The 125,537-nt window shown below is 44.7% G+C and overlaps 3 protein-coding genes and 1 pseudogene across 3 annotated transcripts; 3 read left to right on the forward strand and 1 right to left on the reverse strand.

Annotated features, from left to right (window-relative positions):
• The first annotated feature begins 19,082 nt into the window (after nucleotides 1–19,082).
• LOC141102453 (serine/threonine-protein kinase PLK3-like) lies at nucleotides 19,083–21,380 on the forward strand. The gene has a single exon (XM_073591401.1). It carries the CDS (start codon nucleotides 19,106–19,108, stop codon nucleotides 21,023–21,025), a length of 1,920 nt encoding a protein of 639 aa, XP_073447502.1. The 5' UTR covers nucleotides 19,083–19,105; the 3' UTR covers nucleotides 21,026–21,380.
• Nucleotides 21,381–26,079: 4,699 nt separating this feature from the next.
• GCAT (glycine C-acetyltransferase) lies at nucleotides 26,080–119,194 on the forward strand. The gene is made up of 9 exons (XM_073592569.1): nucleotides 26,080–26,637; nucleotides 40,358–40,488; nucleotides 46,279–46,380; nucleotides 56,470–56,616; nucleotides 64,140–64,294; nucleotides 72,599–72,681; nucleotides 93,394–93,565; nucleotides 111,326–111,447; nucleotides 114,408–119,194. Exons 1-9 carry the CDS (start codon nucleotides 26,454–26,456, stop codon nucleotides 114,557–114,559), a joined length of 1,248 nt encoding a protein of 415 aa, XP_073448670.1. The 5' UTR covers nucleotides 26,080–26,453; the 3' UTR covers nucleotides 114,560–119,194.
• On the forward strand, nucleotides 81,853–81,969 carry LOC141103972 (5S ribosomal RNA; annotated as a pseudogene).
• Nucleotides 118,936–120,251, reverse strand: LOC141103221 (noggin-like). The gene has a single exon (XM_073592570.1). It carries the CDS (start codon nucleotides 120,140–120,142, stop codon nucleotides 119,390–119,392), a length of 753 nt encoding a protein of 250 aa, XP_073448671.1. The 5' UTR covers nucleotides 120,143–120,251; the 3' UTR covers nucleotides 118,936–119,389.
• Nucleotides 120,252–125,537: the final 5,286 nt, after the last annotated feature.

The following is a 125,537-nucleotide window of genomic DNA, read 5'->3' on the forward strand; positions in this document are numbered from 1 at the left end:
ACAGTTTAAAATGGCAAGTTTCAGGTTCGTGGGCGCAGTAATCGTTTGTAGTAAACATTGTTTGTTCGCCCACTAATACGATGTTTTTGGCAAATGCAAGTTAACTACATTTGTTCAGGCCTATTTGTATTAAAAGCAGTTTAGTACATTGTTGTCTAGATGGGTTTGTAACTAGAATGCAAACTTGATTCAGTGTAAGGAGAGGACACTCAGCAGCTGTTTATACATCTGGATGCAGGAGCACTAGTGTGGCACACCAGAACAAACTTTTTAGGATGTCCCGCACAGGTGCTCCAGTGGATACTAGGGGTGTCTCCATGTGTGAAACTGTACCCAAAAAGGTAAGTATTCCAGATTGAAGAAAAGGAAAAAAAATCATGTCTTCAGCTTGGAACTCTGCCAAAACAGACAATTGTACGACACTTCAAGCAATGTTTCATATATTCCTATTTCTTGCCTCAAATATCTGTGTTCTAAGTATACCTTTTTTGTATTCACATAGGGGAGAAAAGAATTGGGACGTCAGAGGACACCAGAGACCCACAACCTCCTAAAGAAGGGGAAATCACAAAACCACAACCTGAGGATGTGGAGGAAGGAGAGGTTTATGAAGTGGGCGAAATAGTGACCACAACAGGTGAGTGTCTGAGACCACAGCTTCAGGTAATAGATGTATGCCTGCATATTTATAATACATGGTGTGTTTTTTTATTTTAGGTAATGTGGATGTTGTGGAAGAAGAATCTAATTTCACAAGTGCAAGTGCACATGTCCTCATCGGGGAGATCATGGTATGCAATCGGGATTTACAGAAGATCAAGGAAGACATCAATGATGTTGAAAAAAACCTCAAAAACATCATTGATGTTTTAGGCAGAATAAAAAAAAACACACCAAAATTTTTGAAATTTTTAATTTTTATTAGAACTTTTCTAAAAAATGTTGAAAGCCAAATTTTGAAGATGCACACAGTGTGTCAACATGTGCTATGTGCCATCACGGGATATCAAGGTACGCGTTTTGTGGGTGCAACCCCTTCCTCGCAACTAAAGTAGCTGAGAGGAAGGGGGTTGTACCCCTGAAACACGTCCATTGATCCCCCATGATGGGAGCTAGCACATGTTGACCTTGGGCATAGGATCAGGAGTGAAATCCCCAGTTTGACTCCCAATTTGTGTGCATCTTCAAAATTTGGCTTTCACAGGGGTGACATCACACCATCTGATGAAGGCAATATCAACACAGTTTGGACATACTAATGTCTGATATTGCCTTCAATTAAACAAAGTTGAACTATGTAAGTTCCTGAGTTGTGTATTGTTTTATGTTTTGAAAAACATGCCTGTTTACCACAAAAAAGGATATTTCTACTGTCCCAAAAAATATATATATATTACAAAAAATATGTTGGTTTGTTCAAAAACCCTTTTCTAAACGCACATGTGAATGTGCACAGAGTAAAAATGTTTTTACTCAACAATATGTGGCTTCTTCTTTCAGTGCTCAATAGCAGTTTTTTGTTTAAGTTGGTGTTTGCAGTGACAATGGGGGTTATTTCCTAAAGGCAAATGCACTTTGCACTACAAGTGCAATTTCAGTGCAGTTTCAGTGCACTTTCAAGTGCACTTTTGCAGTGCACTTGTAGAGCAAAGTGGGGTTTCCTTTAGTAAATAACACCCACAGTGCTTTATAATTTGCATCAATCAGGCCATTATCGTCACTCCAAAAAATTAATTCAGGATGCTGAAAATGATGAATATTATGATCATTAATCCATTACATACATTAACAACAAAAAGAAGGTGTGTGTGTGTGTAGCAGACCCAGGACATAATAGTTAGCTGAAGAAGAGATTGTCACCTCATGTATCAAAGAAATTACGTTGGAACTATTGAAGAAAATGGCCAAAAAAAAAAAACACATTGAAGAACCTAGGAGACAGCTAAAAGAAACACAAGCAGTAAATCAAAGGAAATATTTTTCAGTTTAAAATACAATTTTTAAAAAAAATACATTTATTTAAATACATATAATGTGATGTTAAAGGATAAAACTTACCCTAATATAGTCCTTCTGCAGGACCTGAATGATGGCAGAACAGATCTCTGGAATAATGATCCCCAGAGCCTGGGGTGAGATGCCTGTTGAGAACTTGTCCTGCAGACTTCTCCCCATCGCCAAGTACCACAAGGTGGCGATTAGCCTCTGCTAGGGAGTGATGGCTTGCCGCATGCAGGTGTCCTGCTTCGTAATATAAGGGGACAGCAAAGCCAACAGATGGTAAAAAACAGGGTCCGTCATCCGGAGATAATTCCTGAAATCATCAGGATTATTCTCACGGATCTCCCGCAACAAAGGCATATGAGAGAATTGGTCATGCTGGAGCAAACAGTTCTTTGTCCATGAACTCCTCCTCGCCCTGTTCATGGACTGAACTTGGGTCAAAGTAAGAACCCCAACACCAAGCCCCTGCACAGCACGAACTCTACGATGAGTACGTACCCGCAACATGCTTAAAAACTGTCGGCTGGTCAGAACGAACTAACAGAATGCACTAAAAATCAGAAAGGCCTGAGAGGAGCGAACTGAAAATCAGAAATGAGCGGACAAGAATGCACTGAAAATCAAATACGTAATATAAAAATTATGCACTGAAAACCAGATGCGAACCCACAAGCACAAACTGAAGAGCAGTAATGAATTGAAAAGCACAAGGCTGAAAATCGCGAATCGTCTCTCACCAAACTTCCACTAACACGAGATAAACATGAGATTAGCAGAAGGAGCCCAAAGGGTAGCGCACTGGCTATTGAACTTCCTCTTTATAGTGCCGTCGTACGTGTTGTACGTCAGCGCGTTCTTGACGATCAGAATTTCCGACAACATTTGTGCGACCGTGTGTATGCAAGACAAGCTTAAGCCAACATCCGTCGGAAAAAAAAAATACCAGGATTTCTTTGTCAGAATGTCCGATCATGTGTACGCGGCATAAGAGCGGCAAGGATGTGGAATTCCCTTCCACAGGTGGTGGTTTCAGCGGTGGGGGGCATCGATAGTTTAAAAAAACTATTAGATAAGCAACTGTACGACCACAACACACAGAGATATACAATGTAATACTGACCTATAAATCACACACATAGGCTGGACTTGATGGACTTTTGTCTTTTTTCAACCTCACCTACTATGTAACTATGTAATCATTCGAGGTGCTATTATAAAGCATGAACCACTGCAGCTATATGGTCTCCCAATTCTGTTTCTTCTCCAATGGAAGGGTTTCCAACATGTTCAGCAAGGTACGGTTGAAATGCTCAGGTTGTGGATCCTCTTGAGGGTGGTAAGGAGTAGTCCTGGATTTTTTTATACTTAAAAGTTCACACAGTCTTCTAATCAACTTTCTCTCAAAATCCCGACCCTGATCCGAATGTAGGCGCTGAGACAGCCCGTAGTGAACAAAAAAGGTTTCCACTAGTTTTTGCTACAGTACTGGCTTGCTGGTCCCTAGTGGGGAAAGCTTGAGCATAACGGGTAAAATGATCTGTCACAACCAGGACATTACTACATCCACTCAGGTCAGTTCCAAGCACAAGAAATCAATGCACACAAACTCCATTAGTCCATGGCTTTGAAGATGGCCCATTGGGGCTGCCCTTCCTGGTAAAGTCTTTCTCTTAATGCATCTGCTGCAAGAGCGACAGTAGCTTTCCACCTCGGCCCTCATGGGTGGCCAATAAAATTGATCTCTGACTAACTTGAAGGTTCTATCTGGGCCTAAGTGACCATGATCACCACGAAGAGCGGTCAACACTACTAGTCGGTTTTTCTCAGGCAGGAACAATTGACGAACACCCTCTAATTCCTTAGATGGACCTCTTACGTTATATGACTCCATCTTCCAACCGTATTCATTCCCACTCTCTGTGGATGACTTTTGCTCCCTCAATGGGGCTGTTCAACAGTATCTGAGGGTTCTGGGTGGCTAATGATTTCTTCACAAGATTCCGCAATGGATCTTCACATTGGTCCCATGTCCTCTCTTGTCAACTGACGCAGTTCTTGGCTGTGCTTTTGAGTCAAATCACAGTAATATCTTGGTACTCCCACAGCTTCGGCCCCTATGGCCCCTATGTGTTTATGCTCTACTCCTTGACACACAACCTGTACTCCTTCCAAAAGGTAAATGAACCCAACTCTTCTGGCCAGTGTTGGTGAGGCCTTCAGGAAAGAGCATCAGCGTCTCGATTTGCCACTCCTGGTCGGTATTTCAAACTGAACTGGAATTCAGACAGTGCAGCCAACCACCGATGTCCAGTGGCATCCAACTTGGTAGTGGACAGTAGGTAGGTCAAGGGGTTGTTATCAGTCTTCACTACAAAGATAGCCCTGTACAGATAATCACGTAGTTTATCTACCACAGCCCAGTTCAGGACCAAGAACTGTACAGGATAGTTCTTCTCGGGGGGGGGGGGGGTGAGACTGTGACTCACATAGGCCACCGGGCGAAGTTTCCCTTCTGACTCTTGATACAGCACTCCTGAGACCATCTCTGCTGGCATCCATGTGCAATTTATAAGGTTTAGATGGTGTCAGAAACCATGAATCAGACTGAGACAGAAGTACAGTTAAAGTGGAGTTCCACCCACTTTTACAACTCTTCAGCATCCCTCACTAAACTGCACACTGTAAACGAATTGGATATTTAAAAAAAAAAATTCTCAGCACCTACTGTATATCTGCTGTATTCATTTTTCACTTCCTCCTCTCTGGCCGTGGCCCATCGCATCATTTCCTGTTTGCAATGCCTTCTGGGAAGGGGCGGCAACTTCCTCTGACACTGACGTTGCTATGGAAACCTGACCTGAAACCTATTACACTGCTTGTGCTGCACTGAGCATGTGCGAAATCTGCAAGGATGAGATCCAGGAAGAAATACAGTCTGGCTTCAGATGCCCACACTTAAGATGGCCACGGCCTGCTGTAAGTTTATAAATTAACAAACTACTGCTATAAACTAACAAAACAGACCTTAGTTTACAGACAACTTTACTAGAATACATTAAGCTTGTGTATTATAGAGGTATTTTTATTTAAAAAGTATCATTTCGGCCGGAACACCACTTTAAATCACACTTGTTTAACCGCTTCAATACCAGGCACTTAGACACCTTCCTGCCCAGGCCAATTTTCAGCTTTCAGCGCTGTCGCAATTTGAATGACAATTGCGCGGTCATGCTACACTGTACCCAAATAATTTTTTTGTCATTTTGTTCCCACAAATAGAGCTTTCTTTTGGTAGTATTTGATCACCTCTGCAACAAATAAGAAAAGACCGAAAATTTTGAAAAAAATACAAGTTTTTCTTGGCTTCTGTTACATTTTTTTGTAAATAAATACATTTTCTTCTTGGGCACTGATATGGCTGCACTGACGGGCACTGATGGGGCACCGATGAGGTGGCACCAATGAGGTGGCAATGATAGGTGGCACTGATGGGCACTGGTATGTGGCACTGCTGGGCACTCGTAGGCGGCACTGATGGGCACTTGTGGGCGGCACTGATGGGCACTCGTAGGTGGCACTGATGGGTAATAATGGGTGCCACTGATAGGTGGCATGGATGGGCACTGATAGATGGGCACTGATAGGTGGCACTGATGGGTGGCATTGCTGGGTGGCATTGCTGGGCATTCCTGTTTTGTAATGTGCCACAGAGGTGCCAGTCAGTGCCCATTTGTGGGCACTGATTGGCATATTTTTTCACATGTGGATGGCCATGGGGGATGTACCTGGTCATCCACATGCTGGGGGCTTCCCTGGTGGTCTAGTGTGGGCATCTGAGGGGGGGCTGCGCTGATAAACAATCAGCGCAGACCCCCATTGTCAGGAGAGCCACTGATCGGCTCTCTTCTACTTGCGTCTGTCAGACGCGAGTGAGGAAAAGCCGATCAACGGCTCTTCCTGTTTACATCGTGATCAGCCGTGATTGGACACAGCTGATCACGTGGTAAAGAGCCTCTGCCGCGATGCGCGGCGGCTGTTATCCTGCAGGGCGTCATATGACGCCCAGTCAGGATAACTGAACCACAGCCCGGCCGTCATTCTGCTATAGGCCGGGCGGGAAGTGGTTAATAATAAAAAAAAAAGGGTAAACAGAGTAAACGTAGTCAAAACATAGCCAGTGTTCAGGAACCTGAACGGATAGTCAGACAAGCCAAACGTTAGGGAGCCAGAGATGAGCGTAGTAAAACAGCAGGATCTGGAGCCAGAAGGGATGTCAGCCAAGCAAGTCTTTAACAGGAATGCAGGAGGAATGCATGTCTGTGATGTGACCAAGGCGAAGGCAGAGATCCTTTGGACTGGACGGCTTAAGTAGGCAGGACTGACGAGTAGGATATCATCAACAGCTGAGTAACTGTGGAGAAATAGGAGCTGGCAATTAGCCAACAGCTGAGCGGCCAGCTTTGAGAAGGAAGGGCTGAGCCCAGCCCTGACAGTACCCCCTCCTCAACGACCCCTCCCCCTCGGAGGACCACCAGGCTTGAGGGGAAAATGTCTATGGAAATCACGGAGGAGGACAGGGGTATGTATGTCCGAGGTAGAGACCCAAGAGTGTTCCTCCAGACCATACCCCTTCCAATGCACCAGGTACTGTATGTGCCCACGGAACCTACGGGAGTTAACAATGGACTGTACTTTTCATGGTTCTCAACCTGTACAGGGTGAGGACGTGGCACCGAGGTGGTAAAGCGGTTGCAGACCAAAGGTTTTAATAAGGAGACATGAACTATATTCAAAATACGCATATTAGAAAGAAGGTCTAATGCGTAAGCCACTGGGTTAATCCTGCGAAGAATACGGAAAGGCCCAATAAACCGAGGTGCGAACTTCAGTTAGGGAACATGAAGTCGGAGGTTGCGAGATGACAGCCAGACCTTGTCCCCAACTCGGAAGGGGCAGGCAGGAGTCTGCGGTCAGCATGGAGTCTGTACCTATCATTAGCATGTTGCAAAGCCTCCTGGACTTGTGCCCAAGTGGAACAAAGACCACGGAGATGCTCCTCTAACGCAGGAATACACTGTGGAGCAAATGAGTCAGGCAACATGGAAGGTTGGAAACCATAGTTCGCCATAAACTGGGACAATCGGGAAGCAGAATTCAAGGCACTATTGTGAGCAAACTCTGCCCACGGTAATAGGTCTGACCAGTTATTATGATGGTCAGAAATATAGCAACGTAGGAATTGCTCCAAAGACTGATTGGCTCGTTCTGCGGCCCCATTAGACTGCGGGTGATACACAGAGGAAAAAGCAAGCTGAATTCCCAACTGTGCACAAAAGGCTCGCCAGAACCGGGGCACAAACTGACTACCCCTGTCCAAGACAATCACCATGGGTAGTCCATGTAAGCGAAAGAGCTCCCGAGCAAAAATAGAAGCCAGTTCCTTAGAAGTGGGCAATTTCTTAAGAGGAATACAATGAGACATTTTTGAGAACTGGTCAACCACCATAAGGAAAACTGCGTTGCCCTGGGAGTTGGGTAACTCCACAATGAAATCCATAGACAGGTGGGTCCAGGGTCTCTTTCCATTGGGTATGGGTTGTAGGAGGCCCACTGAAAGATGTCGTGGAGTCTTACTCTGTGCACACACAGAACAGGCAGCTACGAAGGCGGTTACATTGGCATGTAGACTAGGCCACCAGAATGGTTGGGAAATGGCCAAAAAGAGTTGATTCTTCCCAGAGTGGCCAGCAGCCTTGGGAGAATGGTAAGTCTGGAACACGGCAGTACGGAGACTCTCTGGTTCAAAGCAGCGGTCACAAGGTTTCTCAGGAGGAGCATGGACCTGAGCAGCAAGAATTTTGTCACCCAAAGGAGAAGTGAGACTGGTACGAACCGTAGCTAGAATACGATCAGGAGGAATCACAGGAACCGGAACCGACTCTATCTTGGGAGTGGAGGAACATTGTCGTGACAAAGCGTCAGCCCTTACATTCTTAGTACCGGGTAAGAATGAGACAATGTAATTGAAACTTGACAAGAAAAGAGCCCATCGCGCCCTTCTGGGAGAGAGGCGTATAGCCACAGACAAGAATGTGAGATTCTTATGGTCATTAAGAATGAGAACTGGCACAGTGGTACCTTATAGGAGATGTGTCCATTCTTTCAGGGCTAAATTGATCGCCAACAGCTCTCTGTCACCAATATCGTAATTGCACTCCGCAGGTCAAAATTTCTTGGAAAAGTAGCCACAAGGATGCATAGCTCTCTCAGAGGTAGGACGTTGAGACAGAAGGGCGCAAACACCAGTCTCAGAAGTATCAACCTCAAGGATAAAAGGTAACGTAGGATCAGGATGTGCCAACACAGGAGCAGAAACAAAGACAGCCTTGAGACTCTCAAATGAAATATATTATGCTAGGAGATTTTCAGAGTGGTGAAATAGCCTTACTTTTTCTTTTTAAGAGAAGGGCCCACATCACAAACAACGTCAAAAAAGAAAGCACATAGACGAGGATGCAGAGGAGGACGCAATAAATCCAAAATCCAACACAAAACTACTGAAACGATAAAGCTATTTAACCTATCTTCACATACATTGTCCTCAGATGAAATCTCTTTACTCAGTTAAGGGCTCACTTTTTCACCCACCATACAACCCAATTCTTTCCTTCTGTTCAAAGACCTTAATACATTTATCAGGAATCTGACCTTCAAAAGATTTTTCAATATTCAATCCACCAAAAATAAACCTGTTGAGTCACTCGCAGTCACTCCCGGTGAGATTACTAGCGAGACATGCGATAGCTCTATCAGTGTCTATGAATTGGACCCAGAATTAGACCCTCTAGACATTGACATAGACCTGAAGTTACTTACCCAACACCCTGATTATTCACCTCCAGTTAAACATACTAATTTTAAACCGAAATTAGTATTCTATCCCACTAGATCCAAGGGACCCTATGTTGAGACATTTTACAGGGTAGTATATTCTGAACTCCAGAAATTGTGTGAACACACAGACAATACACATAAATATCGTCCCCACAATCTCACCCCTGGAGAAAAGGCCGCACTCTATTCTCTTTCCAACAACTCTGAGATCATCATCAAACCAGCGGACAAGGGGGGTGGAATTGTTATCATAGACCGAATATCCTACATTACAGAAGCATCTCGACTATTGTCGGATCGCCTAACATACAGGAAACTCTCCTCAGACCCTCTGCCCCAATTCAAATTGGAAGCAGAAACCTTGATTAATTCTGTTTTATTAGATGGTGTTATCACCAAAAATGAGGCCGCCTTTTTACAGAAAGAATTTTACAACACACCTTATTTTTATTATCTGCCCAAGATACATAAAAACTCTTCCCATCCCCCTGGTAGACCTATCGTAGCTTCTATGAACAGCATATCAAGTGGTTTCTCTCAATACGTAGACTCATTTTTACAGCCCCTTGCGCAGGATCTCCCATCCTATGTTCGAGATTCGATACACCTTATGGAACTTCTGGCGCCCTATAGATGGCAAGACAGCTATTCTTGGCTTTCTTTGGACATAAATTCCCTGTATACGTCCATCTCCCATCAGACGGGCCTAATGGCAGTCCAACACTTTCTGTCTCTTGACCCCTCTATTAATGTCAAACAGGCCGTATTTATTTCTGAAGCTACCTCATTTTGTCTAAATCACAATTATTTTCACTTCAATGATGACTTCTACCTACAGACCCATGGCACAGCTATGGGCACCAACTTTGCCCCTTCCTATGCCAATCTGACCATGGGTCTGTGGGAAGATAAGTACATATGGAACAATAACCCCTTTGCTCGACATATCATTTTCTTCGGCAGATATGTAGATGACATTATTGTCATCTGGGACGGCCCACCATCCTCAGTTGATAGTTTCTTCTCCCATTGTAATGCCAATGATCTTGGCCTATCATTCACATCTGAACATAATGAGGAGAGTCTTCCCTTTTTAGATTTAGAATTATTTCATGATCAGAATTCCATTCTGTCACGCAACTATACCAAACCTACGGCAGGAAACTCTTATCTACATTACAATAGCTGTCACCACCCACTATGGGTAAATAAAATTCCCAAGGGGCAATATTGTAGATTAAGACAAAACTGCACTAGGGACTCCGATTATATCACCCAGAGTATTCATCTCAAAAACAAATTCCTAGAAAAAGGGTTTCCTGAAAAGTTGGTTGATCAAGCACATGCTACTTACCTCTCTGGCAAAAAGCCCAAAACATCCAAACAGACTGACCATGGTACTGTTCGCTTTATCACCAGATATCATAATAAGCACAAAAGAATGGAATCCATATTCCAAAAACATTGGAATATTCTTAAACAGGATCCCTTTCTTAATAATGATCTTGGCGACAAACCAAAGGTCACTTATAGAAGGGCCCCAACATTAAAAAATAAATTAGCACCTAGCAGATTTAAAAGCACCAAACCAGAGAACACTCTTTGTCTTATCCCACTTACTGGCATGTATAGGTGTAATAAAGCTTTATGTAAGACCTGCGCCTTCGTTAGACATGGCCAACGCAGCTTCCAACATAAGGATAAAACATACCAGTTGGAAGGCTTCTATAACTGTTCGACTGACTACGTTGTGTACTGTCTCACATGTCCTTGTAAACTATTGTACATTGGACGCACCATCTGTCCCCTGCCACAACGGTTCGGCAAACATCGCCGGTTTATAGAAAAAGGCTGTGACGAACACAGCGCTCCTTGACATTTTCTTGAACACCATCACCAATCCACTGCTGGCCTACAGGTATGGGTAATCAAATCCATACCACGCAAATTATCCGAGGCCGAGCGTTTTTCTAAATCATGTGAGCGTGAAACTTTTTGGATTTTTATTTTGGACACTTTGGCACCCAATGGGTTAAATGAGGAATTAGAGGTTAATGCTATCATATAAAATAGGTCTATATAATTTATTATATTACTATAACAATCCAATGTGTAACTGTCTGTATCTCATTTCCCTATATTGATATACTGTAATGACATAACAACACATGTTGCACATATGTGCTGTGAGTCCACATATATGTTTTATGCCCCCCTTCCTAACTTTTATTATTTTTAATGGTTTTTACAATATCTGGTATCAGTCCATTTATGATAGCCTTTTTTTCACTACATTATAATTGAGGGCCCTCCATCATATGACATTTAAGAAGATTTTCTCATTAATATTTTTCTATTTATATATATATATATATATATATATATATATATATATATATATATATTTTATAATTTTCTAGTTTTTATTTAATTATTCCAGACAATTTATTGTCATACATGGCATACTAGTATTTATTTGTAAATAGAACACAAAACTTCTTACATGTATCATTTATTATTTATCATTATGTATTTTTTAATTAGCATTTTTTTTTTTTTTGCATTTTTTGATTTTTATTAATGTTTGATATAATAATTTTTCATCCATTTATCATTATTTTTATTACTCTTATTTTTATATTGTATATCTCGTGATAAGTTCCATTATTTTTATAAGTATACTATTTTGTTATCCATAGAGAATTCATCCTTCTTATCGTTATTCTTTTCTCACATACACGCCCTCTCCCTTTAATTGGCTCAAGTTATCACCTGTCCCTTACACAGAGCTATTTAACCGGTTCAATACAGGGCAATTTCACCCCCTTCCTTCCCAGGCCAATTTTTAGTTTTCAGCGCTGTCGCACTTTAAACGTCAATTGCGCGGTTGTGCGACGTTGTACCCAAAAAAAATTGACGTCCTTTTTTCCCCACAAATAGAGCTTTCTTTTGGTGGTATTTGATCACCTCTGCGGTTTTTATTTTTTGCGCTATAAACAATAGAAGAGCGACAATTTTGAAAAAACACAATATTTTTTACTTTTTGCTATAATAAATATCCCAATTTTTTTTTTTAAAAAACAAATTTTTTCCTCAGTTTCGGCCGATACGTATTCTTCTACATATTTTTGGTAAAAAAAAAATCGCAATAAGCGTATATTGATTGGTTTGCGCAAAAGTTATAGCGTCTACAAAATACTTTTTGATTTATGGCATTTTTAAAAAAAAAAATATTTATTTATTTTTTTAGCGGCGATCGCAATTTTTTTTCGTGACTGCGACATAATGGCGGACACATCGGACACTTTTGACACATTTTTGGGACCATTCACATTTATACAGCGATCAATGCTATAAAATTGCATTGATTACTGTGTAAATGTGACAGGCAGTGAAGGGGTTAACCACTAGGGGGCGGGGAGGGGTTAATATGTTTCCTAGGGAATGATTCTAACTGAAGGGGGAGGGGACGCTCAAGGGGAGGAGACCGATCAGTGTTCCTCCGTTTTGGGAACACAGATCGCTCTCCTCAGAGCTGACAGGCTGTGGATCTGTGTGTTTACACACACAGATCCACGGTCCGGCCCGGTTAACGGGCATTCGCGGGTGCCCGGCGGCCATCGCGGCCGCCGGGCACACGCACCGGGTCCTGAGCAGCGCGGCGGGCGCGCGCGCGCGCCCCCTAGACGGCCGGGAATCCCAGGACGTCATATGACGTCCACCCAGGATGGGAGATCCCATCCCAGGACGTCATATGACTATAGGCGGGTAGTGAAGTGGTTAAGCTTCCTTGCTTTCCGTCCTATGTACACTTGATAAAGGAGCGCGCATGCCCGCTGCGAGCTTCGCGCATGCTCAGAAACGCGTAGTGGATCCCTGTCATCCAGAACTACCCGAGTGACGTCATTACCCACGTGACCCTGTTGGAACGCGGAAGTGCCTATCCAGCCTTACCGCACAAACAGCCGGCGTCTCCGAGCGGAGGTCCGCGGCCATCCGCCCAGCTTCCATCTAGCCACACACACACATGGATGTCTGACGATACTGGGATCAGTTCTCCTTGGAAGCTGTTACTCACCAGCCCATATGTAAGTGCTTATGTGTGCTTTTTATACTCAAATAAACACTGATACTTAAGAGGCGCTTTCTCTTTGATTTTTTTTGAGACTCTCAAAGGCCTTAAGAGACTCCGGAGACCAACTCTGTGGGTTACCGTCCTTTCTGGTCATATCAGTCAGGGGCTTGACCAGAGACGAGAAGTTACGAATAAACTTCTAATAATAGTTGGCAAAGCTCAGGAAACGCTGCAGAGAATGTAAACCCACAGGTCTAGGCCACTGTAGGACAGCCGAAAGTTTCTTTGGGTCCGTCGAAAAACCAGCAGTGGAAATTACATAACCCAGGAATTTAACCTGTTCACAATAGAACTCTCACTTCAGTTTACCATAGAGATTGTTCTCTGTTAGTTTCTGAAGCACATGACATCTGTGTGGCGGCTCTCCAAGGACTTGGAAAATATGAGGATATCATCGAGATAAACCACCACACATAACTGCAACAAATCTCGGAGGACATAGTTAATAAATTCCTGGAAAACTGACGGGGCGTTACAAAGACCAAAAGGCATTACGAGGTACTCATAATGGCCTGTTCTTGTATTAAATTCAGTTTTCCACTCGTCGCCCTCCTTAACCACTTCCATACAGGGCATTTTGACCCCCTTCCTGCCCAAGCCAATTTTCAGCTTTCAGCGCTGTCGCATTTTGAATAACAATTGCGCGGTCATACAACGCTGTACCCAAATGACATTTTTATCAATTTTTACCCACTAATAGAGCTTTCTTTTGGTGGTATTTGATCACCCCTGCGGTTTTTATATCTTGTGCTATAAACAAAACTAGAGTGACAAGTTTGAAAAAAACACAATATTTTTTACTTTTTGCTATAAGTATCCAAATTTTTTTTTTTTTTAAACAAATTTTTTCCTCAGTTTAGGCCGATACATATTCTTCTACATATTTTTGGTAAAAAATATCGCAATAAGCATATATTTATTGGTTTGCGCAAAAGTTATAGCGTCTACAAAATAAGGGGATCGATTTATAGCATTTTTATTATTATTTTTTTTTTTTACTAGTAATGGCGGTGATCTGCGATTTTTATCGTGACTGCGATATTGCGGCGGACACATCGGACAATTTTGACACATTTTTGGGACCATTCACATTTATACATCGATCCGTGCTATAAAAATGCATTGATTACTGTATAAATGTGACTGGCAATGAAGGGGTTAACCAGGAGGGGGTGCTGTAGGGGTTAATGTGTTGCTAGGGAGTGATTCTAACTGTGGGGGGAGGGGATTCACAAGGGGAGGAGACCGATCGGTGTTCCTCTGTACAAGGAACACACCATCGGTCTCCTCCCATCTGACAGGACGTAGATCTGTGTGTTTACACACACAGATCCACGGTCCTGCTCGGTTACCGGGCAATTGCGGGTGCCCGGCGGACATCGCGGACGCTGGGCACGCGCACCGGGACCCGAGCGATGCGCCCCCTGGGCTGCCTGGAAGGCTGCGCCGTCATATGACGGCGGCCCAGAGCAACAGCTGCACCGTCCCGCCGTCATATGACGGCGGGCGGGCAGCAAGTGGTTAATCCTCACGAGATTGTATGCCCCTCTCAAATCAAGCTTCATGAAAAACGTTGCTTCCTTGAGGCGGTCAAATAACTCCATAAACAACAGAATCGTATAGGCATTCTTAATTGTGAAACAATTGAGACCCCTATAATCAATACAAGGTCTCAGTTCACCGCTTTTCTTCTTCACAAAGAAGAAACCAGCACCACCATGGCTCTGGTCAGCACCACCATGGCTCAAGGCCACTCCATGGCCTTATTCTCCAAGACCAACAAAGGGTAAACTGGGCCACGAGGGGGTATGGCACCAGGTTGAAGGTCAATTGTGCAATCATACGACCGGTTTGGAGGCAAACTACTGGCTTGACCATTGTCAAAGACATTGCTAAAATCGCGGTACTCCCCTGGCAGGGAGGAGAGTGAAGAGGTGCACAGGACCTTGGCTACCTTCTGGAAGCATGTCTTACTGCATTGTGGCAACCAGGAGAGAACCTCAGCACTGAGCCAATCAAAAGAGGGGTTGTGCCTCTGTAACCAAGGATAACCAATGGAAACTTAGGTGAGGAAAAAACTTGGAATTGGATTATCTCATGGTGAAGAGCCCCTACGGCCATGGACAACGGAACCGTCTCAGGAGTCCCATGGGCAGGCTGTAGGGGTCTCCCGTCACGAGCCTCAATGGCAAGTAGAGTGTCATGCAGCTGCAGCGGAATCTAGTGCTTCTATACAAAGGCAGCAGCAATGAACAGGCCTGCAGCCCCAGTCGATTAGAGCCTGTATCTCGACAGACGACTCAGCACAAGAAAGGATGACCGAAACCAGGAGGTTACCCTTCTGGATAACTGGGGATGAAACAACGCCACCTAAGGCCTGTCCATGACAGAACCTCAAGGTTCGGGCATTCCCTGGCCGGGTAGGACAAGACTTCAAAAAGTGACCTGCCTGGCCACAATAAAGGCACAATCTCTCCCTCCTCCTAAAGGCTCTTTCATCCGCAGAGACGCATGAAGCCCAAGTGCATGGGTTCATCTTCACTGACCGACTCAGTACCAGGAGGCATGGCAGGTGAGGGAGGCACGGGTGGGACTGCAAAGCTCGGAGGCAAACGTACAGGAGGCTTCCGCAAGCGCTCCTTAAAAAAGAGTCTTTCTCTGAGTCTGGAGTCAATTAGGATGGCAAACGTGATCAACTTCTCCAGCTCAGTGGGTATATCTTAGGCTGCTATCTTATCCTTGATGGAACCTGAGAGACCATGAGAAAAAAAGCAAGGGCCTCATTGTTCCAAGCAACCTCTGCTGCCAGAGTACGGAATTCAATGGCTTAGTCGGCAACAGTTTACGTACTCTGTTTGATGGACATGAGGCAATTGGCAGCAGAAGCATAGCGTGCAGGAGCGTCAAATACCCTTTTAAAGGAGGCCACAAACTCAGGGTAACTCAAGACAACAGGTTTTTACATCTCCCATAGAGGGTTTGCCCAGGCCAAGTCTCAGAAAGCAAAGATATCACGAAACCTACTTTGCTTCTGTCCATGGGAAACGCCTGGGGCAGCATCTCAATCTGGTTGAGAAACCCTCTGCATTGAACTGGATCGCCCCCAAATTGCTGGGGAAGCGAAGCGGAACCAGGCATACCTCTTATAGAGGTAATACTCAAGGCGGGTGCCTGGACAGAGACTGGCGCTGCATCAGAGATGGCTTGCAACTCAGGTTGTACTGGAACAGCCACAGTGGGAGATTCCAGGTGAGCCGTGCGACTCAGGAGGGTTTGTAACGCCATAGCAAACTGATCCATGCTGTGATCTTGCTCATCCAATCTGGAAAAAATATTACCAACAAGTGGATTGACTGTATCTTCTGAATTTTTGACCTTCGACTACTGTCAGAAACCATTAAATCAGTCCAAAACAGAAGTACAGTTAAATCACACTTGTTTAATAAAAAAAGTATATAGGTCAAAACATAGTCAGACTTCAGGAACCGGAGCGGATAGTCAGAAAAGCCAAACGTCAGGAAGCTGGAGATGAGCATAGTAAAACAGCAAGCAGGATCTGGAGCCAGAAGGGATGTCAGCCAAGCAAGTCTTTTAACAGGAATGCAGGAGAGCGTCTCTGTGATGTTGACTAAGGCGAAGGCAGAGATCCTCTGGGCTGGAAGGCTTAAGTAGGCATGACTGACGAGCAGGATATCATCAACAGCTGAGTACCTGTGGAGAGATAGGAGCTGGCAATTTGCTGACAGCTGAGCGGCCAGCTCAGAGAAGGAAGGGCTGAGCCAAGCCCTGACAGAATCTTAGGGAAGTCCTCTATTCTTTTAAAGAGTAAATTTTCTATTGCTTCTGGGAAACTGTAACACTCCTCAATTCTCTCCCATATCATGCTCAGTCCTCTGCTTGGATAGTTAACATTGATGTCCCTGATTCTTCTTGCATGCTCTGCTGACTCAGTCCCCAGTCATTTGACTAAGAGATCGGCCTCCTCACTTGCAGATAGATCTAGATCTTTTATTGCATTTCTGAAGGACAATCACCATGCTCTATAGCTCTCAGGTCGGTCGTTAAACCTTGTGAGTCCTTTTGTCAACAGCTCACGCCGTGCAAAGAACTTGAGAAAATCCACCATACCTTGGTTTGTGTGAGTAGTCTGGAGGTGCTCTGCTGTTTGGGGGACTTGGTGGGTATTTGTGGTCCTCCTTTCTGAAGTGGGTGACTGTATCATAGGGGTTTGATAGCTTGGATGCAGATTGTACAGTCATCTGGCTTAGCATGTTGCAGCACATAGTCTGAAATACGCTGTGAATTGTCATGATGATCAGGTTTAATTTCAAGTATGTTGCTGAGTCTCTCAATGGTGGGTTTGGCAAGTTCCTCTTATGCTGCATACACTGCATTGGCAAAACTCCGTCAGCAAAAACAGGCTCTATATCTAAGTCCGTCGGAAAGGCCGACAGAAAAAGTCAGATGGGGCATGCACACGGTTGGAATATCCGATGAAAAGCTCCCATCTGACTTTTCCTGCCAGAAAGTCCAACCGTGTGTACACGGCATAAGATGTCTGTCTCAGCGACTGCTGCCGCTGCTTCCTTCTCTGCAGCCAATTTCTCTAACACAGCTTATATGCGTAGCTTCTTTAATTTCATTTGCATCCCTTTTTCAGCAAAGGCAGCCTTTACTTTTGCAGCTTCTGCTTTTGTGTGACCAATAGCGACCATGTTGCTGCTCAGCAGGGGCGGGCAATAGGAGATTATGGGGCCCCCGGGCAATAGGAGAAGATTATGGGGCCCCCAGGCAATAGGAGATTATGGGGCCCCCGGGCAATAGGAGAAGATTATGGGGCCCCCAGGCAATAGGAGATTATGGGGCCCCCAGGCAATAGATTATGGGGCCGGCCATACAGTATACACACACACACATACAGTATACAGACACACAATATACACACACACAGAATACACATACACACACTGAAAAGGTACTGGAGAGGCGGGGCAGCTATAATCTTAGGACTTTTTCTCTGAAATGATGTCTTGCAATGTGAAAGCTTGTCAAAGGCTGTTGTTTCACTGGGCTTCTGTGTGCAATCCTGTTTGTAGCCACCATTTTACTGGCTTTCTATGTGAAAGCCTGTTTGGAGCCGCCATTTTACTGGCTTTCTATGTGCAGACCTGTTTGGAGCCACCGTTTTACTGGCTTTCTATGTGCAAGCCTGTTTGGAGCCACCATTTTACTGGCTTTCTATGTGAAAGCCTGTTTGGAGCCGCCATTTTACTGGCTTTCTATGTGCAGACCTGTTTGGAGCCACCGTTTTACTGGCTTTCTATGTGCAAGCCTGTTTGGAGCCACCATTTTACTGGCTTTCTATGTGCAAGCTGGTTTGGAGCCGCCGTTTTACTGGCTTTCTATGTGCAGGCCTGTTTGGAGCCGCCGTTTTACTGGCTTTCTATGTGCAAGCCCTTTTGGAAATGCCATTTTACTTTTCTGCCCTCACTATACGTGGATGAGGTATAATTGGATAGACAGCTAACTCTCCTCCCTTAACAACTCATTGAGGCAGGCACAAGTTCCTTTTTTCAACATTTATTGCAGGGAAGTTAGAGTAAAACTAAAATAAAAGAAATAACAAACAATGAGTATACACAATATACAAAATATACAGTCCTAACACACTAGTCTAACTAGGCAAAGGGGTTATAAACATTGTAACGGAACGTCCCACACTCCGCTTGAGTCCTTCCGTCAGTATACCACTTCCTCCCAGTCTGTACACAGATATCAGATATTCCAACCGCTCATAAGCACAAAACAAGGCGACGCTTGTTTCATTGCTAACAGGGACTAACTCTTTATTTGAGATCTCCCATAAATATATACAGCAGGATGACTTAAACCTAACCTAATTAACATGAGCTAATTATCCAGCATGACCTTTTGCCCAGACTTGTGGTCACCGAGCTTCACACAGTACATTATACATTATCATAAGTACAACCACAGGACATTTTCACAATAGCAGGAGCTAATTACAATTAACAATACAAACAGTGGGTGAGATCGGCTTCGGGCGGCGGGATGGAGACGGCGTGTTATATCCAATCACAGCCCTTCCCGGCCTGTCCGGTGCCCGAGACCCCCCGGAGTGCCAGTCCCAGCAAGAGCATCCGGGACCCCCAGAGTGGGCGGAGCTACACCCGAGGGAGGCTGCTGAGCAAGGGCGGTTTTGCGCGATGTTACGAAATGACGGATGTGATCACCAACAAGTGCTACGCGGTGAAAGTCATTCCACACAGCCGGGTCTCCAAACCTCACCAACGTGAAAAGATTGTGAATGAAATCGATCTTCACCGCGATCTCCACCACAAGAACGTTGTGAAATTCTCGCACCACTTCGAGCATGGGGAGAACATCTACATCTTCCTGGAGATCTGCAGCCACAGGTTTATGGCTCATATCTGGAAGGCTCGGCACACTCTCCTGGAACCCGAGGTCCGGTATTACCTGCGGCAGATCATCTCCGGCCTGAAATACCTGCATGTCAGAGGAATCCTTCACCACAACCTTAAGCTGGGGAATTTCTTCATCAATGAGAACATGGAGCTGAAAGTCGGGGAATTCGGATTGGCGGCGCGATTGGAGCCCCCCGATCAGAGGAACAAGACGATCTGCGGCACCCCCAATTATTTGGCCCCCAAAGTCCTCTACAGACACGGCCACGGCCCGGAGTCGGACATCTGGTTGCTGGGATGTGTCATGTACACATTGCTGTGCGGCACCCCACCTTTTGAGACCTCCGACCTAAAGGAGGCCTACCACTGTATCAAGCAGGGGAAGTACACGCTGCCCGCCTGCCTCTCCTCTGCTGCTAAGCAACTCCTCATGGGGATCCTGAAGCGAAGCCCCAGCGAGCGGCTGACCTTGGACCAGATCCTGGATCACGAATTCTTCACCAAGGGTTACACTCCAGACAGGCTGCCTCCTAGTAGCTGTGTAATGGTCCCGGACCTTCACCCTCCAAACCCTGCCAAGATCCTCTTTGCCAAAGTTGCCAAGAGCCTTTTCGGCAAAGGCAAAACAAAAGCAAAGAAATCCCCCGCAGAGGACAAGGATGACATCTCCAAACTGGTGACGGGTCTTGTGAAGACCTCCATCTGCCGGCAGCTCAGCTACAAGACTGTGGATGGGAATGAGGTTACCCTAGTTGCTCGTCAGGCTCTCACGGGTAGCTGTAGCCCTGTAGAAACACTAACCGAAGAGGCTTCTGGGAAATCTGTGTCCAGGTCTATTCGTGGCAGTCTGGTCAGCAGCGATGTTTTAGAAGACTGTATCACGGCATCTGGGGTCATGGAAACTGCCCTTGAGGTGCTCAAAGATTGCCTGTCATCCATGCCAACAGGTGAAGGGCAGCCGGCTCTGCTCTCCCGACACGACAACTTTGTATGGGTCAGCAAATGGGTGGATTACTCCAACAAGTACGGCTTTGGATACCAGATATCCAACCGCTGCATTGGCGTCCTCTTCAACAATGGCACCCACATGGTGCTGCCAGCCAGCCACAGGAACGTTCACTACAATCTGACAAAAAGCCGCCATTTTGTTTTCCCGATCACGGCGGTCCCGGAGCAGCTGCAGGGCCAGATGAGCATCTTGCAGTATTTCGCCACATACATGGAGAAGAACTTGATGAAGGGTGGAGACCTTCCATGTTATGAAGAAGGAAGTCAGCCTCTTCTATTGCTGCTGCAGTGGGTGAAGACTGAGCATGCGCTGCTCATGCTGTTCAACAACGGAACACTTCAGGTGAATTTCTACAACGATCACACTAAGCTGATCCTCAGCAAGCCGCATGATGCATATCTCCTCACCTACATCAACCGGGACAGGAATTCCCAGACGTTTGCGCTCGGCTCGCTGGTGGAGAGTGGTTGCAGCCTTGACATGTATCACCTCCTGAAATACACCCTCAAGCTACTGCAGCAGAAAGTGGAATCCTAAATCCGCACCATTCTCACTTGCCATGGTTGACCTGTTTGTGCCCCGGACTGAGGTCTGGACTTTCCTGCCTTGATGGCTGCTAGCCTTTGGACTTATGTGAACCGGTCAGTCCGGGAACGAACTGAACTCTGAATCTACAATCCAATGGCTCCTCTGAGCTTTTTGGTGCTTCACTGAACTTCTACAAACTGTAGCGAGATGCTTAAGTTGCCTTCACTTCTGTTATATATATTTTACTGGCGTGAACCAACGCCTATACTCCCTGCACGATCTACGCTTGCCAAATCATCACCACTCGTGGTGCTTTTCTCATCTGGGTTGTGGGTTAAACACTTTCCTTCTCCTGGCTCTCCAACCGGCACACCAAACAAAGGGATCCCAGTCTGTGGATGGCTGATAACTTTTAATGTACAAAAGGCTCCTTCAGCCCATCCAATAGGGATTAATCCAGTGACACCGAGCAAGTTAAGCTGTTGACTTGCTGCCTCTAAATTTCTGTTGAATTTTTTTTATTTTAGCTGCTTAAAGGAAGTCCAACCACCCTCCCCATCCCCCTCTCCCCCTCTCTCCATTCATGACACAATAGAAACAGCTGCCCCTTTTCAAGGAGTCCAAAGTTTATGGCTGAGCAGCTGCTGAGTGAAGTGTCCAGGCTTTGAATGGGACATCCCTGGCACCTCCCCATCCCCCTGGTGCAATATATAACCTACTACAGTTCTATTCACCAAAGAGGCCCTCTAATGGGATGTCTCCAAAGCTTGCTTCACGCTCAACTTTAGTGGGTCTCATCTCCCACCATTTGGCCATTTTTTCATATTCCTAGGACTTCAAGTGGCACAGCAGATGGTGTGACCTTGGCTTATTGCTGTGTCCATGTGCTATTGACCAGGCATTAAATATGTGGTGGAAATTCAATGTGAACTTCCTACAAACAGAACCTCAAAGTTGGAGAATTTGGCCAACATTACCCTATCAACCTGTGTCTGAGTTGGCAAACTTGGGCAACACTTTCTCCAAATTCAACTGGGAGCTCTGATTGTGTTAGCCTGGGAGCGGCCTTTCTCAATATACACCAGGGGAATCCTTGAAATTCTCAGGAAATCGCACTAACATTTGTTGGTCGGTATAGGAATGTGTCTTACTGGAGGCCAGAATGTTACTCTGGCCTCCAGTTTGTTGGTGTCATGATGCTGGTTCCGCCAAGTGGCGTTGGTCTATCAACCATAACATCAATCAGCCATAGCTCAAGGAACCCCCATTGCAACCTCCTGAAGGAGCTCTAGGGTTCCATTAAACCCTGGTTGAGAAGTCTGCCCTAGGGTTCTTGTATTTTACCGCCTATATATCCCATGTTAACAATCTTTCCCCTTGGCTTGGCTGTGCTTGTGGTGGCATAGACTAATGGTGTCACTGGCTGCTTTGGTCTTTAAACCAGAATCCCCTTTCCCATTGGCTTTGCTTGCTGTGCCAGTCTACATCAGAACCCTTCACCCTGTGAGAACGGGCGCTCACCCCCTCACCCCTCCTCCTATCCTAAGTTACCAAGGGCAAATTTTTACTTTGGCACTTGCTGTTCTAAGCAAAACTGCATAATTTATTTTCTCATGAAAATGGAACACAATCTATAGAAGTCTTATTACTTTATTATTACCAAAGACCCTTTCAGAGACGAAGGGTTGACTCTGTGAATCGGATGCCGTTTGTGCGGGTCGGCGGCGTCCTCATTTATCACGGCACTTTAACTTGCACCCTCCCCACTGACCCGTCCTTTTCTTTTGGAACGCTACATGTTGGTGTTCCTCTATTGAAGGCAGCTGGACATCCTGACCACCGTTGTCCTCACGAGAAGCCTGCCCAGTCCAGGCCATTACTTGACGTCTTTTGTGTTGGTTTCATGGTACGATATCCGCGAAGGTTCAGCGTGTCTCTCATGAAGCTTTTTTGATCTTCCATTCCTTAATTATGAGGTTTAATTATGTTTTATTTATAAAGAATTGTATTTATTTTTAAATGTATTTGTTTTCTTAGATCACATAAAACGAACAGGGAAAGTCAAATAAAACCATTTTTATACAAAAAATGAATGAATATGTTTATCTGAAAAAAAAACAAACAATACAAACAGTGTTCTCCCCCTCCTCCTCAGCCTAGTCATCAACTACTATAGTAGGAGTAGACTGTTCGTCTCCTAGCCAGTCCTGGAGGCTAATGTGATCAGCTCACTCAATTAACATGTTGAGTTCAGAATCAAACAAACCAATAATAGTCTTTACATATATATCCTGGGAGATATTGGGGATAAATATTACTGTCCCATTTTAAGCAATCCAAGACATACCCTCCAAGTCACCATTTCCCATATGGCATACACAGGGTCCCCAGAGTTTGTATGTCCTGGGGGACCAGGACCCGAATCCACAGTAATACCACCTCAAGAGTCCCCAGGCATACAGCTATCAAAGAGCACTGTTCCCCCAAATGCCAGGGCCCATAATCGGTCGGCAAGAGCCTTGCATTCAGTCCCCTCCATAAGCCTCTATCTCGGGTGAGTCTGTCACATTTTTCCCCCAAAGGTTGACTAACAAGGTCCCAGACCTCCACCTGGTCTGGACATGTGTTAGTCAGGCAGAGTGAACTCACATAGTCTGTCCACATGATCTCCTTTCTTGGCTGCAAGGAATAGTTGACCTCAGTAGGTGTGGGGCAGAGGTCATTTACTCTCTGTCCGGCTGCCAGCGTTTCAGTTGGGTGGTTTTAAACATTTCGGGGCTCGGTCTGCTGCTGGGCAGAGGGGCCGATCGCCCCAGCTTTCTGAAACTGTAGAGACACTGTAGGTGCTAGGCAGAGGCCAGCGGCGCTCTGCCCTGTTGCCAGTGATTCAGCTGGGAGTAGCAGCTTTACTACAACAGCTTGTCGCTGGAGAGAGGGGCCAACTGCCCCGGCTCCCTGGAATTCCACAGTTGTTGCCGGTGATGGGCAGAGGTTGGTAGCACTCTGCCCTGTTGCCAGCACTTCTGCTGGGGACTCCGCATCCTCCGCTCCAGCTAACCGTTGGGGCAGGAGACTGGCTTCCTCCACTCCCAAACTGTGTAGCTGCCATTGGGGAGGTGAGCCGGCTGCTTCCTTTTCCATTCCCTCATCTGGCTGCTTGGACGACATGTCTATGGTACTGTCTCCCAGGTGCACGGATCTTTGCTGGGGTGGAAAGGCCGCTTCCTCCACCCTGGCCAACTGTTTGTGAGGGACAACACACACCTCCTCTCCCTTCTTCCCCTGTATCTGCTGCTGGGAAGTGATTGCTACCTTCTCACCCTGAGCCTCCGAAACTGCCACAGGTGTGGGGCAGAGGTCTTGGACCCTCTGTCTGGTTGCCAGCACTTCTGCTGGGGGTTTGCTAGGTGGTTCCTCCTCTACAGAAACGTCTATTAAATCCCCAGTCTCTGGAATTACTAAAAGTGTGGGGCAGAGGTCTTGGACCCTCTGTTCAGTTACCAGATCTTCAGCTGGAGAAGTTTGTTGTAACTCCATAGATGCTGCAGAAAATCACATGTCCCTGTCAGTGTTGTGGGAGAAAGGCCAACTACCTCTTCTCTCATTTAGGCCGAAGCCACTGTTGGTGCTGGGCAGAGCACAGTGAACTTTGGCCCTGATAGCAACTCTTCTGTTGGAGGCTCATCAGGTTGTTCTTCCTCAGCAGAAAAGTCTATCAAATCCCCTTTCCATGCAACTGGTGTCTGGGGATAGAGGTTCACCATCTCCTGCCCATGGAACCCAGAAGATGCTATCAGTGCTGGGCAGAGGTTAGCAGAGCTCTGCCCTGTTGTCAGCACTTCAGGTTTGGGGACGGCAATCTTCAGATTTTCCACTGCCGATTCTCTGGCATGCTGCTGGATAGGCACATTCCTCCATCCAAGATCATCCCATGCAGAAACAGGATCATCAAGGTCAGTCAGCACTTGCTGCATCTGCCACAAGACCTCCGCGTCCATAGCTGCAGGGGCAGGTTGGCAAAGCACACTGTTACTCTGCCACATTGTCAACTCTTCAACCAGGATTTCGGAGTTGTCAACTGGTATTTCCTGATAGTCCAAGGCAAAGGGAGCCCCACAGCAGAGTCTAGCAGCTGTCTGTAGGCAATTGAAATTGAAATCAATGGAGCAGTGCTGCGATACCGTCGGCAAAATGCCATTCCAGCGGCATTTTGCGGGTGGATTTAACCCCTTTTCGGCCGCTAGCGGGGGTTAAAACCGCCCCACTAGTGGCCGAATAGCACCGCTAAAATGACGGTAAAGTGGCACTAAAAATAGCGCCAGTTTACCGCTGACGCCGGTGGCGGCACAGTGTGAAAGGGGTCTTAAACAAAAGAACATAAACACTTGCTGAAGGCATGACATTGTTAAAGCTCTCTGAACACTAGTCAAAGATCCTGTCCCTAAATAAAATGGTTAGCTTACAGTCCTGTTTACACCTTGCTTTTGCTTTGCTTCAAAAATTATACCCCATGTCGCTTTAGTAGTGCTTCAAAGTGTCTCTAAAGCCTCCATAGAAGGCTATGGCAAAGCTAGCTTGAAGCCCCACCGAAGCCTCATCAAAGCACCAAGCAAAAGCAAAAACTGGAATTCAAAGAGCTTTGACAAAGCCTGTCCGAAGCCATGTTTTGAAGCAAGTGTAAACTAGCCCTTAGGGACTAAGGATGAGCTCCGGCGTGTTCGCACAGCCCACGTGCAGAACCCACCAGGAAGCTCTCTGAATGCCAGAACGCCTGAGCTCATCCTTATTAAGAACTTTAAATTGTAAGCCACTTGAGGACAGGCACTGATATGAATGTATAATGTATATGTAAATTGACGGCACTATATAATAATAACTGGATGAACTGGTGTCTACATTCAGCCTTACCAACTGTGTAGCTATGTATAACCTATGATGACTTCTGATGCAGCATTTCTTTCCTTACTTCCTTTTAGGACCAGCAGATGGCCCTATAACACGTCTTTGTTGATGATGATGGGACACATGAGATGACAGACCAGCTGTCACCCCACACACAGGTCACAACTGATCACCTCCTCCTTCTCCTTGTTGTGGGAGGGCATACATGACGTATAGTCAGGTTATTACCGTTTTTTTAAACAAAGCTATACATTGTGTGCAGCAGCGCCATAGTAACAATGGAGCAGAGGCATAACATTAGAGGACACCGGAAATGCTGGCTGATGTCAGAGTGATCAGCCTCAGAATACAGCGGAGAGAGCGGCTCACTGATACCTGACTACTGTGACCAGGGACGCCTCTACTCTCAGGAAAGGGTTAAATGGCCCTGCTGTCTGGGCGGCGCCGTGTCCTGGATTATCATTGGCTGCCAAGGTCCACACCTCCATTCACGTGATCACCGCTTCTCCGCTTTCTCTGTTTGGAGTGTGCAGCAATGTGGAGCGGGGGTCTTGTCAGGGGGTCTGCCAGTTTGGGCCGGGCACAGTCCAGCGTTGCCCATCTCAGGAGCATACTGAAAGGAGAGCTGGAAAGTATCAAGGAGGCGGGGACGTGGAAGAAAGAGAGGATCATCACCTCCAAACAAGGAGCTCACATTACAGTGGAGGGAAGCAGCACAGGTATTTGGTTCTTCTATAAAGTGCATATTTCACATCTGCACCAATTCATTGTCTGCTGGGATCTTTATAGTCACTATGAATACAACTGTTGTGTTTTTTATGAAAATAATGTTATAGTGGCAGAAAATGCATCCAGGTGATTTCTGCTGTAGCTGACTTATTTCTACAGTATGCACACATTAAATGTCAAGATCCAGGACTGCATCCACCCCTGTGTATCGGAGTCTGTACAGTCCCTGTGTGTCCGTTCAATCACATGAGTTATTCCAAAAGAACAGGCGCGCATCCACTAATTCACAATAACCAAACAGTGAACATATGTGAAACAATGTAACCATAGATTATCTAAATAACCAAATATTACCATATAGGTTCTGTGTAAAAACAAATAACTATAATTAAATGAAAGTGAAAAAAATGTCCATGTGAACAGTGATCACACCATGATGCAGTGATCTGTTATACTATAAAGCAAATATCCTATTGTGCATTAGAATCAAAAAATCTGTGTAAAAACAAAGGTAAATAATATATCCAAGTGAGCAAAAAAAAAAAAAAAAAAAAAAAAAAAGTGAAAATTGCTAAAACAAAAACATGAATAAAAAAACGCAACCTAAAGCGTCCTTGTGAACAGTGAGCGATGATCACACTGTGAGACTTGTGATCAATACTGATATAAAACAAAAGTCTGTATATGTGATGAAATAAATATAAGCAGACTTCTTAACACTTGGGCAAAAACTCGAATACTCCTCCAGCCAAAAGATCTATCAAAAAGCCGCTTACCAGATCAATTGGACCTCAAATTATAGAGATCATAGGAGCCTGATGCATTAGCCTGCCAGCACCGATCGTTATCGCCTGTTCTTTGATCCAGGAAATACTTTCCCATCCGATCCAAAGTAGGTGCTTTTTTCCCATAAACTTGGAATTCAGAATCAAGGAGTAAAGTACCCTGAACGGGGTTTCCTCACAAAACGATGGTACTGGAAGTTGGCCACTCAGTTGAGGATAAAAAAGGAAGGCTTCATAGTGAAGATAAACTTCAAAAAGGTTTATTTCACTACAGAGTCACTAAAACGATCACAGCAAAACATAAAAATCGTGAGCAAAAGAACAGATAAAAAATAGCTGAAACAGCTAAAACAGCCAAGGATCAAACCAACTAGCTGAATGAGAACGAGCGTAATGACGTCAGAATCGGTTGCTCCACCCGACGCTTTTTCTCCATAGAAGGCATCAACTGGGTGTGATCACTGTTCACATGGACATTTTTTTTCACTGTGTTTTTTTTCATTTTTTAATTATAGTTTTTTGTTTTTATACAAAACCTATATGGTAATATTTGGTTATTTAGATAATCTAATGGTTACATTGTTTCACATATGTTCACTGTTTTTGGTTATTGTGAATTAGTGGATGTGCGCCTGTTCTTTTGGAATATAATATGTTTTGAGCTTTTTTGTATTTACAGGTAGCTGCACCCTTAAATAACTTTTGGTTAGCACAAGAAATCCCTTTTTTAGTTATCACATGGGTTGCCTGTACACAGCTCAGTGCTAGGACAAAATAAACAAACCGCTCTGCAATGCTAAATCAATAAATGGGGCTGATCACTCGCGTGAATTAGACCTTAGTGTATTCAGGTGCATTATACCCTCCCCCCCCCCCCCCCCCCCCACCTTTTTTTTTTTTTTTTTTTTTCCCTCCAGGATAAATTGGGCCTTCATTTGGTAGTAAATGTTAATAGATTAATAATATCATTATTATACAAAAAAAGTTTTAATATTTTTTTTTATTTTTTTGTTTAATAAATTTAAAACTGGGCAAAAAATAGTAAAACACTTTTTTTTTCTTAAACTTTAGCTGTATATTTCTTACCATTAGCATGACCACACAAAAAACCCCATAAAAACCCCTCTTATTCCTAATGCTTACAGCAATACCATATACTATGTGTATTCTATAGTACCCTCTGTCCCCTGCTTCCCACAAACACACACTGTGTATGTAGAACTCTTACCTTACACAGGTGTACAGCAATAAGAGCAGCAGAGATTGACATCACAGGGCTGGATGGGGGCCGGAACTACTGAAGTTAACTTTTCACATTAACAGGCTGGTGATTGGATGCCTAGCAATCCTAGCAAACAATCACCTGCTGTTTAATGTAAAAAGTTAAATCCAGCAGTTCCCGTCCCCATCCAGCCCTGTGATACTTGCTGCTGTCCAATGAAGAGGGCAGCGGCGAAAATGGCTGGGTGCCCGCATTCAGCGGTGGCGGGCTGGGTGCGGCCCCAAGGCTGCAAGTTGCTGACCCCTGTCCTAGAGACTTGGGGTTATGGGCCCCAGATTCGGGGCTATATCCCCAGTAGCCACCTCCTAGCAATGCCACTGCCAAGGGCAAAGCTGGCAAATTGTGCCCCCCCTTATGTACGAACTTGCTAGGAGGGAGGGAGAGAGCACAGCATACACCACCTCCCGGATCTCTCATCCTCTCCTTGCTGATTCCAGCTCTGGGCTGATAGAAGTAGTGATGCCGCTGTCACTATTCCTGTCAGCTCTATAATAGAAGGAGCTTGCGGCTCCCCCATCCATACAATATATGCTGTGCCCAGGGCAGCCATCCCTTCTGCCCACACCTTGTCCCAGCCCGGCCTAGTAGGGTAACGAAAAAAACAAGGCACTTTTTATCTTATTTTTTTTCTTCTACCTTAAGCCTCATACTAGTTATATATTTTTATGTGGCAACACTGAAGAGATTACACTTTGCTACAATGTAAAGTAGTCTACAGCTTGTATAAAAGTGTATATTTGCTGTCCCCTCAAAATAACTCAACACACAGCCATTTATGTCTAAACAGATGGCAGCAAAAGCGAGTACACCCCTAAGGGCCCTTTCACATGGACGTGTCCGTGTACGGGCTCCGCTTTGCTCAGCAGAGATCGCTCCGTCGATCCCTGCTGAGCAGGCAGATGACAGGTCTGTCTCTGCACACTGTGCAGGGACTGACCTGTCAGAGCGCCGCTCTCCTCTATGGAGGATCGGATGAAGATGAACCATAGAGTCCGTTTTCATCCGATCTGCCAGATGGATGGAAAAATAGGGTTTCCATCTGTCACGCTTGAGCGGGTCGGATGTCGGCGGAACATGTCACCGCTGACATCCGTCGCTCCATAGACTTGTATGGAACGTCCGTTCAAGTCCGCCTAAAAAAAACTGACAGGCGGACCTGTATGGAGCGTCCGTTCAGGTCCGCCTAAAAAAAACTGACAGGCGGACCTGAACGGTCCACCCATGTGAAAGAGGCCTAAGTGAAATTTGTCCAAATTGGGCCCAATTAACCATTTTCCCTCCCCGATGTCATGTGACTCGTTAGTGTTACAAGGTCTCAGGTGTGAATGGGGAGCAGGTGTGTTAAATTTGGTGTTATCACTCTCTTACTTACTGGTCACTGGAAGTTTCAACACGGCACCTCATGGCAAAGAACTCTTTGAGGATCTGAAAAAAATAATTGTTGCTTTACATAAAGATGGCCTAGGCTATAAGAAGTTTGCCAAGACCCTGAAACTGAGCTGCAGCACAGTGGCCAAGACCATAGAGCGGTTTAACAGAACAGGTTCCATTCAGAACAGGCCTCGCAATGGTCAACCAAAGAAGTTGAGTGCACGTGCTCAGCGTCATATCCAGAGGTTGTCTTTGGGAAATAGACGTATGAGTGCTGCCAGCATTGCTGCAGAGGTTGAAGGGGTGGGGGGTCAGCCTGTCAGTGCTCAGACCATACGCCGCACACTGCATCAAATTGGTCTGCATGGCTGTTGTCCCAAAAGGAAGCCTCTTCTAAAGAAGATGCACAAGAAAGCCTGCAAACAGTTTGCTGAAGACAAGCAGACTAAGGACATGGATTACTGGAACCATGCCCTGTGGTCTGATGAGACCAAGATACATATATTATTTTTTTTTTTTTTTTTTTCCAGATGGTGTCAAGCGTGTGTGGCGGCAACCAGGTTAGGAGTACAAAGACAAGTGTGTCTTGCCTACAGTCGAGCATGGTGGTGGCAGTGTCATTGTTTGGGCCTGCATGAGTGCTGCCGGCACTGGGGAGGAACCATGAATGCCAACATGTACTGTGACATACTGAAGCTGAGCATGATCCCTCTCTTCTGAGACTGGGCCGCAGGGCAGTATTTCAACATGATAAACACACTTTCAAGACAACCACTGCTTTGCTTAAGAAGCTGAGGGTAAAGGTGATGGACTGGCCAAGCATGTCTCCGGACCTAAACCCTATTGAGCATCTGTGGGGCATCCTCAAACGGAAGGTGGAGGAGCATCCACCAGCTCCGTGATGTTGTCATGGAGGAGTGGAAGAGGACTCCAGTGGCAATCTGAAGTTCTGGTCAACTCCGTGCCCAGTAGGGTTAAGGCAGTGCTGGATAATGGTGGCCACACAAAATATTGACACTTTGGGCCCAATTTGGACATTTTTTCTTAGGGGTGTACTCACTTTTGTTGCAATTTAGATATTAATGGCTGTTGTTATTTTGAGGGGACATCAAATTTACACTGTTATACAAGCTGTACACTCACTACTTTACATTTGTAGCAAAGTGTAATTTCTTCAGTGTTGAAAAGATATAATAAAATATTTACAAAAAATGTGAGGGGTGTACTCACTTTTGTAAGATTGTATGTATATCTCCTTTTTCCCCTTTAATTTTATTTTACATCGCTAAGCAAAATGTACGTAATGGCCCCCAGTACCTGTCTGAATGGCCCAATTACTTTGTTATACTGCATACAGATATGTGCAGAACTAGACACTACAAGCATCTGTACAAAACATTTTTTATGCTCCATGTGAATGAGATCTAAGGTCAATTTCATCCGTGCCCTGTGCAGAGCTGTTTACCTGCACAGGGATGCACAAGTCACGTGCATCCCCCTTGCGGGCAGTCCTATAGATGTCTATTGGAACAGAGTGGATGCATGGACTCAGCTGCTGTGTCCCAATATGATGTGGATGTGTGTCCCCTGAACTCGGCCTGGGTGCATTCGGGGTCGTGCACCCGCACAGATGTCAAATGGGAAGCAGTAGTTGTATCCATGCAGCCACTTTATCCCAAAAGACGGCTATGGGACTGCCCTTAGGGGGATGCATGTGACACTTGTGCATCCCCGTGCAGGTAAACACAGCTCTGCACAGGGCACGGATGTAATTGGGGGCATAAAAAAAATGCTTCATGCAAATGCATGTGGTGTCTAGTTCTGCACACATCTGTATGCGGTATAACTAAAATGATTTGGGCCATTAAAACATAGCCTTGCATGGGGCACGTATGTAGTTATCCCATGTGGATGAGGTCTAAAATACATTAAAGTGGAACTTCCGCTCATCGGATTCCTCCCCCCCCTCCGGTGCCTCAATTAGCACCTTTCAGGGGGGTGCAGATACCCGTATAATACAGGTATCTTCACCCACTTCCGGGAATAGCTAGCCGCAAATTCTGCCCCCCCCCCCCCCCGTTGTGTTGTGGGAAACACACAGTTCCCACAACACAACGGCGACCAGTGTAGACGCGCAGCGCGACTCGCGCATGCGCAGTAGGGAACCAGGCAGTGAAGCAGCAACGCTTCACTTCCTGATTCCCTGACCGAGGATAGCGGTGGGGGCAGCCGAGAGACAAGCGATGCTTCGGCTGCTGACATCGCTGGACCCTGGGACAGGTAAGTGTCCATGTATTAAAAGTCAGCAGCTGCAGTATTTGTAGCTGCTGGCTTTTAATATTTTTTGTTTAAGGTGGAGTTCCTCTTTAATATTCACCCAATCAGAATAATACCCTGATCTAGCTTGTTGTATATTATTATTATTATTATTATTATTATTTATTTTATTTAACACCTTTTTTCTCTGACTAGGAGAAAAACATTCAATCATTTCTCCATTCAGGAGGAATGAGTACAAGGGCAGGTTTTGCAGAGTGATCACTGTGATGGCAATCATGTGATCAGGACCTGGTTCCCAATCCTTTGTATGAGATCTGGAGCTGTCGGTGACGTGTATTTGTTTGATTATGTAGATCAGTGGTCTCCAAACTGCGGCCTGAGGGCCAGATGCGGCCCTTTACTTGGCTTATTCTGGCCCTTGAGACACTATACTCCCACTGATACAAGACACTATTCTACAAACTTACATTAACAATGGGGAACCATTTCTCCCACTGGCACCAACAATGGGGAACTATTCCTCCCAATGATACCAACAATGGGGCACTACTCCTCCACCTTATACCAAACATTGTGATGTTTGCTATTTTCATCCGGTAATCCAGCTAGATTTCATCTGGATCACCAGATGTAAATAAAAAGCCTAAAAAAGAAACAGAGACAGCCATCACATCTAAGAATTGCACTGAAGGGGGAGGCAATTCCCCTGAAACTTGTCACATAATTACATAGTAGGTGAGGTTGAAAAAAGACAAGTCCATCAAGTCCAACCTATGTGTGTGATTATAAGTCAGTATTACCTTGTATATCCCTGTATGTTTTGGTTGTTCAGGTGCTTTTATCTGTTAGTTTTTTTTTAAACTATCGATGCCCCCCCCCCCTGCTGAGACCACCACCTGTGAAAGGGAACCCTCTACGTAGTTTATGGTTAAACCTTTTTTTTATTTTAATTTAATGAGTGGCCACCTGTCTTGTTACTCCCTTCCACAAAAAAGTTTTATCCCTATTGTGGGGTCACCAGTATGGTATTTGTAAATTGAAATCATATCCTCTCTCAAGCGTCTCTTCTCCAGAGAGAATAAGTTCAGTGCTCGCAACCTTTCTTCATAACTAATATCCTCTAGACCCTTTATTAGCTTTGTTGCCCTTCTTTGTACTCACTCCATTTCCAGTACATCTTGCTGAGGACTGATACCCAGAACTGGACAGCATACTCTAGGTGCGGCCGGACCAGAGTCTTGGAGTTGATCCCTTTTTTAATGCATGCCAATATTCTGTTTGCTTTGTTAGCAGACTCAGCAATGGCATGCAATGCCAAGCTGCTATCATCTACTAGGACCCCCAGTTCCTTTTCCATCCTAGATTCCCCCTAGTGTATAGATTGCCTTCATATTTTTGCCACCCAAATGCATTTATTTTACATTTTACTACATTAAACCTCATTTGCCATGTAGTTACCCACCCTATTAATTTGTTAAGATCTTCTTGCAAGGTTTCCACATTCTGCGGAGAAGTTATTGCCCTGCTTAGCTTAGTATCCGCAAATACAGAGATTGATCTGTTTACCCCATCCTTCAGGTCTTTATGAACAAAATAAATAGGATTGGTCCCAGCACAGAACCCTGGGGGACTCCACTACCCACCCCTGACCATTCAGAGTACTCCCCATTTATCACCACCCTCTGAACTCGCCCTTGTAGCCCGTTTTCAATCCATGTACTCACCCTATGGTCCATGCCAACAGACCTTATTTTGTACAGTAAATGTTTATGGGAAACTGTGTCAAATGCTTTTGCAAAATCCAGATACACCATGTCTATGGGCCTTCCTTTATCTAGATGGCAACTCACCTCCTCATACAAGGTTAATTGGTTTGGCAAGAACTATTGTTCATGTTGGCTCTACTTGTTTACTTTTATCTTCAATAAACAACTTTAAATTTCATCAAGTGAGACATTATTTTTTTTTTTTTCTTACATCCGCGCTCCAATCACCCAAGTGTTCACTGTGGTAATGCCTCCATTGTCATTATCAGAAAGGTAGCAGCCTTAGACCTAGACCCCAATGCAGTCTATCACCTACCACCTATGTTTGGGATACAATCCATTGGAAGCAATTCCTTCTATACCCTCCACACAGTAACTGCAAGTTACTGTGTGGAGTCCTGTTTGTTCTTTTTACCGTTTTCACAGAAAGGGAGAAAATCTCAAATTTTGGGTTGTTCCCAGGAACAGGGATAAAGGGGAACTCTTCCAATGGGGGGGGGGGGGGGGTCCAGGCCGAGTCCTGCATTCGGCCTCTATGCTGGACTCAGGAACGCGCCCGCAAGGTAACCCCCTTGGGGAAGCGCTTCTCCGAGGGGTTTATCAGATGTGGGGAGGAGCTGCCAGGGGACCCCAGAAGGGCAGGTTCAGGACCACTCTGCAAAACGAGCTGCACAGTGGAGGCAAGTATGATATGTTTACTTATTTTTATTTGTTTTAAATGTACCTTTTACAATCACTTTAAAGTGTTTGTTAACCTAAAAAAAAGAGATCCTGTTCCCTTAAAGCGTGTTATACAGCACAGTGCTTGTGCTGTGTAATCTGCCCCTCTCTAAATTGTAAAAAACCTGCCTGATCCTGCCACTTCCTGTGTCCCTCTCTCTGTGCCGACCACGATAATCACGGCTGCTAAGCCCTGACCACCGTGGTCAGCGTATGCCCCTCTGTCATCCGCAGCTCTCCTCTCTCCCCCTCACCCCCTCCTCCCTGCCTGTCAGCTCCGTGTCTATGTCACCGCCAACACCCCCCCCCCCCCCTCCCCGGCGCGATTAGCAGAAACAAAAGTTTACACATAATCACTGCCCTCTATTATAGCAAAGCATACCATGCTATATACGTCTTTTTATTAAAACAAAGCGTGTAAATACCATTTTTAGAGTGATCTTTAGGCCAGTCACGTGACTCTCAGCCGGTCTCCAGGGCTACTGCAGGAGGGTTTGAAAAATTGTTGCGCAAGTACCGTGCGACAAAAAAAAGTTGCAATGACCGCCATTTTATTCTCTAGGGTCTCTGATAAAATAAATAAATATATATATATATATATATATATATATATATATATATATATATATATATATATATATATATATATATATATATATATATATATATATATATATAATGTTTGGAGGTTCTGAGTAATTTAAAAATAAAGATTTTTACATGTAGGAGAGGAGTGCTGGAGCGCTGCCTATTAAATTCAATGGGCAAGGCTCTTTGGGAGCGCTGTACACAGCGCTCCCGAACCGCCCCAAAGATGCTGCTTGCAGGACTTTTCCTAACGTCCTGCAAGCGCACCGCCCCAGTGTGAAAAGTCACACTGAAATGAATGGGAGGCAGTTTTCAGGCGCTATATCTAGCGCTAAAACTCCTGAGTGTGAAAGGGGTCTAAAGTGACACTAAACTCTGGTTTAAAAGAAATATGTATTCCTAACTCAAAGTACCTTTTTGATTTGCTGCTGTGATCCAACCTCCTGTAAGGCTAAATTTGCACAGGCAAGTAGCACTGGTGCAAATTCAGTGTGGTGATCACTGTTAGATGCATTTTGTGTGCTTCCAGCAGGGATCACCACAAGTAATAGCTGTAGCCGCTAGGGGGTGCACTGAATGGAAATTTTGGTGCCGAAAATGAAGGATGTACTAGGCCAAAAACCGATACCGAAAATGACAGTTTTAAAAAAAAAATATATATATTTTTATATATAATTGAATTCAACTTTTTAATTAATATCAATTAATTTATTTAATTTCAAATTAATATGAATTTATTGTTGGCCATTATTGGCACCTTTTTAGTGCAAGAAAGGGTCAAGAAAAATACAGTCTCTGACCCTGTCTTGTATCGTGTCCGCAGTCTCTGACCCTGTCTTGTATCGTGTCCGCAGTCTCTGACCCTGTCTTGTATCGTGTCCGCAGTCTCTGACCCTGTCTTGTATCGTGTCCGCAGTCTCTGGCCCTGTCTTGTATCGTGTCCGCAGTCTCTGGCCCTGTCTTGTATCGTGTCCGCAGTCTCTGGCCCTGTCTTGTATCGTGTCCGCAGTCTCTGGCCCTGTCTTGTATCGTGTCCGCAGTCTCTGGCCCTGTCTTGTATCGTGTCCGCAGTCTCTGGCCCTGTCTTGTATCGTGTCCGCAGTCTCTGGCCCTGTCTTGTATCGTGTCCGCAGTCTCTGGCCCTGTCTTGTATCGTGTCCGCAGTCTCTGGCCCTGTCTTGTATCGTGTCCGCAGTCTCTGGCCCTGTCTTGTATCGTGTCCGCAGTCTCTGGCCCTGTCTTGTATCGTGTCCGCAGTCTCTGGCCCTGTCTTGTATCGTGTCCGCAGTCTCTGGCCCTGTCTTGTATCGTGTCCGCAGTCTCTGGCCCTGTCTTGTATCGTGTCCGCAGTCTCTGGCCCTGTCTTGTATCGTGTCCGCAGTCTCTGACCCTGTCTTGTATCGTGCCCGCAGTCTCTCTCTGCACACATGGTACAGGAGATGGTCAGAGACTGCAGACATGGTACAGGAGATCAATGCAGCCTCACCAGCGCCCATCATATGCAGCCTACCAGTGCTCAAAAGCCTAACCAGTGCCCGTCATGCAGCCTGCCTGTGCCCGGATCAGAGTGGCGATCTCCATGTGTCAGAGCTGAATTTGAATTGCCCAGGCTGCAGTAACATCACACTGATTTAATGTCCCCCCATTGGATCAGTGTGCCGTCTATCACAGGAGGCGGGACATTGTTACTACAGCCCGGACAATTGAGCTCCGTGATACACGGAGATTGCAGAGAGGCTTGGAGGACTGGGCGCACCAGGGTGACACTCACGCAATGGGCGGCACTCGAAATTTCGGTGCACCTCCTAGTAGCCGCCCTTGACTTGTCATTGAAGTGGGCCCGGCAGCCACAGCTAGTCACTCACAAGTTGCTGGAACAGCTGCAAGAATCGGCAAATTACTGCTGCCATTTGCGCTGGTGCCTATCGCCCCTGCAAATGTAGCTATGTTTATCCGCCATGGTTTTTCTGTACATAGAAACATAGTTACCTTCTCATGCTCAGATGGACCATTACTGTGGAATGTGCATACCTCACAACTTTTTGAGATGGGGATGAGGGACACCTACTAGCCAAAGTATGTAGGTATAGAACACCCCCCTGCCACACCCCCTAAAGGAAAATGAATTAATTTTTTTTTTTTTCGTAAAAAATTAACACGTTACGTATCTATCTCATTTACTGGAATTTTATTTTTACTAGTAATAGCGGCGATCAGCGACTTATAGCAGGACTGCAATATTGCGGTAGACAATTGGACTTTGACACTTTATGGGAACCAGTGACATAACAGTGATCGCTGCTAAAAAAGACAAAAAAACTGTCACTGGCTGGGAAGGGGTTAAGCAGCTAGGGCGATCAAAGGGTTAACTTTGTGCCTAGCCAGTGTGTTGGTGTACTATGTGTGCTACTTTTACTAAGGGAAGTGATGGATATTATTCCCTGCTTTGTGGGGAAAGAAAATCCATAACCTTACACGCTTACAGGAACAAGCTCTGCCTTGTTTACATAGGCAGAGCTCTGTCCTGTGTGTCTTCCGGACGACTGGCAGGTGCTGGCGGTCATCCATTGGCCAGCATCTGCTGTGTAAAAATCACATCGCCAATGTCACACGCCCCCAACCTGGAAGTGCTAGATCGCATACCTAGTACGTGATCTGGCGCAGCAGAGCCACCTTTCCACCGTACAAGTAAGTAAGGAGGTCGGCAAACGGTTAAACATTTGTAACAGTCTGATTATGCCTTTTGAGATATGATAATTGATTTTTAGAGGTGATGACTACTGTTCCCTCAAGATAAAGTTACTTTTTATGCATTTGAGTTGCTCCATGGAACTTAAAGTGGAAGGTAAAAAAAACCTTCTGTGTATAGTGCCCCTCCCCCCCCCAAGTCCACCCTAATACTCAGCCGAGCTCCCTCTTTATTCAGCGATGTGCATGAGAGCTGAGCTTTTCCCGGGTCTCTCATTCCTTATTGGCTGAGACAGCAGTGCGAGTCATTGGCTCCTGCTATTAATCACAGCCAGTGTGTCTTATGGACACAGAGTGGGGCTCAGGAGCAAGCATGCACCAGTGCCCCCAGAGCAAGCGGCTCGCTATTGGAGGCACTTGCTGAAGAGGGGGATACGTAAAGAGGAGGATCAGGGCTGCTCTGTGCAAAACCACTGCTCAGAGCAGGTAAGTATAACCTGTTTATTTTATTTTTTTAAATTAACCTTTTAATGTCACTTTAAGCTTAGCCATACACTAGCAGAATTTTCATTCAAAAAATGTATTTAAAAACGTTCCTTTAATTTCCTATTCTATTTTTATTAAATATTCAAGTTTACACCAAAGGGCAGTGCACTACTGCCAAACAAAAAATACAATAAGCAATAAAAATACACTCAATAACAAAGATATAGCTCCGCAATTAGACTAAGCTGGGTGCTTTAAATACTATTGTGGGGGGGTGTAAATTGTTTTTTTTTTGTTTTTTTTTTTTTTTTTTTGAATCAACACATTTCCAACAGTGTATGTGGTTTTCGTTCGTTTGTTAAAAGTACTTTCCGACATTTGTCATGTCGTAGAATTTTTGTATGAATGTTTGTACAAAAATTTACTAGAATGTGGTCAGCTTTTAAAGCGATACTAAAGTCTCCCGTGTGTGTGTTATATGACTTTGACAGCTATGGTGTCGCTGCTGTGTCTTAGCCAATCGAGGGAAGGTCCCAGAAGGCAATCGTGCACATCGCTGGATAGAGATGGGGCTTGAGTAAGAATGAGGGGGGGCTGCTGCACACAGGTTTTTATTTATTTTTTTTTTTTTATCTTAATGCATTCTATGCATTAAGATAAAAAACCTCCTGCCTTTACAATCACTTTAAGTTAATGAAGGCCTTCGTCTCCTGCAAGCGCTCTCCATCTTTCCAACTTTGGATTCACAGGCATTTCAGTACCTTTTTAGATATCAACTACTATACTTTTCTTGGCCTGTTCCTCTTAGGCTGCATTCACACTTCAGCGTTTTGAATCGCGGGCAGATTTGCCATGAATCTGCCCGCGATTTGAAAGCACTGATGTGTGAATGGCAAATCAAAGGACTCACATTTGAGATACCTTTCATTTGGCAAATCGCAGCAACATGCATCGCGCAAAGCATTTCACCCAAAAAAGTTCAGGAGCTATTTTTGGGCGACATGCTTCCCGCGATGCGTATTGCCGCTATTGCAGAGCGATTTATCGTGGCAGACCCGCGTTGCAATTTGAGGTGTCATTCAAATGAGTGGAATCTCAAATGCGAGTCCTGTGATTTGCCATTCACACAACAGCGCTTTCAAATCACGGGCAGATTCGCAGCAAATCTGCCCGCGATTCAAAACGCTAAAGTGTGAGTGCAGCCTTATACTTTCTGGCTGGCTTTCATAAGAGCCGGTTCACACGGGGGCGACTTGTCAGGCGACCTAGCCGCCTGACAAGTCTCCTCCCGTTCTGTACAATGGAACCGTTCTAATCAGAGCGACGCAAGTCGCTCCGACTTAGAAGAAAGGTTCCTGTACTACTTTGGGGGCGACTTGCATAGACTTCTATACAGAAGTCGTCTTGCAAGTCGCCCCGGCAGTCGTGTGCAGGTCGCCTCGGTGAGGCGACCTGCAAGTCGTGCCGCGTCTAGTGTGAACCGGCACTAAATGTTTTTAAAGAAACCCCATCAATTAAAAAAAACAAACAAACAAACAAGCAGCTTCTTGTGACAAAATATTACTAATACGTGTCCATTGGATGGCAACTCCAATCTTCTTTCAGAGCAATGGCCTGCCGCTGGTATTTAATTCATACTTTATACTAAGAAATGTGTTTGTATGAAATTTTCACCTTCATTAGATGGTGTTATTTCGTTTTAAAAGTGTTTGGATTAAATAAAACTGTATTTTTACTCTTTTAGGCATTTTAAATTTTTGTGCCAATAACTACCTTGGCCTTTCCAGCCACCCTGAAGTTATTCGTGCAGGACATGAAGCCCTGGAAAAATTTGGAGCTGGGTTGAGCTCTGTGAGGTTCATTTGTGGAACACAGGTGACTATGCTGAGCAATAGGAAATATTGGTAATGTTTTTTTCCTTTTCAATATAGTTGCTTCAGAGATCTGGCTTCAGTTTTCTCAACAAGGCCTTATACAGTATCTCACTAAAGTGAGTACACCCCTCACGTTTCTGTAAAAAAAATTCATTGTGTCTTTTCATGTGACAACACTGACACTTTGCTACAATGTAAAGTAGTAAATGTACAGCTTGTATAGCAGTGTAAATTTTCTGTCCCCTCAAAATAACTCAACACACTGCCAAAAATGTCTAAACCGCTGGCAACAAAAATGAGTACACCCCTGAAAATGTCCAAATTGGGCCCAAAGTGTCAATATTTTGTGTGACCACCATTATTTTCCAGCACTGCCTTAACCCTCTGGGGCATGGAGTTCACCAGAGCTTCACAGGTTGCCACTGGAGTCCTCTTCCACTCCTCCATTATGACATCAAGGAGCTGGTGGATGTTAGAGACCTTGCACTCCTGCACCTTCTGTTTGATGCTCAATAGGGTTTAGGTCTGGAGACATGCTTGGCCAGTCCATCATCTTTACCCTCAGCTTCTTTAGCAAGGCAGTGGTCGTCTTGGAGGTGTGTTTGGGGTCGTTATGTTGGGATACCGCCATGCGGCCCAGTCTCCGAAGGGAGGGGATCATGCTCTGCTTCAGTATGTCACAGAACATGCTGGCATTCATGGTTCCCTCAATGAACTGTAGCTCCCCAGTGCTTGCAGCACTCATGCAGCCCCAGACCATGACACTCCCACCACCATGCAGGTAAGACACACTTGTCTTTGTACTCCTCACCTGGTTGCCGCCACACATGCTTGACACCATCTGAACCAAATAAGTATATCTTGGTCTCGTCAGACCACAGGACATGGTTCCAGTAATCCATGTTCTTAGTCTGCTTGTCTTCAGCAAACGGTTTGCGGACTTCCTTGTGCATCATCTTTAGAAGAGGCTTCCTTCTGGGACGACAACCATACAGACCAATTTTATGCAGTGTGCAGCATATGGTCTGAGCACTGACAGGCTGACCCCTTACCCCTTCAACCTCTGCAGCAATGCTGGCAACACTGATATGTCTATTTCCCAAAGACAACCTCTGCATATACCGCTAAGCACATGCACTCATCTTCTTTGGTCGGCCATGGCGAGGCCTGTCCTGAGTGGAACCTGTTCTGTTAAACCGCTTCCCATTCACAGTGAATCCATAACAAGTACGAGCCGGCAACTCGACAGCTTCTCCATAGAAAACTTTATTGTAGCTTCATAGCAGTAACCTCATCCAAAATTCTAACACGTTTCGGCCTAAGAGTATAGAGCTTGGGTGAGTTTTCTCTTGCTCCCCATTCACACCTGAGACCTTGTAACACTATTCACATGACACCGGGGAGGGAAAATGGCTACTGGGCCCAATTGGGACATCTTCACTTAGGGGTGTACTCACTTTTATTGCCAGCAGTTTAGACATTAATGGCTGTGTGAGTAATTTTGAGGGGGCAGCAAGTTTGCACTGTTTAAAGCTGTACACTCTCACTACTTTACATTGTAGCAGGGATGTGCGGTGAGGTCAGTGGCTGGTGTCAGAGCCGAATACACACAGGTTACATACGCCGTGAACGTTGGCGCGAGAGCAATAATTTTAGCACTAGACTTCCTCAGTATATCTAAACATGTAACCTGTAGAAAAAATATAAAGCATCGCCTATCGAGATTTTTTTAAGTACTGAAGTTTGATGCCATTCCATAAGTGTTCGCAATTTTGAAGCGTGACATGTTGGGTATCTATTTAGTTGGCGTAACATCTTCTTTCACAACACTTTATACAAAAAAAATCAGACTAACTTTATTTATTTTTTTAATTCATGAAACCAGTTTTTTTTTTTCCCCAAACAAAAAAAATAATGCGCTTGAAAAATTGCTGCGTAAATACCGTGTAACATAAAAAGTTGCAACAACCACCATTTTATTTCCTAGGGTGTCTGCTAAAAAAAAAAAAAAAAAATATGTTTGGGGGTTCTGAGTAATTTTCTAGCCAAAAAAAAATGATTTTTACACATGAGAGAAGTGTCAGAATTGGCCTGGGTGGCAAGGGGTGAATTACCATAAGTAATATAGAACAGACAAATTACTGAAGTTTGAAGTTATAACTTCAAACCAGTAATTTCACAGTACATAGATAATTTATGTTATAGCATAATAATAATATGATTTAACTTGATTAAAACAGTACCTTTTCAGCAGCAGAAGATTTTTCCCTCTTAACTGTGAGGAAAAACATGGGATTTTGGGTATAAAATGTACCCGTAATCTTTTATCCATAAACAGATGTTTTTTCCTTGTAGTTGAGAGGGCTGGACTCTAAGAGAGCATGTGTCTTTTAGACACATGCCCCCTTCTATGACATTGCTTTGAGAGGACAGCCTTCACTGCAGCATTTTTATTGGACAGCTTGGGCCAATGGTACTTTACCATTGGTCCAAGGCTCCAAACTGTCCATTAAGCTCAGTGCTTCTGACAAGTGAGAGGCACTGTGAGCTCATCCTCTCAGTCTGGTGCAAACGGAGTGTGCCAGCTTGTATTTAAACTGACCGCGCTGTATGTAACTTCTGACAGGCAGCGCAAGGAGCCCATATCTCCAGAACCATAGGTGGCAGGAGCCCCAAATTTCGACCAGTGATGGGGTCAGGGTGGATTTGATTTAACCACCTCAATACCGGGCCTATTCTGGCACTTCTCTCCTACATGTAAAAATCATCATTTTTTTTTTTGCTAGAAAATTACTCAGAACCCCCAAACATTATATATGTTTTTTTAGCAGACACCCTAGGGAATAAAATGGCGCTCATTGCAACTTTTTATCTTGCACAGTATTTGTGCAATAATTTTTCAAACGCCTTTTTTTTTTGGAAAAAAAACGGTTTCATGAATTAAAAAATAACAAAACAGTAAAGTTAGCCCAATTTTTTTGTATAATGTGAAAGATGATGTTACGCCGAGTAAATACCTAACATGTCACGCTTTAAAATTGCGCACAATCATGGACTGGCGCCAAACTTTATAACTTAAAAATTTCCATAGGCGACGCTTTAAAAATTTTTACAGGTTACCAGTTTAGAGTTAGAGGAGGTCTAGTGCTAGGATTGTTGTACACGCTCTAACGCACGCGGCGATGCCTCACATGTGTGGTTTGAGCGGTGTTTACATATGTGGGCGGGACTTACGTGTGCATTCTTTTTTTATTTTACTTTAAATTTTTTTTATTTTTACACTTTTTTTTGATTACTTTTATTCCTATTACAAGGAATGTAAACATCCCTTGTAATAGGAATCTATGTGACGGATCCTTTTTATGGAGAGATACGGGGTCAATAAGACCCCACATCTCTCCTCCAGGCTGGAAAGCATGAGATCGTAAATTTTTTTTTTTTTTTTTTTTACCGATCTCATGCTGACAGCCGCTATCGAGGCTTCGGTTATTTCCGGGTACACGGGCGTGACGTCATAACATCGGGCCTGGGCCTCCGACGGTCATAGAGATGACTGGCGACCATCTGGTCACCAGAAATCTCTATCGTCCTCATCCGGCGCCAGCCGATTCATTCTCCGGGCTCCCGATGGCACGGGAGAGCCCGGAGAAGCACCGGATGGCGGCGGGAGGGGGGGGGGCGTCCCCTCCCGTCGCCTATAAGAACGATCAAGCGGTGGAACTGCCGCTATGATCATTCTTATCGTGCACAGAATCGCCGGCTGAAAATAATAATATTTGAATGATGTCTGTAGCTACAGGCATCATTCAGATATCCCCCCCCCAAAGTACAGGACGTTTATATACAGTGGCCGGTTTTGAAGTGGTTAAATCACTAGTAAAAAGGCTTGATTTTAAATCAATTCTATTTAAATCATCATTTTTCAAGAGCAACTGTCATTTCTGTCCCACAGCAGATCCTCCTTTTGACTCACTGACAGTCCTATTCAGTTTAATAGGATGGCTGGTAATGCAGCAGTGACCCAACAAGGTGAGGGACATGGCGGCAGCAGGTGAGTGGATGCCCGTTAACAAGCGCTGCCATGATGGTTCTGAAAGGACAGGTGCTCTTTAAATGTAAGGACTTATTCTTGCTGGTAGTTAGAATCTTTAATATTTGCAAACAAAATTAAGGTTTACTATTTAGAATAATAAGCTGTCAGGTTAGTAAAATAGCAATATCAGAATCGATTCAATTGTACAGTTTGCAGTGTACATAGATTTGCAAAACAATGGGGGGGGAAAAAGGAATATTCCTGAACTTTGGTTTATCTCATGGTTACTGTGAAATTGTGTGAATGCATCAATGCAGTGCATGTTATCTCAGCTTGCATTAATTGAATAAGTTTACCAAAAATGTATATATTGCAGAATATACAGCCTTATGCTACATAATTAAGCTCCATTTCATGCTGAATAAACTAAATTAATAATATATCTTAACCACTTGCCGACCGGGCCATAGCCGAAAGACAGCTACAGCGTGGTCGGCTTATTCTGGGTGGACGTCCGTGGGGCGTCCTTCCAGAATGTTGCTCCCACGCGCCCCCTGGGGCGCGCACCCGGGAACATCCGTGACCGCCGGGAGATGCTGATAGTGGCCGTTTACCACGTGATCGTTCCGTCAAATGACGGAGCGATCACCTGTAAACAAACCGGCGTCACGTCACGTCATCGACGAGGGTCCCTCCGCCCCTCTCTGTACCGATCGGTACAGTGCGAGGGGAGAGGGGGAGAGATTGCAGCAGCGCTGTGGGCTGGATGTTTGGTGCCCACAGCGCTGCTCTGTGCTAATACTCTGCCAACACTGTGCAATACTCTGCCAATACTCTGCCAATAGTCTGCAATAAATTTTAACAGAAACAAAGATTTTTTTTTTTTAATCGAATTTTCAGTCTTTTTTGATTTATAGCGCAAAAAATAAAAAACCCAACGGTGATTAAATGCCACCAAAAGAAATCTCTATTTGTGTGAAAAAAAGGACAAAAGTTTCATATGGGTACAGTGTTGCATGACTGAGTAATTGTCATTCAAAGTGTGAGAGCACCGAAACCTGAAAATTGGTCTCGTTAGGAAGGGGGTTTAAGTGCCCAGTGGTCAAGTGGTTAAACAGAAAACGATCTTTAGATAGATTTTTACTCCAAAAGCATTTTATTAAAATAAATGTGAAAAAAAATCAAATAAAAATTGGATATTTTTATCATTGATTTATATATCCACCCTGGATGGGATAGGACTTCGGCTACCAATCCCCTAAATTTGGGGTCTCTGTTTCCGCAGGTCCCTTAGCTGAGGCTCCTTTGACTGCACGTCCCTGCATTGTAGCAAAGTGTAATTTATTCAGTGTTGTCACATGAAAAGATATAATAAAATATTTACAAAAATGTGAGGGGTGTACTCACTTTTGTGAGACACTGTATTACAGTTAGCAGAATGTATGTGGTTACAAGTTAGATTACAGATAAAATTTATGTGCATTTGCTGAAAAATTTGTCATATCCGGTTACTTTGAAGTCCATTAGTGTATCACTTTTGTTCATAGATGTGTGCTTTTAAGGGCCTTAGTTTTTGGTGTTGTCTGTTGGGTAATTTTCATCTGGGTAATTTTCTTAGGTTAGGTAGCTAATGCATTCAGTTTTTATGAACAGGCTAGGTTGTGTTAGTTCAGAGGTGATGGTATTTCAAAAATGGATAACAACCCTCTCTAAACTGATTGATCCTGAAAAGCATCATACGGGCTTCTCTTTCTTTAGAATATACACAAGAGACTTGAGGAGAAGATTGCACAGTTCCATAAAAAAGAAGATGCCATCCTGTATATTAGCTGTTTTGATGCCAATGCCGGCATATTTGAGGTGAGTCTTTTTCAGACAAAAAAAACAAAACTTTTTTTGTAGTTGTTTACTAAGAAATACAGTACATGCATGGGAGATTTATGGATTCTAGACTTCCTTACAAAAAGATATTATTATATGTCTTTTTTTGGATGCCCTAAAAATGTGTAGGTGTCATGGATAAAAACTTGAGCCCATAAATATCATGTATTGTTGCACGCTGTAGCACCAACTATGGAAGACAGACATTTCACTTTTACAGGACACGTGCTCACTTTGATTCATATTCCTTGCTAAACTAGTTCAGTCAGGTGTGATGGTGATATGAGATGAGTCTTATACCAGGTCATCTAACAGATATCCATTCTGAAACCTGCCTTTTAAGTGTTGTATTTCACATATATGGCTGCTGCCAACCTACACTTCTAGAAACCAATGAAATGCCAAACCTAAGTGCTGGCACTAAAGGAGTAAGGTTGTGTGCATTATATTAACTAGTTACCTTGTGGATTTTTTTTTTTTTAATAATTCTTTATGCAGCAGGAGGTAGGTAACTCAAGGAGAGTACAATATTGAGGAAAAAAAAGGAAAACTACAATACGCTGAGTGGTACAGCTATGTATATCCTAAAAGTGCAGCACTAAATAAAATGACCATGTGCAAAACCCCATATATGACATTGTGAAAAACCTTTTGAAGTGAACAAAAAATCCAATCAGATTTTTATGCAGTGCAAAATATATTGCGTTCATAAATTGATCACTAAAGTGCTCCTGTGCAAACAGTTCATGCATGCCAGTGTCCCACACTGGATAGATCAATCCTGGCTGTGGTCAGACATTCACCGTTGTGACACCTTCACCATAAATCAGATGGGGGGCTTACCAGACCACCAGCAATCTTCCTTACTCAGGAAGATAATGCTGTGCTTATTGGGATCTCTGATCCTCAGATGGAAATCCGGAAGTGTTCCCCCGCCAACCTCGCTATGTTCCCCTCATGGCGACAAGATGATCCAGCTCACCGTCTCAGATGGAACGGATGGATTAATCCTCAGAGTTAAAATGGGTGAAAAACAGGGGGACTACTCATGGTGTAGTATGGTCTCAACCATTTTATTTTAAAATTGGCGCACTTGCATATAAAACAAGATACAGGATGCATCAGTGATGTCAAAGATGCTGCTGGCTGTAAATCTCTCCACTATAGCCAGTGCTATCCTTCAAACAGTAATTCTGAAAAAAATCAAGAGTGTCCATTTTGAAGGCTTATATGCAAGTAATTGGGCATACAATGGTTATGGGGGTCCGGGCACTGCTATGGGGAACATGTATCAATGGGAAAAAAAATTTGTAAAAAACAATTTCTAAATGAGCAGTGATTTACTGATTCTTAAAGTGAAACCGTCAAAATTAGAAATTAACAATAAAAATGGAAAAATCCTTTTATAGTGCCTGGGGGTCCCATTAGTCTGCCTGTGGCACATCTGTACCATGTATAGAACATGCTGCAGCAGTAATGACATTTATAAAGTCAAAAAAATTACATTTTCCATTCAAGCTTTCTTTATTTTTTAAACAACGGCTTGGGGAGCCAGTCTGTATGATGAGGCCACACTTTTGTGCACTCGGAACAAGATTATAGATTTTTGGGATAAATTCTGGTGTCTTTCTCAGACTTTGGATAGAAGAAACAGGTGCGGAAAAAATTGGTGCCTTCACACCGTAACCCTATAGAGGTACTCTTGATGAAAGCAAGAATTGGCCTTGCTGTCAAACATTGCAATGATATGCACCTGTCAAACAGGTGTGAAAAAATTGGTCTTTGGGTGTTAATTGTGCCCATGAAACACACCAAAAATGTCTTCCAGATGAAATCGACACCCACAAAGCTAGGTAGCCTAGACAGTCTTTCAGAGATTCGAGATCCAGAAAACACTTAATCAGTGACATCCGCATCAGGGGCTTGATGGCTGCTGCTAATCCAGGTCTGATCCATTTTGATAAATGTCAGCCGGTCCATGGAGTCTGTGGATGGACACTCTTTCTTATTTGTCACAAAACCTTAGTTCAGCAAGCACGCTGGATACAGGGCAGCCCAGCAGCTCTATTGCATACTGGGCAAGTTCTGGGCAGTGTTCTATTCTCATGACCCAGTGGATCATCAATTGGAAAGCTCTCCATATCTGTTTTTGCCCCTAGATAATCTCCCACCATATGATGAAAACCCTGCCGATGGGATGTGAAAGCTGACAGCCCTGGACGCCAAAGACTAAAAAAAGCATCACTGAGGTGGCCCCCTTCTCCACCGCTCCTCTCTTGACCACCAGAAGCCTCAAAACGTTTTTCACCAGACTGTAAAATACTGGAGTTGGGAAAGGTGTTTACATACCTCCCAACCGTCCATGATTGGCCGGGACTGTCCCGGAAATCAGCCCCTCTCCCGGAATCCCGCGAATCAGGGCTGAGTCCTGGAATGCCCGCGGTGTGTGCGGGTTGTCATGGTTCCCGCATGCCGCAAGCAACACATTTTATAGCAGCCAGTATCTCTCCCGGGCAAACAGCACAGAGCGGAGTGCACTGAACCCGCCCTTCCTCCTCCTATGTTTTCCTGTACACAGAGGAGGCGGCGGGGAGCAGCACACTGCTCTAGGATTTTAGCCGCATAGACTCACTCCCGACAGTCCTGCCAGTGTGCCCCCCGCCAGCACCAACAGCAGACTACTCTGAATATTCTCTCTCTCCGCTCAGCCTGAGTCCTCTCCCGAGTCCCGCCAGCAGCACCTCCCCCGCCCCTGCAGCTGAATGTGCTCTCTCTCTCTTCTGCCAGGTCTGTGACAATTTCTGTGAGACTTGCAGAGGAGGGAGGCATGGGGGAGAAGGATGGAGCTGGGATGGGATGAGGGGGGGACAAGAAGGATGGAGATGGGATGAGGGGGGACAAGACAGATGGAGCGGGGATGGGGATGAGAGGGGGACAAGAAGGATGGAGCTGGGATGGGATGAGGGGGGACAAGAAGGATGGAGCTGGGATGGGATGAGAGGGGGACAAGAAGGATGGAGCTGGGATGGGGGGGACAAGAAGGATGGAGCTGGGATGGGGGGGACAAGAAGGATGGAGCTGGAATGGGGGGGACAAGAAGGATGGAGCTGGGATGGGGGGGACAAGAAGGATGGAGCTGGGATGGGGGGGACAAGAAGGATGGAGCTGGGATGGGGGGGACAAGACAGATGGAGCGGGGATGGGATGAGAGGGGGACAAGAAGGATGGAGCTGGGATGGGATGAGAGGGGGACAAGAAAGATGGAGCTGGGATGGGGGGGACAAGAAGGATGGAGCTGGGATGGGGGGGACAAGAAGGATGGAGCTGGGATGGGGGGGACAAGAAGGATGGAGCTGGGATGGGGGGGACAAGAAGGATGGAGCTGGGATGGGGGGGACAAGAAGGATGGAGCTGGGATGGGGGGGACAAGACAGATGGGATGGGGATGAGAGGGGGACAAGAAGGATGGAGATGGGATGGGGGGGACAAGACGGATGGAGTTGGGATGGGATAGGACGGGGGGGACAAGAAGGATGGAGCTGGGATGGGATGAGGGGGGAGACAAGACGGATGGAGCTGGCATGGGATATGAGGGGGGGACAAGAAGGATGGGGATGGGATGAGGGGGAGGACAAGAAGGATGAAGCTGGGATGGGATGCAGGGGACAAGGATGGAGCTGGGATGAGGGGGGGGGACAAGACAGATGGAGCTGGGATTGGGATATGACGGGGGGGACAAGGATGGAGCTGGGATGGGATGAGGGAGGGACAAGAAGGATGGAGCTGGGATGGGATGAGGGGGGGACAAGAAGGATGGGGATGGGATGAGGGAGGGACAAGAAGGATGGAGCTGGGATGGGATGAGGGAGGGACAAGAAGGATGGAGCTGGGATGGGATGAGGGAGGGACAAGAAGGATGGAGCTGGGATGGGATGAGGGAGGGACAAGAAGGATGGAGCTGGGATGGGATGAGGGAGGGACAAGAAGGATGGAGCTGGGATGGGATGAGGGAGGGACAAGAAGGATGGAGCTGGGATGGGATGAGGGAGGGACAAGAAGGATGGAGCTGGGATGGGATGAGGGAGGGACAAGAAGGATGGAGCTGGGATGGGATGAGGGGGGGACAAGAAGGATGGAGATGGGATGGGATAAGGGGGGGACAAGAAAGATGGGATGGGATAAGGGGGGGACAAGAAAGATGGTGCTGGGATGAGGGGGGCAAGAAAGATGGAGCTGGGATGAGGGGGGAGGACAAGAAGGATGGAGCTGGGATGGGATGAGGGGGGGGGCAAGAAGGATGGAGCTGGGATGGGATGATGGGGGGACAAGAAGGATGGAGCTGGGATGGGATGAGGGGGGAGGCAAGAAGGATGGAGCTGGGATGGGGGGGACAAGAAAGAAGAAGCTGGGATGAGGGGGCAAGAAGGATGGAGCTGGGATGGGATGAGGGGGAGGACAAGAAGGATGGAGATGGGATGAGGGAGGGGACAAGAAGGATGAGGATGGGATGAGGGGGGGACAAGAAGGATGGAGCTGGGATGGGGGGGGGGAGGACAAGAAGGATGGAGCTGGGATGGGGGGGGGGGGAGGACAAAAAGGATGGAGCTGGGATGGGATGAGGGGGAGGACAAGAAGGATGGAGCTGAGCTGGGATGGGATGAGGGGGGGCAAGAAGGATGGAGCTGGGATGGGATGAGGGGGGGCAAGAAGGATGGAGCTGGAATGGGATGAGGGGGAGCCAAGATGGATGGAGCTGGGATGGGATGAGGGGGGGACAAGAAGGATGGAGTTGGGATGGGTTGAGGGGGAGGACAAGAAGGATGAAGCTGGGATGGGATGAGGGGGAGGACAAGAAGGATGAAGCTGGGATGGGATGAGGGGGAGGACAAGAAGGATGGAGCTGGGATGGGATGAGGGGGAGGACAAGAAGGATGAAGCTGGGATGGGATGAGGGGGAGGACAAGAAGGATGGAGCTGGGATGGGATGAGGGGGAGGACAAGAAGGATGGAGCTGGGATGGGATGAGGGGGAGGACAAGAAGGATGAAGCTGGGATGGGATGAGGGGGAGGACAAGAAGGATGAAGCTGGGATGGGATGAGGGGGAGGACAAGAAGGATGGAGCTGGGCTGGGATGAGGGGGGGGGGGCAAGAAGAATGGAGCTGGGATGGGATGAGGGGGACAAAAAGGGTGGAGCTGGGATGGGATGAGAGGGGCAAGAAGGATGGAGCTGGAATGGGATGAGGAAGGGGGACAAGAAGGATGCAGCTGGGATGAGATCAAGGGAAGGATGGAGCCGGAATGGGATCGGTGATGGATAGAGCCGGGATGGGATCGGGGGGATGGTTGGAGTCAGGATGGGATCAGGATGGTATGTGGGATGGATTGAGCCAGGATGGGTTCGGGGGATGGATGGAGCCAGGATGAGATAAGGGGAATGGATAGAGTTGGGATGGGATCAGGGATGAATGGAGCCAGGATTGGATCGGGGTGGTGGATGGAGTCGGGATGGGATTAAGGGAATATGTGGAGCCACCCCCTGCATTCTATATATTACACACTCCTGTCCCCTGCATTCTGGACATTACACACTCCTGTCCCCTGCATTCTGTACATTACACACTCCTGTCCCCTGCATTCTGTACATTACACACGCCTGTCCCCTGCATTCTGTACATTACACACTCTTGTACTATATATACACAATATTGTACATTATATACTTCTCATTGTCTCAACAGTTGCTGGTTGCTATGCAGTCCCTGACTATTTTAAGGACAAAGACAAAGCAATCAAAGCATATTTTATAGGTACAAGGAAACCTGTGTTCTTTTTAACCACATCCCTTGAGCCCCTCCCACTGCTAAGCACTTGGTCATGCCCGTATTTTACCACGGCACACTGTGCGCGCCGTAGATCTTTTCCCTCCTCCAGTGTCCCTCATTCTGAAGTTCAAATGTTGGGAGGTATGGTGTTTATATAAACTCCTCTTTAAGGTGTCCTCAAGAGATTTCATCTTCTGCTTCCTCTGTGGGGATGGGATGAGTTCCCAGACTTTCCCCTTGAAACCGTGGTCAAGGAGGGTGACCAACCAATAGTGATCCTTCTCCTTGATGCCACGTATTCTCGGGTCCTTTTTGCAGGCTTTGAAGAAAGAGGAAGCCCATGCACCGCAAGTTTGCCGAGGCATTAGAAGCAGGCACTCCTTGTGGTCACTGAGGATTACAGTATCTGGAGCTGCTTCCTCCCAGCCACGTACTACTTCTAAGGGTTCTGGGGATGGAAAACCATCTAACGGTTGGTGTGACGGATCCTATCCCACACTCCGCTGAGGGCTTCTGTCAGTAATACTGCTTCCTCCAGTCCAACCATCAGAGAGATATATTATTATAGCTGCATTGAATACAAGTCTAGCCGAAAAATAGCTTGTAGAATCTTGAATGATTTATTGGGCAGAATACAGCCTTTTTATATACGTTTAACACAAGGGGTTAGATAATGAGGTAGGGCTGGCTCATGGATACTTCCCCCTCCCCTCTAGCAACAACTTGGCAGACAACTTGCAGTCCATCTCCGCAGGTCAATGTGATCAGCTCTTTTAAGGATCATGTATTGTTCAGAATTAACAACCAAGAATAGTCTTTGGGCAAGTCCAAGAAAACAGTCTATCAAAAATGTAACAAAAAAAGATAAATATAGCAATACCAAATAACAGGGTGAATGTGGACCACTTGAAATGGCTACAGACTCTTCCGGCCTGCTTTAGCAGATCCTTCCAACCCTGGGTACCCATTTAAAAAATGCTGCATCACCAAATTGAGGACACGTGCCAGGCATGGCACATGTCAACTTTCCCTAAGGGCGAACAGGAGGTTTGGGCCATTGTTGCACACCACCATTCCTGGCTCCAGTTGGCATGGCATAAACCACCTCTTGGCCTGCCCTTGCAGAGCTGCAAGAATCTCTGCTCTGGTGTGGCTCCTGTCCCCTAGACAGACCAGCTGAAGCACTGCATGGCACATTTAGCCTGAATCATTGAAAAGACCCTTGAACACTTAGAGGGGACTTGTGTGTCATAAGACAATTCAGCAGAGGAGGGCATGGAGGAGGAGGGGTTAGAGCTGACAAATCTCGCATCATCACCACTAGCTGTATGAAGACGTGGCGGCTCAACAAGCTGCAGCACTGAGCCCTGTCCTGCATCCTTCTGAGTTGCAAGCAGAGTCACCCAGTGTGCTTTGAGCGAAATATATCGTCCCTGACCATGCTTGCTGGACCATGTGTTAGCAGTAACATGGACCTTGTGTCTGACTGCCTTGCCCAACGATGCCATAACATCACCTTCCACGTGATGGTACAGAGCTGGAATGGCCTTGCGTGAAAAGAAATAGCGACTGGGAACCTGCCATTGTGGTACAGCACATTCTGCAAAATCACAGAAGTGAGGCAGAATCCACCAAACTGAAAGGCAGGAGTTGTAAAGCCAGCAGCTTTGACAAGCTTGAATTTAGACGCTGGGCATGTGGGTGGCAGTGACTTTCCTTTTTTTTTTCTGCAGCAGATGGGGCAGATAAATTTGTCAGCTGTAGTTTACAGCCAGTGGTGTGCTACTGGCAGACATGCTGCAAGGACCTGGGACACCTTGCGCTATACCATCATTCCTGTCAGTGGAGGCTGCTGAGAGGTCATGAGGTGTAGCAGAGGTAGACCGGGAAGGTGAGGAGGAGCAGAATTGCGTCCCTTTTTGTGTGGCTTTCAGGTGCTCTTGCCAATGAACTGAGTGGTGGGAATGTTAAATGCCTTGTCAAGCATGTGGTACCCTAATAGCTAGTGTTTTTGCCATGCTTGATGTGCTTGAGGCAAAGATTGCAACAGTGCGATTGGCTGCACATGTGCTTAAAAAAAAAAAAAGGCCCCGCTGAGCTGAGCTGTGGGAGGTGGCCGGGAGATGACCGTTCCACAATCTGGTGGAATAGGGTGGCTGCTCTCTACTCTTCCATGATGGCTGCCTCTTTGGGGTTGTACCTTACCCTCACTTTCCTCCTCTGCTCTATCCGGCACCTAAGTCGTCGTCATACCCTCTGTAGGCTCATGTTCCTACCTTCCTCAACTTTAGAACCAAGATCTGAATCAAGTAATGTCTGTGTATCTTTAAGGTGCAAGTGGTTGACGCTGTGTGCAAATAACTCAGCTGACTCCTCCATGCCTGATGCTGGGACTATGGCAGGAGTAGCTGTGAAGAAGGAGGCAGAATAAGCCACACTGGCAGCTGCAGTGGACTGCGCACTAGTCTCTGCTTGGGTGATAGAGGAGGAGGATGATGGTTTAGTAAGCCAATCCACCACCTCCTCTGCTTGCTGTGGCTGGATGGCACGGGCAACAATACTAAACAGAGAAAATTATGCCCTGCCTGAGGACGGACCATGTGGCCACAAACGCTGCTCGCCCCCTCACAGTGCCATGGGAATGCCTGCCTCTCCTTGTTGGCCTCCCAGACATGATGGGGGGGCTTCTTAACTCAATGTTATAAAGATGTGGAAATGTGTACATGGATGCACTTTACTCAAGTTAAAATGCACCAAACACCACTTTCCATTGATTACTCACTACACAGACACACTCCACTATACGGCCGTAAAACTGCACTGACACACTGATATATACTGCATTAAACGTGCAGTAACACACTGATCCATACTGCAGGAAACCTGCCCTGAGAAATTAAACGGACACTAAAGTAAAAATGCATGGTCACACTGAACTATCACTAGATTCACACTAAACTGATATTCTACACTGACTGACAATAGAATCACAGTAGTACACTATAGCACACTAACTCGCTAGTAGCACTGAACAAAGCTCTGTTCTATCTCTCTCCACGCCAATATCACACTACAAATGGCTGCTATGGGGAGAATAATTTTTATAGTGTGGGGCGGAGACTAAGAGCAATGAGCCATGGTTGGATAGAGACATCAATACGTTCTCCAATCATGGCTTTGGCAGTGCTGTGTGCCCTGATTGGCTCAAGCAATGAAAGCTTTGCCCATTCAGGGCTTCCAATGCACAGTGCATTGTGGTCATTCGGCAGGCTGAACAAACAGTCAAACACCCTGATAATTTGGGTCGAACAGCCAATGTTCGACCCAAACTCATGCTTGGGCCGAACCATTCGCCCAACTCGATTGGATTGGTTGTCATTTTTGGTTTTCTGTGTGTGTGGTGGGTTTCTTTCTCTTCTTTTTTTTTTTTTTGGCACCTGTAGCAGAGCAGCCCAATTCTCTGACATGACACCCCAACCCCCCCACCCCCCCTGAACTTTGCTCTCATCAGCAGCCCTGCTCAGAGGAGAGAGAGAGTGAGAACAATTGTGATTAGAGTTTTTTTGTTCAGTGGGGTATGTCTGACTGCATATTAGTTTTTGTGTGTGCATGAGAGCTAGAGTCTTATTCCTATGTGCTGGCAGAGCAGGGTATTTTTATTAACTCTTTGTTGGTTTATTTCAATGTAACTTGTATTTAATTATAATATTGTGCCAATGTGTTATGCTCAAGCCTTCCTATCCTTCTAATTTTTTTTTTTTTTTTTTTTTTATACTTTTGTCTCTACCGATTAAATGTAATAACATACTGTGTTTTTGCAGCTGTTATGTTAAGTCAGTCATACATGGATTAAAATTTGGCTGCCTCAGCAGGGACTGGCTGAATTTCGATCCATGTATAGACAGGTTGTTTGACCAACTGGCGTACAACCTGCACGCCGTTTTTTTTTTTTTTTTTTTCTACATACGGTTACTGACATCGACTATAGCTACTAGCAGTAATTCTGTATTCTGCCAGCTGGGAATGCTCAACCCTTTCCCACCCCACCCCCCCGGGAAAATGCAATAGCACAGTGGGAGGCATTCACCCATCAACACTGAGTGTGTTGATGGGAAATCGATAACATTTTTTTTCCTTCCACCAGTGGTGGAAGGAAAGAAATGTGCTTATCTATAGCCAGCACAAGACTACTTTACTCAGATTTCCAACTTACTGGACCACTTCTAACTCTCAAATTCCTTTAGGCACTGCTGACTCCAGAAGATGCAGTTCTGTCAGATGAACTAAATCATGCCTCCATCATTGATGGTATCCGCCTCTGCAAGGCCAACAAGTACCGATACAAACACATGGACCTTGACGATCTGGAGGCCAAGCTGAAAGAAGCACAGGTGCAGTATCATTAAGAAACATTTTGCTTGTAAGTTACATAATTGGTAAGGTTGCATTAAAGACACCAGTCTTTCCAGTTCAACTGTTGGGGTGTGTGTTTGTCACTACCATTTTTCCATATCCCTGTACATTGCATTCGGTAAGAAACTCCTCTAAAAGTTTATTACCTGTTGACACCACCGACTGTAGAGGGGAGTTCCACATCTTTACCTCTCTAACCGTAAAGAAACTCTTACGCAGTTTAAGAGTGAACTGTTTCTCGTCTAATTGTGTGGTTGCATGTTGTCTTTCAGCTTGTGGGTTTCTAGAGTCAAACAAGTATGGAAAGCTATTTAATACTTAATATTAATTTGGAAAAAAAGGGTAGAGGGAGTTAGTGGGACTTTATATGAGGTATAGGGGTGCCGTTCAGGTCCCCCCCTCCATCCCGGTTGAATGAAGAATAATAAGAAAATAAAAAAAGGTAGCGGGACTTTGTATATAGACACTCGGGAGCGGGAATAAAATTAATAATTTTTAATGGAATCAAATGATTATAGAGTTTCTGTATTCGAATAATTCAATGCATGATGCTATATATAAAATAATTCGTACAACTATTACAATTCATTGAAACCAGAAAAGATATACATACATACATGTTCCAACAAGGAATCAATACATAATACATAATGTAAAAACATTTAGAGCATGGTTACATGATTAATTGAAGAAGTTGGAGACCAAAAAGAAAAGGGAGGGTTGCAAATCATAGGGGGCAAAAAACAAATTATTATGGAACGGCCTGGTAGGATGCATCAATATGTACACTAGGTTGTCATTGGCTCTACGCGTTTCAAGGTATTTGACCTATCATCAGGAGCAAGGAACCATAGTGATAATCTAAAAATTAAAGGAAAAAATGTTTAATTAAAAGTATAAAGGAAAAAAAAAAAAAAAAAGAAGAGGGAAAAAAATGGAGAAAAAATAGAAAAGGAAAAGCTCAGAACAGGCAGGAAGGGTCCTCTCTGATGGACCCGAACCGCCTGTGCACTTACATGTATGGTCCACACAGTGGCGGTGCGGCCACGAAACGCACAGGCCAAGCCAATCATGCCATGCACGGGAGCTGAGGGGACATGTAGCAACGGGCAAGACACAGGAATGGACGACGTCCCGCAGGAGTGTCGTTGTAGATGATGGTGAAACAAAGGGACCAAATCTGTAGGGGAAAGAAAATGAAGTGGCTGTGAAGTGGATGTGGGGCAAGAATGAAGGAAATGGGTGGAGAGGGAGGAGATGTGGAACAAGGGAAGGAATGAAGGGGGTTAAAAAAGGAGTTAGTGTGATTAGAAAAAAGGTTGAGAACATGAGAGAGGTAGATGGAATAGGAATAGGAAGGTGAAAAGGGGAAAAAAAGAGAGGGTAGAATAGACGGGGTGATGCAAGAGGGGCAAGATAAAGAACAGAATAGAGAAGGAAGGGCACTCCTGCCCTTTCTTTTTCTCTTGCCCTTCCTTCTCTATTCTGTTCTTTATCTTGCCCCTCTTGCATCACCCCGTCTATTCTACCCTCTCTTTTTTTCCCCTTTTCACCTTCCTATTCCTATTCCATCTACCTCTCTCATGTTCTCAACCTTTTTTCTAATCACACTAACTCCTTTTTTAACCCCCTTCATTCCTTCCCTTGTTCCACATCTCCTCCCTCTCCACCCATTTCCTTCATTCTTGCCCCACATCCACTTCACAGCCACTTCATTTTCTTTCCCCTACAGATTTGGTCCCTTTGTTTCACCATCATCTACAACGACACTCCTGCGGGACGTCGTCCATTCCTGTGTCTTGCCCGTTGCTACATGTCCCCTCAGCTCCCGTGCATGGCATGATTGGCTTGGCCTGTGCGTTTCGTGGCCGCACCGCCACTGTGTGGACCATACATGTAAGTGCACAGGCGGTTCGGGTCCATCAGAGAGGACCCTTCCTGCCTGTTCTGAGCTTTTCCTTTTCTATTTTTTCTCCATTTTTTTCCCTCTTCTTTTTTTTTTTTTTTTTCCTTTATACTTTTAATTAAACATTTTTTCCTTTAATTTTTAGATTATCACTATGGTTCCTTGCTCCTGATGATAGGTCAAATACCTTGAAACGCGTAGAGCCAATAACAACCTAGTGTACATATTGATGCATCCTACCAGGCCGTTCCATAATAATTTGTTTTTTGCCCCCTATGATTTGCAACCCTCCCTTTTCTTTTTGGTCTCCAACTTCTTCAATTAATCATGTAACCATGCTCTAAATGTTTTTACATTATGTATTATGTATTGATTCCTTGTTGGAACATGTATGTATGTATATCTTTTCTGGTTTCAATGAATTGTAATAGTTGTACGAATTATTTTATATATAGCATCATGCATTGAATTATTCGAATACAGAAACTCTATAATCATTTGATTCCATTAAAAATTATTAATTTTATTCCCGCTCCCGAGTGTCTATATACAAAGTCCCGCTACCTTTTTTTATTTTCTTATTATTCTCTATTTAATACTTGGTTTGATTATACCCTGTGAACTGAAGTCCTAAGTGCTCGATTACACTTGTGGTTGGTGGCACTAAAAACAGTTGCGTTTTTAACTCCCCGCTCCTCCCCTAAACTGCAAAATCAGCAGATGGGGTTGTATACGTGATGATTTGCTTCATAGCTGTGGCTAAAATAATCCCCTCTGTTGTGTTCAGCAGGTAGTACTGCCCGCTATACGTGACACAATCAAGTTGCACGATACTACGCCACAACCACTTGCAATGGGTGTTGTAGCGTGGTTGTGCACCATTTATGGTATTAAAACAGACAGCGAGGAGGCGCAGCAACTGTTGCGGCATGTGTAAATAAAGCCTTCAAAAAGTTATACCTACCCTTTTAACCGCTTGCCGCCCACCGGCCATCATATGACAGCCAGGCGGCGTGGCTCTAGTTCTGGGTGGGCGTCATATGACGTCCGTCCATTTAAACAGGGAATGCGCGCATCACCGTTCCTTCGGTGGCGGCGTGTCATGGAGACACTGCTCGCCACAGAGGGGGGTGAACAGCCATTGGGCATGGCTGTTTACCACGTGATCGGCCGTGGTGAAGTCACGGCTGATCACAGATGGTACCGCCCCACTTTGCACGGCGCATGCGTGCGATCGTGCTGCGCGTCGGTGGCGAATGTTCCTGGGAACACTGCTCATCAACGATGCTGGTAAACAGCCATTGGGCGGCGGCTGCTTACCATGTGATCGGCTGTGATCCTTTCACAGCCGATCACTAAATGTAAACATAGAGCAGTAACGAGATGTTACCGGGTTCTCCTCTTCACACACCGATTACCGCTTACAGTGTACACCAATCACACTGATTCCCCCCCCCCCCCCCCCCCAAATAAAGAGGACCTGTCAGTCCATTTGAGTACAGTACCTGTCACCAGGCCATCAGAGTACCTATTTGCAGCCCATGCCTCATAGAATATACGTTGGGGTGTTTGCTTTCCAAATTGGTGTCATTTTGTTGGTAATTCCATTGTCCTGTGCTCAAGGACCTTCAAAAATATGATGGGTAGGAATGAAATGAGATGTGTAATTTTATGCTCCTAGAACGCCTGAAGATACTACTTCAATGTTGGGCCTCTGTATGTGGTCAGGCTGTGTAAAAGTCTCACACGTGGTATCGCCATACTCGGTATGAGTAGCAAAATGCATTTTGGGGTGTTATTTTTGCTATATACATGCTATGTGTTAGAAATATCTTATAAAGTGACAGCTTTGTGTTAATGAAAAAACGCAGTTTTTTTTTTTTTTTTTTTTTTTCACATTTTCCAAAAACTTCTGGGAAAAAAATGAACCTTTCAAAAGACTCATTATGCCTCATAGATTATACGTTAGGGTGTTTTGTTTTCCAAAATGGGGTCATTTTGTGGGCAATTCCATTGTCCTGGTGCTCCAGGGCCTTCAAAAGTGTAATAGGTGGTTGAGAAATAAGATGTCATTTATGCTCCTAGAATGCCTGAAGGTGCTACTTTTTGGTCCTCTGTATGTGGCCAGGCTGTGTAAAAGTCTCAAACTTGTGGTATCGCCATACTTGGGAAGAGTAGCAGAATGTATTTTGGGGTGTAATTTGTTGTGTACACATGCTGTGTGAGTAATGACCTGATATGACAAATTTGTAAAAAAAAAAATTAAAAAAAAAATCTTCATTTTGCAAAGAGTTGTGGGGAAATATTACAACTTAAAAAAACTCGCCATGCTAGTTACTTAATACCTTGGAATGTATACTTTCTAAAAAGGGGTTGTTTGGGGGGTATTTGTACTTTCCTGACTTGTTAGAAAATGTCAGGAAATGAGATATACCTGATGTACTGAAGGCCTGATCAGATGTGATCAGTTTTCTGTGATGGCACCATAGTTTGTAGACTCTATAACTTTCACAAAGACCAAATAATATACACTAATTTAGGGTTATTTTTACCAAAGATATGTAGCAGTATAAATTTTGGCCAAAATTTATGAAGAAAAATTACTAATTAGCAAAATTTTATGACACACAAAGAAAAAGGCATTTTTTTCACAAAATTTACGTTTTTTTTGTTTGTTTTTTTATTTATAGCACAAAAATTAAAAAACCCACTAGTGATTAAATACCACCAAAAGAAAGCTCTATTTGTGTGAAAAAAAGGGTGCAAATTTCATACGGGTACAGTGTTGCATGACTGAGTAATTGTCATTCAAAATGTGAGAGTACTGAAAGCTGAAAATTGGTCTGGGCAGGAAGGGGGTGTAAGTGCACTGTATTGAGGTGGTTAACAGTGCATTTCACCTTCTAGGTGTTCTTTTTGAAAGCTGCTTGGCCAGTTTATCTCCTATATGCAGGGCTGAAGCAGGTTTTAAATCAATACAGTAGTTCTGGAGGCACTAAATCAAAATACTTAACAGCAGCTAATTGACAATTGTTTTTCAGCTTGTCTCATAAGTCAATTAAATGAGAAATTCACCTCATTCACTAACCTTTAGGACAAATTCCCTTTGCAAAGTGAACAGCCTATTTGTCAACTCCACAACTGTTTCCAAAGTCCTAGATAGGTTGGCTGTCTCCCTGCTGAGAATGGTAGAATTTTTACCACACAAAATGTTGCACAATTGCCATGCACCCCAAAGAGACCGAGGAAATACGGTACATACTCTGCACATCAGAAGAGGGTGCAACAGAGTTGGCTCTGATTCACTGTAGAAGCTTGCTTGTTCTTCTTCCAGTGCTGAGAAGGTGTTCTGAAATCCTGTAGTTCATCGAAGAGAGACTCATCCAACTGTTCTTGTCACAGCCTGGCCACATACAGAGGTCCAACTGAAACTTCATTGAGGGAGATTTCCACACTTTTCCAGCTTTTCGTGTTTTTTCTTACTCCATTACTCTCTTCCTACCACGCGTCTTGATACTATTTATCCTTTCCCCAAACAGTACAACCCTCTATTTCTGAAGTAGACTCTTATTTTGTTATCAAAGCAAAACCTTAACCATCCCAGTGTGTAGAGTCCCAACCTTTAAAGACTCCATAGACGCATGAGAATGAACAATGTAAAGCTGGCGATACATTATACAATTTTGTATTCAATTTCCTTTAGATTTACCTTCAATTACAAATTGAAAATGTTTAGGTTTGGCTTTATAATATAAGGTTTTGGTGAATCTATGGGAATGTTTGACCATTCTTCCAGAAGCGCATTTGTAAGGTCGGGCACTGATTTTGGACGAGAAGGCCTGGCTTGCAGTCTGCACTCCAATTCATCCCAAAGGTTTTCTTTCGGGTTGAGGTCAGGACTCTGTGCAGGCCAGTCAAGTTCCTCCACCCCAAACTCACTAATAAATGTCTTTATGAACCTTGCTTTATGCACCCGTCCAAATCAGTTGGTGGAGAGGGGATTGCAATGTGGGGTTGTTTTACAGGGGTCAGGCTTGGCCCCTTAGACCCAATGAAGGGAACTCAAGGCATCAGCACACCAAGACATTTTGGACAATTACATGCTCCTAACTTTGTGGGAACAGTTTGGGGATGATGGCCCTTTCTGTTTCAACATGACTATGCACCAGTACACAAAGCAAGGTCATTCCCCCCCCCCCCAAGGCTCCCAGCTAAAAAGGTAGATCCCATTGTCATACCCCTGTACAGGTTTGCATAGCCACTGACGCGTTCCAGGGCCATGCACCTTCATCAGAATGCTAATGTGACATGGTTCTCAAATACTCTTTGTTTGGGATGCTAACTGTGGGTGTCAACACTGGGGGCTTTTCTTTTCTGGCAACAGGAAAGAATTTTGGTCAGTTACAATGGTTTTGATTTTAAATTAAAGCCTGTGTGCTCCGGAGTACTAAGTGCATTACTTGGTAATTTTTATCTGTTTTTCAATAAACAGAATGGTCTGTTCTATGCGGTGCACTTATGTTTTTGTTACATTTTTTTCTATATCTGCAGGTGACTTGCAGTGATGCCAGTGTAGGCAGCAAATTCACATGTAGTTGGCAACTCTCCTATAATTCCTCTGCAAAGCATCACTCAGAGTGGGAAATTGTAGTGACAGCTTATATTTTCATAGTTCCACCTTAAGTTTCTTTTTTAAGCAGTTACACAGTATCCTAAATACTAAATTGCATTCCAATAGGATAGAAGTCTATTTACAGCCCCCTGCCCAAATAGACCTGCATGGAGCTTCCGATCAGGTCAGCTTGAAAAACCGACAAGTGGATCTGGTTGGAAAGTCCATGTGAAAAGGGCCTAAGGATTTTATTTTTGTATATTTAGCTGTTTGCCCTAGAGTCCATCCTTCTTCTTTTTTTTTTTTTTTTTTAATATTGATTTTTAAAAATCTAATTTAACTACTGAAATCCCATTATTTTTGTGCTATTGTAGGTTTAAAAATATATTATTTATTTCTGTCTTATTGTTGATCTTGGGATCAAAACTGATGACGCAATGCAATATTCCTCTATGCTCCCAATCGCCATGTTTCTAGACAACAGAACATATTGAATCAAGCTTTGATTAAAAAGAATTGCGTTTATTTACAGATATATGTGAAAACTAAAGAGTGCGTCTAGGCACCTCAATATGATCGACTACTTTTATCTAACAATAGACCAACAGTAGGACATAAGCTTACTCTTAATTTATTTGAAACTATAAAACCATAACTAGCGTATTGTTTTCCATAAAATGGTATATACCCTTTACAAGCCTAGAATTGCAAAAAAACACTACTCGTAAACACATGTCAAATACAACAAACAGAAAGAAATGACAGCCGCTTGATAATGGCATGTATGGTGCACAGTGGGAGGGGTAATTCACTAGATCTGAGGTAAGGTTATTCCTGTGTGTCGTGCCATTTAGTAGGTTATGCTGATTTTAATAGATCAGTCTTATCAAATGACTAGTTATCTGTTGTTGTGGTTGGAGCATTGTAATGTTTTTTGTTTACAATCAATTAATGATTTGAAATTGAAAATTTTCTCTGTTCAGAAACACCGCCTGCGCCTTATAGCTACGGATGGTGTCTTCTCTATGGATGGAGATATTGCTCCTCTGCGTGGAATTTGTGACCTGGCAAAGCGCTATAATGCCCTGGTGTTTATAGATGAATGCCATGCCACCGGCTTTATGGGACCAAATGGACGGTAAGAAATTTTGAGACCTATTCACTTTAACTGTTCAGCTGTGTTTGTTTCTTACATCTACCTGGAGTTAAGCTTTTAAATTTAAAATCAAGAAATAAATTAAAGTGGTTCTAAAGTAAAAAGGTTGTTTTTACCTTTTTTGTATAACCTTTATCTGCATTACGGTAAAAGACCTTCACCTTACTGTTTGCTCCCACCCCAAATACTCACTCGAGCCCTTGGGAGCAAGCATGCACAAGTGCCCCGTTAGCAGGCGGCTTGCTGTGGGGGCACTCAGTGGAGATAAGGGGCAGGAGCGCCGGTGAAGGACCCCGAGAAAAGGAGGATCAGGGCTCCTCTGAGCAAAACCATTGCACAGAAGTAGAACGTGTTTGTTAGATAAAATTAAGCCCATCTTATCACTTTAAGCCTTTTGCTTGGGCAAAGCTCCAACACATTGTAGTGGAAAAACATGTTCTCCCCTCTTCCTTCACAAAGGACCCCTATAGGCCAGTGAGGCAGTCCATATTGCCCTCTGATTTCTATTGTATTGTAACTGTGAAATAAAAATTCCGGATGCACTCCCACACAAGGATGTATAATCAAATTGTTTAATGAGAAAACAAAGTACAGGATGGGTACAAGCGGGGGTGAGCAGGAACAAGGCTGACGTGTTTCACATAATTTCCGTGTTTTGTCAAAATCACAAAATTGCAAGCACAATACACTCTATTTTATATAAGGTGGATCACATAATGGTCCAGGTGTATTCAATGGAGTGATTGCAGGAATCGTTCTAGAAATACTTTTTTTTCCGTTTAAACAAACAACAATGTGAAGTCATATGATTAAAACAGAATACAGACAACAATAAAAACAAGAAAAGTTCAGTACAACATGGCTTCCATTCCTACGAAGGAAATAACTTTAGTTCCAATAGGGGAAAAAAGACAAATGCACACCATAAAGACTTTGTATGACCACAGATGGTACAACAATGACTGAACAAGGACAAACTAATAACTGTCATTGATTAGCGAAATATTCTCTTAAGGATGTCCAAAAAAGTCCACCAAACCAGCAATGGTAACACTTAGTCATAGAAATGGGTTAAGTTCCACTCAAAATTTAAGCCCATAGGTATTCTAGTATTGAAGGAAAATTACTTTTCAGGTGCTTTAGCGCTGGAAATGGCCTCTGCTAAGCACCTGAAAACCGCCTCCAATTCAATTCATTTCTGTAGGTCTTTCTTTTTCATACATCTTGGGACAAGAGTCAGGCTAATATTCATTACCTTCTGGGTTATACTTCATCATCGGGTGAATGGATGCTGGTAGACCAAAGGTCTTCAGACAGGAAGTGTTTCCCTATATAACTCCTACCTTACAGGAAGAACGTTAGTTTTTTACCAGTATCTGCAAGGTGGCTGGCATGGTTTGTTTGAGCTCTCTGAGCTCCAGGTCTCTAGTCCCACAAACTGTTCCAAAAATGAATGAAGGGATTGACCGAGCTGATCCATTTGACACAGGCTTTTATGCTTAGATAAATGTTACCCGAGCCTCGCAAAGACTACTCAAGATCCTGCGAGGTTTGGCCTGTAGTGTGGCCTCCGGGCGCTGGACCCTGCAGAGTACAAATCCTGGACACTACAGTGCTAAGGCATTTCCTGCAGGGTGCTGTACAGGTCACAGGTATTGGATCCTAAACATGAAAGGGTACCCAGTCCTTGAAGGTCCAAGTGACAAGAACCTGCTGTGAAGGGTGAAGGTTGGGCCCTTAGATCCTAAGTGGCCCTGCGCCTGGACGGGTAAGTGAAACCCCTTTATTCTATTATTGTGGGGTGTACCAGTGATTGTAACAATCAGTCAAGCTAGCTAAAGGCTGGATACCTGTGTTTGGTGACCATACAGGGGAGTTCTGGGCTAGCTGTGGGTATTTGCAAAGTGTACCCTTTTTGCTTGTGTCTGGCTGTTTTTTACCTGTACGATGGCGCACTACGGTGCGCCATTTTGCCTTTGCGCATGTGCGTTCGCAAGAGCACCGCTGGGCTCAGCAGTTTGGCTGCCATGGCACACGCGCCGCACATGTGCCGTAGCCTTTATCTGGGCGCACGAAGATAGTCGTACACTAATACAGTCACGCCCACTCGCCGGGACTGCACACATATGCACGCATAGAGCATTCCGACGCACACCAGCTTATTTAAGCTGTGTATGCCAAACATGTGGTTCCAGAGGGCAGCTGAGGGAGACAGAGCAGGCTCTGAACAGACACTTGCAGTGGTTAGTTTCTCCTTACCCGGGTCACGTGAGTCAACAGGTGCTGCTTGGCAGGCTAAAGGTGCTTAGCAGGATTGTTGCATAGGGGCTTGGTGAGCCCTATTAAAGGGTCTCCCTTCTGAGGTGTTTTAATTATACCCAAGTACTCTTTGTTTGCGGCATTGAATGTCTTCCAAAAAGAGGAGTGCGTCTAACACCACAGGGAAGGGCACACTTACGTCATCAGTAGTTCCTGATGATGAACTTAGTCATATCCCCTGAAAGACCAGAGGCTCCCGGGCAATCTGAGCCGCTGCACCTATCTGGTATTGTGCCTACAGTCAGCGCTGCTGCTTCACCCTCTATCGCTAAGGATGAACTGTCCTCATGCCGGCATGATTGCCTCCATCCTGCAGGGTGGAAGGAAGCGTGACAGATCCCCCTCCCCGCAGTCTCCTCGTCTGGAGCAGGAATGGGTTGAGGATGGGGAAGAGCTTAAAGCTCAGGATTCGGTGGAGTGACTGGCAGATGTGTCTGCTTCCGAGCAATCTGGGCAAGAAGATTTCCACTCAATGTCTCTCAGTTGCAGAGGTTTTTGATCCTGACTCTGACCGAAATGGTTCGTTCTGCCTTTAAGTTGCCTCTTGCAGAGGTGACTGAGCCCCCCTCTTTGGGATCTCTGAGACCTTTTCAGGTCGCACAGACTTTCCTGCTAAACTCCCTGTTGGAACAGGCGATGTATGCTGATTGGGAACATCCTGACAGGACTTTTTTGCCTCCTAAAAGGTTTCCCCTTTTATGTCCCATGGATGAAACGTTTGTTAAAAAATGGAGCATGCCAGCCGTAGATGCAGCAGTCTCTTCTTTAAACAAGATCTTAACTTGTCCGGTAGATAACGCACAGGGCTTGAAAGACCCTGGTAACAAGAAATTGGAGTTATTATTAAAGGCTTCCTTTTCTTTGGCCAGTTCAGCTATTTAGCCAGCTGTTGCAGCAATCGGTATTTGCCAGTCCATAAAGGATCAAGTCAAACGGCCAGATAGGCCTAACCAGGAGGATGATCTGCCTGAAAGAAAGACAGATATTCCTTGAGCACTGTGTTTTTGCTGTTGATGCTTTTTAAAGGATTCAATACAGCAGGTTTCTCGTCTGGCTCTTTTGTCTGTACATATGCGCAGACTTTTGTGGCTTAAGAACTGGTAAGCCGAGCTTCCTTGTAAAAAGTTATTGGCAGGTTTCCCGTTTCATGGGGAACATTTTATTTATTCGTTGATCACTTGGACAAATATATCCAAAAGATTTCCTGTGAAAAAAAGCACCAAACGTCCCTCATTTAAAAACCCAGGGACTGCTTTCTCATATGTCTCAGTTTCAGGGCAGTTACGCTGCCAATAGGGCACTAGGGCCAGGGGCAAGCCACAAGGCCAGGGCCAGAAAAAGCCCTGGATCCAAAATTCTTCTAAACCCAGCACCAAGCCCTCCTTTTGAGGGGACGCCCCCACTCCATCGGGTGGGGGGAAGGCTGCTGCACTTTGCGGACATTTGGAAAACAACAATTCAGGACGAGTGGGTCACCTCAATTATATCTCGTGGTTACAAGCTAGAATTACGGGGGTTGCCCCCTCAGAGGTTTCTAAGATCCAGTGTTCCCGCAGATCCTCCAAAAAGACACTTATTGCTTCAGGCACTACATAATCTAGTGCAGGGATCCTCAAACTACGGCCCTCCAGCTGTTACATAGTTAGTCAGGTTGAAAAAAGACACAAGTCCATCCAGTTCAACCATAAAAAAAAAAAAAAAACAAAACAAAAAAAATATTGTACAATCCAATAGACCCAATTCTATACCCACAGTTGATCCAGAGGAAGGCAAAAAAACCCAGCAGAGCATACTCCAATTTGCTACAGCAGGGGAAAAAATTCCTTCCTGATCCCCCAAGAGGCAATCGGATTTTCCCTGGATCAACTTTACCTATAAAAATGCTAGTACCCAGTTATATTATGTACACAGCTGTTGCAGAACTACAAATCCCATGAGGCATTGTAAAACTCTGACATTCACAGACATGGCTAGGCTTGATTGGAATTGTAGTTCTTGAACAACTGGAGGGCCGTAGTTTGAAGACCCTTGATCTAGTGCATCAAGGAGTGATTGTAGAGGTTCTGGTATCCGAAAGGGGCACAGGGTTTTACTCAAACCTGTTTATGGTTCAGAAACCAAACGGGGACACAAGGCCCATTTTGGACCTAAAGTCCCCGAACAAGTATCTATTGATACAATCCTTTTGGATGGAGTCTGTCCGCTCAGTAGTAACCTTACTCCTGAGGGGAGACTTTTTAGCCTCCATCGATATAAGGACGCATACGTGCATGTACCTATCTTTCAGCCTCATCAGAGGTTCCTACGTTTTGCAGTAGAGGAACGCCATTTTCAGTTTGTGGCTCCACCCTTCGGGCTTGCTACAGCTCCCCAGGTGTTCACACAGGTCCTAGCACCAGTACTGGGTCTTTTAAGGGCCCAAGGGATTCTGGTGCTCGTGTATCTGGATGACCTCCTGCTCAGAGATCACTCAGTACAGGCTCTAGAACAGAGCATAATATACACAGTGAAGTATTTGAAAAGCTTAGACTGGATCATAAATGCTGAAAAGTCAGCCTTGAGACCAGCTCAAACTCTAAAATATTTAGGTCCGATTCTAAACATAGTCCAAGCAAGAGTATTCTTGCCACCTGTAAAGGATCTGTGCCCTGAAGGATCAGGTGTGTCAGATAAGGGGCACCAGACAACCCTCCATTCGGCTCTGTATGAGTCTTCTAGGGAGGATGGTATCCTCCTTTGAGGCAGTGCCCTATGCCCAGTTCCATTCCAGGCCTTTACAACAAGACATCCTGTTGGCTTGGAACAGAGTAAGAAAAGCCCTGGGTTATCCAATGTGCTTATCTCCTCAAGCATGCTTAAGCCTAAACGGGTGGTTGCAGGATCAGAACCTGCGAAAGGGAAAATCCTTTCTCCCGGTAACTTGGAGAGTACTGACTACAGATGCCAGTTTCTCTCAGGCTGGGGAGCGACCCTAGACGGGTTCACAGCTCAGGGGAAATGGTCAGGGACAGAGCAGACCCTGTCCATTAAAGTCCTGGAGTTACGGGGGCAGTACGTCTGGCCCTACGGTCCTGGATGGTGAAGCTTCAGGATTGCACCATCAGGGTTCAGACTGACAATGCCACGGAAGTGGCCTATATAAACCACCAAGGCGGTACCAGGAGTCGTTCAGCTCTGAAGGAGGTGAACTACATACTAGCCTGGGCAGAGGGACATGTGCCAATGATATCGGCAGTCCACATTCCAGGAGAAGAGAACTGGAAGGCAGATTATCTTAGCCGCCAGCAGATCTGCCCAGGGGAATGGTCCCTACACCCAGGGGTGTTCCAGGAAATTTGCCAACATTGGGGATGGCCGGAGATCGACCTACTGGAATCCAGGTTCAACAACAAGCTACAGCAGTTTGTGTCTCGAACAAGAGATCCTCTGGCAATTGGAGCAGATGCTCTGATAGTTCCATGGAGCCAGTACTCCCTGGTTTATGCTTTCCCTCCAATCCCTCTCCTTCCACATTTGTTCAGGATTCAGAGAGAGTGGATTCCAGTCATTCTGGGGGCACCAGCCTTGCCCAGAAATCCCTGGTTCCAGGAGATTGTGAAACTGACAGGCCATGGACACATCCACGTTGCCCCGATCTACTGTCTCAAGGTCCTATATTCCACCCCAATTTACAGTCTCTAAATTTGACGGCATGGCTATTGAAGCCAGAGTGTTAAAGGACCGTGGCATCTCTGGACCAGTGGTGTCTACTCTAGTGAATGCTAGAAAAGCTATCACTAGGAAGATTTATCATAAGGTCTGGAAGACTTGTATTGCTTGGTGTGAAGCCAGAAAATGGCATCCTTGGAAATATGTGATTGGGAGAAGTCTCTTTTCTACAGTCAGCTGTGGAAATCAAAGTGGCTTTGCGTACAATCAGAGGTCAAGTTTCAGCCCTATCAGTATTCTTCCAAAGGCCTTTAGCCTCCCATTCACTGATCCGAACCTTTATGCAGGGGGCAACTCGCTTGCTCCCCCCCCCCCCCCCCCATTAGGTCACCTATGTGTCCTTGGGACTTGAACTTGGTGATGTCTGTTACAGAAACAACCATTTGAACCTATTAAGGAAATTCCATTAGACTTGCTGTCACGCAAGCTAGCCTTACTGATGGCTATCGCCTCGGCTAGAATGGTGTCGGAGTTGGTGGCCCTTTCATGCAGGGAACCATACTTGATCCTTCACCATGACAGTCATGTTATGACCCGTTCCATCCTTTTTGCTAAAAGTGGTGTCAGCCTTTCATTTAAATCGGGACATTATTTTGCCTTTTTTCTCTCAGCCTCGTTCGGCGGAAGAGAAATGACTGCATTCTTTGGATGTTGTCCGGGCAGTCTAACCTTATTTGTCTAGAGCTGCGAAAATATGAGGATCAGACGTCTTCATCTTCATCATCTTCCAAAAGGACCCAAGAAGGGGCAGGCAGCTTCCATTGCCAATTGGGTCCGTCAATTCAGGCCTACGGTCTGAAACATAAAGTTCCCTGCTTTAGGGTGAGAGCTCATTCTACTAGGGGTGTAGGAACCTCCTGGGCTTTTCACCATCAGGTATCTGTGGCTCAGAATTGTAAGGCTGCTACCTGGTCTTCACTACATACGTTCACAAAATTTTATCAAGTGGATGTTCAAACAGCCGAGCATTCGGCTTTCGGCCATAATGTACTGCAGGCTGCCGTATAAGTTCTGATGGCTATTGTTTGGCAGGGTGTCTCCCTCCCCTCAAGGCCATTGCTCTGGGACGCCCCAGCAGGTAATGAATATAAGCCAGACTTTGTGTCCCATGATGTACTCAAAGAAAAGTATTTTACAGATCAGCATGACGTGAAAATCCTACTTTTCACACTGGGGCGGTGCACTTGCGGGACGTGCCGAAAAGACCTGCAAGCAGCATCTTTTGGGGAGGGTTGTATTTAGCGTTCCCAAAATGCCCTGCCCATTGGAATGAATGGGCAGCGTTTTTAAAACGATTTGAAAGCGCGGCAAAACGGGGGCGTAAAAGCGCACCATCAGCGGCCAACAAGCGGCGCAAAAGGGCCACTTAAACAGCGCTATAACGAGCGGCGCTTTAGCGCTAACGGCCGGCACTTTCAGTGTGAAAGCAGTCTTAAGGAAGTCCAAAAAAAGTTCCAAAAAACAAACGGTGGTAACAGTCACAGACATGGGTTAAGCCCCACTCAAAATTTAAGTCCATAGGTATTCTAGTATTTGTTGACACTACTCCTGTATTTGCACAAGAGTAGTGTCACCATCATGAAAGTTATTGTGCAGTGCTTTACAATATGAGGCAGACACTACAGTTACAAACTGTTGGCACTATATAAATCCTGTATAATAATCATAGTGATGGAATAATAGAAAAGAGAATGATAGCGTTGGCATTTTGCCCTTTCAACCTGGCATTTGGGTGTAAATGGGCATTGATAACTGCTGCAGCTTTATGGGGTTTTTCTTTTAAAGGTTCAAAGATTGTTTAAATACTTGTGGCCCTTTTTAGATAAGAACACTTACTATCAAATAGAGTAAACATATTAGATTTAATCATATAATACCAGTAAAATCAACTTCTATTTAGATGGAGGTATCTGGCTTGAGGTGTGTGTGTGTGTGTGTGTGTGTGTGTGTATTTGGCTAGGTAAATTTAATGCAAAGTTAGTTGCAATCTTAATTTGGATTTTCATGTTTCTACGGCATTCCTTTTCAGAAGTATCCATAAATATGGTCTGAATGCTAATTACAAAATACACTGTATGTACAGTATGCATTGCACCTCATTATGTGCTACTTGTACAAATGTGTAATTGTTGCATAAAACACAGTCTAAATCCCCTGCAATATTTAATATACTCATACTCATAGATTTCTTTTCATGTGAAGCTATACCACCGCTTCCTGAAGATAACATATGTATTTGAGTGTCATCTCTTTTGACAGGGGCACAGATGAGCTTCTTGGAGTCATGGACCAAGTGACCATTGTGAATTCTACACTCGGCAAGGCGTTGGGGGGAGCTGCAGGTCAGTTCTATGATCAATCAGTATAGCATGATGCCACTTTTATTTAACTTTTTTATAAACTTGTTTAGTACCCCTTTTTATATATCCCTGTTTTTTAAATTTATCAAAAATTGTGGTTGTGTGCATTTCTTTATTTACCCACTTCTCGCAAATCACCGTACCCGTACGTCGGTACTTTGACGCTGAATAGCTAGCTGCCATAACCCTGGTATTTTTGGGAATGGTGTGCATTTCTCTTTAAGATAAAAGTGGTCCCTGCAGCAGCGCTTTGCGGGCACTTTTTTAACCCTTTTTCGTCCGCTAACAGGAGTTAAAAGCGCCCTGTTAGCGGTCAAAAAGCGCTGCTAAAACGACAGTAAAGTGGTGCTTTACCGCCGACGCCCCAGTGTGAAGGTGCCCAAATGAAAAATTTTGGCCAATGATATCAACGCCCAAACGCCAAATGCTGCTAAACTCGCTTAAACTAGTTTGAAAAAATGCAGTTTAGGTGAGTTTTTAAAGCTGATTTTTTTTTCCTGTCATGATAAACGGTGTTTACAATAAACCAATGTTAATTACTTCACTCACTGTCTTCACTGTACACAATAGTCTTCTTTTTAAATTCTGATTTGTGTAACCAAATAGCTACAGTGGATATAAAAAGTCTATGCACCCCTGTTAAAATGTCAGGTTTCTGTGATGTAAAAAACAAACATAATTTCAGAACTTTTTCCACCTTTTAATGTGACCTATAAACTGTACAACTCAACTGAAAAACTAAAATAATGCGGTTGCATAAGTGTGCACACCCACTTATAACTGGGGACATAGTTCAGAGTTAAACAATCACATTCAAACTCCTGTTAAACAAGAGTCCGTACACACCCGCCATCATGTAACCCCTAAGCCTTTTTCTGAAGCTTGTTGCTTACAAGGTAAAATCTCTATTTCTTGCTAGAAAATTACTTGGAACCCCAAACATAAAATGTGATGACGGACCTTTTTGAGCCAGAGTGCCCGAACCGCAACACAAAACCAACTTATTTCTTTCAAAGTGCCAGCACAGAATTAAATCTACCAGTGGCTCTGTACAGAGGATGGGACTGATCATCCCTCTGAATGAGCCCTAAGGGACCAAAAACTTACAATTCTGCCAGATTCGCTCAGAATGCAGGGTTCAGGAATGTGTTGTGCTCAGAATACACTGTGCAACATATACTAACCTACCTGACCATTGCACTCGCCTACCTGGCACATACTTCCTGCCCTACTCACATCCCCCCCCCTAACACAGTATAATGTAGATTGGAGGATCCATCCTCCTTCTTACCTCTCCATGGTCTCATTGTCCAGCTCCCCCCGGACAGTATTGTAGGAGTCCCCGCTATCCAGCTGCTCCTCGATATCTCAGACGCCGGGAGGTCAGCTAGCAGCCACTGCACCTCTCCCAAGGCCATGGATGATCTGCTCCAAGCACCGCCCCTCCACTGTACCACAGGATGCCCCAGAAAGACAGACTGAACCAAAGTTGTCCTGGAGCAGGGGGAGCTGGAATAGGGTGCCTGCAAAGAGGAATGCCCGAATGCGTTACCAGAGGTGTAGGGGTCCAGGGGAGGCAATAAGCTGCAGCACAGACCCTCGGGACAGTGGAGGAAAAACTTTACACCCCCCTAAACATCACACATGGGACGAGATGACTGGCTGCCCATCCCCCCGATGACGTCACTGGCACTGATGCAAGGAAGGGAGCCGGCTCCTCCGTGGAAGTGACTGCCTGGCTGGGGGATTCCTCTGGCGTGCCAACTGTGGCACGCGTAGCATAGGTTTGCCATCACTGCCCTAGGGAATAAAATGGCGATCATTGCAATCGTTTATGTCCCACTGTATTTGCTCAGCAGTCTTTCAAATGCAATTCTTTTTTTGAAAAAAGACTTTCATGAATTAAAAAAAAAAAAAAACGTAAAGTTAGCCCAGTTTTTCTTGTATAATGTGAAAGATTGTTACGCCGAGGAAATAGATGCCTAACGTCATACTTTAAAATTGCGCACACTCATGGAATGGCGACAAACTATAGTACTTAAAAATGTCCACAGGTTACCAGTTAAGAGTTACAAAGGAGGTCTTGTGCTAGAATTATTGCTCTCGCAGTGATACCTCACATGTGTGGTTTGAAGACTGTTTACATTTGCACGCGAGCACAGAGGGATGGAGTGATTTTTAATTTTATTTATTTAATTTTTTTCACTGTCCCTTTAAAAAAAAAAAATTGATCACTTTTTTTTATTGCTGTCACAAGGAATGTAAACCTCCCTTGTGACTGTAATCGTCCGTGCTAGGTACATTTTATGGAGGGACCCCAAATCCCTCCTTTACAATTAAAAGCATTCAAAATGCAAATTTTGGCGGTTTTGAATGCTGTAATTTTTTTAAATTTGGCGCCTTCAAGTGTTCAGTAATGCAGAAGTGATGTCATAACATCGCTTACAGGTTACTAGATCCGAGACCTGATCAAAGCTGATTGCGGCATTGTTTGGGTCTCCAGCCAGCCGGCGGATACGGCGGCTGGTTGCTCGGGCCTCTCGGTGAGATGGGAGAACCTGGGCAAATAGCGGAAGGTGGTGGGAGAGGGGGGGATGTCTTGGCCTCATCGCTTGTTATCACAAGAAAGCCGACTGTCAGCTCTAAAAAATGGTACCGGGTTGATGCTTGCAGCTGCAGGCATCACCCCTTTACAACCCCTTTAATTAGAAAAAGCTGCATATTTGCGTTACATCGGCGTGAAGGGGTTAAAGTGCCTCTGGTCATTCCTGACATTTTCTGAGTCGCATCCTACAGCAAAAGCCATGCTCCGCAGAGAGCCTCCAAAGCCTCAGAGGGATCTCATTGTTAAAAGGTATCAGTCAGGAGAAGGGTGCAAAACCATTTCCAAGGCATTAGATATACCATGGAACACAGGGAAGACAGTCATCATCAAGTGGAGAAAATATGGCACAACAGTGACCAAGAACTCGACGTCCCTCCAAAATTTATGAAAAGACGAGAAGAAAACCGGTCAGGGAGGCTGCCAAGAGGATTACAGCAACATTAAAGGAGTTGCAGGAATATCTGGCAAGTACTGGCTGTGTGCTACATGTGACAACAATCTCCCCTATTTTTCATAAATCTGGGCTATGGGGTAGAGTGGCAGAACGGAGCCCTTTTCTTATGAAGAAAAACATCCAAGCTTGGCTAAATTTTGCAAAAACACATCTGAGGTCTCCCAAAATCATGTGGGGAAATGTGTTATGGTCTGATGAAACCAAGATGAACTTTTTGGCCATAAGTTCAAAAGATATGTTTGGCACAAAAACGGCACTGAGCACCATACCCACAGTGAAGCATGGTGGTGGCAGCATCATGCTTTTGGAACTCTTTTTCTTCAACTGGAACAGGGGCCTCACTCAAGGTAGAGGGAGTTATGAACCATTCCAAATACCAGTCAAAATTGGCACAAAACCTCCAGGCTTCTGCTAGAAAGCTGAACATGAAGAGGAACTTCATCCTTCAGCATGACAAAGACCCAAAGTATACATCTAAATCAACAAAGGAATGGCTTCACCAGAAGAAGATTAAAGTTTTGGAATGGCCCAGCCAGAGCCCAGACCTGAATCTGATTGAAAATCTGTGGGGTGATCTGAAAAGGGCTGTGCAGTCTGACAGATTTGGAGTGTTTTTGCAAAGAAGTGTGGGCAAATTTTGCCAAGTCAAGATGTGCCAAAAAGACTGAGTGCTGTAATAAAAATCAAAAGGTGCTTCAACAAAGTATTAGTTTAAGGGTTTGCACACTTATGCAACCATATTATTTTATTTTTACTTCCTCCACCTAAAAGATTTCAGTTTGTTGTTCAACTGAGTACAGTTTATAGGTCACATTAAAGGTGGAAAAAGTTCTACAATTATTTCTTGGTCTCTTTAATCACAGAAACCTGACATTTTAACAGGGGTGTGTAGACTTATTATATCCACTATAAATAAACAGATTGAGATGTACAAGAGCAGAACATTTTGTACTTTATGAAGTGGGTCTTTCTGGAGACTATCTCACAGCTCCTGGGAGTGCATACTGTTATCAAACAGAACCCCAAATTTATGAGGAATGTAAACCGTTAGTCTTCTGTAAATTTATACAGCTGAGCATACTTAGAGGTTATGTTGGGATTACATCTGAACAACAGATTTAATTGTGGATTGCGACTTCATTTAACAGAAGTCTATGCAAAGTGCAATGAAATTGGTAAAAAGTAGTGCAAGAACCTTTTTCAGAGTCGCGCCAATATGAATAGTTCCACTGCTGGCAATGGGGTGCGACTTGTCATGCAATTTGGAGCTGTGAAATCGCACGACACGTTGTACCGGTGTGAACGGGGGCTTAACGTGAGAATGCTTGGTTTGCTTGATAATATTAACCATTCCACTGTTGATCTCATTAGTTTTATGGTTTTCTAGATGACTGAAAGCTGAAGTCTGTAAACCTGGCACTTCTGGATGCATTGTCAGTATACATGCAGTGTAGGGGGAAGAAGATGGACACTGCTGTGTCCCTTAAAGTGGAACTAAATTCCACTGACAGCGTTAGGGTTTTTGCCATAATGTGCAAGTAGGCACAGCATATTTGCACATTATAGCCAAATCCCTTGTCACGCTGTTGCTGAGATTTTGCAAAAAAGTGGAGGAAGGACTGTTAAATGAAAGGTCTGCCTCCTCAAGTCATAGATTGAGTTATATTGATGGGAGCTACTGTATAATACAGCTTCTATGAATGGAGGAGGGGTTGCAAAGGTTGGACATAGTTGCCACTCTTGACTAATGCCTGTGACATGTATCTCAACTATATTATATTATTAACCTCCCTGGCGGTATGATTCTTTCGGATTTTAGGTGCTGAAAGCGGTACAATTATTTTGCATGGAAATTTGGCGTTTTATATTGTAGGTCTGTAAATCTTAACAATAACACACTTAAATCTGTCCAAACCAGAGTCTAGTAGATATCCCGGGTATGATAAAGTTTGAAACACAAAAACATAAATTATAATATAATAAATAAAAATAAATAATTTAAAAAAATTTAAAAAAATAGTAATAAAATAAATTTCCCCACAATTCACTATCACTCAATTCTGCAAGTGTTCTAATTTACTATCGCTGTTTTCTAGCTGGTCTAAAGCCACTTTTGACGTAAAGGGACACTTTTTGGTTGCTATGGACAATCTCCAGTTTCCAGGCAGAAAGAACAGTGTATATCATGTAAAACTGCATGCAGGGCATGGGCCAAAGCACTGGGGACAAAAGGGATGTGAAATCATTTCATACAGTACTGTAATCTGTAAGATTACAGTACTGTATGTGTTATGATTTTGACATTTTTTTGAATTTGCCGCCAGGCTCCGCCCCCGTGCGTCGCGCCGCTCGCAGGGAACGGAGCCTGGCACGGAGAGGCTTCGGAGGAGGACGGAGCCCGCAGACACAGCGGGGGACATCGCAGGATCCCGGGGACAAGGTAAGTAAAGCCGCCCCAGGATCCTGCAATGCGATCCCGAGTGTGGCTCGGGGTTACCGCTAATGGTACTGAATTTTAACCCCCGAGCCACACTCGGGAAAACCGCCAGGGAGGTTAAGCAGCACTGGTAGATCACAACTGTGGGGGTGCAAGAGGACTTTAGATTTTGACTACAACAGCCAGCATGTATGTGCTGTCCATTGTGCTGTTTGTTTTTATTTTTTTAATAAACTTAGGCTTTAATTTTTTAGTTTTATCTTTTATAGTTAGAAATTTGTAATTAAAATGTGTGTTTTCTAACCATAGATTTAATTCCTTTAACCGTACATCACAGGACAGAGCCATAGTAATTACCATGTGGTTTATAGTCCACCTTCAGGTGCTGGACACTGGCACACCCTAAACAGGAAGTTGCCTCCCTATATAACCCCTCCCACTACTGGTATTATCTTATTTTTTCGCCAGTGTCTAAGGTGTTGGTCACAAGTGAAGATGTGCTGTGCTGAGCTCCTCTGGAGCAATCCTTGCTGGAGCTAGCTATGCAGCCAGATCCATTCATAGTGTCTTTTAGGCCGAATTGAATGGTACCCGGGCCTCGTATGCAAAGAAACGAGATTTTATCTGTAACGCTTCTCTTTTTTAGAGAGCTGGACCCCAGCATCCAGTACTTTTGGTATTAAGGCCATAAAGTTTTACTGGTGGGGTGCTTTTTACAGGTCCAGGATTGTGGGTTTCCCGAGGGTCCCCAGTTCCTGAAGGTTTGTTAACGGAACCCACCATGAAGGGTGAAGATTGGGTCTGTTGGTTTTACCATAGAAAACCCTGCGGCTGGAAAGGTAAGTGGAGTTTTTCTAAAGAATTTTTAAATTTTCTTATGAAATGTCTCCTTCTAAAGTAAATGTTGTCATGCCTAAGTGTCACCACTGGGGGCTGTATGGAGCACGTACCTTCTCATGCTTTGCTCAGTCGCGCTGTGTCACAGAAGCAGCAGACTTTTTTTTTCCTCCGGTTAGCAGGCAGACCTCCGGTAAGTTTGGTGGGTTTTGCTTCCTCCGGACACCCCCACCTGAGCTGAACTCTTCCCCTCTTCAAGAGGCTGAGTATAAGGGAGAACTGAAAACGATCAGCAATCCCGTTTCCTTTACCGCCCCTACACGACGGCAGCTTCCAGGTCTCCTCCACGCCATCCCTCCCTTACTCAGCCGATCCCGTCGGATTGGAGGCCCGTGCTTGCGCGGGAAAACTTTTTTTTTTAAAAAGAAAGGGGGGGTGATGCGACGGTGGGGGCAGGGCTTAGCGCAGCGTTGGCGTCCTCCAACGCGAAAGTGTGTTTTTAAAAAAGAAAAACTCCATTTGTGCTGGCTGCAAAATTGTCGGAGACACATAAGAGCAAAGAAGAGCATGAAAGAGTTTTTGGTGATGCAGGCATTTCCTATTTTACATATTTACTATTTACATCAGGCTGAGCATTAATAGCAGCGGCAGTAGTTGGACTATTGCTCAAGCAGTGGATGCGATGTCTTCTGGTAGTACCTCTGCTTTGTGCATCGGGCTATGGTCAGAAGGAGGGGTTGAAACACCCCCAAAACAGAGCTAAAAGGGTCTCCCTCAAGCTCTGGAAAGCCTACTCATCTCTACAAATGGCATCCTCCCCTGAGAGGGGGTGGCTGGTCAGAGTGAGCATCAGGGCCATGAAATGTTTGAAACTGTTTTTAACACTGCAGCCCCTGTTTATTTTATGATATTTAAAAAAAAAAAAAAAGTTTAGCGACTTTAATCGCATCCCAGTGTGGGTCAAAATGCGACAGGTTCTCTTCCATTACCCAGGACCCTCAAACTGAGGAACTAGGGGCAGGAGAAGACTAATTCCCTCAGGGGAGCGTGGTGAGGCTGATGACTCCTCTTCTGAGGTGTCAAACGCGGGAGAATCGGCTGTTCCAATCTTGAGATTGACGGTGCAATTTCTTGCTGAATGATCGCTCCACATTTATGTACCCTTAACTTAGTGTTTGGGTTCACTAAATCATCAAGCTGTGCATGCCTTTTCCTGTCCATTCATTTCTGGAAAAGCTTTTTTTGTATCTGAGAGGATCACCCAGATAAGCATTTTTTTTTTTTCCCTCCTAAAAAGTTTTCACACTTTATCCTATGGTGGAGGAAAGTAGGGTATACCAGCAATTAACGCTGCTATGTCCTCTATGAATAAGTTTGACTTGTCCGGCAGACAATGCTCAAATGCTTAAGGATCCAACGGATAAAAAGGTGGAATTCCTATTGAAAAAAATAAAAAAAACTTTTTTTTTTTTTTTTTCTCTGGCAGATTGAGTGTCTCAGCCTGCGCTGACAGTAATTGCTTAATTATTGAGAGACCAGTTTAAACAGGTGTTCAAGGTTATCCTGCTCAGCAGGCCCAGGAGGCAGCTTTATGTTTGCAATAGTTGCTATGAGAGATTCTATCCTTCAGGCCTTGCGCCCTTTCGCTAAGCGCCTTGTAAGAAGCTCCTGGCTCCTTTTTGGGGATGTTTTGGATAATACATTCAAAGAAATTCTAGTGGAAAGCACCCCTTTTTGCCATTTAAGAAAAGAAGTAGATGTATTTTGGTTTTAAAGCTCCTTCTCCTGTGCCAGAGGCATCAGCCTCCAGGCAGCCACGGCGGCTTCCACCGTCAGATTCAATCGAACAGGGGGAATTCTTCTGCAGTTCTCAAGGATCTGGCAGGAAGAGTGTCAAGACGAATGGGGGACTTCCTCAATAGCTCCAGGGTACAAACTGGAGTTCCAAGAGTTCCCGTCTCCTCGTTTTCTCAGATCAAACGTTTCTAAGGATCCAGAGAAAAAGAAAAAAGTGATCATGGGGTCCCCATGTAAGAACAGAGGTTGGGGTTTGATTTAAACCTCCTTTTTTTTTTTTTTTTTTTTTTCCCACGGTGCCAAATCCGAATGGATATTTTGGATCTCAAAAATCTAAATTCAATTCCTGAATATAACCACTCTTTTTCCGTATGGAGTCAATCCAAATCAGTTATCTCCATTCTACAAGGAGAACTTCTGGCGTCAATCGATATCAAAGATGCATACCTCCATATGCCTATTTCCTCGATCACTAGTAATATCTACTTTTCAAGGTGGAAAATCTTCATTTTCAGTGTGTAGCTCTGCTTTCCGGTCCAGCTACTGCACCATGAGTGTTTATAAAGGTTCTGGCCCCTCTTATAGCCAGATTAAGGGCCCAAGGTATAAAGATTATGGCTTGCCTAGTCGATCTGTTCTTGTTAGACCAGTCGGTAGCACGCTTAGACCAAAGTATGGTCACCACATTCAACTACCTGGAATATCTAGGTTGGGTTCTCAACCTAGGAGAAATCCTCTTTAAAACCATGAAGAAGGCTAAAATACTTGGGTCCGATCAAAGATACACCCAGAAAAGGGTATTCTTACCCCAGGCAAAGATCAGCGCCATAAAGGAACTGATTCAGGTGGTCGAAGCAAGATGAATCCTCCTATTCAGCTTTGCATGAGGTTGTTGGGAAAGATGGTGGCTTCATTTGAGGCCATTCCTTATGCTCAGTTTCATTCGAGACTGCTGCAAAACAGTATCCTATCGGCTTGGAACCAAGGTTGAAGCGCTACATTCCCAATGTGTCTGACTCCAAAGCCTACGGCCACATCACCCTGATAGCGCCCAATCTCGTCTGATCTTGGAGGCTAAGTAGGGTTGGGCCTGGTTAGTACCCGGATGAGACCGCCTGGAAATACCAGGTGCTGTAGGCTGGGTGTGCTGGAGCCTCAGTTTATGGTTAATATCCAAAAATCTACTAAGGAGGAAATCCTTTCTTCAGTTACCTGGGAAGTGGTAACAACATATGCCAACCTTTTTTTATTTAGGTTGGGAAACAGTCCTGGAAGAGGCAACTGTCCAAGAGAAGTGGCCCAGATCAGAAATGGCCTTGCCCATTAACATTTTAGAAATTCAGGCAGAGCTCTTGGTCCTGAGGGCCTGAACGTTCAGTTTACGGTATTGTCCTGCCAGGATTCAATTCGACAATGGCACAGCAATGGCCTATATTAATCGCCAAGGTGGCACAAGAAGTTGTGCGGCCCAGAGAAAGGTGAATCGTATCCTGTCTTGGGCAGAAAACAATGTACTTTGCCTATCGGCAGTCATCATTCTAGGAATAGAAAAATGGCAGGCGGACTACTTGAGTCGCCAGCAGTTGTTCCTGGGAGAATGGTTCCTTCACCCCGATATCTTCCTGTCAATATGTCAGAAATGGGGGATCCCAGACAGATCTGTTTGCGTCCAGGTTCAACAAAGAAATGGACAACTTTGTCAAGAACAAAGGATCCGCTAGCATGTGGAACAGATGCCTTGCTATTCCCATGGAATCGGGTCTCGCTGATTTATGCATTCCCTCCTATTCTGCCTGCGTCCACGACTTCGCAGGATCAAGCAGGAAGGGAAGTCGTTGATTCTTGTGCCCCCAGCAGGGCCCAGGAAATCTTGGTATACAGAGATCGTAAAGATGGCAGTAGGGGACCCATGAACCCTACCATCAAGGCCAGACCTTCTCTTGCAAGGTCCGGTGTTTCATCCTACTTTACAAACACTAAATTTAACGGTCTGGCTATTGAGTCCTACACTCTGAAGAAGCGTGGGCTTTCAGGTTCAGTAGTTTCTACCTTGGTTAATGCAAGGGAGCTGGCCTCCATAACTATATATTATGGAGTCTGGGAAACCTGTGTCTCCTGGTGTGAAACCAGGAGTTGCACCCCAGGAAATAGGTCAAGGGTAGAATCCCTGACTTTCTGCAGATGGGGTGAGAAATAAGGCTGGCCTTGAGTGCTTTCTTAAGGCAGGTTTTGGCCTTATCGGTATTATTTCAACGACCACTTGCTTCGCCTTCTTTGGTTCATAACTTTATTTAGGGGGTAATGCGGCTTAATCTCCGGTTAAGTAACCCCTGAACCCTTGGGACTTGATTTTAGTTTTGACGGCATTACAAAACAGCCTTTTTTTGGAGGGCCAATACGACCTATTCCCTTGGTCCCTATTATATATATATATTTTTTTTTTTTTTTTTTTTTTTGACAAGGAAACTATTTTTTCTGGTAACCATATCTGCTGCAAGAAGGGTATCAGAATTGGCTGCTCTTTCTTGTAAAGAGCCATATTTTTATTGTTCACAAGGATAGGGTAGTATTGCGTCCTCATCCTAACTTTTTACCGAAGGTAATATCAGGTTTTTATCTAAACCAGGATATTGTTCTACCTTCATTTTTCCAGGAACCCTGTTCTATGGAAGAAAAATCACTACATTCTCTTGATGTGGTGAGAGCAGTCAAAGGCGACTGCTCAGATTCGGAAAACGGATGTTTTGTTCGTGTTACCTGAAGGTCCTAAAAGAGGACCGGCAGCATCGAAACCTACCATTTCTAAATGGATTTGACAAGTAATCGTTCAAGCCTATGGTTTAAAGAGGTAGTTCTACCCTCTCAAATCAAAGTGCACTCCTCTAGGGCTGTTAGTGCTTCGTGGGCAGTGCATCACCAAGCCTCCATGGCTCAATTCTGCAAGGCCGTAACTTGGTCTTCAATCAATACATTTACCAGATTCTATCTGGTGGATGTAAAAAGACATGAGGATGTCGCCTTTGGGCACAGTGTACTGCAGGCAGCAGTATAAATCCACTGATCTCATGGTGCCCTACTTTGGTTGTGTCTCCCTCCCCTCAGTTGGAATTGCTCTGGGACATCCCACATAGTAATTACTATGGCTCTGTGTCCCGTGATGTACGATGAAAGAATATAGGATTTTTATAACAGCTTACCTGTAAAATCATTTTTCTTTTGAAGTACATCATGGGACACAGGTCCCGCCCCTCTTTCTAGTATACACGTGTATTGCTTTGCTACAAAACTGAGATACTCCCAGTAGTGGTAGGGGTTATATAGGGAGGCAACTTCCTGTTTAGGGTGTACCAGTGTCCAGCACCTGAAGGTGGACTATAACCCACATAGTAATTACTATGGCTCTGTGTCCCGTGATGTACTTCAAAAGAAATGGATTTTACAGGTAAGCTGTTATAAAAATCCTATTTTTCCTATTAACATTGTAGGTTTCATAAAAAAAAAAATGCTGGCCTCTATAGACCATCTTTAAATCCTATAGGTTTTCAAAACTGTTTGAAAAGTGAAAACCCAACTTGCACCCACATGGATGTCACATTGGGGTTTATTTACTAAAGCTGGAGAGTGCAAAATCAGGCTCACTTCTGCAGAGAAACCAATCGGATTCTAAACTTAGCTTGTTCAATTAAGTTTTGGCAAAACCTGGAAGCTGATTGGTTTCTGTGCAGAAGTGAAAACTGATTTTGCGCACTCCAACTTTAGTAAATAAACCCCACTGGGAGCAGTGGCTGTGTCCGTGCAGCTGCTGCATCCCAATTGGCAGGAATGGAATTGCCTTCACATGGATGCTTGGAACACATCATTTTCAGCCAAAGAAGCTGCCATCTTTGCCTCTGTTTAATCTACAACTGCGATGATGCTGCCCATGTGATCAGTTATTACACCAGCCATTAGATGGTTTGACAGTTTGGTTGAGAGCAAAACCAATGGGAGTGTTAGATTTCCGGCACGTGCCATAAATGAAACTGTTTTATGGATGAGAATGAGAAGGGGAAGCACTCCTGATGCCACATCTGCAAATTCAGGGAGATAATGGGACTTTTAAGGGATGGAAACAATGGAGAGGCAACAGAAAAAATATAGTAATCATAATATTTATTGAAAGAAGTTCATAATATATCACAATGTTCAAAAAGGTTAAAAACATGAAAAAATGATTTTGTACAGTGAGCCCTTGTTCGTCTACGCGTTTCGCCGTGAGGCTTCTTCAGGACACCATCAAGGTTCACAGGCGTAACATATACAAGAAAATCTCACTATCTGAAATTAGATATATTCCAGTTAAAATCAAAATGAGAAAGGATTACATACACATAATGGATCATATTAAATTAAAAAGCATATGCTAGACTATCCACGAGAAACCAGAAGAAACAGGGACACCAAAAAAGAAGATACCTTGAAAGGACTAGGCCTCCTGTACAAACCGGAAGGTTTTCAAAAAACATAGGATGTTTATGGCAAACTGTAAGAAGGTGAATAATATGCAGTTGATTCTAATAAACAATGTATCAGATACTGAATAATTTAAATAATATGGGTCCCACTTCCTCCCAGGTGCAGGGTGTCGCTATGGACACGTGTTGTGTGCCTTCCTGCGTGAACCTGTACCTGAGGGGGTGGGAACGTGATTTGTTTGCCAACGATGAGCATTCCAACCTTTTTTTCTTTTGTGTTACTGTGGTTCTGCTACATAAATGACATTTTGTTACTATGGGCGGGACCACCAACAGCACTGGATAAATTCATGACCATTTTGATTCATAATGACTACAATTTGAAATTTACTATGCAATCTAGCGTAACCACCATTGCTTTTCTTGATATCACTATCGACATCACGGCTGATGGCATGATCAGCACATCATTGTATCGTAAACCCACTACGGGTAATACAATTTTACACGCATCGAGTGCACATCCCCAGCCTCTAATTCAAAGCATTCCCTTTGGCCAATATTTGTGCCTCAAAATGTAACTGTTCTAGTGATACCAACTTCAAACAGGAGGCAGACCGACTATATGAACGGTTATTGGCCAGAGGGTATAGTAAAACGAGCCTTAAAAAGGCCTTTAAAAAAGCTGTGGCCAAACCCAGGAACACCATTCTCTTCCTGGGCCCCAAAAAATCAGACTCTACCGCAGTGAGGTTTATAACCACATACTCCGATCATCATCAGAAAATACGCTCGGTAATCCAAAAACATTGGCATATTTTGTTGGCTGACCCTATCTTAACCAATTGCTTACTGGGCACTTAAACCCCCCTCCTGTCCAGACCAATTTTCAGCTTTCAGCGCTGTCGCACTTTGAATGACAATTGTGCGGTCATACAACACTGTACCCAAATTATCATTTTTTTCCCACAAATAGAGCTTTCTTTTGGTGGTATTTGATCACCTCTGCGTTTTTTTTTTTTTGTTAAAAAAATTGAAAAAACCCCGAATTTAAAAAAAAAAAAAAAAAAAAAAAAAAAAAATTTTTTTTTATATTTTGTTATAAAATTTTGCAAACAGGTAATTTTTCTCCTTCATTGATGTACGCTGATAGGCACCGATAGGTGGCAGTCATGGGCACTGATGGGTGGCAATAATTGGGCACTGATTTCTTACACTGATGGGAGCACTGCTAGTTGGCACCATTGGTGGGCATTGAAGGGTGGCACGTGTGGGCATTAATAGGTGGCACTCCTGGGCACTGGCAGGCACAGTTGAGGCAGATGTGCCTCCTTCCTCTTCGGGACCAATGTCCCTTTAACATAAGCCGGTGATCTGCTTTTTTTTCTCCTCACGCTGTAAGCGTGAGGAGGAAAAAAAACGATTGCCAAGCTTTTGTTTACATCATGTGATCAGCTGTCTTTGGCTGACAGCTGATCACATGGTAAGGGGCTGGGATCGGCCCCTTACTCGGATCGGTGATCACCCGAGTCTCCATGACTCGGTGATCACAGCGCGCGCACCGTGTGCCCTGCAGGATGCGCGCGGGGCGCGTGCACAGGGGAGGACGTCCTATTATGGCCTCCCGGAAATTGAGGTCCGCACTGTGACCGTCATTCGGCTATGGCCCGGACCTCAAGTGGTTAACGAAGTATATAGGGCCTAAACCCAAAATTACTTTCCGACGCTCAGGATCTCTTAGAGATCGCCTAGTGCGCAGCCATTATTGTAAAACCGAAGACAGAACCCAAGATCTACCGGGCCTCTTTCGATGTGGTACCTGTAATTTCTGTGACCTACTATTAGTTGGATCCTCTATCTCTCTTCCCAATGGCCAGACTCACTCCCTACAACACCACATTACTTGCCAAACTAGAGGAGTAATATATATCATTCTCTGCTAATGTGGAGCATTCTACGTTGGCAAGACAATTAGGCCCTTTTGGAGGAGGATAAAGGACCATGTTTACTATGCCACTAGTGGCCTACTAAATACCACCATGGGCTATCATAGAGCCTTTAAACATAAATATAACCCAATGGTCTTTAAATTTGCTGCTGTTGATTGCATCGATGGAGGAAACTTTGATCAAAGAGTCCTCCAAAGAGAGACCCAATGGATACACAGTTTACAGGCCACCATGTACCTGGGCTTCAACGACATGATGAGCTTTAGACCTTTTCTATAAGAGATTCATGTCTCTGACCCCCACAGAACATGTGTTAGTTTTCTGCACATCCTGCTCTCCCCTTTTCTCCTTCCCCTTCATTGTCGCTTACCCTGTTGTTCTCTATAAGTTGTCTGCATATTTGATAATGATATATTTTTCTCCGCTCCATTTACAGTTGCTGTTTAATTAAGCAATCAGTAAGGGATCCCATTAATGGATTATCGAGATATAACACGATGTCTAGTAATGGTCTCTTATTATATATTTTTTGTTTATTATTTGACATTATTTCATGCTAACTACTCTAGTGTTATCTCTAAACAATGGAATAAAACTTATGATTATGTATGTAACTAATCCACAAATGTTCATATGTATTATTGTTTTATCTAGCCTATGCTCTCTATCCACGGGATCCACCAGTGTCAGCACCTGGTACCCACATGGAGGATATTTTTCTTTCTGCCTCTTTATGTTGCTTTATATAGGCATTGCTACTAACAGTACTCTTTGCCTATGCTGTTTACATATCACATCTGTATCTTAGTAAGTTCTTCTCCCTTTATTGCTTATATACCAGCGTGATTGAGCGGAGCTCCGCTCGTCACGCTGCCTACAATACCCATAATCCACTTCCTTTGTGTTTTTCATTGTGCGCACGCGCAAATCGAGCTCGTTAGGCTGCCTAAAACCCCCATAATCCTTTCTATCAATGACGTCCTGACGCGAGTGCGTCATTTGACACTACCTCGTCAGTCTGCGGGGACACAGCCGGTGTTCTGACATATAGTGTCCTCCTATCAGATAGTGTCCGCCCCGTACTGCGCAGGCGCAGCGCCTGCGCAGTACGGAGCAGCAGGAGATGCCGAAAATGTCCGAAGTTGATCAGCTGACCATCAGCTGTACACGGCGCTCGGGCACCTGTTAGCGATGGCTGTGTAAGAGTGCCCCTCGCGGGCTCGCTTCGCTCGCCACGCTTCGGGCGCGGCCTCGCTGCGCTCGGCAACTATTTATTCTAACTCTATGTCCACTTGGATAGTAGGGAATGATCCTGGACATAGGGTAAGAATAAATGCGCAGGCGCCATGTACAGCTGACGATCAGCTGTTGAACTTCGGAGACTTTCGGCGTCTCGTTTGTCCTCCGTACTGCGCCTGCGCAGTACAGGGCGGACACTTCTGGATAGGGGACTGTATTCGACAAGACACCCGGGTAATATAAATAGCACGTGCTGACACAGGGACGCTGTGTACAGCACCCGGCTGTCTCCCAGGGGCACATCTATCCTGTCCAACTTTCATGTAAGTACTTGAGCCTTTATCTGTGCAGCTATGGCTCTGGCCACCTGCTGGTTAGTATATGTAATGTCCTCTTTCTTTCTTTTTTTTAAATCCTTTATCTGTAGGCAGTGCACGCTAGTCTGGGCTGTATTACATGCCACTAGCTTTGCTGAAAGGTTTGCCTTTTTCCCCTCTGGATCCTGGTTTTTCCAGTGTCATTGTTCTGGTGGTCACTTTCACCCTTGAACACAAGCTGCACTTTTGCCCCTGCTGTAGGATTGTCTAAAGGCTACATACTAGTAGGTAGTTTTTTGTCCCCTATATTATTTAAATTATTCAGTATCTGATACATTGTTCATTAGAATCAACTGCATATTATTCACCTTCTTACAGTTTGCCATAAATATCCTATGTTTTTTGGAAACCTAGCTACTACAAACTTGTACAGGAAGCCTAGTCCTTTCAAGGTATCTTCTTTGTTGGTGTCCCTGTTTCTTCTGGTTTCTCGTGAATCATCTAGCATATGCTTTTTAATTTAATATGATCCATTATGTGTATGTAATCCTTTCTCATTTTGATTTTAATTGGAATATATCATTTCATATAGTGAGATTTTCTTGTATATTTTACGCCTTTGAACCTTGATGGTGTCCTGAAGAAGCCTCAAGGCGAAACGTGTAGACGCACAAGGGCTCACTGTACAAAATCATTTTTTTCATGTTTTTACCTTTTTGAACATTTGTGATATATGAACTTCTTTCAATAAATATTATGATTACTATATTTTTTCTGTTGCCTCTCCATTGTTTCCATGCCTTAAAAGTCCCATTTTAGTTACTTTAATTAGTACCCTTTCCTATCTCCCTGTTTTATGGATGAGTTTACTCCCACTTTAAAGAAGAAGTAAACGCTGCCTTTTTTTTTTTTTTACATTTTAGCAAAGTAAAGGCATAATGTGCTAGTATGCATCACATACTAACATTATGTGAGACTTACCTGCAGACGAAGCCTTCGTTGTTCGCATTCATCTTCGTCCGTCATCCTTACGGGTCCGTAGACTCTGGCTGTGTGACTGGCCGGAGCCGCATGACATCACTCCCACGCATGCGCACGGGAGCCGCTGGTCACAGTGCAAGGCTCTGAAGAAACTTTCTTGTACTTCTTTTGGGTGACAGGCATCCTGCGATTGTTTGCGTGGTTTTACAGCGATTGTCGCCCGGCGAATCGCGGCAGAATCACGCCGTGAGCGGGGTGCCACTGGAAGTAATGGATTGCATGGGCGTCCCCCGATTTGTCGCTATTATGAATCATGGGCAGAATGATGTGAACGGAGCCTTGGTTGGACTGATTTTGGATGTACCAGAATTACTTCACCCTGTGTCCCTTATTGTACGCTTAAGAACACTGGGTTTTTGACTTGCCTTAAAATCCTTTTTCTTGGAGTACATTAAAGTGGTTAAAAACTTCTTTTTTTTTTTTTTTTAAATTTAAAGCTCCACCCAAAAGCGGAAGTCCTGCTTGTCTCATCACTACCTTGTCTCATCACTAAGGCACTGTCCCGGCTGCAGCACTTCTCCACTTCCTGGTTTCTCAGGAAACACAGGCAGCAGCGAGAGCCTCCCGCTGCTGTCTGTCAAACTCCAGAAAGCAGAACGCATTGGCAGGACTTACTGGAGCTGTGTGTGTCTATGGACGCACACAGCCTGGCTCAAGAGTGTGCTTGTATGGGTGCCCCCATAGCAAGCGGCTTGCTACGGGAACACTTGAAGAAAGGAGGAGTGGAATGTACCGGGGGGGGGGGGCGCTATATTCTTGCACACACCAGGCAAGTTTAACCTCTTTTCTTATTTTAAAGCAAAAAAAGAAAAAAAAAGTTTTTGCCTTTTTTAGTATCGCTTTAAAGGGACACAGTTCCCTTTTTCTTTGATATTATGGACTACTCCTACGTACTATTGCTTCTCCATAAACGAGCATGATGGAAGTAGAGGGGTTATACGAGTCTGTCTTACAGCTTTGTTTGCCATGGTCCAATCTTCTAAAGGCATCCGCATAACCCAGTGTAGCAGAAATGCTTTATCCTGTGTCCCTTAATGTACTCCAAGTAAAGGATTTTGTGGTAAGTCAGAAATCCTGTTTTACTTTTATCTTTTAAACTGTAGATCCAGGAAATTTAGGAGGAGCTCCAGTAATTTTGTGTTTATTTAAAAGGCAGTAGCTACATAAACTGTAGCTGCTGACTTTTTTTTTTTTTTTTTTTTTTTGAAAATTGACAATTTTTATTGATTTTCCAAGAAAATACAGAGTTGACAACATAAAATACAAGGTGATACAATTTGTAGTGTAATAAGTACTTCTGGGATAGTCCAAAAAAAAAAAAATTGGTGAAAGGAGCAGGGAAGTATAAGCCAGTTAGTCTAACAACCGTCAAAAGGATACATTGACGTGACATTATTCAGATAATACTGCATTTAACCTTGTATAACTAAACAAAAATAAGTAGAGTAAGAGAAGAAGAGAAAAAAAGAGAGAGAAGAAAGAGGGAGGGAGAGTAAACTGGAACAAGTGGAAATGGAAGAAGAATTGTAGAGAATGATGAAGATGAAAGGGCAACGATCCGCCTCTGGAGCCCAGAATCTCTTGAAAGTTAAAGGAACCAATTAAAGATGACCAGGGGTAGGGAACATTAAGTTATGGGATTTTCGAAGAGGACCCAGAGTTCCCATATTCGATTATGCTTCTCAAGAGTGTAATTCATGGAAGCTGTCAGGTACTCCATTCTCTTGACATCTCTGATCCTGGAGTGCAGCTCCGATAGTGAGGGTGGTTCTCTCTGTTTCCACTTTAGGGCCACCAAGCATCGTTCGGCAGTTAGTATATGTGACAAAAGTTTCTTGGACATTTTAGAGAGAGAGCTTGGCGGAAGACCCAACACAAGTCTTTGGATCGAAAGGAACATCACTATCGAAGATGGACAGGAGCAAGGAATGCACAATTTGCCAATACGGAGTGATCAGGGGGCAAGTCCAATAAATATGAAATAGCGTCCCCCTATCTTTACAGCATCGCCAACATCGAGAATCAGCCGATGGATATATGGAGTGGAGCAAGTCTGGGGTCTGATACCAGTGGAACAAAATCTTATATTGATTCTCTTTATATAGCGTGCATACAGAGCTCTTAGAGGCCTGAGACCATATGAGCTGCCATGTGTGCAGGGGCAAGTCTGCACCCAGGGCTCGCTCCCACTTTCCCATATATGCATGACGTGGTCCGGTTGGTGAAAAATCAAAAGTCAAAAGCTGATAGGTTCGCAAGGTCATACCTTTAGGGACGAGCCCTCTAAGCACAGTTTTTCGAATTCAGTGAAAGGGGAGAATTGAAGATTAGGGACCAGAGATTGTGCAAACTGTCGTATTAGGTAGCTAAAGAAAGCCTGTTTGGGAATGTCAAAGTCATTTTGCAGATCCTGAAAAGATCTCGGCGTTCGAGTCCTAGGGTCTATCAACTGGCCATATCGAAATAAGGCCTTTTCCATCCAAAAGTGTGACATCTGTGAGGTCAAGCTATCCGGAATGTTGGGGGTGAATAGGAAGGACCTGACCGGTGAGGAGGAGGTGGTTAGCGGATATGTCAATTTAGCACGGCGCCACAACAAGCGTAAAAAGGACATTGGCCCTAATAACTGCAAGCTTTCAGCAGGTACATTAGAGCTCCATAACATGGAGTTCGAAAGTGTAGGGGCTAACCACAGCTTCTCAATTTGCGTCCAGCGATTGAAAGCATGGAGGGTGAGCTGCTGACTTTTAATAAACAAACACTCGCCTGTCCCAGGATCCAGCAACGTGCTCAACCGAGCCATTCCTTCTCGTCTTCTCACTCTGGCATCGGCATCTCAACTTTGGGCACCCAGCTGTGACAGCTTGCTGCTTCACAGTCGGGTGCCCAGTGCAAATGCGCGAGCCACTCTGCACTCTGGTCAGGCAGTCTTCTGGGACCTGTGACCTGTCTCAGTTGACTGTGGGGAGGAAGGGGGAAGGAGACCTTTCGCTTGGATTGGTTACTTGTCAAAACTAGGTACCCACTCCCCCTTTCAAAAAAAAAAAAGTGCCATATAGAGAAGAGGAGGCCATAAAGCAGAACGTCACCTTTTGGGTGGAGCTCCTCTTTTGAAATAAAAACCTCTTCAGCAAGCTATACAGTACAGAAAAATACCTGTTGATCTGGTCAGAAATCCAGTGAGCATGGAACTTCCTGTGTACGCTGCCTCTCCTGAGTTGCACTGAAATTTCAAGCCTTTAGTATGAGCCTGCCAATCTCTCCTCTCTGAACTACAGAATACATCCTCCTTCTGTTACAGAGAGAGGGGTGGTGTTCAATAGCCCAAATTAGGAGCATGCTGCTTAGGAAGACAATGCTGTTCCTCCATAGGTACAGTAAGCGAACATTATCACCCTAGGACAGGAAGTGTGGTAATGGGTAATAAAAAAATAAAAAAAACTAATTTAGCCACTACAATTAAGGACTGGTAAACTGCAATATCCAAAACATTTTTTCTTGGGTTTAAATGCACTTTAACTGTTTTTCTACTGGCTATAACGTGATAATTCTTCATCCCCCTAGGTGGGTACACAACAGGCCCAAAGCCACTGATTGACTTGCTGCGGCAACGTTCCCGACCATACCTTTTCTCCAATACACTTCCTCCAGCTGTGGTTGGCAGTGCCTCTAAAGCGCTTGACCTCCTGATGGAAAACAATACAATTGCTCAGTCGATGACTGCTAAAACTGCACGGTAAGAACACACACAAGTCATATATCATTCTTTTTTTAGTATATTTTGTGATTCACACACCTCTCCCACACTGCACACCCTTCTTTTCTGGTTTAGTTTTGTGGCTTTTTATGCGTCCTCTCTATCTTCAGCCGCCTCAGTGGATAATTAGCATAATTTCCTTTGTTCAATGAGTAGGGAGATCCAAGCCATAAAACTGGTAAAGTGTAGTAACACACTATCTTCCTGGCTGTGAAGTGTGGCAGAGTATTTGAAAGTAATGTATATGTACTTTGTTTATTAAGCTGTTTGCCTGAAGTTTCACTTTAAGGCTCCATTCACACTTGTGCAACTTGTCATGGGACTTTGGACATCAACATCACAGACCATTCTTTTTAGTGGCACCCATTCAAATCAGCGTGACTTGGTTACAGTGACTTTGAAAAGGTGCCTGCACTACTTTGATGTGACTTTGATTCAGAGAGTGTAAAGTCACATCAAAGTTGAATTGGAAATCGAGTGAATGGAGTCTAAAGCCAAACTCTTTTAAATTATAACACTTCTAAAATGTCCCATACGAAGCCTGTCAGAAACGGGAAACAGCAAAGATGCCCATTAATTGGTGGATAATGCATGTGACATATAAAACATCCAGGCGCACAAGGGAGTACAGTCCCTCCACTGAAAGTAAATGTGGCCACTCGCTATAAGCAAATGACCCCTGAGCTAACGGGCAGGTCAATCACGCTTTCCCCTGCGGGGAGTATAACTGGATAGGGATGCCGCTGCTCTGTTATTGAACTCTCCAAATATATGCAAAATTAAAGCGGCGCTTCACTTGTCTGCCTCCTCCCCTCCCCTCCGCTGCCACATTTAGCGCCTTTTGAGGGGATACCTGGCTTTTACAGTTCGGCTCCCCCCCTCCTTCCCCTGCAGCCTTCTGGGACACTTCACAGGTCCCAGAAGCCTTCGGCCCACACAAACACAGCGCACTTCGCACATATGCAGTAGGAAACCGGCAGTGAAGCCACAAGGCTTCACTGCTGGTTTACCTTAGTCAAAATGGCAGCACCAGTAGCCAACTGAAGAATCAGCCCGGGTGAAGACACCACTGGATACCTGGACAGGTACGTCCCTTAATATTAAATATTACAGTATTTGTAGCTGCTGACTTATTGTTTTTGGGGGGGAGCCCGGAGCTCTTCTTTGAAATAGAGAGCTCTATATGTCTCCTTCTTAAACCTCTTTTCTTTATCGTAATCATGGGACACAGAGCCTAAGTAATACCTTAATGGGTTATAGGCCACCTTCAGGTGATGGACACTGGTATACCCAATACAGGAAGTTCACACCCCTACTACTTCCAGGCGTACCTCAGTTTTTTTGCCAGTGTCTAAGGTGTTGGTCAAGAGTGAAGATGTGCTCTGAAAGAGCTCCAGGCTGGAGGGATCCCATGCTGTATTCAAACAGCCTCCATAGACCGGATCCATCCAAAGTGCCATTTAAGGCCAAGCTACATAGTACCCGGGCCTCGCTTAAGAAGATAGAGGTTTTGCCTGTAATGCCTCTCCTTCAGGGCTGGACCCCAGGACCCAGGACTTTTTGGTCATGCTACATTACCTAAAGTTTACCTGAGGGGTGCTATACAGGTCCAAGGCCGTGGACCCCCTATAATAGGGACCCAGTCCTTGAAGGTTTGCTAACGCAGCCCGCCGTGATGGGTGAAGTTTGGATCTGTCTGTTACAGCAGTATCCAGCAGCAAGGAAAAGGTAAGGGAAGAAGCCTAGGAACTGTAAAAAGTCCACCTATGCTTTATTTTTTTCTTTCTTACATTACATAAAATAATAATGTTGTCATGTCTAGTGTCTCCACTAGAGGGAGTAAATGCATACCTTAGTACGTTGCTTCTCAGTAGCTCAGCCAAACAGCACGTGTGTGTGTCTCAAAAGCTAAGGGGGGGGGGGGGATCCTCGTTCTGAACATTCGCTCGCCCCCCGGGGAGGAAGGTGCAACTGGCCTTTTCTTTTGCTAAATTATTTTGCTCAGCATGTGTGCAAGTCACTACATTGTCTTGTTTACAAAGTGCCTCTTCTTCTTTTTTTTTTTTTTTTTTTTTTTTTGTGCTAAGCACTATGGTTCCCAAAAAAAGACACCCCAAAGGTACCAAAAATTCCACCCCCAGGCGCTGGGAATCCGTCGTGTCCACTGTCATCCTCGCTTGAGATACCAGATATGGCAAGCCAGGTTGAGTCATTGGGGGACCAATTGGTGGTGCAACTGCTTCTCACACTTCAGCCCCTGTATATACATGACTGAAGTTGCATTTTCCTCCGTCCTGCAGGGCTTAGAAGGAAGATTTGCAACTTTAATTGCATCCGCTATCCAAAAGGATAGAAAGCGTGTTAGATCCCCCTCCCCCACCTCAGACCCCTTACCAAGGGAACAGTGGGTAGAGGATGAGGTGTTACCCTCAGGGGATCAGGAAGAAAGGCAAATCGATTACTCCTCTGCAGAGGAAACAACGGTAGATGAACCTTTTTCAGCCTCACAATCTGAGAAATTGCTGATGCAATCTTACAGAGATGGTTCGTGCCTCTTTCAAGCTACCTCTAGCAGAGTCAGCTGATAGTTCTGTTTCTTCTTTAGGTTATTTAAAACCTTCACAGCCTTTTCATGCGTTTCCTGTACATGCATTATTAGAAAAGCTTATTTATACTGAATGGGATCACCCAAATAAACATTTTCCCCCTCCAAAGAGATTCACAGCACTCTATCCCATGGAGGAGAAATTCTCCAAAAGATGGAAGGTGCCAGCAGTTGACGCTACAATTTCCAGTGTGAATAATAGTCTAACTTGTCCAGTAGACCATGCACAAATGCTTAACCACTTGATGATGTACGTCAACAGAATGGCACGGGCAGGCATATGGGCATACCTGTACGTCCTTTTTCATTCCGGCGCCTGAGGAGCGAAGACATCAATGTGAGTTACACCAACACTACAGTAACACTAGTACACACAGGCACATAAACACCCCCCCCCCCCCCGATCGCACCCCCAGTCACAGTGTCACTAATTGCAGTGTTTATTTTTTTTACTGATCACTGCATTTGGTGTCATTTGTGACTGTAATAAGTGTTAGGGCAGTTAGTGGTAGGCCCCTTTAGGTCTAGGGTACCCCCCTAACCCCCCCCTAATAAAGGTTTAACCCCTTGATCAGCCCCTGTCGCCAGTGTCACTACGTGATCTTTTTTCTGATCGCCGTATTGGTGTCACAGGTTATGCTAGTTAGCCAGGTAGGTATTTGGGTTCAGCGTCCACTTTTTATAGCGTCAGGTACCCCCATATACTACCTAATAAAGGTTTTAACCCCCTGATTAACCCTTTCACCAGTGATCACTGTGTAAGTGTTACGAGTGACGCTGGTTAACTAATTTTTTTCTCTTTCATACCCGCCGTTTATTACCCAATAAAGGTTTAACCTCCTGATCGCCCGGCGGGTGATATCAGTTGGGTTTTAGTGTCCGATGGGGTCTGCGTCACCCCAGGCAGCATCAGATTAGTGCCAGTACCGCTAACACCCACGCACACAGCATACACCTCCCTTAGTGGTATAGTATCTGAACGAATCAATATCTGATCTGATCTATACTAGCGTCCCCAGCAGTTTAGGGTTCCCAGAAACGCAGTGTTAACGGGATCAGCCCAGATACCTCCTAGCACCTGCGTTTTGCCCCTCTGCCCAGCCCACCCAAGTGCAGTATCGATAGACCACTGTCACTTACAAAACACAACACACATAACTGCAGCGCTGGCAGAGTCAGGCCTGATCCCTGCGATCGCTAAGTTTTTTTGGTAGCGTTTGATAAAGTTGCTGACAGCCTAGGAGCTTTTTTACCTGTGAGTCTCACTAGTGTACTAGTAAATTTAGAGCCCAAAATGGCAAATCGGAGGTACACTAGTGAAGTGGCCCACACGTTTCTGAGCATGACAGATAGTGAAGAGGAAGTCACTCATCTGTCAGATTCAGGCTCAGAATATGATCCTGTAGATGACAGCGGCTCCATGACAGATAGCTCTGATGACGGAGTTGTGGTTCCTGCCAAGGTCAGGCGTACCAGACCCCGATCTTCTGCTGCCGAGGTGCAAGAACCGCAGGGCTCTCGTATGGAGCAGAGAAGTACTAGCGCCGCTCATCCTTCTGGTTAGCTGGCAAGCACCAGCAGCCTAGTACACCATGGTCGTACAGCCAGCACTGCAGTAACACTTGGTGACATGGCGAGTCCCATAAGTGCAGTTCAAGCTGGTGAGGTGGCTAGCACAAGTAGTGTCCCACTGCCACCAAGAAGACAAAGACAGGTCTGTCGTTCCCATAGTGTCCTTCCTGCAGAATTCGTCAATCCGAATTGGGAGCCCACCACTTCTGCAGCACCCGTACTTCCCCCATTCATTGGCCAACCCGGCATTCAGGTGGAAACAGTTGTTTTTCACCGAAGATCTCTATAGATCTATTATGGACCAAAGCAATTTGTATGCTGGTCAATACATCTCCGCTAATCCCCAGTCCTCCCTTGCCAGAGATTGCAAACCAATTATGGTTTCCGAATTTAAGACCTTTCTGGGCCTATCCCTCGACATGGGCATAACTAAAAAGAGTGTGTTGCGGTCATATTGGTCCACTGACCCAATTCACCATATGCCCGTGTTCTCTGCTTCCATGGCCAGGGCACGATACGAGTAGATCTTGCGCTTCATGCACTTCAACAACAGTGAACCCCGCATGTGGCACAGTGCGACCTAATCGCCGGGGCTTACCCCAGAGGCTTGTAGATTCCCGTCTTAGGCTGGGGGAGAGAGCCTGCTTCAAGTGTAATAATTTGCTCGTTGTGAAGTGGAGGGATAATAAGAATGTTTTCGTTCTTTCCTCCCTTCATGCAGACACGACGGTCCAAATTCCTACAGCGACTGGTGTTGTGGAGAAACCCCTCTCTGTCCACGAATACAACCTTAACATGGGAGGGGTGGACCTCAATGACCAGTTGTTGGCGCCGTACCTAATTGCCCATAAGGCCAGACGCTGGTACAAAAAAAGTGTCTGTATATTTATTTCAGTTGGCTTTGCTGAACGCTTATTTGCTATACAGAGCTTCCAAGACGGACTGGATCCTTCCTTAAATTCCAGGAAGAGCTCGTCAGAGCCCTTCTGTTTGCAGACGGTGCTCCATCTCACCTCCCCAATCCAAATGCAGTAAGCCGGCTGCATGAGAGGCATTTTTCACATGTCCTCCCGAGTACCGCTGCCCAACGAGCCCCCCAAAGAAAATGTTGTGTCTGTAGAAAGCGCGGATATAGGGGTGACACATGCTATTTTTGTCTCTTCTGTCCTGACAATCCTGGTGTTTGCATTGGTGAATGTTTTGAACACTACCATACACTAGTGGAGTATTAGCGTAGGGTACAGCACTGCACAGACTAGGACACCCTTTCACAGGGTCTCCCAAGATGTCATAGCATTTTGAGACCCGAACCTGGAACCGAACCGTTACAGTTACAAATAAAAGTGTAAAAAAAAATATAAACACAAAATAAAAAAAACAAAAATAGTTGTCGTGTTTATTCTCTCTCTCTCTCTCTCTCTATTCTCTTTTTCTGCTCTTTTTTTACTGTATTCTATTCTGCAATGTTTTATTGTTAACCATTTTTTTGTTTTCAGGTATGCCATTCAGCTGCAGCGCGGATTTATTTATCTTGACAGCAACAGCGTTTGCTCCCACAATACATAAAGCCGTGATTCCAGCGCTGTCAGAGGTGATTTCACCACCACAGTTAAAAAAAAAAAAAAAAAAAAAAAAAAAAAAAGCATCTATGCCGAAGCAGGGGTGGAGGAGCGATTTGCCCCAAACTTTTGGGGCGGATGCCCCCATGCTTCAGCATATATATATTTTAGGCACAGGTTGCGTTTAAAAAAATTTTAAAAATTTTTTACGGTGTTTTTTTTTTTTTTTGTTTGCTTTGAAGGTATGGTAAGTCTTACTGTTGTACTGTAATATTACTTTGCTTTATTGTTAACCGTCATTTGCTTAGCAGGTACGCCATTCAGCTGCAGCGCGGATTTATTTATCTTGACAGCAACAACGTTTGCTTCCACGTTCAGCCCACAGGCTGCATGAAAAAAAAGATTACAATATATGGTACTGGTATGTTGCTGGACTATGAGTGGTTATGCCAGCGGTCGGCTTTCATGCAAAAGCAATCCTAGCGGCTAATTAGCCTCTAGACTGCTTTTACAAGCAGTGGGAGGGAATGTCCCTCCACCGTCTTCCATGGTTATCTCTGGCTCTCCTGTCCCAACAGGGAACCTGAGAATGCAGCCAGTGGTTCCGCAGGCTGACCATAGAGCTGATCAGAGACCAGAACGGCTCCAATCATCTCTATGGCCTAAGAAACCGGAAGCTACGAGCATTTCATGACTTAGATTTCGCCGGATATAAACAGCGCCATTGGGAAAGCATTTTACCACACCGATCTTGGTGTGGTCAGATGCTTTGAGGGCAGAGGAGAGATCTAGGGTCTAATAGATCCCATTTTTTTCAAAAAAGAGTACCTGTCACTACCTATTGCTATCATAGGGGATATTTACATTCCCTGAGATTACAATAAAAATGGAAAAAAAAAAAATGAAAGGAACAGTTTAAAAAGAAATAATTAAAACAAAAACACCCCTGTCCCCCCCCTGCTCTCGCGCAAAGGCGAACGCAAACGTCGGTCTGGCGTCATAAACAGCAATTGCACAATGCATGTAAGGTATCACTGCGAAGGTCAGATCGAAGGTCAGAATTTTAGCAGTAGGATACAATCTAGAATTTTATGAGTTTCCACTCTCGTTTTCTGAGGTCAAACATTCCCAAAGATCCAGGTAAAAGGCAATCCCTGTTTCAGGCATTGGACCAATTACAAGCTCAGGGGGTGATCATACAGATCCCCACAGAAGTGTCCCCAACCCAACCCATGATCCCCAACCTCTTTACAGTACTAAAACCAAATGGGGATGTCAGACCCATTCCAGATCTAAAGAATCTAAATCCGTTCCTGAAGATCCGCTCCTGTCGCATGGAGTTTATCAGGTCAGTAGTTTCTATCCTACAGGGAGGAGAACTAGCATCTATCGATATCAGGGATGCATATCTGCATGTCCCTATATTTCCCACTCACCAAAGGTTTCTGCGGTTCGAAGTAGCACTTTCAGTTTGTAGCCTTGCCCTTCGGGCTAGCCACAGCACCCCGGGTGTTCACAAAAGTACTGGCCCCACCTCTAGCCAGGTTAAAGGCACAGGGCATAACAATTTTGGCGTACCTAGACGATCTATTGCTAATAGACCAGTCGGTGGCTTGTTTGTAGCAAAGTGTACTCTTTAAAACCAATTACTTGAAAAATCTGGGTTGGATTCTCAACCTAGAGAAGTTTTCCTTAAAACCACTAAAAAAAGCTAGAGTATTTGGGTCTGATCAAAGATACAACCCAGGAAAAGGTGTTCTTGCTACAGGCAAAAATCAACTCCATAAGAGAGTTGGTGCAGATGGTCAGGTCGAAAGGAGATCACTCAATTCACCTTTGCATGAGGTTGCTAGGAAAGATGGTGGCATCATTCGAAGCAGTTCACTATGCCCAGTTCCATTCGAGACTGTTGCAAAACCGTGTTCTATCTGCTTGGAACAAAACGATCCAAGCTTTAGACTTGCCAATGCGGTTGTCCCCAAGGGTGGCCCAAAGCCTCAGTTGGTGGTTACTAACCCAGAATCTGCTGAAAGGAAAATCCTTCAGACCAGTTATCTGGAAAGTTGTGACCAGACGCCAGCCCTTTCAGGCTGGGGAGAAGTACTAGAGAAGACAACTGTCCAGGGACAGTGGTCAAGAACTGAAAAGAGCCTTGCCCATCAATATCCTAGAGATTCTGGCAGCGCGCCTGGCTCTAAAGGCCTGGACTTCCAGGGTACGGGATTGTCCCGTCAGGATCTAATCTGACAATGCAACAGCGGTGGCCTATATCAATCACCAAAGGGGAACCAAGAGTCTTGCAGCGCAGACAGAGGTGGACCATATTCTAACTTGGGCAGAAAAGAGTATTATGTGTAGCAGTCTTCATTCCAGGAATAGAGAATTGGCAGGCGGACTACTTGAGTCGCCAGCAGTTATTCCCAGAGGAATGGTCTCTCCCCCTGACATTTTTGTCAAAGATGGGGGAATCCGGGCGTAGATCTTCTAGCATCAGAATTCAACATGAAGTTAGTCAACTATGTGTCCCGGACAAGGGATCCATTCACATGCGGAACAGATTTGTTGGTGACCCCGTGGGATCAGTTATCACTGATCTATGCATTTCCCCCTATTCAGTTGCTGCCTCGACTTCTTTGCAGGATCAAGCTGGAAAGAAAGTCGATAATTCTGGTAGGCACTAGCATGGCCCAGAAGGTCATGGTATGCAGAAATCATAAAGATGGCAGTGGAGGATCCATGGTCCCTTCCACTTTGGCCAGATCTGCTTTCACAGGGGCCGATATTCCATCCTACTTTACGAACGCTAAATTTAATGGTTTAGCTATTGAAACCCACGTTCTGAGGAAACATGGGCCTTCCGGGTCGGTTATCTCTACTTTGATTAGTGCAAGGAAGCCAGCTTCCAGAACTATATATTATAGAGTCTGGAGGGCTTATGTTTGCTGGTGTGAATCAAAGGCTTGGCACCCTCGGAGATATATCTTAGGCAGAATTCTTGCCTTTCCACAATTCGGGGTAGAGATAAAGTTGGCCCTCCAGTATTATTAAGGGCCAAGTCTCCACTTTATCGGTTTTATTTCTAGACCGCTTGCTACACATTCTTTAGCCCGGGGTTTTATGCAAGGGGTGATGCGGATTAATCCACCAGTTAGATCACCTTTGAATCCTTGGGACTTGAACTTAGTTTTGTCAGTGTTACAAAAACAGCCATTATAACCAATACAGCATATTCCTTTAGTCCTTCTGACAAGGAAGCTGGTGTTCTTGGTTGCTATATCCTCAGCAAGGAGGGTTTCGGAATTGGCTGCTCTTTCTTGTAAAGAGCCATACTTGATTGTTCATAAGGACAGAGTGGTGTTACGCCCTCGTCCAGATTTTTTGCCAAAAGTGGTTTCAGGTTTTCGCCTGAACCAAGATGTCCTGCCAGTGTTTTTTCCAAAGCCATGTTCCAGGGAAGAAAAGCCGCTACATTGTCTTGATGTGGTGAGAGCAGTGAAAATCTATTTAAAGACAACTGCTCAGATTCATAAGACTGATGTCTTATTTATTCTGCCAGAGGGTCCTAAAAGGCCAGGCAGCGTTGAAATCCACTGTCGCTAAGTGGATTCAGCAAGTTATAATTCAAACTTGTAATTTAAGGGGTAAGATTCCCCCTTTTCAAGTTGGGGCGCACTCCACCAGGGCAGTTTGTGCTTCTTGGACAGTACGTCACCAGGCCTCCATGGCTCAGATCTGTAAAGCCGCAACTTGGTCTTCAGTACATACATTCACAAAATTTTATCAGGTGGATGTAAGGAGGTATGAGGATATCGCCTTCGGCCGCAGTGTGCTGCAGGCAGCAGTGTAGGTCCTCAAGTCTGGGGGTACCCTGCGGGTTGTCTCTCCCTCCCCTCAAATAGCATTGCTATGGGATGTCCCATTAAGTTATTACTTAGGCTCTCTCCCCCATGATGTACGATAAAGAAAATAGGATTTTCTTTCTCGAACATCACGGGACACAGAGCCACAGTAATTACTGATGGGTTATATAGGTATCACTGGTGATTGGACACTGGCACACCCTATCAGGAAGTTCAACCCCCTATATAATCCCTCCCCCTTGCAGGGATACCTCAGTTTTTACGCCAGTGTCTTAGGTGATGGACGTGTAAAGATGTCCTGTGCTGAGCTCCAAAGGGAATATCCTGATATCCTATACTGGGGCAAGCCAGACGAACCGGATCCATTCAAAGTGTCTTTTCATGGCCGAATTGAATGGTACCCGGGCCTCGTGTCCGAAGAAACGAGGTTTTACCCGTAATGCTTCTCTTTTTAGAGAGCTGGACCCCGCAGATCAGAAAATGGCTTTAAACTTCCTAATTTCTGGCGAGGTGCTTTACGGTCCCAGAACTGTTGGATCCCCCTACTGATGGGGGCCCCAGTCTCTGACGGTTTTTTCAAACGGAGCCCACCGTGAGAGGTGAAGATTGGGTCTGTGTAAACAGCACCCTGCGGCTGGATAAGGTAAGAGGAGATTCCACAGAATTTTTGAGTTCTAGTGGCTTTTCTCCTTTAAGGTAAATGCATGCTATGCCTATTGTGACCACCGGGGGCTGCCAAGAGCACAAACCTACACATGCTGACTCTGTCTCAGGTGTTGTAATCGCTGTTTATGTCCCAGCGTATCAAGCAGGCTGCAAACAGGTAAGGTGGAAAGGGGGATTTCTCATGTTTGAATGTTCCCCCCCCAGGCTAGAGAGGGGCCACAGGGGTCTAGAAAGTGGTTATACCACCCGGGCTCTGCGGCCTAATGGCCACCATCTCTCAAGATAGCCGTTCAGGCAGATCTTGTTACCAGTCTCCCTCCTTCCCCCCCCCCCCCCCATCCCCAGCCTTTCTCCGGAAGCATGACAGGAGAGTCGGCAGCGCGGGAAGCGCTCGTTTTTTTCAAAACTCGAGGGGGGGGGGCGGTAGAGGAGGGGGCGGGACGTCAGCACAGGTGCTTAGACTCCCACTCAGGCCAGCTGCAGGCTATTAGAGGCACTCTGTACAGGTGCACACAGCCTTCTGAGAGACACAGAGCTGACGGTCGCATGTAAGGTGGGACACAGGCATTCTCCTAGGCAGCATTTACTGAAGTAACACCAGACTGAGCATTGGGTAGCAAGGCTTTTAGCCAGACTACATCGCTCAGCGGGCAGTGTTCATTTGTATACCTCACACCTTGTTGCTTTGCACTATGGGTAGAAGAGGTTCAAGCACCCCAGGAACCAGAGACACTAGGGGATCTCGTTCAGGTTCTGAGGGCCCCCTGTCGGCAGCATCCTCCCCCCCTAAAGATGGGCCAGGGACAGCTAGCCAGGGAGAGCCATCGGGGTCAGGGGCTACACCTGCTTCTGGCACTTCAGCCCCTGTATATATTACACAAGAGGTTTTTTCCTCAACCATTAATGGTCTAGAGGAAAGATTAATGGCCGTGATTACGTCTTCACTCAGTGGAAGAAAACGCACTAGGCTTTCCTCTGTTCCCCAAGACCCTCAGACAGAGGAGCTCTGGGATAAAGGAGATGAATCCCTTTCAGAGGATCGGGATGGGATGGATGATTCCTCTTCGGAGGATTCAGGTGGAGAGGGACCCTCTGCGACTTCCCAAGAGGAGAAAGTCTTAGTGCAGATCCTCACTGGATTGGTCCGCTCCACATTTAAGTTGCCCATACCTGAAACTGCTAAAGAATCCTCTTCTGCTTTGGGGTCACTGAAACCTTTCCAAGCAGCACATGCTTTTCCTGTTCATACTTTACTTGAAAAGCTTATTTATTCTGAGTGGGATCACCCAGACAAACGTTTTTTTCCGCCGAGAAAGTTTTCAACACTTTATCCGATGGAAGAAAAGTTTATTAAAATGTGGGGAATACCGGCTATTGATGCCGCCATTTCCTCCGTAAATAATAGCCTGACTTGTCCTGTAGACAATGCTCAGATGCTCAGGGATCCTGTAGATAAAAGGATGGAATCCCTATTGAAGGATGTTTTCTCCTTAGCAGGATCAGTGGCCCAACCTGCAGTAGCAGCGATTGGAGTCTGTCAATACTTAAGAGACCATGTTAAGCAGGTCATCAAAGTATTACCTGAACAGCAGGCCCAGGGGTTTGCTAACCTTCCAGCGGCCTTATGCTTTGTGGTTGACGCCATTAGAGATTCTATCGTGCAAACCTCCCGTCTTTCACTGGGGTTGGTGCATATACGTAGAATCCTATGGTTGAAAAATTGGTCAGCCGAAGCACCATGTAAGATGCTACTGGCTGGGTTTCCATTTCGTGGTGCAAGGTTGTTTGGAGAGGACTTGGATAACTATATCAAGAGAATCTCTTGTGGGAAAAGCACTCTCTTACCTGTCAAGAAGAAGAGTAAGCGTTCCTCTTTCAAACGGACTCTTTCCCCAGCGCCGGGGGCTTCAGCCTCCAGGCAGTCTCGACGGCCGCCTCCATCGGGGTCCAGAGACAAGAGTCAACCCCAGGGACAAAAGAAGTCCTGGGGAAAGAAGCCTACTAGGCAAAACACTAAGACCTCTGCATGAGGGGGCGCCCCCGCTCACTCGAGTGGGGGGAAGACTGCGACAGTTCTCAGAGCTCTGGCACGAGGACTTCCAGGACAGATGGGTAGTCTCCACGGTAACCTTAGGGTACAAGCTGGAGTTTCAGGAATTCCCTTCTCCTCGGTTCCTCAGATCAAATGTTCCCAGAGACCCAGAGAAGAAGCAGTCGCTCCTTCTAGCGTTAGAGCGACTTTTGTCGCAGGAGGTCATTATGATAGTTCCCGCAAAGGACCAGGGATTGGGCTTCTATTCCAACCTTTTTACGGTCCAAAAGCCAAATGGGGATGTCAGGCCCATTTTGGACTTAAGGGATCTGAACCGATTCCTAAGGATTCAATCCTTCCGCATGGAATCAATTCGAACAGTAGTTCCCACCCTGCAGGGAGGAGAATTTCTGGCATCAATAGACATCAGAGATGCATATCTGCATGTGCCCATTTTTCCTGCTCTTCAGAAGTTTCTGCGCTTCGAGGTAGGAGGGCGCCATTTCCAGTTTGTGGCTCTGCCTTTCGGGATATCCACTGCACCTCAAGTGTTCACAAAGATCTTGGCTCCTCCTCTGGCCAGATTAAGGGCTCAGGGTATAGCTGTCATAGCATACCTAGACGACCTGCTCTTGATAGACCGGTCGGTAGCCTCTTTGAATGGAAACTTGAGGACCACGGTCAGGTATCTAGAACACCTGGGTTGGATCCTCAACTTAGAAAAGTCTTTCCTAAAACCAGTAAGAAGACTGGAGTATTTAGGTCTGATTATAGATACAAGCCAGGAGAAAATATTTCTACCCCAGGCAAAGATCACTGCTTTGAGAGAGCTGATTCTGACAGTAAGGACCAAGAAGGGTCCCTCAGTCCGCCTTTGTATGAGGCTACTAGGGAAGATGGTGTCTTCATTCGAAGCAGTTCCCTATGCTCAGTTTCACTCAAGAATGCTGCAACACAGTATTCTGTCGACCTGGAACAAGAAGGTTCAGGCATTAGACTTTCCGATGCACCTGTCGCATGCGGTGCGTCAGAGCCTCAATTGGTGGCTCATACCCGAAAACCTGCAGAAGGGGAAATCCTTTCTACCGGTTACCTGGACGGTGGTAACAACAGATGCCAGTCTGTCAGGTTGGGGAGCAGTTCTGGAACAGGCTGCGGTCCAAGGTGTTTGGTCCAAGACAGAGAGGACCTTACCCATCAACATTCTGGAGATCCGGGCGATACATCTAGCTCTAAAAGCCTGGACTATCAGGCTACAGGGTTGTCCGGTCAGGATCCAGTCCGACAATGCCACAGCAGTGGCTTATGTCAATCATCAGGGAGGCACCCGGAGCCGAGCTGCTCAAAAAGAGGTGAACCAGATCTTAGTCTGGGCAGAGATGCATGTGCCATGCATATCGGCAGTTTTCATCCCGGGAATAGAGAATTGGCAGGCGGACTATCTAAGTCGCCAGCAGTTACTTCCAGGGGAATGGTCTCTGCATCCCGACGTCTTTTGGGCCATATGCCAAAGATGGGGGGTTCCAGATGTAGATCTCTTTGCATCCCGATTCAACAAAAAGATAGACAGATTTGTGGCAAGGACAAAAGATCCTCTTGCATGCGGGACGGATGCGTTGGTGATTCAGTGGCATCGGTTCTCACTGATTTACGCATTCCCGCCTATTCTGCTACTACCACGACTCCTTCGCAGGATCAGGCAGGAAAGGAAGTCTGTACTTCTGGTGGCCCCCGCTTGGCCCAGAAGGACTTGGTATGCAGAAATAGTAAGGATGACGGTGGGTTCCCCGTGGACCCTACCGGTACGCCCAGACCTGTTATCTCAGGGTCCAGTGTTCCATCCTGCCTTACAAACGCTAAATTTGACGGTTTGGCTATTGAGACCCACGTTCTGAAGAGTCGTGGGCTCTCAGGTCCTGTCATATCTACCTTGATTAATGCAAGGAAGCCAGCTTCCAGGATGATTTATCATAGAGTCTGGAAGGCTTATATAACCTGGTGTGAATCCAGAGGTTGGCATCCCAGGAAATATGTCATAGGTAGAATCCTTGATTTTCTACAGATGGGATTAGAGATAAGCTGGCCTTGAGTACCATCAAGGGCCAGGTTTCTGCTTTATCAGTATTATTTCAGCGGCCACTTGCTTCGCATTCTTTGGTCCGAAACTTTATGCAGGGGGTGATGCGTCTTAATCCTCCGGTTAAAGCGCCCCTAAACCCCTGGGACTTGAATTTGGTCCTGGCTGTGTTACAGAAACAGCCTTTTGAACCAATAAGTCAGATTCCTTTGGTCTTGTTGACAAGGAAATTAATTTTTCTGGTGGCCATCTCTTCTGCTAGAAGAGTATCAGAATTAGCAGCTCTTTCCTGTAAGGAGCCTTATTTGATTATACACAAGGATAGAGTGGTACTACGCCCTCATCCTAGTTTTTTACCGAAGGTGGTTTCTGATTTTCATTTAAACCAAGACATTATTCTACCTTCCTTTTTTCCAGATCCCTGTTCTCTGGAAGAGAGATCTCTACATTCGTTGGATGTAGTAAGAGCAGTTAAGGCCTATCTAGGGGCAACTACTCAGATCCGCAAGATGGATGTTTTGTTTGTGCTGCCAGAGGGTCCCAATAGAGGACAGGCAGCGTCAAAAGCTACCATTTCTAAATGGATTCGACAGTTGATCATTCAAGCTAACGGTTTGAAACAGAAGATTCCTCCGTTTCAGATCAGGGCACATTCCACAAGGGCTATTGGTGCTTCTTGGGCAGTGCATCACCGGGCCTCTATGGCTCAAATCTGCAAGGCCGCAACCTGGTCTTCAGTCCATACATTCACCAGATTCTATCAGGTGGATGTGAGAAGGCATGAGGATATCGCCTTTGGGCGTAGTGTGCTGCAGGCAGCGGTACAGGGTCCTCAGGTCTGATTGCACCCTACTTGGTCGTGGTTCCCCCCCCTCAGGTAGCATTGCTCTGGGACATCCCATCAGTAATTACTGTGGCTCTGTGTCCCGTGATGTTCGAGAAAGAAAATAGGATTTTTTAAAACAGCTTACCTGTAAAATCCTTTTCTTTCGAAGGACATCACGGGACACAGAGGTCCCGCCCCTCTTCTAATACACTATATTGCTTGGCTACAAAACTGAGGTATCCCTGCAAGGGGGAGGGATTATATAGGGGGTTGAACTTCCTGATAGGGTGTGCCAGTGTCCAATCACCAGTGATACCTATATAACCCATCAGTAATTACTGTGGCTCTGTGTCCCGTGATGTCCTTCGAAAGAAAAGGATTTTACAGGTAAGTTGTTTTAAAAAATCCTATTTTTATAACAGCTTACCTGTAAAATCCTTTTCTTGGAGTACATTATGGGACAGAGGTCCCACACCTCTTTTAGGGATTTAGATATATTGCTTTGCTACAAAAACTGAGGTACTTCTGGAAGAAGGAGGGGCTATATAGGGGTGTGAACTTCCTGTATTGGGTATACCAGTGTGCATCACCTGAAGGTGACCTATAACCCATTAAGTTATTACTTAGGCTCTGTGTCCCATGATGTACTCCAAGAAAATGATTTTACAGATAAGCTGTTATAAAAATCCTATTTTTAAAAAAAAAAAATGCTAACACACTGACAAAATCCAGCACTTGGCTGTATGCATGTCAGAACTCTCAATAAGCAGATCAAAAGATAGTCGATCTGAAGATACCTGTGGGTGATGTCAGCAAAGTGGCTCCTCCTCCCGTACTCAGTTCCCGCTGACAAAGTCCCACCCAGGACGTAACGCTCCTTCGCTTATTGAATTTGTACATGCATACAGCCAAGTGCTGGATTTTGTAAGTGTGTTTTTTAGCATCTTTTTCAGTAAAGGTGTTTGAAACAACAGTAAATGTGGCCACTCTCCTTTTTAACTTTTGCATATATTCGGGGAGTTCAATATCACGGAACAGCGGCATCCTTAACCAGTTATACCCCCTGTAGGGGACAGTGTGATTTGACTTGCCTGTTAGCTCAGTGGTAATTTGTTTTAAGGTGAGTGGCCACATTTACTTTTGGTGGCGGGACTGAACACCCTTGTGAACCTGGCTGCTTTATTTGTTACATGCATTATCCACTAATTATGACATTTTTGGGTATAGCCTCAAATAACAAAGCCTAAACCTAGGCATAAAATGAGTTCCATCATCCAGAAATGATATAGGGGGGAAAAAAGGGAGGGGATGGGAGTGTGAGGACAGTTGCTGAGACTGACCAAACATATACTGCGGCCCACAAGGTTTTGTGGTGGACTATCTTGGTACTGATACACAAAATACAAATCTTGGATAAGAATTAAATCATTTATTACATATAAGAAGACCTACATAGAACACATTAAAAAAGTTTTAAAAAAAACAGTAAACAAATACTCAAAGGTTTCCCCAAGAGATATCTGTTGATGGGGTTTCTCATAGATTAACCAGTCCTCTGCTAATTTTGCGGTGCGTAGACAGGTCTTTATTATATGTAATAAATTATTTAATTTTTATCCAAGATTTGTATTTTGTGTATTAGTACCGAGATACTCCAACCCACAAGGTTTTGTGGTGGACTATGTTTGGTCAGTCTCAGCAACTGTCCTCACGCTCCCATCCCCCCATTATCCACCAATTGATGGGCATCTTTGCTGTTTCTGGTTTCTGAGATAGACTTTTATATGGACATTTTAGAACTGTTATAATTTTGCCATTGTGCTGCCCTTTCCCTTCCTTTTTTTTTTAACATAGTGTTATAGGTATTGTGGAATATACCTTAAATGTTCAGCTTGCAATATGTATTGTTTGTTGGTTTTCAAATACCATTGTGTAAATTGTGCTCTCTGTGTTGTGTTTTTTTTTTTTTTTTTTTTTTTTTTTTTTTTTTTACGTGTATAAAAAAGCAGCTCTGGCTGCAGTATTTTTCCTTTGATCCAGAGCGGTCTCATTCAGCACCTCAACCCATTAATGCCTCGTGTTCCACTATTGGAAGGGTAGTGATGTGGGAGTTATTGATATTTCAAATTCTAAAAAATTCAACCTCGGGCATAAATTGGTTAATGCCACGGGATCTTGTTAGTCTTAAGTATTTACAAGGAAAAAAAAAAGCTTTCATGCTGGGGTTGGTTGTAATTGGGTCTGGGATGAGGATAGGAACCTAGAGCAAGGAAATGTCTGAGGTATATCTAATTATAATCTCACTTGAAAATGGCTAAGATACATCCTCCCTTTTTTTTTTTTTTTTTTTTTTTTTTTTTGACAAGACCATTGTAATGCTGGTGTTCACTTAGTATTTTTAAGACTTGGGGAAGAAGAACTGGCAGCCATCAGGGTTTACTAATTAATTTGAGGAGTTGTATGTATAGAACTTTGTTTGTTTATTTTGACAGCAAAACTGTTGTATAACTTTACATCTAAATAACCTGTAATGTGTTTATAGGTTTCGCAACAAGATGGCAGCTGCAGGTTTCACCATTTCTGGAAATGACCATCCCATTTGTCCTGTGATGCTTGGAGATGCCAGACTAGCTGCAGCTATGGCAGATGATATGTTAGAAAGAGGTATGGAGTAGCAGGTGTACGTGTGTCTTTGTTTTTTTTTTTTTTTTGTTTTTGTTTTTTTTTAAGAATCTGATACCTGAACAGTAGGAAAGGAAGAAAGCATGTCCCTTTTTAAAATGGATAAGAAACATGAGCTGCTAAAGGGTCCTTGTGTTTTTTTTTTTTTTTTAATTTATATATAAGCACCTGCCTCCAATTGGACCAATAAATGGTTGTTGCCTGAACTGGACAACAACATTGCCTGAATTAGGTCTTTGGTGTTCATGGTTCCGCTTCCAGAAAAATGTTGCAGCTGGGACGCTTTTATCTTTTATCCTTGCTTTACTAGGGGGGGTTATGGACCTGGAACAAATATGTACACGTCAGGTTTACATCTGATATGAATGCTTGTTGCATGTCAGTGACACACAAAGTAGTAAGTCGGCAGTGGCAAGTCCAATTTTTATCCTGACAGGTTCCTGTAGGTCTTTTCTGCAAGGAGAAAAATTAGACTGCCCTTATTGGCCTCCTTTGGAAAATGTTAGTTGCCTGGCTACTGTTGCCTGGCTACCCGGTTTTTAGATCAGTTGGGGAAAGTCTGAGAAAATTCAGAATATTTTCTGCATCTTTGCTCCAAGTCAGGGATTCAAATGATTCATACAAAAGCATCAGTGTGACAGCCAAACAACTAATGTTTTAAAAGGAAGGGTTGGAAACAGCAGCATTTGTTTGTCTTGTGACTGGTTTTCTCTACATACCAGGGCCAAACTGAGTGGTAAGCAGAAGAGGCGGGTGCTTCAGGAGCAGGGGGGCACCAAAAGTGCCTACAAACCCATGTTTCAATGTTTCCCATGTTTTAAAAACATCATGGTAGACATGGTAGACATGGTAAGTGGTTAAATTAAGCGCAAAGCTGCTGCTGCACGTGTGAGCTTGATACTGGCTGTAAGAGTTGGCAAAGTGCTTTCTGGTAATGGTGATTGCGCAGTTCTACCAGACTCTCAAAGAGGCGCTCCCCTGATCCCTCCTGCAACTAATAGCCCTGGAAGTGACTTGTATTACATCACTTCCTGGGTCACAGCTGTCATACCATGGCTAATGTAACCGAGCATGCAGCTATATCCCAGCATGTTCTGCACTAGTGGGCAGTGGAGACATTGGGGGTCCAGTAGACCTGCCCATGCTATCACACTGGGCTTTCAAACCCCCAATGGAATGGCAATAAAGTAACAAGATAAATAAAAACTGTATAATATAAATTTAAAAAAAATTAAAGCACTCTCGTCACCCCCGCATGCACCCCACTAAAAAAGAAAAAAGTTCAGTGTAGGGCAAGCATATGTATTTAATATGAGTTACGCCACACCTATATTGTCGCAAACAATGGTGTGATAGCAATAATTCTAGGACCACAATTCACAGTTAACTCTAAGCTGATAACCTGTAAAGACTTTTAAAGCTTTGTACAGTATTTATTTTTTTGATTTTCCACAGGCATGTGCAATTTTAAGACTTGCTGTGTATCTATTTATTTGATACAACTTAATATGTTGTCAAAAAATGCTTATTATAATGTGTTTTGTTTGCACTAAATTTAATTTTAGTGTATTTTGTTCTTGAAAATGTGTTTTGAGAACTGCACAAAAAACTTGTGACATAAAAATCTGCAACCACCACCATTTTATTGTACATGGTCTCTGCTTTCAGAAAATGATCTACTGCTGGCTGCAGGGATAGGAGAGCGCACTAGACATCAGCAATTATGCCTGAGAGAGGTGATGTCACCCAAAGGCTTACTATGGTCGATCTCTTGTCTGTACTCCCTCCTCTCCTCTGCAGTGGTGGCTGGCTGACACAGGAGAGCTGGATCATGTGACCGGACCAGAGTATGCTGAAAATAAAGTATACACCTTTTACCTACACAGGTTAGTCAGAATAGGTATTAGGAGGGGTGAGGGAGCATTTTTAGAGAATAGTTGGGTAATATCTGGCATTCCACTTTAACTTTTAATGATTATGAGCAATCCTTACTAAAGCTGCCATAAGCATTCGATGGAGTGCAAGCAAAGAGACCTTTCATCACTTGCCTACATGACTGAGCAAGCGATTATGACTTTAGAGATTGGTCTCAGCAGAGTGATGCATTGCAGTATGTTTCAGAATAGTTTTGGATGGGTTGACCTACGGTTTTGCTTTAAAGTCAGTCATGCAGAGAAAATAGTATCACAAGGCATCTAAAAAGACAGAGCAATGCACTTTAAATGCGTGCAATCACTGATGTGTCTTTAGTTGCATTAGTGAATGAGCCATGATTTTTCAGAAAAAAGCAGATCTGACAGTTCCTTTGTGAATGCTAAGCTGCTCTCTTGATTTAGCTAGTTACGCTCTTTAGGTCTTGGATTCTTCCACGGTCTCTCCATGTATATAGTCAATACAGTAACATTTGAAGGAATAAAGTGATTGTAAAGCTTCTTTTTTTTTTAACATGTTATACTTGCCTCCCCTGTGCAAGGGTTTTGCACAGAGTGGCACAGATCCTCCTTTTCTGGGGTCCCCCCACGGCCCTCCTGGTTCCTCCTCTTTTCGAGTGCCCCCACGGAGGGCCGCTTTCCATGGGGACACTCATGCAGGTGCGCTCCCAAGTCCTGCTGCGTCCATTGACACAGACAGTTGGACTTGGCCCTGCCCCCTGGCTCCCTTATCTCTGGATTTCTTTGACAGCAGCGGGAGCCAATGGCTCCCACTGCTATCAATCTATCCAATGAGGACCTATAGCTGCTGTGCTCGTCCCCATCGCTGGAACAATCGGGCTCAGGTAAGTAAAAGGGGGGGGGGGGTGCTGCAGCACAAAAGGTTTTTCACCTTAATATATACAATGCATTAAGGTGAAAACCCGTGAGGGTTTATAACCCCCTTTTTAATTATGCAGCATGCATGTACTCTCATGACATGTTTAATTTACCCCATCTTTCTTCTGCCAGGAATCTATGTAATTGGATTTAGCTACCCTGTGGTGCCCAAGGGTAAAGCTCGCATTCGAGTACAGATTTCAGCAGCTCATAGTGATGAAGATATTGACACCTGTGTACAGGCATTCACAGAAGTGGGCCGTAAACACAGCATAGTGCCATAAGACAGTGGAACTAACAGAGGACATGACTGGTCATAAAATCTCACTTGGAATTGCCTATCATGAATATGCTGCAACAGTGAAAGAAAAATAAGTTTGCCAGTTTGGATGTAATATCTGTAGCAATACACTTTATATCATAATGCAATTGTTACATAAAGGGTAACCAGATGGTGGTGGGTTGATTCACTATCCAGTTTCATATTTATAAAGATATAAAAATACAACCTTGACACTCCAGCTTTGGTGAAACTAAAAATCTCATCATGCCTCTGCCTGCCAGTCATGTACTTGGCTGTCAGCATTGCAATGTCTTGTGGGACTTGTAGTTTTACAATAGCTGTGCCAAGTTTGCCTACCCACCTTAGATCAATGCAAAGTATTTTTTTTTTTTTTTTTTTTATAAAATTTCATGCTACCCATCCAGTATATCAAGGTTCTCACTCACCTAGGATCAACAGTCTCATGCACTACAACACATATCTTGCGCTGTTCAAGCTGCAGCCATGCCTACAGCCTGCTTTGTTCAAGGACTAATGCCGCGTACACACGAGCGGACTTTACGGCGGACTTTGCCCGGCGGACTGGATTTCGTCGGACAATTCGATGTGTGTGGGCTCCAGCGGACTTTGTTTTCTCAAAAGTTGGACGGACTTAGATTTTAAACTTGTTTAAAATTTATCCGTTGAAATCGAGTCCGGTCGAAAAGTCCGCTCGTCTGTATGCTAGTTCGACGGACAAAAAGGCACGCTAGGGCAGCTATTGGCTACTGGCTATGAACTTCCTTGTTTTAGTCCGGTCGTACGTCATCACGTACGAATTCGACGGACTTTGGTGGATTGTGTGTAGGCAAGTCCGTTCATTCACAAAGTCCGTCGGAAAGTACGTTGAAAAATCCGCCGGGCAAAGTCCGCCGTAAAGTCCGACCGTGTGTACGCGGCATAAGAGGTACTTTTGTATTCTTCTGAGGCACAATTCTGAGGGAGGAGTGCTAAAACTTTTGTATGCAATCTAGTTTTATTCTCTTGGTGGGATGTTTGCGCTAGCTGCTCCTGAGCGGGGACAACATGTAGATCATTCTTAGTTCCCATGCACAAATGGTGTTAGAATAAATGAGCTGCAAAGCCACTACCAATGGCAGGAAAAAGAGGCTGTGAAAACGCGCTTTTAGTAGCTTTTTGTATTGGTGTTAATGCACGTTTTAGCTTTTAGCAGCATTTCTCTGCCTCTATTCAAAATCAATGGTTCCCTATGACAGCCGTCTTAAAGGAACACTAAAGATACATTTTTTTTTTTTTTTTTTAAATGACAAACCTGTTATACTTACCTCCACTGTGCAGCTCGTTTTGCACAGAGTGGCCCCGAACCTGGTCTTCTGGGGTCCCTCGGCGGCTGTTTCAGCTCCTCCCCGCAAGAATTAATTACCTTCATGCGAGCTCCCTCGCATGGTGGTGAGTTCTTGCGGGCGCGCTCCCGTGATACAGCTGGCGGCCATAGCCGCTCACTGTATCACTCGGCCCCACCCCCCGGCATCATTGGATGTGATTGACAGCAGCGCGAGCCAATGGCTGCGCTGCTTTCAATCCATCCACTCTAGCCAATCAGCGGGCAGGCTGATCAACGAAGAGGATGTTGGGGGCGAGCGCGGGACTTTCAAGGGCTCAGATAAGTAAAATGGGGGGGGGGGGGGGTCTTATTGTCAGATGTTTTTTCACCTTAATGCATAGAATACATTAAGCTGAAAAAATTTTTACCTTTACAACCCCTTTTAATTGATCCAGCTTTTAGCCCAAAAGACTCAGAACAATTATTTGCCTACCCACCCATCTGCGTCGGAGCCGAGATACACATACCCGAGTGTTCTCGGCTTTTTTCGGCCGCTCACAGTCACGCCCAGTCCCGCCCTATGATGGACATAACACAGGTCCAGGGGCGGGACTGGGCGTGACGGCGGCGCCGAAAAAAGCCGAGAACACTTGGGTATGTGTATCTCGGCTCCGACGAATCCCTGCAGTCTCAGCGCCATATTTGAATCTATCCATGGCTGTGTATGTCGGCGGCAATTGCCGCGATCACTCCGATGACACAAAATCGGCGGGGATCGGCCTATAACGCACACCCACGATTTTCCCATGATTTTCAGGGGAAAAAAGTGCATGTTATATGCCGATAAATACGGTATATTGTACAGTAAAATCTTGGATTTGGGAGTAACTTGGTCTGCGATTGTTTTGCAAGACGAGTAATTTTTTTTATAAACTTGATAAACCTGCGAGGTCTTACAATACGAGTAGCGTCGTGTCACAGCTGGGTATAAAAGAGAAGAGAAATCCCATTTTAGTCAATGAGAGCTTTCTTATTAGCACTACTGAAGTTGCTCTGACGTTAGAAAAGTTTCCTGTACTACTTCAAGGTGATTTATGCCCATAGACTGTAAGGAGGGCTTGTGGAAAAAAAAAATGCTTATGCTCAAAAAAGCTCAAGAAAATGTGCAAAAGAGCATAAAAAAAGATTCTTCAAGGTAAAAAAAAAAGCTCAAATGCTTTTTTTTTTTTTTTTTTTTTTTTTTTTGAGCTGCAGTGTGCATGAGCCTTAAGTCAGATCCTTATATTAATTGGAATGAATTATGCTTGCAATCCAAGGTTTTACTGTATATGCAGAAAGCAACTTTTCCAAAGTCTTGGTCTACATAAAGATTCAAACAAGGAAGATGCCGCTCCAGGCGAGCAATCAATACAGTTCGAATGCGCTGGATGCAAGCCACGGTTCGCCACCGAAGATCAATAGGAAGAAAAGAACGGCTGTACACCACAGGAACGTTTCAACGATTTTATTACAAAAAATAGCTATAAACGGTCAGCAAAGACAGAGTGTCCGAACCCAGAAGTTGATGCGTGCGTTTCACACTGACCTCAGTGCTTAAAGAAGCGCTGAGGTCAGTGTAAAATGCACACGTCACCTCCTGGGTTCGGATACTCTGTCTTTGTTGGCTGTCTACAAAAATAAAATCGTTGGAATGTTCCTGTGGTGTGCAGCCGTTCTTTTCTTCCTACATAAAAAAAGCCAAGCCCATTGCCACCTCACATAACAATGCCCAGATCTGCTGAAAAGCAGCCCAAGCACTGAACAGTATTTTGTAGCATGGGGAAAATATGTACCTAAACTTTATTACTTGGAAGTGGTTTAACTGCCAGTGATTCTGGACAGCATTAAGGTGAAAACATTCACAAATATATTAAAATATTAATTTTAGGTTTTTACCTGAAACACGAAGATATTACTATAGAGTGGTCGACTAGCCCCCTGCACCAAAAGTATCTGGCTGACGATCTCCTCTAATGAGGTTAAGGGAGAAATGTATGAAGTTTTCATACCAATCTCATAGACTTCATGAATAGGACTGTTTTTCCAAGAAACACTATGATGATGCACAAAGTATAGTAACTTATTATCTGATATGTTTACTGGTTACAGTCGTGAAAATTAGTTGGTTTAGGTATAAAAGTATAACTAAAGGCAAAACTTTTTAGTTTTGGAAAGAGTGGGTTTGGATTAGAACACCTGTCAGGTTTTATTGCTACCTCTGCAACCCGTTAGGATGATTCATCCTCTCTATTTGTCCTGCTTTACGGTTATCGTCAAAAGTGAAGGTAAGAGAACCTCACAAATGTTGGGTTGTCCCCAGAACAATAACAAGGGTAAGTCTTCCAATGAGGACATTTGACCTGGGGGACCTCAATGAATTCCCCTTAATTTGCAGGGCTTTCCTCCCACTTCCCATTTTGTCTTTTGGCTTCCCATTTTGGCTATGGGACAGGAAGTGAAGGGAAATCACCCAAATAGGACAAAAAAAAAAACGGGTTGTAATCCTTCCTTACTCTATCCAATGTTTTTAAAAAAAAAAAAAAAAAAATGTCTCTAGTACGTACTTTAATTCACTTTGCACATTGTACTTTGCATCAGTTCAATGAGTAAATGCGGTTGGGTTCATATAATACATGAATAGGTTAAATTTTGATTTTTCATTTTTTTTTTTTTTAAACTTGTCCTGGTCTGTCCTCAATAAAATAAATCTATGCTCTTATCTTTTTTTGTATGTCTTGTATGAAAAGCCTGAAAAATATTTAAGACAAATAATGGATGGGAAATATACAATAACGTTTCTATATACTGCGCATATTATAACTGAGTTATCAGTAGTCCATTTTGGTGTAGTACAGTAAGTATAGCAGGTCAAAAATATAATTGTTCAACACACATAAACACAACTTCCTTTAAATGTTTGTCGTATTAATGCATTTTTCTCTAATAATTTTTAGACAAATAATGACAAAATAAAACTGTATTTATTAAAATAACTAAAAAAGATTTTGTAAGGTAATATTGGTAAACCACGGCATCCCCTGCTAGGGGTAAAATGCACACACTCTTAGTGTTTCCATGTAAAGGTTGCTGTACCCTGTTTACTGTCAGCTGTGTTTGGGTTACCCTGTGACCTTCACTCTTCTCCTAGACAAGCTGTCTCCTGCTTGTTTTGTGCTCTTAGTGATCAAATTAACCCCACATCACAAATTTCCTTCCCAGCTTGAATTTTTAACTTTTAATTGGCAAAAGGTGAATAAAACATCATTTATAAAATACATGCTTTTTTTTTTCTATAGAAAGTGTGTCTATTGTAAAATAAAAATAGACATGAAAAATGTAAATGTTATATTGAAGGAAGCTTTATATTTTGCAGTGGTATGTAGAGAGGGGTAATGACATTTGTAAAAAAAAAAAAAAAAAAAAAAAATGAAGATGTTAATATGCTAATTTCATCTCGGCCATATATCTTCACCTGCACGTACACTTACAGGCAGCCACTACTGGATAAGGTACCTGCCTCCACATGCAGTTCTGAGATGTCCATCCTTTGCCAGCATCTTGTATCCAGCAGTGCCAGGCTAGCAATTTAATTTGAGTGAGCTGGGCCTGACGGCAAGACATTCCAGGGGGCCAGGAGCATGCGGCATTGCTTTCATCGCAGGTAGTGTGTCGCACCCACCGAGGCCAGAAAACAGGGCCCAGATCCACCCATGTAGACATTAGCTGGCAGCTTGCTTTCTGTACCAGCCACTGACGTAGTTCATTCAGCAAGGCCTGGCTACTATTTGCAGACAGTTCTGCTGGCAGTCTGAAAGCACCAAAGTCAATGTATTGTGCCTCTTGGGTAAGCTTCTTTCGGTAACGACTGGCTCCCTCGAAAAGGTCCTGGCTAAATGGTGACAGATGGTTGTTGGTATCGTTGTGTACTGGTTTCTCCACAGACATCCAGAATGGGTTAAAGGAGGACCCCAGAAGCCGAAGTAGACGGGGCACGCGAAGGTGCTTTGGTTTTGGAGAATAGTGATAATCCAGTGGTGACAAGGACAGACTGTAAGGACGGGTACCAGAGGAAAGTCTCTGCCGCAAAGCAGCCACATCGGGGTCCGCTTGTTTATCGTCAAAGCGTTTGAAGTCTGCTGTCTGATTGGATATTGCTGAGACCCAGGATATCACAAGAATCATCAAGCAGCTGATAAATATGTACCTTTGAAGCAATCCCATTTGATAGATCGGCTTTTTAATGTAAGCTGTTTCTTCCAAGAAGTATTAGAGGACTTTCTGCTCTCAAGCAGTGCTGCTCAGTGTCTCCTGCCTGTCCTCACTCCAGTGTATCTCTGTTCATTTGTCTCTTGCAGTATGTCATTGACTTCTGGCCCTGCCTTCTGTATTATTTTTTTAACCATTGCATAGTTTATAAGTACTGCTATTCTGGCCTGTCTTCCCTCTTACCCTTACTATTGTTAAATCTAAAATGTAGGACAATGTTGATTCCATACAAAATACACTCAGGGACGGGCAAGTATATTAACATGCAAGTCACCAGCTTATAACTGCTAATTAAACTTATAAGGCTGCATTCACACTATAGTGTTTCGCAATCATGCACAAAATTTTTGATTTTGCACGGGTTTAGACAACATACAAAAATGCATCTTGCACTTGTGCCATTCATTGCTAATGCCACCCTAAACATGGCAAAACAGACGTGCAGCTTTCGTGTGAAAGAAAAAGCTACAAATGGTAAAGGTATGGTTAAAAAAAAACACTTGAAACTCAAAAAGGTACATGAGCTACTTTGCAGCGTTTGTTGCGCATAGAGCAGCCCATTGAAATGAATGGGCTGCCCTATTCGTGTAGCGTGATAACAAGCATGTGCGCACAATCATAAAAACGCTATAGTAAGCATGCAGCTTTAAAATGTAAGTAAAGGCTAACTATTAATGTATGTGCACTTACCTTTATTTTTTTTTTTAATTCATTTTATTCAAAAGATTTTAAAGCTTATATGCACATAGAGTAAGGTGCAGCGTTGTTTGCCCAAATAGAATACAAACCATTCCTCTTGCGATAGTTATTTACACAAAATAGATTTACTCGTATACATCCACCAAAATTAAAAAAAAAAAAAAATGTACTACAATACACCTCCCACTTTTGTGTTATGAATTCTTGTGGCAAATGAAAATAAGTTTTTTTTGTTTGTTTTTGTTTTTTAAAGTAATCTTTATTTACATTTGCAAATGTAATTACCATACTAAAACTGAAAGCAAAAATAGGAAATCAAGAATAAGAAAAAGTCCATGTGGGCAATGATCATAGCATGCTTAGCACGGGAGTCGGTATGCCTGTCTGCTGTTCACAACGAAGAGCAGAAGAATACAACATAACGGTATCATTGCAGATGAAATAGAACAATAATTATCCACTCAAATCTGTGTGTACAGTTCCCAGGGCAGGTGTCACGAACAGGTGTGACCAGCACCATGTGATCTGTGACAGAGGACACCAAAAAGTATATAAGTGAAAATATAATAATTTATTAAAGTGAGTAATATAGTGCAACCAACTCCAATATGATACAGTGCAATAACCAACCATAGACAGAGACCCACAAATAACAGACAGATAAGTACAATAAATGGGAAATACCAGGATCATAAACGTAAGCCAGGCCAGGGTCATACACAGCAGATCAGCAGGGGATGTTCCAGAGACATAAACGTAAGCCAGGCCAAGGTCATACACAGGGAGATCAGCAGATGGGGTATGGAACACAGGACAGGGAGAGGATGGATGGGTCAGACTGCAGGCAGGGATGCAAAGTAACAGGTGGGACAGGATAGGGATCTGGACAGGGAGACAGGGTCAGGTTCAGGGCACTAGCAGGTCAGGAGGCAATGAAGAAACCAAGGCAAACATGTGCGTGCTTGCTGGGTATTTATAGGCCTGTGATTGGCCTCAAGTGACACCTGATTGTAGGAGGTACTGTCTGCTCCACACTGCCAGGATCCATCCGCTGGTGGACGCCAGTACTGCGGCCCAAAGATGACAAAACATTAACAGGGAAAAGCTCTCCTGACAGTTCCAAACTGCCAGGAGACACCTGCTGGTGGACCTCAGTACTGCATGCCAAATAACAGATATTGCCAGCGAATGGAACATTTCCTGACAGTACCCCCCCTCAAAGGAGCAGCCTCCGGACGCTCCAACTGGTTGTAATTGTCCATAGTCTATGGCATAAAGCAGAACAACAGGTGTTGGCACAACAGGCTGAACGACGGGTGCATCAGACTGGACAGTAGTCACTGGAGCGTCAGACTGGAACATGGACACTGGGATGTCAGGCTGAGCAGCAGGCACTGGGACCTCAAACTGGACAGCGGCACAGGCATTGGTACAACAGGCTGGGCAGCGGACAGGAGCACCTCAGGCTGGGCAGCAGACGGTGGCACCTCAGGCTGGGCAGCAGACAGTGGCACATCAAGCTGGGCAGCAGACGCGGGCACATCAAGCTGGGCAGCAGACGCGGGCACTTCAAGCACAACAGGCTGAACAACGGGTGCATCAGACTGGGCAGTAGTCACTGGAGCATCAGACTGGAACATGGACACTGGGATGTCAGGCTGAGCAGCAGGCACTGGGACCTCAAACTGGACAGCGGGCACAGGCATTGGTACAACAGGCTGGGCAGCGGACAGGAGCACCTCAGGCTGTGCAGCAGACGGTGGCTCCTCAGGCTGGGCAGCAGAATGTGGCACATCAAGCTGGGCAGCAGACGCGGGCACTTCAAGCACAACAGGCTGAACGACGGGTGCATCAGACTGGGCAGTAGTCACTGGAGCGTCAGACTGGAACATGGACACCAAGCAGACGCGGGCACTTCAAGCTGGGCAGCAGACGCGGGCACTTCAAGCACAACAGGCTGAAGGACGGGTGCATCAGACTGGGCAGTAGTCACTGGAGTGTCAGACTGGAACATGGACACCAAGCAGATGTGGGCACTTCAAGCTGGGCAGCAGACGCGGGCACTTCAAGCTAGGCAGCGGGCTCATCAGGCTGGGCAGCGGGCTCATCAACCTGGAGAGCAGGCACTGGTACTTCTGGCTGAAACACTGGCACCTCAGGCTGGAACACTGGCACCTCAGGCTGGAACACTGGCACCGAGACATCAGGCTGGAGGGCAGGCACCAAGACGTCAAGCTGGAGGGCAGGCACCGAGACGTCAGGCTGGAAGGCAGGCACCGAGACGTCAGGCTGGAAGGCAGGCACGGAGACATCAGGCTGGAAGGCAGGCACGGAGACATCAGGCTGGAAGGCAGGCACTGGGATGTCAGACTGGGTTAGATTAGCTGGTGCGGAGGCAGGTTGGGTTACTGGCAGGATCGTCTTGGTTGGAAAAAACTTTCGTTTTTTCTTTGGCTTAGCCACTGAAGCTCTGTAGGTGAGGGGTGCAGTAGACTGGAAAGGAGGATTGGGATATGGCAGAGAAAAGGTAACAGTAGCTGGAGGAAGTTCCTGTGGGTTTGTGGGCAGCTGAGAAGAGGCAGGTGGGTTGAATGCAGGATAGGTGCAGCGGGTAGAGACAGGGTATTGATATTTGGTGGGAAGCAGGATATATTGGGCTGAAACGGAGGTTGCCATGGGTGAAGGGGAAAAAGACTCCTGGGCAGGCATGTGTCTAATAGCAGGTCTGGGTTGTGAAGAGCTGACCGAGGCTGGATATAATAAGTCTGGCCATGCCTGTAACACAGGTTGAACAAACGTGGGTTCACATACTGCCTGTCTAACCAGGGACTGCACCGAATCTATACAATCCACTAGCACCTGTTTAGGACAAGCTGAATAATGCTCCAGAAAGTATACAGCATCATCCTCCAACAGCCACACCAGAGACTCCACCTGATCACTACTGAAGGGGGGAGAAAAATTATCACTTCCTTTAGGACTGCTAGACAGGGCTAGCTCAGCACACACCTGTATCAAGGGCTGAACGTTTTCAAACAGTAATCTACCCTGATCAACCAGAGATTGGGCCAGATGGATACACTCCAGGAGCTGATCCCTGGCCCACTCTTTCAATACCAGACGACAGTAGTTGTTATCCTCCAACACCAGTGAGTCAAGGAGAACAACTGTTTCTGATTGCATTTTAGTAGCAGTAACAGCACTACAATGGTTCCTCTGTGCAGTCACTTCTGGTGAGAGATGGCCTTGGTTTACTGTCACGAACAGGTGTGACCAGAACCGTGTGATCTGTGACAGAGGACACCAAAACGTATATAAGTGAAAATATAATAATTAATTAAAGTGAGTGAGTAATATAGTGCAACCAACTCCAATATGATACAGTGCAATAACCAACCACAGATAGAGACCCACAAATAACAACAGACAGATAAGTACAATAAATGGGAAATACCAGGATCATAAACAATAGCCAGGCCAGGGTCATACACAGCAGATCAGCAGGGGATGTTCCTGAGACATAAACGTAAGCCAGGCCAAGGTCATACACAGGGAGATCAGCAGATGGGGTATGGAACACAGGACAGGGAGAGGATGGATGGGTCAGACTGCAGGCAGGGATGCAAGGTAACAGGTGGGACAGGATAGGGATCTGGACAGGGAGACAGGGTCAGGTTCAGGGCACTAGCAGGTCAGGAGGCAAAGAAGAAACCAAGGCAAACATGTGAGTGCTTGCCGGGTATTTATAGGCCTGTGATTGGCCTCAAGTGACACCTGATTGTAGGAGGTACTGTCTGCTCCACACTGCCAGGATCCATCCGCTGGTGGACGCCAGTACTGCGGCCCAAAGATGACATAACATTAACAGGGAAAAGCTCTCCTGACAGTTCCAAACTGCCAGGAGACACCTGCTGGTGGACCTCAGTACTGCATGCCAAATAACAGATATTACCAGCGGATGGAACATTTCCTGACAGCAGGTGGCAGTTTAGTGCCCATGGCTAGAACACAAAACCAAGCAATGAGGCATAAAGTGTGTGTGTGTGTGTGTGTGTGTGTGTGTGGGGGGGGGGGGGGGGGGGTAGAGGGGGAGGAAATAAGGAAGGGGGAGAAGGGTAACAAGGAGTGCACTCCAACATGAATCAACCCCAGCTGTCTATTGAGAAACCCTGTAGATCAGGGCGGCACTGACCTAATAATCGTCAAGAAATTAAACTGGAGTAACTGATAAACAATGAAACTAACCTCAACATTTACAATTATGCAGAAGAATAAGCCTCTTCCAGAGATGAGATATAGGTCTAAAATCTCATATTAACATCCCAAAGCTCATACGTTAGCAAATAGGCCTGAGGGCTCTCAAGATCCTCAACTATGTTGGAAGGAGAGAGGGCTCTGGCAGGGCAGCTTGAGATCCCAGTGGGGAATTAGTAGTGTAATTGATCCAGGTGGCCCATACACTGTAAAATTAAACAAGACAACCCTTGCTGTCGCCATCCACTCCTCCGCAGCCATAATGGTATTCACAAGACTAATCCATTCAGTTTGATCCGGACTGTGAGCCTTCTTTCAATAGCTAGGAATCAGTCGTCTCGGCGCATTTAAGAGATGAGGCAGGACCAACCTGTGGTAATGGCTGAGAGGAATGGAG

Source organism: Aquarana catesbeiana, linkage group LG07, assembly GCF_042186555.1.
Source record: "Aquarana catesbeiana isolate 2022-GZ linkage group LG07, ASM4218655v1, whole genome shotgun sequence".
Classification (NCBI taxonomy): domain Eukaryota; kingdom Metazoa; phylum Chordata; class Amphibia; order Anura; family Ranidae; genus Aquarana; species Aquarana catesbeiana.

Excerpts from the sequence above, each read along its gene's own strand:
- LOC141102453 (XM_073591401.1), top strand. The coding sequence starts at position 19,106 with ATGGAGACGGCGTGTTATATCCAATCACAGCCCTTCCCGGCCTGTCCG.
- GCAT (XM_073592569.1), top strand. The coding sequence starts at position 26,454 with ATGTGGAGCGGGGGTCTTGTCAGGGGGTCTGCCAGTTTGGGCCGGGCA. Across the intron at positions 26,638-40,357 it reads AGTGGAGGGAAGCAGCACAG|GCATTTTAAATTTTTGTGCC; the intron begins GTATTTGGTTCT and ends TTACTCTTTTAG. Across the intron at positions 72,682-93,393 it reads GGCGTTGGGGGGAGCTGCAG|GTGGGTACACAACAGGCCCA; the intron begins GTCAGTTCTATG and ends TCATCCCCCTAG.
- LOC141103221 (XM_073592570.1), bottom strand. The coding sequence starts at position 120,142 with ATGGGATTGCTTCAAAGGTACATATTTATCAGCTGCTTGATGATTCTT.